Source organism: Spermophilus citellus (assembly GCF_964194105.1).
Source record: "Spermophilus citellus genome assembly, chromosome: 10".
In the NCBI taxonomy this organism is placed as follows: Eukaryota; Metazoa; Chordata; class Mammalia; order Rodentia; family Sciuridae; genus Spermophilus; species Spermophilus citellus.
The window spans coordinates 71,537,498-71,678,926 of record NC_138197.1 but is presented as its reverse complement, the minus strand read 5'-3'; the positions used below and the strand labels follow the sequence as shown (position 1 = coordinate 71,678,926).

Here is a 141,429-nt window from a genome sequence, read left to right as displayed (position 1 = left end):
TTTTAAAGACCACTATGATGCCAGTGTAAAACGGACAGGCCCAGAAGCACCAAAGGAAGGGTGGGGTCAGGTGAAAGGTGAGGCTGGGGGCCTGGAGATGGAGCAAAGCTTTCTCAAAGGTAGAATGGTCCATCTTTGGTGATGGACTGGCTATGGAGGGAGTGACGAGGGGAGAACCAAGGACAGTCACTAGAGAAGAAGTGGTGCCACTCACTAAGAGCAAGAACATGCAAGAGAGATGGTTCCAGAGGGAAGGATATGCACTTGGAACCAAAGCCATATGTCACCGTCACTGTGAGCCCTGCTCTGGCTGGCCTTCCTGCCCGCCACATCCCACACCCTCCTTCTACCTCTGCCTCCGTAAGCTGAGTCCCACTAGCCTCTGTTCTGTCCCCTGGTCCTACCATGGGCCTTTTCATGCACTGTCCCTCTGGCAGGAACACCATGCCCCAGCTCTTCCCTGACTACATTCTCCTCCTGGGTCAGGTCTTGACTCGAATGTCACCTCTCCAGAGAGGCTTTCTCTGACACCTTCACTAGTGGCCCCCTAGATTCAAAGCATAATCACCTGCAATGACTTCACAAGTCTTTGATAAACAAAGGGTCCTTGGGTCTGAGAGGTCCCTTCCTCAGGGCCATTCCTGACACCCCTTCAGGCTGGGATCCCCCAGGTACTCTAAGGGCAGGTCGTGGAATGCCCCCACACCTACACACAGGGTTTGTGGGACAGGGACCTCTGTTCAGTGACCAGACAGCAGCTGCCCAGAATCATTGCTCCATGGGGCTCTAGAGAATGGGTGTCCCCAGCTGGGCTTCTGACTAGGGAACTGTGGACACAGAGAGGGCCATTCTGTCACCTGGGAAGGGATGAGCTAGAAGGAGAACTGAGGAAATGGCAAGAAAGTGCTGGAAGGGAGAAGAGGCTTGCCCAGAAAGGGAAGCTAGGCAGAAGGCAAGCCAAGGCTCCTGGGGCGGGTGGAGAGAGCCTGGAACAGACCCAGGCAGACGGCCAAAGGTCAAGGGCCCAAGCCAAAAGAGTATCACCTCACCGCCTGTGTCTGAGTCCCTAACACCGCCATCCTGCCTTCCTGACGATGAGGAGAATTCAGGTTAGATGCTAAGGGGCAGAACTGGCATTGGGCCCCTGTGTTGTCCTGGAGCCCAGGGTCTCAGTCACTCTGGTTCACATTACCGGGGGAGGACATGAAGGGGCAGGAGTCAACGACAGCGGAAGTGGCCAGGAGAGGCTAAAATAGAACTTAAAATGGGATTTTGGAACGATGGCCCCTCAATTGGTGACTGGGAGAAGGGTGGAGGCTGGGCTAGGGAGGACTGAGGGACAAGTCAGAGGCCAGAAAATAGAGGTGACAAGCAGGGTGAAGCCACTGAGAAATTTGGTTATAGGAGAGTAACCGGAGGAGGTAGTGGAGGCAAAGAGGGCTATTTTAAGGCGGAAGAAATGCAATTGTGTCTGGAGGCGGGCGCCAGCGGAGGAGCTTTAGGAAGCAGGAGAAGCTGCCCTCCCCCTCTCTCCTGTGAGAATGGAAGGTTTGTGGAGAAAGGAGGCTCGGCTGAGAGACTATGGAAGGCAGTGTGCCAGGGTACTGTGAGGACCCAGGGAGCCTGGTGACCATTTGCAGTGCCATCCATCTGTCCAGGTGTGATGTTCTTCCAGGGACACCCAGCAATCGGGTGCAAGGTCAAAGAACAGAGTGTTGCAGTTATCCAGGACCAAGGTTTGACCCAAAAGGTTCTACACAGGGGTTAAAATTAGGACCTGGGCAAGAGAGTGACCATGGAATCTAAAGTAGAAGGAGCAGCAAGGATCTGGGGGACAGGGAAGAAGCAAATTCAAGGGACCTTAGTGAAAATGCCACATGCATAGACTGAGAGAACTATAGTGACCACAAGACACAGTGTCTGAAGTGGGCACTTTAGCCAGGTGCAGTGGCCCACACCTGTAATCCCAATGGCTCAGGAGGCTGAAGCAAGAATATCGCAGCTTGGCAAGATGCTATCTCAAAAACAAAAACAAAAAAATAAATGGCTGGGGCTGGAGATGTGGCTCAGTGGTTAAGCACCCCTGGGTTCAATCCCTGGTACAAAAAAAAAGTAAAGTAGGGACTTTAGAGGTGGAGGGGTCTCAGTGGGGACACAGCCATAGAGAGGAGCGGGGGCCTGGGGCCTGTGGCTGAGGCCTCAGCCATCCTGTAGGACTCATGAACGGCAGCTGCAAGGGGACCCCAGTCTGTAAAGGGGTTTGTTGTTGTAGTGGTTTTGTGGGCACAGGTGAGGGTGTGCACTGTAGAGCACTCACACAGTATTAAAAAAAATAAATCTACCTCTTCCCACAACCCACAACAGTGGGTTCCCTAGCCCAGGGGAGCCATGTTCCCACCTTCTTCTGTGTGGGGGCTCCTTTTGCCAAGGCTAAGGGGCAGTGGCTGGGCAGCCCTGGTGGGCTGGAGCCTTCCCCCCTGCCTTTCTCCAAGGTCCCCAGGTGTGGCCCCTTTCCAGCACTCCAGAACTGCTGGGAACACAAATGTTCCTAGCCACTGGCTCAGTTTCTGAAACCCTCTCTTCCCTGACTCCCGAGGGAACCCATCCCCAGCTTCCCCCAGCTGTCTGGCACTCCTCCTCCATCTCCCTGCCAGCTCCTCTCTGTCCTCCCTCTATTGAAGTGGCATCTACCAGGGCCACACCTCCAGGCTCCTGCCCTGTCTTCTCCAGCTGATCCAGCCCACAACTTTCATCCCCAGGAACACTATGGCCTAGAACTCTGCCTGCTGAGCCCCAGCCCTATACAAGCTCCCCTGGGATGTCCCTGACTGCTCAACCTCAACCCACCAGCCCTGCATAACCCTAGGCTGCCCTGCCTGGGGATTCACCTGCAGCAGCCAAGAGCTGGTGAGTTAGACAGCTTTTTCACTGCTCTGACTAAATGACCCAACCAGAACAACTTCAGAGGAGGAAGGTTTATTTGAGGGCTCATGGTTTCAGAGGTCTTAGTCCATAGAAGGCCAGCTCCATCCTGTGGGGCCCGAGGTGAAGCAGAACATCATGGTGGAAAAGTATGGCAGAGGGAAGCCGCTCACATTTTGATCAGAAAGCAGACAGACTCCACTCTCCAGATACAAAGTTTATACCCCATAGGCACACCCCAGTGAACCACTTCCTCCAGCCACACCTCACCTGCCTCCAGTTACCACTCAGTTAATCCCAACAGAGACTGATTCACTGATGGGGTCAAGACTCTCACAACCTAATCATTTCTCCCTTGAATCTTCTTGCATTGTCTCACACGTGAGCTTTTGGGGGACACCTCACATCCAAACCACAAAAGTTGGCTTATGGCCACCCAACATCTATTCACCCTGGAACTTCTCTCTCCTTCTCTCCTCTCCCTTTCTCTGAGATGGTCAGGTTCAGGGAAAACAATAACAATGTCACATGATAATTACAGTGCAGAAAGCCTCTTTCTGTAGATTACCTATTGGATCTTCACAGTGACACTGTAGCTTCCATTTCTTCATGGGAAAAAAGATTAGGGGTTAGGAAAGTTTACAATCTGGAACTCAGTGCATATGCTGCCAAATCCAGTCTCATCTCAGCACCAGGCTGAGGCTGGACTAGGCAAGACCTCAACAGTCACTACTGGTTGAACGAGGCGGTGCTCTTGCCCACATTGGCCACAGGGGGGCAGCCAAGTGCTAGCATCAGCGTCACTTTCAACCCCATCTCACATCCACCCTCAGGAGGGCTGGGATCTGAGGGTGGAAAGGGATCTGTCACCATTAGAAAAGACCAGGGAAGAGAGGCCACTATTTCAGTATCTGCTACAAACAAGTCAAAGGAGGGAAGCGCAGGAACAAACCACTAATTTCAAAACTCTGGAACTAAAAACAAACTGTATTGCTGAAATTTGCATGATCAGCATATTTAATAACAAGCCACATAAAGTGATGAGCATTGCTAGATTGCTGGGGTGCCTATGCCACTCAAAATGGGTAACAATGACCCCAAGAAGGGACAGATCTATCAGACCATGCTGTCCTGCACCAGGCAGGACAGGGGCTATGCTCATGCCAGCAGAGACCTGTGAGCAGAGGGCACAGCCACTGAGCAGAGAGCACAGCCACTGTCTCCTGCCCCGTGCTCCCAGGGTAGGTGGCCACTTCAGTGCCCAGAACGTGTAGCAGTCACCAAGCAGACTCATCAGTTCCTGATCGCTCAGACCTCCTGGTCCCACACCCAGCAGTACTTTAGGGTCCTGGATGGATCTCAGGATGAGGAATCCCCACAGTCCAGATGTCTCCCAGGCCATCATCTGCGGTGCAAATGGATTGAAGGAGGCAGGGGTTCCCTGGTGTAGCAGCTGGAAGGACAGTTCTCAGAGGCTCAGGAATCTGTAAGAGATGGCCACCCCCATCTTTGCTGGAGGGAAGCTGCATTGTGTGGAGGCTGAGGAGAGGGTCAGCCTGCTCCTGCTCAGGATGAACGCAGAGGCTGGAGGGAAGTTAAGGAAGATCTAAGCCCAGCTAGGCATGGAGGCCCACACCTGTAATCCCAGCAACTCGGGGGACTGAGGTTAGAAGATTGCCAGTTGAAGGCCAGCCTTGGCAACCTAGCAAGAACTTGTCTCAAATTTTTAAAAATAATTTTAAAAGGGCTGGGGGCATAGCTCAGAGATAGAGGACCCTGAGTTCAATCCCCACTATGGAGGAGTGGGAGGAGGTTCAACCCATCAGTCACCCTGTCCTTGTCCCATGGACAGAGCCCAGTCTCATGGAGCTAGCTGGGAGCTCAGACACAATGCTTCTCTCAGGGCCCTCAGACCTACAACCAACCCCCACCTTTCAGTCCCAGCTGGAGCCTGAGATGGGGTGACAATAGCACCCACTTCACCATTTTCCAAATTCTTTCCTCCCCACTCAGCCTGACCAGGGCCAGATTTCCACAGCAAACATCTCGATATCTTCCCCCAGGAACATTGAGGTCCCCAGCACACCCCCACGGGCTCCAGGCACCAACTCCAAACATTGAGTAGGGACGTCAAAGGCAGGAAGTTGGATGACCTACCCTTACCTACCCCCTCCACCTACCTCAGCCCTGTCCTGGGTGTGAGCAGACGTGATGATGCTAGGGTACAGCCCTTCCCTGGTGCCAAATCACTCTACACCCCTAACACCACATGGACTTGAACCCAAAGGCCAACCAGGAGGTCACCACCTTCAGCTCCCTCTGCTCTGATAGCCTGAATTTTTTTCCATCAATGTTTATTTCAGCTAACCCTCTGCACCTTCCCCATTCCTCAGATTCAGGCCAGGAAAGCTGAGTCCAACTGGCAGGGCAGCTGCTGCCTGGCATCTGGAAGGCTGTTGTAGCAGCAGAAGGATCTGATAAGGCCGCTGGGAGAGTAGGGACAGGAGAGGGCAGTGCCACAGAGGCCTAAGGTTCAAGCCCTTGACTCAAGCAATGCCAAAATGTGCATGTGTGAAGGTTCGTTCGTTCCTCTGGGGAGGGAGGCCATATTTGGCATCAGCCTCTCAAACAGCAATGGGAAAGCAGAGGCAAGGAATGCCTTAAGCCAGAGGGCCAGGAGAACCTGGATACAATAAAAAAAATTCTCCCCTCTCCCCCAGGATGGAGCAAAGTGAGGCAGGGAATGTCCCCTGGGCCCAGTCTACTGCTTTGGTACCAGGAGCCATCACACACACACTCCTGCTGCTCTGGGCAGCTCTCTGTCCACGGGGTGGGGGCAGGTCCCTGAGGTGAGAAGTCCGAAGCTCAGCAGGGCCAATGTGGCACAGCTGCCCAGGATTAGCGCCAAATCTTGGGCTGCTCAGCCAGGATGGCACGTCGTCATCAGCTTCACAGCCGCTTAGCCACACCTGCTACACCTACCATGACCCTCACCAGCCCTCCTCTTAGGCACCCAGTAGGGCTCCCTCCTCTAAGGGAAACTGGGACTCTGCCCCTGTCCTGGGAAAACTGGACAGGCTCTTGAGTGAGAGGGCCAAGGGAGATCAGAATCGCCCTGACCAACACTGCCACCACCACCCTCCCACCCCAGGAGCTCCTGATTACACAGTTGAGCAAAGGGGACAGATGGGAAGACTTTCCCCACCCAGCTCTGAGCTGGCCTTGGCCTCAAGTTACCTTGTCCTTGGGCCACCCAGGCCCTTCCTTCCAGATGGTTCCTGTCCTTGGAGAGACAGAGGCAAGAGACCCAGACAGCCCCCACAGCTGGGAGTCTTCAGCACCACTTCCTGGAGCGTGGTGCTCCTAAGGCCCCCCAGCTGCTGGGAACCTTGCCATCCACACACCCTTAACATACCACACAATGCTCTGTGCTCTGGGCTACATTTGTTCCCCAAAACTGAGTGAGGGATGGGGCCCCAGCACACTTCCCCACACCCCAGAGTCACCCAGACCACCCCCCTCCCAGGAGGTCTCAAGTAGGAAGCCACAGTGAGGAATCTTACTCAAACCCCCTTCCAGGAAAAAAGCTACCAAGAGAGGAAAGGCACACTGAAGCCCTAGGCTGGCCCATTTCCCCTGAGCCTCCTGTGCAAAGGCAGCAGGGGCCTGCTGACTGGGGCCTCAGTACCTGGGGGTTCTGGGGTGGTACAGAACATGGGGAGACCGTCTCAGGGCAGAAGGGCTCCAAAGCACACTGTGGGCCCTTCAGACTACCTCCTCTTAGGTCCACCTGCCTCCCTCTCCCACAATTACACAGTGGCCATCTGTTCCCAGAAGGGGAGGGGGACTTAGGGCACTCAGACAATCGGGAGGAGGCAGAGGCACACAGCTGGTAGACTAAGCTGGGAATCAGACTTCCTCAAGACCTGAGTCTCCAAAGATAGGTGCCTGGCTGCATCCACAGAGGCCTCCGGCAGTAAGGTTACCACAGTCCCCCTGACACCTGGCCCCCTCTTACTGCACCCAAGCCCTCTCACCTGTGCAGGCACAAGAGCGCTGGGGAAGGGCCCCCAGCCCAGCAGCAGCGGTGAGTATGCTCAGTGGCTGTGGAAGCGCAGAAGGGGCTGGGATCCCAGGGCACTGCCAGACACCTAGGAGTCATCATCACCTGTGCTGCCACCAGTCTCAGCCTCATGGGACCCTCGCCGCTCATGTGCCAGCAGCGCTGTCAGGCCCTGGGCTCGGAGCAGCAGGCCGCCACCCAGGAACAGGACCCCGCAAAACACAAGCAGCGACAGCACGCCCAGCACCACTGCCTGCACCACACGCGGCCCCTCAGAGGGCTCCAGCAGCAGCCCAGACTGGTTGCAGCAGCTCAGCCAGGCGGCCTGGGCCGCTGGACCTGCCTGGGAGCTGTTCATGCTCCAACACCAGCTGCCCAGATGTGCACAGGACAGCCAGATGTGCTGGAGCCTGGGCTGGTTGGCAGGCAGGCAGGCAGGCGGCTGCATGGGCGGGATGAGGGGCGGGTCCCAGAGGCCCCACGCCCCCCCCCCCCCCTTGCGCAGAGCACAGGGGCCTTTCCTAGAGATAAAGCTCTTCCAATAGTCTGTGGTCCCTTCTCAGACAGGGGGACTCCAACATATTTCTCCTTCTCAACAAGGCCCACAAACCCACCTGTGTGCATCCAACCAGTCAAGCCCAGGAGCCCTGTCCCCAAGGCTCTCCTCCCTTGGCAAAGGCCAAGAGACAGTATCTCCCTCAGAGGACTGAAAAAGTCCTGTCCCAAGTGCTGGTTGGGGTGCTGCCCAATCTGGGGAGGATACAGGACAAATAAAGGCTTTCTGTCCTTGGTCAAAGTTCAATACTGTTGAGTACTGTTGACCTGGGGGCTGCTGGGACTCCAGGCAAATGGGCATCCTTAAAGATTGGAGTTTCTCCCAGGGGCAGACCAAGGCCTTCTTCAAAGTCCAGGGCAAGGAAAAATGGAGGCCACAGAGGATACTAAGATTTCACGGCCTAGCCCTCATTTTCTTCTGCCCCACAGGCCACAGAGTGATGTATTTACCAATAGGAAAGTATAGATCTGGGCCATCAGGGCTCCAGTCTTATGTCTCCAAAGAATCATGATGCCAAAAGGGATGGGTATGTTACTGTCCACCAATAGCAGCACACTGCCAGCTGGGTGTCCCATAAAAGCCAGCCAGAGGGTGGGAGAAAGAGCAATCTGAATGCAGAAAAGTAGAAAGTGGCTGGGTGCAATGGCCCCTGCCTGTAAACCCAGCTGCTAAGGAGGCTGAGGCAACAGGATCACAAGTTCAGAGCCAGCCTCAGCAACTTACTGAGGCTCTAAGCAACTCAGTGAGACCCCTGTCTCTAAATAAAATATAAAAAGGGCTGGGGATGTGGCTCAGTAGTAAAGAATACCTGGGTTCAATCCCTGGTACCAAAAAAAAAAAAAAAAAGGAAAGCTGGATGGAAGCCAAACCCTCCTGCCTAGGTCTTCTGGAAGATTCTGTAGCAACTTTGAATCCTCTTTTTTAAAAATAAAGTCACCTAAAGAGACTTCAAACTTGGGGGCCCACAGCCTCAAGTGGCCTTTAACCCTGTGAGGAGGTAGGGGAGCCCTCTCCCAAACCATCCCCTCAGAGTAGTCAATATGTACAAGCCCAGGGACTCAGTCCATTGCTCTCCTTTTCTGGTCCAAGTCTTCCTAGGCCCTAGCTGACCCCTATTTCTAGGATTTGAGGTGGAAAGGGAGTCATTCTGTGTTCCCTGGTCTGCTTTGTACCCATCTCCCTGGCCCTAGGTCCAACTTGTGTGATTTTCTTTTCTTCTTCCTGCTCCTCTAAATACTCCTCCCAATAAAATTTGGTGTATATTAGCCTCTAAATAAATAAATAATACATAAATAAAAACAAAGTCACAAGACTGGCAGTGAGCATGTGCATAATATGGGCAAGGCCCTGGGTCCCATTCCTAGAACAGAAGAAAAGTAAAATAAACAATGTCACTGCTGCCAAACACTCTTATCAGTCAACACCTCAGAAGGAAAACAGGAAAGCGTCCCCACCCCTGCACTACAGGAGGCCAGGTGAAGGCCACAAACCATCAAGGATTTGCTGGGAAAAGTTTTCCCCATCTCCAAACCCTCTCCTCAGTCCTCCAACTTTGATGCCCAGAAATTGAGAGTAGGACATCATAAAACTCAGTCAAGAAAGAGCACACAGCCAAGGGTAGTGTGGCCTGGGAAAAACATGCAAACATTTCCTGATCCTCCTGGCTACTCAGCTTGCTCCAGAGCCATGAGCAAGACACCCCCACACACCCACAGCTTTCCTCCCTTAGCTCCTCCTACTCACACTTCACTTTGTAAGGTTAGAACTGCCCCAGATGTGGCCAAGCAGAATTGTAAAATACAGATTGAATCAAAAGCATGGTACACAATGGATATTTTGAATATGCTTGGGTAAAGATGAGTGTGAATTACCAAAGCAATGCTCTAACAATCTGAGGGTAGCCCAGCCTGGAAGTGGACCAATCTCTCCCCAGACATCCCCATATCAAGTGACCTTTCCAGCTTAGATGGAATCCTGTGTATACTCTACAAAGACAGTGAAGATATTCTTTGGGGCCACCATGAAGCAAGCCCAGACAACATAAAGCCTGAGGATGTCATAGTTTCCTTAGGAAGGGAAGAGAAGCTGGGAGTGGTGGTACATGCCTTTAATCCTGGTGACTTAGGAGACTGAGGCAGGAGGATCACAAGTTCGAAGTCAGCCTCAGTAACTATCTCAAAATAAAATAAAAAGGGCTGGGAATGTTGCTCAGTGGTTAAGCATGCCTGGGTTCAATCCCCAGTACCACCAAAAAAAAAAAAAAAAAAAGGAAAAAAAATAAGCTCAGTTCATCCAACAGTAAGAGACCCTCACCCCATGACCATCATTCATGGGACTAGTCATGGTCGGTCACTCATCTTGGTGTTTCCTTATTGAACAAAGAACAAAATCTGTTTCAATCTTCTTTAATCCAATCTACCAATTCTCCTCATCTTGGAGTAATGCCCACAACACACACTCGTGTCCTCAAAGGAAGGCCAAAAAGTGTTAATGCTTTGGAGCAAGACACAAACCAAGGGAGTGATGGCTGAACCTAAACTCACATCTCAATTTTATTCATCATCCTTATCAAGGTTCTTCTGTACAGTAGAGAAGAAAGGGGAACAAGGGTTGGAGACTGTAGGCAGGACCTGACCACCAGCAAAGGTCACAGGGATGACCAGAGGCTGGCAACCACAAAACAAGGGAGCCGGAGTCTGTCCCATCCAAGTCTCACCAGGACCCAGAGCAGGTTCCAGAGTCCAAAGACCTGACAGTATAATGCCCAGAAGCCAAGGTCTGGGAACCCTGAGGAAGCTCTCAAGGCTTCAGCGAAGTCTACAGGGCAAGGGTGTCTTTGATAAGCCTACGCATGGTGGTGGTGACTGAGGTGCCCAGGGCATCAGTGATCTGAAAGGAGATCTTGTAGAGGTAGGGCTGCACATCCCGCAAGCCTGTGTCAAACACGTTGTCCACTTCCGACTGGGTGGGCATCTTGGGCAGGTACTCATGCCGGTTCATCACCTCCACAATGTTGATGATCTTCTCACAGAGCTTCTCACCCACCTTCTCCCGGCAGATTTGTCGCTCCTGCTCTGTGGCCAGGGCTACCACGTGCACCTTCACAGTCCACACTTCCCAAGGAATGCACTCATCTGAGAAAGGCCAGCGAGACTTCTTCTTCTGATAGAACTCCAAGGACATCTGCCCCAGCCCATCACCACCTGAGTTTCTCAGTGCATCCTGGGAAAAAGGGAAGAGATGAGCAAGCCAAAGTCTCTGAGGAGTTCTTTCCCTGGAGGGACTTGCTCCTGAGTCCCAGGAATTACACAATCCTAGCTCTATTCATCCTTTAGAAATGACAGGGAGTGAGACCCAAATAATAAAGGATTCGCATGAGAGTAACACAACCAGCCTGCAAATAAGTGGTTCAAGCAAACTAATGCCTATCTCCTAACCCAACACCTCTGGCTTGGTTAACAATTCATGTTATGTCAGGCACAGTGACACATGCCTATAACCCCAGCCACTTGGGAGACAGAGGCAGGAGGATTCAAGGTCGAAGGCAACCTAAGCAGTTTAGCAAAGCCCCCAAGCATCTCAGCAACACCCTGTCTCAAAAAATTAAAAGGGCTGGGGATGTCACTCAGTGGTAAAGTGCCCCTGGGTTCAATCCTCAGCACCAAAAAAAGAATTGATGTTATAACCTGGTGTAGTGGTATATGAGAGGCTGAGGCAGAAAGATCACAAGTTTGAGGCCAGCCCAGGTAACTTAGTGAGACCCTGTCTGAAAATAAAAAATAAAAAGGGGTGGGGCTATAGCTCAATGAAAAGAGCATTCCTGGATTTAATTCCCAGTCATATGAAATAAAAGAAGAAAAAATAATTGAAATAAAAGAAGAAAAAATAATTGATGTTATAGAAAGCCAGCACAATAGCACACATCTATAATCCCAGCTATTTGGGAAATTGAGGCAGAAGGATCCAAATTAAAGTCAGCCTTGGCAACTTAGTCCCTGACTCAAAATGAAATATTTTAAAAAAGGGATGGTAGGGCTGGAGTTGTGGCTCAGAGGTACAGCACTCACCTAGCATGCATGAGGCACAGGGTTTGATCCTCAGCACCACATAAAAATAAAATAAAGGTACTGTGTTCCACCTACAACTAAAAAATAAATATTAAAAAAAAAAAAAGCATGATAGAGCACTCCTATCTTTAATCCCTAGTACAAGGCGGGGGCATGGAGAACTGATGTTGTAGAAATCACTCTGATCTGCAGGAAATTTAAATAAACAATTTAATGAATCTTTTCAACAACTCCATGAAGTAGGTACATTACCTTCATTTTACTGAAGCAAAACGAGGTTCAGAGGAGGAAAGTAATTTGCCAAAGTCACGTGCCTATAAATAGCTGCACCAGGGTATGAATCCAGACTATTCAACTGCAAAATCCTTTTTCCCCCCCCCTTTTCTCTTTTTCAGTGCTGGGGATTGAACCCAGGTTCTGTGCTGGCTAGATAAGTACTCTACCACCAAGTTACATCCTCAACCCCAAATCCCTCTTCCATCTTCATATTCAGGGCCTTCGCCTTCCACAACCCCCACCCCTTTGGTCCCTATCCTTCATATTATTCCCCACACAGGGTCCTTACATAGAAAGAAGGAAGCCAAGAAACAGAATGAAGAAGGGAAGCTGAAGGACAGGCCAAACCTGGCTAATTCTCTGAGAAACAAATGGAAAAACTAGTTCAATAATCTGCCTATCCCACCCCATGGGTGTGGGTAGCCCCAAATTCATCCCAGCTAGGACACTGAAGCACATTTCAACCTGAGTTAGTGACAATCCAGAGAATAAGAATGCCACAAATTCTGAACTACCTCTCAGGGAACAGTCTCTCCTTCATGGAAAAACCAAGGTCACATGACCTTGACTGATGGTAACAATGGCACAGAATTCTACAATGCACATTGTGTGCTGGGCTCTGTTCCAAACACTGGACACAGCTGACTCATTTAATCCTTGGAGTACATACACCCAATTTCACATACAGTGGAGTCACGTTCCCTAGGCTGGATTTGGGTGGTTAGTCTGGGTCCAGAATCCATGCTCTTACCCACCCTGCTCTGAGTGCCTCTCAGAGACATCTGGAGAACAGATAGATGAATAGGCTGCTACTCTTGAAAAAGGACTAGGAAACCTCATGAACTTGCCCTTTCTGGGCTTGCAGAGATGAGGGGAAGGGGCTTTTTGAATGCTATGGCCTGGGAGGGGCTCCATCAGACCCTAGGCAACCACTACACAGTGCATGGTCCTACAGTCCTCAAAAAAAGAAAAAGAAAAATTTCCTCTTGATATTTACAAGTTTGATATAGCCACTCACTGAAATAGGCAAATACCATGACTCTCAATGAAAAAGTTAAAAATCATCCTGCCATTCCCAACACTTGAGGTGACCAAGGGTAGCAGCCTGGTGTGTTCCTTCCACACAGGCACATAAAAGCCCATGCCACTCTGCCCAAAAGGATCACCCATCTTGGATGGCATCTGTGGAGCCAAGCTGTCTTCCCTCTGAGGAAGTCTCAAATGCAAAAGGCCCAGACTGGCAAAAAGAAAAGTGGACATAGAAACACAGCCCTGTTAAGAGACAACTATGGAGCCAGACAGAAGGTCAAGGCCTTAGGAGCATTGTCTTCCCACAGGGTCTGACTGCCAACACTGTAAGGGCTTCCTGCTCTCCCTTCTTCCCTGAGGATTTGTACCCGCACCCCACTCCCACTACATCCAGACTCAGAGAGGAGCTCTCAACACCCGTTCCTTAGAGCCTGGGAGTCCAATTCACACTCTCAGGAAGGAGAAGCTGATCCAACAGCACACCAGGGTGGACGAGCATTCCAGGCCCACCTGTCACAGACTGTGTCACACTCCTACCTTGAATTCCCCGACAACCTTGCGCAAGGCGCGGTCCAGCTCCTCAGAGGAGACTCGCACATAGGTGAAGTCGATGAAATCACAGTCCACATCCTGGGTGCCCACGGTGCCGATGGAGTAGGTGCCCTCCTTCTTGTAGTGGAACTTGCCTGTGCTGCGGTGCAGGAGCACCGTGTGCAGCACAGCCAGCATGGCCTCCTCCACCTGCCGCCCCTCCACCGACACCTCCAGCACCTCCGAACGACAGTTCATCCTGGAGCCACACCAGGGCAAATGACAAGGACCAAGACGGGGAGCTTCACTCTACTCAAGGACAACCCTGCAAGAAGAGCCCGGTCAGAATGCTGACACCTTCTAAACCATCCACATTGGCTTGGCTCAGCCCCTGCCTCTACTTTGGAAGCACCTACTACCAGAAATTCACAGGCCCTCGGGATCAGAAAGCTTCCAAGGTTACCTGTCCAAACACCCAGTTGAGGCTTGTTTTTCCTTTACAATATTTGGTGCAGCATGTAGTAAAGGCTCACCGTGCGACACCTGTCAGGCACTGACCACCCAAAGGCAAGCACAGCACTTCCATTAGGAGTTGAGAGCACACAAAAGAAAAAGAATGGTAAATATTCCCACTACCATGAGAGGATGAGATGGGAGTAAGAAAACTACAGAGTCTGACTTCCTGGGATCTTAAATGAACAGGTGAAGGTGCTTGGAGTATCCTGATGGCAGTAAAGAATCAACACATTCCTGTACTAAGATCAAATCTGTGCCTCAGAAAATTAAGCCTGGGCACAGTGGCCCATGCCTGTGATCCCAGTGGCTTGGGAAGCTGGGGCAGGAGGATCGGGAGTTCAAAGCCAGTCTCAGCAATTTAGCAAGGCCCTAAGTAACTTAGCAAGACCCTGCCTCTAAATAAAGTATAAAAAGGGCTGGGGATATGGCTCAGTGGTTATGTACCCCTGGGTTTAATCCCCAGGACCAAAATCTGGGCACAACGGCGCACAACTATAATCCCAGCTACTCAGGAGGTTAAGGCCAAGGATTCCAAGTTCAAAGCCAGCCCCAGCAACTTAGTAAGACTCTGTCTACAAAGGGCTGAAGATGTAGCTCAGAGATAAAGCATGAGCCTATTAGGTGTGAGGTCCTAGGTTCACTCTCTAGAAGCAAGAGAGACAGAGAGGGGTGGGGGCAGAGGAGGGAAGTTAACTCTAACAAAAGGGCAAAGAATGGTTCTTTTTTTTTTTTCCCCAGCTTTTCGGTGGACACATCTTTATTTTATTTTCATGTGGTGCTGAGGATCGAACCCAGGGCCCCGTGCATGCCAGGCGAGCGTGTTACCGCTTGAGCCACATCCCCAGCCCAAGAATGGTTCTTAACTATTTTGTGGTCACAGTCTGCTCTAAGAAGTCAAAATCTGAATAACATACTCATATATACACCAAATCTCACACATTTCCAGAGCCATCTAAACTCCAGAGTAAAGAGTGGATTTAAAGCATAAAGGTTAGGCGGGGAAACGATCTAAAGTCACTAAAGTCACTACAACAGTGGCCGTTACAGAGGCATCAGGTATGGGGCAGTGAAGAGCAGACTGTGGAGTTTTCATATCCAACAGTCCAGGGTTTGAATCCCAGTTCTCCCATACGGTTTTGTGCTTTTTGTTTTTTTAAAGAAACAGGGTCTTACTACGTTGCCCAGGTTGGCCCTGAACTCCTGATCCGAAGCAATCCTCCTGCCTCAGCCTCTCCAACATCTTGCTCTGTTCCATAGTAGGGATCTTAAATGTCCACCAAAGGCCATGTGTTGAAGGCTTTGTCGCCAACCTATGGCAGTAGTAAGCAGTGAAACTTTAAGAGTTAGAGCCTTGTGGACAGAAACTAATCAATGGAGGTGTGCCACTAAAGGGGACCTTGGGTCCCTTCTTTTTTTGCTTCCTGATCACCAATAAGGGGAACAGCTTTGCTCTGCCATGTCCTCCCTGCCAGCTTGTCCTGCAATACCACAGGACTTAGAGCAAGGAAAGGTTAAGGCAATACATGGACAACACATGTATGGACAACACATGTATTACTGGTTAAAAACAATGACTCAAGAGCCAGACAGCCTGGACTGGAACCCTAGTTCTGCCACCACTCCCTGAGTGATCCTGGGCAAGCTGTTTAACACCTATGTGCTTGCTTACCCATCTATAAAAAGGAGATTGTAGTAACAGCTACCTTTAAAGGACAGTCTCAAGAACTGAATGAGTTAGCCTGTGTAAACCACTTATGGCAGTACCTGGCAAGTAATAAACATTCACTAAGCATTAGCTGCTGTCATTCATTATTATATTGTTATTGACTAGAGATGATGCAAGGCTGTTACAGCACTGGCAGGGGGAGAGGAGGGAGAGAACAGACTTGAGAACCAGAACTTAGTAAGTAACCAAATATGAGCCCAGAAGGAGAGGGAACACTCAGTATCTTAGCTGTGTGTCCAACCTGCAAACCACCCAATACGGGATTCACTACCTCTCACTGTACCTCATTTCAACTTTAGACAGTGCAAGTCAGTTATTCCTGCCCCTGAAGGCATCTGTATCTTGTGCTTCAAACCACTAATTTTATTTATTTTTAGTACCGGGGGTTGAACCCAGGGGCACTTTACTATTAAGCTACATCCCCACCCCTTTTTATTTTTTATTTTGAGACAGGGTCTTGCTAAGTCACCCAGGCTGGCCTTGAGTTTATGATCCTCCAGTCTTAGCCTCCCAAGTGGCTGGGATTACAGCATAAAACCACCTGGTTTTAGCTTTTATATCTGAAGCCACAAGTACCTTTTCACAAGTAAGCTTACCTTTTTCACAAGTAAGCTTTTCAGAAATTTAGAGGCAGCTCTCTATCCAACCACCTCACCCCTTCTAACAAATTAAAGGTCCTTAGTCCCCATAAACATGCCTGCTCAATACATCTTTTCTTAACAGTGTAACTTTTTTAATTTATTTTTTTATTAGATGTTCATGGATCTTTATTTTATTCACTATTTGCATGCAGTGCAGAGAATTGAACCCAGTGCCTCACACATGCTAGGCAAGCACTCTATCACTGAGCCACAACCCCAGCCCCTCAACACCACATCTTAAAAGACTCCTTGGGGTCCTAGCAGCTCTCCACTGCATTTCCATTGTCTCTACCCCTCTTAAACAGTGGTGCTCAGTAGTGGATGCAAGGCAGCAATCTGGGTGGACTGCTCAGAGATCAGGCTGGCTCAGTCTCTCACTTCCAGAACCTACCTGTATTATCAGGTGCTATTTTCACTTCTCCCTCCAGACAGTTCCTGGAGGACAGAGACTATAAACTTTTCCACACAATAAACTTAGTTCCTGGTACCTAATACAAAATAACTGCTCAACACATCCTGACCCAGGAATTCCAGGTCCCTCCAAGGATAAGGGTTGCAGGATTTGTTTCTCTGAGATCCAGGATAAGATGGGTTATTTTGCCCATTTCTGTCCTCTAGTTTTAACTCCTTCCTGTAGTTTATCACCTCTAATCCAGCCCACTTTCTTTCACAACTTCCCCTTCTTGGGTCCCCCATAAACTTTCATACATGCCATACAACTCCATACTCTGGCCCCAAGCTCAGGCTCGTCCCTCAATCTCGGTGCTATCCTAAGACCCACTCTAAGCAAGTCGGTCCTGACCTACCCCAGCCTTCCTCCCACAGCAGCTGCATTGGGTTATCCATGCTCCCACCACCACCGCCGTGAAGAGTAGGCACGTTCCCCAGAGCAGGGCCTGGGAAATCTGGTCCCTCTGGTCGCCCCAAGGGACAAAGGCTGACGGATGCCTTCTCAAGTGACTACAGCCTAGAACACCACCTTCCCCACCTTATGCGTCAAAGCCTGAGCGCGGGTTACTGGGGTTCGGATCGCCCTTCCTCCTCCTCCTGCTCGGACATCACCTCCGCAGCGACGCTCTCCAACCTCCGCGAGGGCGCTGACCAGTGAGACAGACTAGAAGCAAAAAGAGAAGGTTGTTCGGCTCCGCAACTCGGGTGGGACGCAGGCAGGAAATCCGCCAGGGTCGCGTTCTCCAGCCGAAGTTGCCGGCGAACTTCCACAGTCGCGGGACCCAGGCAAGAGCTGACTCCTCGCACGTCTTTGGGGCGGCGCCCCTCGTACCCACCCCCGAGATTCGGGGCGCGCCCTCATGCCCGTCATCCCGGGGAGCACCCGCACTCGCACAGGACAGGTGACGGGTTGTTAGGACGGTCACCTACCTCCTTTAACTCGGATCCGACACCCGCAGAGCTCGCGACGTCACCCCCCAGCCGGCGCCAGACCACCTAGACAAGAACGGCGCCGGGACCGGAAGCCCTCGCCTCGCCCCGCCCCCGGAGGGTGTACTGGAGGGTGCCACCTGGGGCCGCCGGGGAGCGGCCCGGCTCAGCCTAGCCCCGATACCACTGTAGCTAGCTGCCCAGGGCATTTGGAAACTCACAGGATCTCACACACATATTCATGTGCTTCCCTGTAACTTGAATGCTTCCCTTCTTTTACTATTCCTTGGACCTTAAAATTTGATAGTAAGAAGATCCCCCCTCATTTGGACGAGTCCATTCACTCCACCAGCGAGAATGTTGTTTCTGTAGGAATAACCTATTTCCGCCATAGAGATGACAGGGAAGGAGGGCCTGATGGGCTCTGCGCTGCCTCTCTTGGCCGAGAGGAATCCATGGCGTTGAGCGGTCCCCTAGGACAGAAACCGATCCCAGATTTTGAACTCTGGGCTAAGAGCATTCATTCCCATAAAATCAGAGGCATACCGTCTAAATAAAGAGAGGTCCTAAAGATGAGCGCACGTCAGTGTGACGCATGACGCCAAGTTAATGGCAAAACTTGAGCTTGTCTGGCTTGCATAATAGGCAAGATCTCTCGTCCTCAGTCCGCACAAAGATGCTGGAGAAAGGATCTGAGGTTACTCTACAGCAGCACTACCTGGCGCTCTACCGTGAGCGATCTGGTGACAGTTCTTGTAAGGCTCGTAATTCTGCCGCTGCTTCTCTGTTATCACTCATTCTTTCTGATTCCCTCTATAAGCAGAGAACTGCCATGATGACCACAAGGGATAACTCATATGGAAGACTTTTGTGACCTATAAAGTGTTCTATGAACATGAGTGCATTTTTAGTGCTGTGTAACTGCCTGGGAACATGTTCCCTTCTGTGTGCAGATTATCAACTCAAATCGGAGTGTCAGCTGCTCGGTTAATACCAGGAGAATCTGTCAGGCCCTCACCTCCAACAGGGGGCACTCCTGAGTTTACTTGAGGATTAAGGTGCTCTTTTTCCTAACACATTTTATCACCTCAAACAGTTATAGATAACATTTATTGAGTGGCAAGAAAACGACATGATTCTAAGCCATGCACAGAGGCACACGCCTGTAATCTCAGCCACTTAGGAGAATGAGGAAGGAGGCCAGCCTGGGCAACCTCACAAGTCCCTATATAATTAAGAAAAAAAAAAAAAGTCATGATTTTTACCTGATACCTATCAATCTATGTGGATAAGGAATTAATTCTGGGAGTGGTTAAGCAACTTGACCAAGGTCACTCTGTAAGTGGCAGAGCAAGAAGTACAAATCCAGTGCTCTTTACCACCTCAGAGCTTTCTCCAGCAGGACCCTCTTGGTGCCCTACATTTCTCCAGTATACCCCACTACCACCACCAGTAGTGCGCTGGTAAATGTCTAACTTGACTCTCTGGTATGGAACTGCCTTGATTTGTAGCATTTTTTCCAGTTTCCTACCAAGACAACTTTAAGCTACAGGACATCACTGAATTCAGAGTCTGGAATGAATGGATAATTAGTTCTTGATAAGCAGGGATAGTATAGGCTCCTGAGAGCCAGTATCAGCTTCAACACACTACTGTCACCTACCCTACCCTTTGGGCTCCCCTTCCCACCTGTTCTTCCAAACCTAGATGCTCTACTCCTGCCTGTGTCTCTGACTCCCTCTCTTCCTCTCCTCTGTTCAATATTTCCTTTTCTTCTTCACCATGATTCTGCTTTTGTTCAGCCCTTGCCTACATCCCAGGTGTGGGTGACTCCCTGGGCAGTCTGGGAGTCTTCCTAGAACCTGGGGAAAGAAAAAGGTTGCCTGCCCTACAAGACCAACAACCTCTTCTAGAACCTGCACAAAACCACAGGTCATCAGTAGAGAATGTTGACAGGACAGAACACTTGAGAAAGGTGAAGGAGTGGGGGGACCCAGGAGGGTTGGAACCAGCCCTGATGTGGGGGTGGAACAAGGGCCTAACTTCCAGAGCCTGCCAGTGAATGAGGGGAGTGACTGACTGTCAGGAGCCGCTCTGGACATGAGCTATGTACATACCTTTAAGTTTGAGTAAAGGGGTGCTGAACAGTTATTGCACCCTGCAATACATTGGACTTTTACGCCTGCTCAGATAATGAGGTGTGGCTCCAGGCGTGGGCATCACCCCGTGGGGTTGAGTTACACTCACCTGCTCCTTTGTAATCCTACCGCTTTGTCTTTTTTGGGATAGAGTGTTCCATGGTACCTCCTCTTGCGTGTCCCCTATATAAGAATAAAGAATTCCTGTGGCTGTCTCTCTTTCCATGGACCCCTAAGGTCACAGAGCCATCCCCGGATTTCGAAAAGGTACTTCTGTGTGTTTGCATGCTTTCTTCACCATTTTCTTAAATCATTGGAATAATCAGATTTTGTGAACTCAGAGTAGGTCCCCAGCTCAAATAGAGATGGCGATAACTGACCTCCATCTACCCCCCGCACACACACCATCTCAAGGCCTTTACTACCAGTATACTGACGTCATCATCATCATCATCATCATGGAGCCCTATTAGGCATCACGACAGCATAACACAGGCACAACTGTGTGGATTTCTCCAAACCTTTCAAGACAGATAGTCAGGTGCAGTAGCACATGCCTGCAATCCTGGGGACTTGGGAGGCTGTGGCAGGAAGATCACAAGTTCAGTCTCAGCAAGTTAGCAAGACCCTAAGCAACTTAGTGAGACTCTGTCTCAAAATAAAAAATAAAAAGGGCTGGGGATGTATCTCAGCGTAAGCTCCCTGGGTTCAATCCCCGGTACCAAAAAAAAAAAAAAAAAAGCAATTCTACCCCCAATCCCCGTTTATAGATAATGAAACTGGAGCTCAGTGATATACAGTAGTTTGCTGCAAGGATTAATTTTTTTGTGTCAATGTGACTGCGACAGGAACACACAATTTGGTCACACATTATTCTGGGTGTTTCTTATGAGATAACATTTGAATTGGCAGACGGAGTAAAGCAAGTGGCCTCCACCTCATCCAATCAGACGAAGCCCAGATAGAACAAACCCTCCACTCTTCCCATGCATAAAGAAAACTCCTGCTTAACTGCTTTCGGGCTGGGACATCAGTCCTTTCTGGCTCTACCTGGGTCTCGAGACGGATGGCATTAAAACTGAAACTACCTCAGCTCTGCTGGCTCTCCAGTTGCTGACTTTAGATCTTGGAACTCATCAGCCTCCATAACAGCATGAACTAATTCCTTATAATAAATCCCTCTATCTCCCCACTCTGGTGTGTGTCTGTGGTGTGTCCAATTGGTTCTGTGTCTCTAAACCCTGACTAATACACTCACCAAGGCCACACAGCTGCTCTTTCCTCATTCCACCAGCCTTTACCACTCTTGTCCCTACACCAAAACTCATCCTCCCCATGAAGCCTTCTTTCCTGCCCTAGGGTGAGGCTAAGTCCCCTCACCTCTCTGATCTCCCAGTTAGCTTTGCCTCCTCTTACCACCCTGAATTCTTCCAGGGAAATTCTCAGTGCAACTCAGATCTACAGTCCCATAGTCATTTGAGTAATCCAGTAGGGAAGGGGTCTTAACCAAAAAAGTGGGATGGCATAGCATGAATTCTCCCTTCCTACACCTTTACCTGTAAGGATTGAGGTGTAATTGTTCATTCATTCATTCATGCCTCATGTATGTAACTGTCCACATGCCAAAGGGAACAAGTCACAATGTTTTTTTTTTTTTTCCTGTACCAGCAATCGAACCCAAGGGCGCTTAGCCACTGAGCCACATCCCCAGCCCTTTTTATTTAGAAACATGATCTTGCTAAGTTGTTTAGGGCCTCACTAAATTGCTAAAGCTGGCTTTGAACTCACAATCCTCTTGCCTCAGTCTCCCAAGCTGCTAGGATTACAGGTGTGCACCACTGTGCCGACTAACAAATCACAATTTTTGCCCTCTGAGAGCTCCTAGTCTTACAAAGAAGAGATGGAGCAGGAGGTACAACTGGGCAAGAAAAGCTAACAAGTAGGGAGAAAAATGGTAGGAGGTTCTATGGGGATGGCTAGTGTCATCCCAGAGGTACCAGTGACCTGAAAGAGAAAATGGTATAGTTGGAGTGAAGGAGTCCCAAGCCCTGCTCTCTGCAAGTTAGGAAGCAACCAGGCACCAAAAGAAAACCAGGACGACTGCAGAGAACACAGGATGGCAACCTGAGGAGATGGGCAGAGAAGGGGGGTTGGTGGTTCCAGGAAAAAGTGGAGCTGCAGGGGGTTAATCTGGGAAGTCCTTCTGGAGAAAGAGAAAGCCAGGCTGGAGGGGAGATCTTGCTGAGCGCTGAGGGAGACATGGGGTTCTGAGGCAGGAAAGGCAAGAAGAGAGGAAGCCAACTTCTCAGTCAGAGCCTGGGCCCCCGGCTGGCTAGACAGACAGGCCACTGAGCAGGGCTCTTAGCCATGCCTGCTGCAGAGGCCTGCGGAGGGACCTTGAAGGCCAACCCAAGACCTTGGGATAGGCAGCTGGCGTTGCCTGGTGAGTGCGGCCTCGGATGGCCCCACCTCATCCTGGGATGTGCCCAGAGGAGAGCTGAGGCCCGAAGCTGGCCCTGAAGGCCACCCCAGCCGCTCCAGAGCTGACCCCAGTGGCGTCATAGGGAGTGACTCAAGCCTCAGCAACAACAATGAGTGAGACTGACGTCAGGCGGGGGGCTCCTGACGGTGGCCAGCCTGCCTGGATAGCCGGCACCCGGCCTGCTGACCCTCCATCCAGGGCAGGCCGTGGGGGTGAGGAGGACCGGCTGTCTCCTTCTAACCTCGGCCCCCTGGGATCCTAGGCAAGGGCTTCTCTACCACCCACCCTTTCTGGGATGTCACTCCCAGCCCCCACTCTCCGTGGCAGAGGAAATGCCTGGGCAGATGGGAAAGTGGAGAAAGTGGCATAGAGTGTGAGAAAGAGGCCCCTCCCAGCCCCGACCTGCCAACCTCATCAGGCAGCCTCTGGTCCTGGACCAGCCAGGGTGTGTGTCTACTGTCTGTTCTGAGAGCTGGGGATCTGTCCTTCTGTGCTGGGAAGAGTTGCATTTCTTGTCCTCCTGGAAGGTCTATGTGTTTGTCTTGCCAAATTGGGGTGGGGGTTGGGCTTAATTTCTGTGTATCTGTCCCTGGAGGGGGCGGTGAGGGATCATCTCTTCTCCCTTCAAGGGCTGAGTATCTGTTCCTTTGGGAGGCATGTGTGTATCTCTCTTTCTTGGGGAAAGGGATTCTGTGTGACTATCCTTGCAAAAGGGAAGAGCTATTTATCCGCCCTGTTGGGAGCAGGTCTGAATTTATCCCCTGGGAGATTTTTTTCTGACTCTGATTTCATGCCATGCAGGGGGCATCTCTGTCTACCTGGGTCCCTGGGATGAGGGTTCAGTTTTTCTGCTTGGTCACCCCAAGGCTGGGCTCCCTGGTGGGGGCCCCAAGCTAGGAGGGCAACGCCAGTCAGCACCCTGCCTGTCTGGCCGGCCACTGGGCACTGCTCCCTGCTAACGCAGCATGTACCAGGACAGGCCCCCCCCCCCCCGGCTCCCCTCCCTGGCCCAGCTGCTACCCCCAGCCCCCACAGCCACACGGAGTCTGATTTATGGTCCTGAGTTGAGGCTGGGCAATGCCAGTGCCTGGGTCAGTCCTTGAAGAGACCTGAAGTGGCCCCCCAATCTGGCAGGATGAGGGCCCAGCAGGAGGTGAGAGGGTGGGGGGAGGAGGAACACAAAGGGCTAGAGGTGGCAGGTGGGAGGCCTGGGCCAGAGCCTCCAGGGCCCCACAGCTCTTAGGCCACTTCTGAGTCTAGCTGGGGACCCTGGAATGGGCCTTCTCCCCTCAGAGGGGGCAGCGAACACTGGGTAGTAAGGAGGGCTTTTACTTGGCCTGGCACTGACTCCTTCCTGTACCCACCACAGGGGCTGAAGTTTTCTAAATCCCACTAGCCAGCCTAGGCCTTCACCCAGCAGTCCCCTAGCCTGGGCCCAGGGAAGCACCTGGACAGAGTTTCACCTGAGAGTCTGAGAGTGGAGAAGGGCTGGAGGCAGAGCCCATAGCCTGAGTTTGAGCACTAGCTCAGAATAGCTGCTATTCGAGCTGTGGGGCTGCAAGGTTAGGTCCTGACAGGACTAGAAGCAGGATGGACAGAGGTTCACTCCTTCAGCCTCATATTCCAAGGAATCCAACGGTTCTGGGGTCTCTGCTGCAGTCAGGGGCTAGTGAGGGAGAGGAGGGGGCCCACCCAGATTTCTAAGCTCAAACTCCCTGGGAGGCCCAGGCCCAGCCTTCATACGTGTGCACCCAGCATTGCCCTCCACCAGGACAGAACTCTGACATCCTAACACAACTGCCTCATGGCCGTGAAGGCCTTCATTGATCACTGACCTGTTAACAGGTGGCAGCCTCCCACTTCTGACAGGTCTCTTGGGCTTACCTCTGCAGCTGTCCAACAGCTGAACATGCCTGGTACACAGTGGACCACGTGAACAGCACAGTTCGACTGTCGTGTGGTTGCTTATAGCCTTCAGAAGTTTCTTGCCTCCTGGAGGTGAACCTTTACCACTTCCCTCCATAACCAAGGCCTGTGGCTGAGCCAGGCATGAGGTTTTTTCTACCCTAGGCCTCAGGGAAGGGCCATGGGGCACAGCTCCTAAGGTGTAGAGCTCCCCTCAGAACCTAGACCTCAGACCATCCTTCCCAAGTCACAGTGGCACCTCAGGGCTGGGGAGGAGGTCAAGGCCTCTGGGCACTGGGCCCAGTATGGGTGGGTGGGGTGGGGGAAGACAGGGAGGCAGGCTTCCTGGGTCTCCATGTGAGGACAAACAGCAGGCTTTGAGGCCTTGGAAAATCCCGCCCGGGATTCCAGGCCCTGTCGCGTCACTGCCTTTTGACTATTGTCCCCATCGGAAACGGGTCCAGCCCCCGGCCAGCAGGGACAGAGCGGCCATTGTGAGGCCCCACCAGCCTCAATGCCCCCTTGTTCACCCTCCTCGCCCCTAGCAAGATGTGGAGGCCAGGTCTTGAAGTTGCTGAGAGAAAGAAAGGGCTGCCTCCAGGGTCCAGCCCTGGGCAGGGCAGGCGAGGCAGGGTGGGACTAGAGAATCAGCCAACCCACCCCACTCGCCCTACACCCCAAATGTCATAGTCCTAGAAAAGAATCATCATCACTAGGAGCTTCTTTTGTGGTAATGGGGACTCTACCACTGAGCTACACCCTTACTCTTATTTTACTTTTGAGACAAGGTCTTGCTAAACCTGCCTCATCCTCTCTAGTACCTGGGATTACAGGTGTGCACCAAAACACCCAGTTTAGAGGTTCTTTCCTTGGTGTGGCCCTGAACTAGAAGGCCAAGAGGTCATGTAGCTGGTATACCCAAGTTGCCTTGGGAAATTGGGAAAGTCATTTCATTTCTCAAAAGTAGATTACTCTTTTGGAAAAAAACAACAGCTAATATTTATTGGTGTTTATCATGTGCCAGGCACAATTTGAAACACTTTTTTTTTTTTTTGGTACTGAGGATTGAACCCAGGGGCACTTTACCACTGAGCTACATCCCAGCCTTTTTTATTTTTTATACTAAGATCTGGTCTCACCAAGTTGCTTAGGGCCTCACTAAATTGTTCAGGCTGGCTTTGAACTTGGGATCCTCCTGCCTCAGCTTTCCAAGCTGCTGGGATTATGGGTGTGCACCACCATCCCTGACTGGAAATACTTTAAAGTGTACTCACTTTATGGCAACTTTATGAAAGGGTTTTTTTTCCCCCCTGATTTATTGATAAAAATAACTGAGGCACAGAAAAGTTAAGTAACTTTAATTAACTTGCCTAATATTATAGCTTGTGAGAGCTGGAACCAGAATTGTTTTTGTTATTCTTTTTCATTTTTGTTTTTGCTGTGCTGGGGACTAACTCAAGGCCGAGTGCAGGTACCTGCTAAGCAAGTACTCTACCACTGAGCCACACACCCAGCCCCGGAGCCAAGATTTAAACCCTGGTGGTCTAACTCCAGAGTCTTTGCTTTTGACCACACTACTGTGTTCCCACCTGTGAGATGGGAACACATGCTTTTCTCACTAGGTGATCGTGAGGGCTAGAAATAACAAATATTCCACGAAAAGGACCCATCTGGTAGTGGATATTATACATGATAGCTATTATCACAATGGGGCTTAGAAAACTACAGGGACCAAGATTCTCCCTTGTCCCTCCCTCCCACCCACCCTCCCAGGCCATACCCTGTCCTCACACATGGAGAGAGACCTGAGTGAGAGGGACTCCGTCCTGCCACAGTTGTGGGAGGTTTTCCAGGAAACTCTGCTCCTAATCACAGCGCTGACGCCAGGCTCACCTCCCTACCAAACAGATGGGGAAACAGACCTTGGTTGAGGAAGGGGATTCTCTGACAGCAGTGAGGAGGTAGAGGCAGGCCAAGGGGCGCATTTCCTGATACCTCTTGGCAGGTGCTTGTTCTGCTGATAAAGCTCACTCGGGAGCCAGGGACACATGCTTGGAAGTTCACGTCTGGTGAGGGTCACAGCCACCCCCTCAGGGACTGGCTTCTCTACTCCAGCCACACATGGATGCTTCAAAAGGTCTGAGGTTAGACTGTGTTCCCAGAAGCCAAGGAGGCGTGTGGTTGGGGGGTCCTTGGATAGCTGAGGAAGGCCCTCACATCTCCCCTGCTCCAGAGTAATGCCCTATTTTGTCCAATTGCCACATAGTGGGAGCAGCCCCTCATCCAGTCAGTTCCCAGGGGCTGTGGAGGTGGAGACTCAGATCTTGGGACAAGGGTGGTGAAGAATGGAGTGAGAGCACTGCCTTCAGGGATCCTACCAGGTCCAAGAAGGAAATGATGATGCTTGATGAACACTGAGCTCAGAGAAGGGAGCTGGGTCCTGCCTGGGGACTAGCTACCTTGGGCCTTAGGTTGCTGTCAATGAGGTTCATGTTTCTCAAAAAGGTGACACCAACTACCTGTATCACAAGCACCTGGGTGATAGCTAAAAAGTAGATTCACAGGTCCTGCCCATCACCAAGCCTGAGTCTCCGAGGAAAGAGCCCAGGCATCTGCCATTTAAGCCAGCAGATAAAGCAACTGAGAGCTGAGCTGGGTTGGAGAACCTACATGGGGGCACTTGGGCCAAGAAGGCCAAGGCTACTGGCTGTGTGGATCCTGTTGCTGCAGTGGCAGGGAGTCAAGGGAAATGTAGAGAATGAGGATGAAACAAAGCTTAAATTCAGTAACTGCTATTACCATTTGGGGCTCACCTCTACCCAGCCCATGTAGACACTAAACAAACACTCCTCTAACCCTAAAACCTCTATGCATCTGGGTCTATTCTTTCTGTTTCACAGATGTAGAACAAGAATCAGAGAGGGTTAGGGGTGTCACTCAGTGGCACAGTACTTGCCTAACATGCAGGAGGACGTGGGTTCAAAACCCAGCCCTGTAAAACAAACAAACAAAACACAACACAACAACAACAACAACAACAAAAAACAGAATAATCTGCCCCAGGTCAGGAACTGTGGCAGTCCTGACACCAAAAGCCAGGTCAATTGCTAGAACTGCTGCTCTAATCCCTGGGTTAGGCAGCCTCCACTGCAGCCCATCAACCAGCCAGGTGAGATTAGTGGAGGCTCCCCTGTGCTAGAAACCAGTCCAAGTATTTTGTATAACCACCGAACAAAGCAGGTGTCAATACAATCTGCCTTTGAAAAACAAGTGAACTGAGGCCTCAGTTTATCTAGATTTATCCAGAGCCAACCCTATCTCTTAGGTACTTATGGGGGTGTACGTAGTGGATGTCAGAGACAGACCATCTCAATTTCAGCTACATGTCTATTTTTTATTCAATATATTAAATATATTAATCAGAAAAGTCACATACTATAAATCCAGGAAAAATACACAAATATAAATGTCAGAATCTGTCATTTGTCTTCTTCCTCAAGTGACAGTTTATGTACATGTGGAAGGAGGGTGGGAAGAGAGGGCAAGTCGAAGGAGGTTGGAAAGGCTTGCCCAGGCAGAGGGGGGCCCCATCCCTTCCCCCCAACCTCCATCTTAACCTCTTCCTTCCTGTATTTACAGCAGCATTCAGCTTATTTACAGCACAGAGGCATAAAAATGGTTTATCTTACAAAAAACATGAAGGCCAGGGTTGGGCTTGGGGAATAAGACAGTGGGGTCACCCCCATGAATGCATCCCCCTCCCACAGGGCTTGAGCTCTCTGCTGACCTCCTGGAGCAGGTGAGGAGGTGGTCAGTCTGCAGCTTCAGCCCAGGCTATGGAGGTGCTCAGGGGGTCCGTGGGCTAAAGGCACGTGGGGTGGCATAAGAGCACGCATGTGCACACGTGTTCAGGGTTGGAATCAGAAGGGCAGTGTGTCCATAAAAATCTTGTCAACAATGGGTGGAGGAGGCACCAAGTCCTCCAGCTTGAGGTAGAAGATGCGCTGTAGGCCCTGGGTGCACAGGGTTCGCAACTCGGGCAATTTGCCCAGCAGACGTGACAGGCAGCTGGCTGGCTGGGGCTCACCGGCTATGGCTGCCATGTGCTCTTTCAGGCAGCTGGCAATGCGGTTCTGCAGCTCCTCCACCCGCCGTGGCTCCTGTAGCCCATGCCGGTCTGCAAGGAAGGTACAGGATTAACCACCCAAGCTGAAGACAAAATACCCTGAAGACCCAGCCTCCCAGCCTCCTGCACAATTGTTCCTCTCAAAATCCTCTGGCACTTTGCAAAAGCATGTCCCCACAGGAGCTTATCTTTTTTCCTCCAGTAGTGGGGATTGAACTCAAGGGTGCATTACCACTTAGGTATACTCCCAGCCCTTTTTATCATTTATTTTTTGGCACTGGATATTGAACCCAGGGGCACTTAACCACTGAGCCACATCCTCAGCCCTTTTTATTTTGAGACAGGGTCTTGCTAAGTTGCTGAAGTTTGCTTTGAACTGAGATCCTCCTGCCTAAGCCTCTTAAGTCACAGGCATGTATCATCATGCCTGGTTTATTTTTTGAGGCAGGGTCTTGCTAATTTGCCCAGGCTGGCCCCAAACTTGTGATCCTAGAAGCCCAGAAGCCCGTCTTAAAGGCACATCAGAAGCCTCCAGCAAGGATGCTCCTTATCCTCCTATTCCAAGGAAGGAATCAAGGCCTAGGAACTAGAATAACTTGCCTTAGATCACAAAAAACGGATTAAAACCTTAACCCAGGTAGTCTGGTCATGATTTTTCTTCCCCAAGTGTTCTGGGGCCACTGCCAGGAAGAGCTGGCCTTAGACCTTGCCTCCCTCTTCAGCCTACAGTAACTCTGACCGTGTTCTATACAGTTAGGTCCCCTGTGAAATATAAGTGAAAAGAGGGCTGGAGGCAGATTCTGATGCTTTGTAAAATAAATAGATCTGAAAACCTCTCCCCTGAACACCTTGCCTAACTGCACGTACTGAAGTCCACAAGAAGCGCAGCCAATCTGTGCCACCGCATGTCAGAGCAGTGGCCACCTCCAATGGAATTAGTGATTGGAGAGGATACCAGAAGGGCTTCTGGGGTGCTAGCCATGTTCTGTCTCTTTGTTCAAGGTGCCGGTTATACAAGTGTGGTTTATGAAAATTTATCATGTGTACTTTTCTGTGTGCTATGTCACTGACAGGGAGACTTTTAAAACAAACCAAAACCCTAGGCCAAATACACAGCATCTGTGGCCTTATCTTGGGCCATCCGAGGTCATTCAAAGGCAGTCCTGGGCATTGGAGTCAGGTGCAGCCAAGCTTCTCTCCAGTTCCTGCAGTCCCCACTTTGCAGGTGGGTATGAGCACGCGACAACGTAGAAGCCCAAGAAGTGCTAGATGCCATCCTGCCCAATGTTGGGGCAGCGCCTCCTGAGGGCCACTCATTCCCTAATACCCACCCCCGTGGACCCAGCTTGGTTCTAGCCACTCACCAGTGATGAGGACAAGAGCAGAAAGGCAAGCAAAGGCAGGGACATCGACTACCAAGCTATGCAGGGACCGTGAGAACGCCAGGATACTGTCAATCCAGTCACCAAAGCCGCGGGCACACTGGAGTCGGTGCAGCACCAGGCCTGAGCAGAAGATGAGCTTCCCCTCACCTGGCTTAGACCTGGCGGAAGAGGTACCAACAGTCAGGTTTATGAACAGAAGTAGCTGAGAAGGTGCCAGGAGGAGGGTGGGCAGCTCACCGGTAGGCCAGGCGGAGGATGAAGAGCTCCAAGAAGGCTGACTCCAGCAGCAGGTCCTGGTCACCCGGAGACAGCTCAGTAAAGCCAGGGATCTTCTCGGCCCACTTGCGGATAACCTCCAGGGAACCCGACAGAAGATCGTAGAACTGCTGCACATCACCAGCATCTTCCTTCCCAAAGTGGGGCAGCACCAGCTCCTGGAACTGCAGGGTGATCTGGGGGATAAGTACTGCAGGCCAGGCCCATGCCAGCCACCACGGGCAGCCCTGTCAGCTGCTTGGATGCCAGACCTGAGAGTGAGAATGTGCCCCAGATTGGGCCCATGCACTCACTTGCTGCCCACTCTTACACTTCATTCCAGGGCTGGGGCTGCTTTTCTTTTTGGCACTTAGGGACCAAACTCAGGGGTTGCTTCACCACTGAGCTACACCCCCAAGTCCTTTTTAATCTATATGTCACTGAGTAGTTGAGGGTCTCACTAATTTGCTGACTGGCCTTGAACTTGCAATCCTCCTGCCTCAGCCACCTAAACCACTGGGATTATAGGCGTGTCCCACAGCATCTGGCAGGATCACGATTCAGAGTGGCTGTCCACCGGGGGTGCATTTCTCCATCTGGTCAGGTCAGGGGGTGCCTCTTTTTCCAATGTGTTGCCTGAGGGGGTGCCTTTCCTAGCATGCATTTGCAATGGTCTTCCCCAGAGCAGGAGCAGGGCGGAGTGTGTGGGGCTTCACCTTGGAGTAGTCCAGTTTCGCCATGCTGGGCCCCGAGTCCAGGTGTGCTCGGACAAGGGAGGTGAGGAGATTGGCAGGGGAGGCATCTGGAGGCTGCTTGGGTTTTGAAGGTAGCCGGCCCCGCCGCCCCTTCAGGCTGTCTGTTCGGACAACTGCAGAGAAATGGGGAGGGATGAGCAAAGAGGGAACCAGAGGAAGAACCCTTTGGCCCATGCCTCACACTCCAATGCCAAGAAGCACAGGACCCAGGAACCAGTTCTTAAGACCACGGCACCCTAAAAAGGCTCTCCCCTACCACCACAATCACGGTCCAGGCAGGTGGACGTCACCTTCCCTCTCAGGCCCATGGCCTAGAGGTGGGGTGAAAATCAGACCCAGAAATGCCCACCACTGTAGGCCTGGGGACCCTGCCTGCCCCACCCTATCAGGCCACCTCTGCCCTGCTGGGCCCCATTCTGCCACCCACCTTCCTTCACCATGCCCACAGCCAGGCACTTCTGGAAGCGGCAGAACTGGCAGCGGTTCCGCCGCCTCTTGTCCACAGGGCAGTCCTTGTTTGCCAGGCAGATGTACTTGGCGCTTTTCTGCACTGTGCGCTGGGGGGGGGGGGGGGCAACACGGAACAAGCTGTCAGAGTGTGGGGTGGGGAGGGGACCGTCCAGATCCTGCTGCCGACGCAGACAAAAGCACTCTCTGTTCGTAGCTATTTTTCTAACATTTGGGTGGCAAGGGAGGGAGAGATGGAGGGGCAGGGAGGGGAGAGAAGTCCTGGAGTCGCTGGGGGCAGTTTCTGCCTCAAGAGGAAGACCCTAGGGCCCAGCACTAGGAGCGAGGGGCTCCCAGCACTCCAGACACCTGTACTTTTTAACATGCCTGTGTCCATCTACCCATTCCATGGGGCAGACAGGAGAGGGCCAAGGAGTTGGGGGTGGGGACGGGAAGCTAAACAGGCACCCAGTTCTGGGACAAACATGCAGCCTGTTCCCAAGTGCAACCCCAGCCCTCAAGAACCCAACTCTCTGCCTAGATGCTTTCATCTCATGCCAGGAACACGAGTGCCCAAGGCTCCCCTTCCCAGCAGGACCTGGGTGGGGAAGCGGTGCAGGGAAGAACCAGAGGCTGGCCACTAGAACTTCCCCTCCCCGAACACTCTGTAGTCAGTGCCCTTTGCCCACCTCACACCTCTTGTTCTAGCTCTCTGCCATCCCATAGGTCCCTCTGTGGCCCTGGTGAATGAAAGATTCCAGCACCTGCATCTGTGGGTTCCCAGGAAAGTGGCCTATCTGGCAGGCTTGCCCCCTTTCAATGGGACAAGACTAGCTGGGAGGAGAAACCAAGGGAGCATACCACAGCCCCAGTGGGATGAGAGACAGGCCCTACTCACTCCCCACAGACGCCATGCCCAGAGTAGCATACCTTAAAGAAGCCCTTGCAGCCTTCGCAGGTGCGTACACCATAATGCTGACATGAAGCATTGTCCCCACACACAGCACAGCGGCCCTCATTTCCACCTGGAGCCCCGCTCCGGGCCTTGGCTGAGGTCACAGGCACATCCAGCATCCCTGGGCCGTCCAGGTGTGGAGAAGTGGGCGCCAGGCTTGGGAAAGTCACCGGCATGGAATAGCTCTCTCCCTCCCCCAGCTGGTGGGCAGCCTGTGAGGGGAGTAACTTCAGGGAGCTTTGGGCCAGACTGGGGCTAGGACCAGGGGGAGGACTGAAAGAGAAGAAGGTCGGTGGTTGCGGGGGCCCAGAAGCCTTGGGCAGCTGCTCTGTCCATGCCCGCAGGCCTTCGTAAGTCTGGCTGGGGGAGAAGTGGCCAAATGAGCCATCCCAGGGAGAGAGCTGGGGTGGTTGGAAGCTGGGTGTGGACGGCGATGGGGCAGAGCAGGGGCTGCCATAGTAGTCAGAGCCACTGGAGGATAAGGTCTCATCTAGTGGACCACTGAGGGTGCCAGGGTAGCAGCCGTACACCTGGAAGTCTTCAAATTTGAAGGAAGCAGAGGCAGGGGAGGTGGCCGAGGAGGAGGATGTGGAGGAGGCGGAGGAGGAAGCCGAGGAGCATGGCTGGGCTGTCCCGGGCAGCTGGTAGAGGAAGGTATCAAACTCTCCCGTGTAGCCATCCATGAAGGTGCTGAAGCTGGGCAGGGCAGTGGGGGCAGCAGGGGCCGCCTCAGGGCTGGCCAGGTCCATGGTGGGCTTGCTGAGTTCAGGGGTCAGGGCATCGCTTGCCAGGTGGTCACGGGGTCCTGGGCTTGGTGCTGGTGTCCCATATTGGGCTTGGATACAGGGCATTACTCTAGAGAGGGAGGAGACAGAAAGGAGGGGAGGGGAGGAGTCAGAGGAACGTGGAACCTGCTCTGAAAGAATAGGCCCAGGGCAGCCAGATGGTAAGCCTAGAGAGGGGAGAGGCACCAGGGCCACAGTGCACCAAGAACTCAGGAATCCTGACCCCTGACCAAAGCACTATCTCAATCCATGTGCCACAAAGCCACTGGGCAGTAGCCCAGCCTGAGTGGGCTCAGTCGGAAGGCCAGCCACACCCCAGTTGGCCTGGGAACCCTTGGGAAGGCATCCAGCCAGCACTTCTCTGCTGGAACAGGGGGAAGCTGTGTTCCTCCAGCCCCTGCCCCTCCCCTCCCAGGGAAGGCGTGGGTGGGAGAGGACGGGTGGGAGAGGCAACCTGCAGAGCCTCAGCCCAGCCCCCAGGAGCAGATTGACTTTTTTCTCCAACCAGGCACTTCCTGGGAATATTCCCAGGCACACCCCAGCCACTGGATACCCTTTCTCCCTTCTAGCAGAGTGCCTGGGGAGATGGACATCCTGGAAATGGAAGAGACGCTAAGACTGACAGCCCAGCTGTCTAAGGTGGTCTAAGTGGCAATACGGTCATCCAAGCCTGTCCCTCATCCCCACCTCCAACCGGCATATTGAGCAAAGGCAGCAAATCCAACACATATCCCAGATCTGCTATCTGAGGCTGGGCACCCACTCCAAACCTCCTAGATGCTTCCAGAAACAAATAAAAAGGGAGCCCAGGCCTCCTCACTATTTTCAGCTCCCCCAGGGTTCAGGTAACCAGGCTCCAGACCTTTAAAGGCCTATGCTAAAGGGAAGCTGAGGTGGGGCCAGAGAACGGCCCTCTAGATATCCAGGAGAATGGACAGTCCCTAAGAGGAATTTGTCTGCTACCCCCAGTTATTTGTACAAGAGAACTCTCAAAGTCCAGCAGAAGACTTAAGGTGGCTATAAAGAAAGGAGGGCTAGGGATATAGATCAGATAGTAGAGTGCTTGCCTTGCAAGCACAAGGACCTGGGTTCAATCCCCAGCACAAGGAAGGAAGGAAGGAAGGACGAACCCCTGGTGGGTGGATGGAAGGTGATCTTCCCCTGCCTGGGTCCTTCCACTAAAGCAGTGTCTGCCCTGAAGCATCCAGAGGCTCAGGCAAAGGGGATTATACAACCCCCTCCCCAATCCTGAGGCACAGATAAACACAGACAATGTCATTAAGGGGAGATCCTTAAGTTTGCCGACTGGTCCAAAATCATGCAGAGGAGGCTCCAGGACAGTCTCCAGTCTCCCTTCCCACTTTCATTTCTGGGATCACAATTCTGTCCTCCCCAGACAGGGAGGCAAGCTGAATAAGAAACCCAGCTGGAGCACAGAGTACCACGTTCAAGGGGTACACTGATGGGGCAAAGGTTATTACCACTTCCTGGAAAAGAGCCCAAAAAGTCCTCTGGTTCCAGCCCTTCTCCAATCCACAGGGCCCCGAAACAGGGCAGCTCCATCCCTGGCCAGACATTCATACAACCAACCCAGACAATAGAGGCCCTTGAAGCTCCAGCCCCATCTCATATACTACCTGGGGGGACATAAGGATGGCCGCGTCCGTCCACACTAGGATAGCCCAGGCAGGGATGGGTTGGGAGTGGAGGAAGAAAGGTAGCAGCCACGCAGGACTGGGCATTTGTTCCAGCCTCATTCAAATCCTGTTTCTCCACTTGGACAGCCCACATCCGGATCAACCCCCACAACAACCTAACCCCCCCACCAAGCAGGTACTGAACAACACAAGATATGAACCTACATCTAGGCTCATAGGAGGTAAAGGGGGGTGAGCAGTCCACAGGGAGAAGGAAGAGGCGGGGTTGGAGGAGGGAGTGGGAGAATCCGCTTCAGGCAGGTCCTGGCAACAATGTGGTTTGCACCTGTTATGCTGAACAAGCCTCAGGCTGCACCCTACCTACAAGATCCAACAGAGACCACTGCCGGAAGGGGCAGAGGTGACCAGCAAGTGGAGCCAGAATGGGGGAGGGTATCCTCTAGGTAATGCCACACTAAGACTTCAACATTAACAACTTAACTTACATGCAGATTCCCAAGGACAAGTGTTTCCACACACCCATCACCCCCCCCCCCCGCCATATACAAACACACACACACACAAACACACCATTCAAGGCACAGTTAAAACAATCTTCCCTGTGCTTCCATATACCCTGACCCAAAGAAAATTTATCCCAGCAACAGCAAGCACTCGTGCACAGTTCACCCACCAACCTAGCCATTTCCTTCAGTAATCCAGAGGTCTCCTGATATAATTCAGGCAGAAAGTTTGGGGTGACCAACCCCTGCAAACTAAGCTACAGATTCTGGAAGTGGTTGAAAAGACAAAAAAAGAAAAAAAAGAAAAAGAACAAAAACGGGGCACGAGAAGACTGAGGAGAAAACCCTTTGGGAAATCCAATTCCAGTTGGTGTCAGATGGGTCCCAGAAACACCGAAGCGCTACTGTGTATCTTCTCCCCGGCTTTAATAAGACCCCCATCAGCACCCGAATCCAGAACACCATGTGCCTCCTTGGGCAACCTGGGAGACTGAACTAAGGCCAGCTGCTTGCTGGACAAATCCCCACTCCCCGCGCCAGCGCCAACCCCAACCCCTGCGGCTTCCACCTTGCAGATACTTCACCCCGCCCCCACCCTCAACCCCACTCCAGTAGTAGATTCCACTCAAGTTTGGGTCTTTACCCCGCTCCAGCCACTACCCCTCAACACCAGAGCTGCACTACACATCCGCCCTCCTGCAAACCGACCCTACAACAACCTTTCTGCCCGCGTGTACACCCCCTCCTACAAACCGACCCTACAACAACCTTTCTGCCCGCGTGTACACCCATCGCCTTCATGCACCACCCCTAAAACCAGATGCATACTCCCCACCGGGGTACCTACCCGGACGGCTCCTGTTCCCCCTGCCCGGGACCAGCGCCCCAAGTCGCAGCCTGGTCCCGCGTGCGCTCCTCGGTAGGTCTCACGCACTCCCCCAACTTTCACAGCCTCCGACACTGGGGCTCCCCGAACGAGCCGGACCCTCCTCTTAAACGCTCCGTGACGCACGGGGAGGGGCGGGGGCGCCACTGACGCACGCGGCCCCGGCGAGCTTTGGCCATACAAGGGCGCGGGGGGCGGCGCGGTTCCGGCACTTGGCGGCCAGGGGGAGGCGCAGGGACGGGGAGCCCAAGGGGGCGGGGCGAGGAGGGGGGGCCTGGAATGTCTGCGCGCGTGACGCACGCGGGGTTCCATTGACGCAGGGAGCGCGGATTGTTTGATCTATAAATAGTCTCCCCAATCCGCTGCGCAGGTTAAAAATAGCAACTTCCAAACCCACCGGGCTCCCAGTCTCCAGACCTAGGACCCAGTCTCGGGGCCCCAGGTCCAAAATAACGAGCTGGGAGAGCCTGAGCCAGAGGAGAGGGCGCTCTAGAGACACGGCAGTAGGATTTCCCCGGACCAGGATCTCCTTCCTCACCCTCCCTGCGCTGGGTCCCTCCGGCTACTCCGGTCCCGCCCCGCCCTTGCACCCTCCCAACCCTTCCCACAGGACTGGGGTGTCGCCCTCTGCTGCTGCTGGGAGGCCAGGGCAGCCTCGGGACACCTACTGGGGAAACTAAGCCCCCATCTCAGCTCCAGGCATAGCGTCTTCCCCAGCAGTGTTCCAGGCTAAATTGTTGCCCCAGGGACTATAGTTAAGAGCCCTGCTAATTCTCTCCGGCAATCTCACCAGCAAAATCCCTTCCCTAGGGTAGGGGTTGGCCATGCCCAAGCTCTGCCAATGGGCTGTGCTCCACAGCTGAACTTGGTTTCTCACCAGTCCTCCCTTTACAGGGTGAATGCACCCAGGTTGGGAAATTACCGAATTTCAGAACCGGGTGGAGCCTGAGAAATCTTTCCAAACTTATGCCAATTCTTCCCCATTTTATAAATAAACAGACTCAGAGAAATAATGGCACTTGCTCAAGGTCACACAACAAGGTGGTGGCATACTGGGGTGGAACCCCAAGGCCAAGGTCTGAATCTCCAGGGTATCTTTTCACATCTCCCAATGCCAGCTCTCTCTGTGATCAGGAAGCACCTGTCCTCCCACCCCACCTCCAGCACTGGTGGAGAGAGCAGCTCTGACCAGTTACCACCTGCCCAGGGAGTAGAGTAGGGAAGGGCCTGTCAGAACTGTATCAGGGCCCAGGCCAGGCTGTGGCCATCTGGAGGCCTTCCCTAGTCCAGCTCTTACCCCTCCATCCCCTTCCTGCCCCAAGCTTAGGGCACCACCCCCATGTCAAGTTAAGAGGGGAAAGAAGGGCTGGGGTTGTGGCTCAGCAGTAGAGCTCATCTAGCACGTGTGGGGCCCTGAGTTCAATCCTCAGCACCACATAAAAATGAATAAATAAAGGCATGTGTCCAACTACAACTAAAAAATAATTTTAAAAAAAGAGGGGAAGGAAGATTCGTTAACACTGGCAAGAGGACTAGAGCCCCCACCCTCACTGGGACCCACACCCATTCCCCTTCTCTACTGTAAGTCCTCACCAGCAAGACCTCCTGCTTCCACTGAACACATCTTCATCTCCTCTGGTCACCCTATGACACCTCTTCTGCCCCTGAACACCCTGGACTACTCACTCCCATTCTCACCTCCCATCCCAAGTTTCCCACATCTGTCTCCAGTCCCCACTTCTGTCCACTCAAAATTCCAAAAGCACCTCAAACTTCCTCCATTCCAGACAGTTTATCATCTCAGCACCACCTGCTCACCACCCTGTTTCTGCTCCTGATGCCCCATGTACAATTTTTCTTTTTTCCCTTAAATTTTCTTTTGGAACATCCATGGAATCTCATTTCAGCTACAGCCCACAGCACCTCACTGGTGCAGCAGACCGACGGGGTGCACCCAATGACCTTCTGGCCCACATCCACTAAGAAAACCACTCTTGGGCTGGGAGGCTGAGACAGGAGGTTCAGGAGTTCAAAGCCAGCTTTGGCAATTTAGTAAGTAAGCAATAAGATTCAGTGAGACCCTATCACAAAAAAAAAAAAAAAAAATTTAAAAAGGTGAGGTAAAGTAGTAAGTACCCCTAGGTACCACAAAAAAATTAAAACTCCATAGCTGAGCACCTGCCTAGCATGAAAATCCCTAGCTCCATCCCTAGTACTAAAAAAAAAAAAAAAAAAAAAAAAAAAAAAAAAAAAGGAAGAAAAAGAAAACCACTCTTAAAGTGTTTTCTCTTTCTAAATTCTTACTGTCCACCACAGATGGAACAGACTTCATTTGATACTAATTTCATCCAGGGATCTGGCCAGAACCTGCCAGAACCTCCCCAAGTCAGTATACAATCTCAACTTGGAAGAAGCCACAGAGAACTCTGGGTTTTCCCAAACCATCTTCCAAAGACCTTCAAGACCACCAGTGTGAAGGTGAAATGTGGGTAGGATGGTGCCAAATGAAACCACCAGGGACCCTACCCCACCTCAGCCAAAGTTTTGTTTTTCTTTCTCTTGGTCTTTTTTTTTTTTTTTTTTTTTTTTTTGGCTGCGGGTGTGTTAAGGTATTGAACTCAGGGGCACTCGGTCACTAAACCACATCCCCAGCCCTATTTTGTATTTTATTTCTGAGTTGCTTAGTGCCTTGCTTTTGTTGAGGCTGGCTTTGAACTTGTGATCCTCCTGCCTCAGCCTCCTGAGCTGCTGGGATCACAGGCATGTGCCACCACCCCCAGCTTTTCTTGGGCTTTTGTACAAGATCTCATTTGGATTCTTGAGGAATCCTTTTGTGGAAAATAAAGGTAAATTTAAAAAATAATACAGTTTTTAAAAGGGTTGGAAACCACTACTATAATTCAAGCCCCCAGTTTACAGATTAGGTTCCAAAAGGGGAGGCATCTTTGCTCCAGAGCACACGGCAAGTCTGTGCTGGTGAAAACAGCCCCAGCTGTGCCACATCTGGCTTCACACCTGGCCTCCCACCCAGGTCAGGATGCCTCCCTCCATCCCAATAGTCTTCCTCAGAAAATAAAAACCAATTTTAATGTGTCAGCAAAATCAGCCAAGTCAACATTCTCCCCTCCATCCAGCAAAAATAGGTATATTATCAGCTCATTCTTAAGGGTTAAGCCCATCTTCAGCTCCAGCACACTCCTCCCTCCCCACCATTTTGCCTTTGTAGTAAGTGGCAGAGACCATTCTTTGGGGCAGGCCACACATAAGCCCCATAGAACACAAGTGTGGTAAGGAGTTCTTCAGGGACTAGTCTAACTCTGAGCATCTTCGCCTCTCATCTGCAGACCCGCGTTTGCAGCCCTGGTCCACCTCCCCAGGCTGCTGCAGGTTGTGGAGGTTGCAGTCTTGATACCCTGAAGGCAGAAGAGGGTGAGGAACTGCAGCTGCTACCTGGCCATGCTTTTGGAAGCAGGGGATGCTGACGAGGGGCTCCAAACATATCACACTCCTAAAATAAGTACTATAATGAGAAAAAAGTGGAGTCCATCTGTGAAAACAGGTCACCCATGGGTACCAGTGTGGAGCACCTAACCTAACAAGAGAGAAAGGTGAAAAGGGCTTGGAGTTCCCTAGCTTCATTTCTGCTGGTCAGAGGCCCTCAGGAGTTAGCTTGGGGCCCCAGATAATGTGGAATTCCAGGGAAAGACAAAGGATGCAAATTAGGAGACCTAGAGCAAAAGCTGACTCCAGACTGAACAGAAACCCTCAGCAATACCCAAGTTATCAGAATGACGGCTCACTGGGGTGGGGGTGGGGGGACAGGTAATGATGGGAAAGGTATCTAAAACTAGAGACTAGGAATGAAGGTAAGCCCAGACAATGTCACATAGGAAGGGCAGAGAGAGATATCCTATTGGAAACAAGAGCCAGCCCCACCCAGTCAGGCCATGGCCCAACCTACCAATCCGCCACACTACCTTGGCCCCACATAAGGTCCTCAAGCTAATCATTCTCACCCCTACTTCTGCATGTGCTCTTTCAGCCACAGGCCACACTGCTCCTCTTCTTCCCTCCACTTGAGTTCTGTTGATGCTCCTGCCACTCTCCTAGACCAGCCCATCCCTTAATAATAAACACTTTCTTACTGGGGTAACGAGAAGGTGGGCATCAAGAGGGGGTTACCACCAAGGGTCAGACCTTGGGCTAGGATGATTTGCATGGATTCTTCCACTGAACACTGTCCCCACCCCTTCCAGGTTTGTAATTACAGTCTGCATTTTATAAATAAGGAAACAGAAGCTCAGGGGCAGGTTCAAACTGAGGCCCTCTAACTCCGTTTTTTGCTGACCTATTGCCTTGACTCTGAACTCCAGAGGCTGTGGCTTCTGGCCCCATAGGCCTTGATTCTTGTAAGTACACTACAAAAACCAGGTGTACATACGTGGCCTATGAGAGGGACTTTGGTGGACCTGAAAGCACTCTAGTTCCTGATCTGGAGGATGATTATCTAATGGGTTCACTCTGGAAAGGTCACCAAATTATAACTCAAAATTTTACATTTATAACATGTACACTTTTCTGAATGTATAAAATATGCCCCCCACATGTAAAAAGCTTATTTAAAAAATAGCCACACTTGGGCTGGGGTTGTAGCTCAGTGGTAGAGCAATTGCCTCGCATATGTGAGGCACTGGGTCGATCCTCAGCACCACATAAATAAATAAAATAAAGGTATTGTGTCCACTTACAACTAAGAATATTTTTTTTTTAAAATAGCCACATCTAAATGGGAGAGACACATTTATTTAAATGGATGCAGATGCAGCTGGAATTTACTAAGCACAAATTCATTCAAGCGTGTGTTTCTGAAATGAGAGTGACTGGTTTCCCATTACACATTTGGTCTATCAACAGATACTTGGAGCACAACTAGGGTTAGGAGGTGCCACAATGTGTGGTATCAGAGAGGGGTCAGCATGTTTGGGGTCCAGAGACTTACGTGCTTAGACCCACCCTGCCCCCACCAGTGTGTGCACAACATGAGGACAGCACACCAACTCCCCACCTTGGCAGGAGGAGTGTGATGCACCCTCAGCAGTAAGCAGTCAGGGCAGGTCAGTGTCCACCACGGCTCCTCAGCCCAGAGGGTGGGCATGGCATTGAGTAAGCAGGGAATGGAGGAAGTAGAACTGTACAGCACTTTCCCACGCTGCCCCCACCCAAAATTAGCTGGGGCCCAGCCCTGCTGAGCAGGGGGCAGGAACTTGCCCCACTTTCACCAAGAACATCTCCACCCATGGGCCTCCACGCCCCTCCTGTGGGGTGGGCAGAGGGAGTGAGCTTTGCTTCCTCCCACCAAAGAAGTAGCCCCGGGAGCTTCCCCTCCTCAGCCCCAGGCCCATTGCCAGCCCCAGGCCCACTGACCTGGCCACTTCCTCTTCCTGTTCTGGCAGTGGGCAGGGAGATTTGTGCTGTGGGCAGGGAAGAGCTGAGAGCTATCTCAGGGGCTTCCCATGGGCAGCTGTGGGAACTGGAGGGTCAGGCCGAGACCTCTGGCTCTGATCTCCTGGCCCTCTCCCAAGCCCTGCCATGCCCACACATGTGGTCACCTCCCCACAAAACAGGCTCCCAAGGATGCTGGCAGGTTAGCCACTACTCCCTCCACACACAACGGCTCTTGTCAGGGGCAAAAGGTGAAAGAGCTATCAGAAGTATCTTATACCAGAGGCTGTTGTGTGACCTAAGGTCAATCTCTTGCCACCTCCAAGACTCTTTCCTCATCTGCCCAGTGCAGAAAACATGGTAAGTTATGGTGGCAGGAGAAGTGAATTCACTAATAATGCAAGGGAGATTCTCAACATTGAAATGGAGTGCTGTCAGGGTCCTGGACTCCAGGGACCTGCAGCAGAATCCCAGTACTGGCAGGGAAGGCAGGTGAGGACAGAACACACCAGGGACCTCAGCTAGACTGGGCAGTCAGCAGTTAGAGATAAACAGTAACCTCATCCCCACTTCTCTCCCTCACGGCTAAGTGACAGGAAATAAGAGTGTGCCCAGATGAGTTTCTACCCAGTACTGGGAAAATTCCAGGCTCTGTATGCAGCAAGTACTCAATTCATGCTCTGGTGAAAGCTGAAGTCAGGGTATGGCCACAGAGGCTATCTTCAGAGCAGTCATTTCTCTACCCCACCTCCTTAACATACAGCACATAGAAATAAGGTCAGACTTTAGGAAAAACAGCCATTCAGAGCTAGAAAGCATAGACAAGAGTTCCTCTGAGAAAGGTTGCCCCATGCCCCCTGATATTCCTCAGACTGGCAACCTTTTTATGCCTCAGTCTGTTCAGCTCCTGGCAGCTCACCCCTTGGAGGTCTCCCAGAACCCTGCAGACTATCAACACCCACCAAATTCCCTGCCCCAACCCAAGGTCTCCACCCAAGCCTCCATGGGCAAAACTTCAAATTCCAAAATAAAAACCCTCTGATAACAAGCTTCAACCGGAAAGACTGATGCACTTTCCTATTGTTAAAGTATTTTTAGTCACAGCCTCTGGATTCGTTTAGAGACTCACGTTCAGAAAGGGGAAAAAAATTTTTTTTGAGAACTGAGAGGGAGAACATGAGAGCCTCCCACGTAAGGAGCTGCTGCTGATTCGGTGCTGGGCCAAAGCCCCTGGCCCGGGGCCCAAGGAGCATGTCTGCAGCAGGCTGGTTCAGAGACTTGCCAGGCCTCGCTCTAGTCCTGCTTCTCAGGCACCAAGAGCAGCTAGGAAGAGGTATGGACAAGGAGGATGAGCCTGGTGAGGTTCAGCAGGGAGCACAGCCCCCACCCAGCCACCCAGTCCCAAGCAGGGGGCTCAGAGACCCTCCCTGAGGGACTCCGCTGGTCACCACACTCACTCCAGCCTCTCTCTCCTGCCTGAGCAGACTGGTGCCTCAACCAGGCCAGGTGGACTGAAGAAGACAGTTGAGTCCCTGGGGACAACCTCTGAAAAAGGAGAGAGCGCTGTCACCTGTTTCCACAACTCTTAGTTCCCAATCACAGAGTATACCCAAATCCAACTGCTACCACCCAACTGTGGCCAAGCTGCACTCTCACTCCTGGGGACGGTGGGCCACCCATGCCTCCTCCCCTTCTCCCTCTTCTCAAGGCCAAAGGGGTTGGCAAGACAGTGACAATGGAAAAAATCCAAACTGCCGAGCTACCATGCCTCAGTGTCCCCATTCCCAAGACTCACCCGTTTTTCTCTTCTGGATCTGCTTCGACCCTCAGAGATCCTAAACGACAGAGGAAGAATCCAGGGATGGTGGGGACTCTGCGGGCAGCCACAGGGAGGCCTGCGGGGAAAGCTGTGGTAGCCAGGGCAGCCTGTCCTCCCCCACTGAGGCTGTGCAATGGCTGAGCGGGCTCTGGATGTAGAACTGTCTCCAAGCCAGCGTGTCCTCCTCTGTTTATATAGCAGAAACCAGAGCCGGCCTCTGGGGATGAGGGGAGCCGCCTCAGGGCCCTCTTGGCTAGGGCTTGACTTTGGCCCAGGTCAGCAAGAGCCCAAAATAGTCAGCTGACGGGAGCCCCAGAGTGAGCGTGACCCTGGGCCTATGCCCAGGCCTGGCAGACAGGTGCCCACGTCACAAGACTAACAGCTCTAGCACTCATGGGGCCCTGGTTGGCAGCCCCTCGGGGTGGCCTTGGCAGCGTATTCAGCATGGGAATTCCACCCAATCACCACCATCACCCAGACAACAGGGTAAACACTAGACATTCTGCCCACCAGGGCTGCTACGTACCCAGAGGCAAGGTGGGCTGCTCAGGAAGCCAGGTCAGAGCTGGGGGTAGAAGTGGGAGCTGAGTGGAGGGAGGCAACTGGCCAGGGCTGTCATCCTGACTCACGTGCTTCCCAAGTCCAGATCTCTGGCTGACCAGGGACACCTGCTCCTTCCACTTACAGTAATTCCTCTCCGTGTTGTTCCCAGCCCAAGGTTGGTGGCACGGAGCCTGCTGCCAGCAGGAAGCCAGGTGCATACTCAGCCCAGCTCCCAGCACCAGAAGCCCTGCTTCCCAGGGTATCCCCTCCTTCCACCCAGACTCGCCCTGTCCTCTCATCACAGCCACTTGTCTGGGACTCTCTGCACCCTGAACACCAGCTTTGCACAAGGCAACGGTGCTATGGGTAGATGCCAGGGGGAGAGCTGAACCAGCTCCTGCTTCATCTGAGTTCGCCCAACACTGAGGAGGCTATTGCTCAGAGATGACCCTTTGCCCCATGGAAGGGGGGAGTCCAAAGACCTACATCCAACTCCCTCAGGAATAATAACCTGTTCTACAGTGCCCAGTGCCCCTGGAAATCCCATTCCCTCACCCACTATTATAGTTTGGATGTGAGATGTCCCCCAAAAGCTCATTGTGAGACAATGCAAGAAAGTTTAGAGGAGCAGCAATTGGTTATGAGAAGTTTAATCCAATCAGTGCATTAATCCCCTAGTGGGGATTAACTGAGTTCTAATTGAAGGTGGGCAGGGTGTGGCTGGAGGAGGCGGGTCATTGGGGGCATGACTTTGGGGTATATATTTGTATCTGGTGAGTGGAGTCTCTGTTTCCTGATGATCATGTGAGCCACTTTCCTCTGTCACACTCTCCTGCCATGATGTTCAGCCTTACCTTGAACCCCAAGAAATGGAGACTACTATCTATGGACAGAGACCTCTGAAACTAGGAGTGCTTAAATAAACTTCTTCCTGTACAATTGTTCTGGTCAGGTCTTTTACTCAAGCAGCAGAAAAGCTGACTAAAATACCCACAAACCAGCTTGGGCCTTCTCTGGAAGTACCCTCAGACAAGGAAGGTTGTCCTCCACCATCACAGATGGCCCTCTAGGCTTGGCTTTCCATATCCTCATCACAGAACCTTAGGAAGTTGTTTCTCCCCTGGGTAATAGAAGCAGGGGGTGAGTTAGATGGCCAAGAAACCCCTTGGCCATGGCCACAAGTCAGGATTTTCCTTCTCAATGATATTAGATGAACAGTGGAGGGTCTGTCCCTTCCTCCTCATTCATAGAGGCTACTTCTCCATATACAGACTCCACAGGACCTACAGGTCTGCCATGGTGACAAGGGGTGGTCACCTCCCTTTTGGGGAGGAAGAAGTGATCCAGGATTTCCTTTCAGGTACACTCCTGATACAGTCTTTAACCTGGATAAAGGTCAGCACCCACCACAATGTTTACATTCACCCCCAGACTCCCGTCCTGAGCTGCTGCCTCAGCTTCCTGGAACCAGGTTCATCCTGCCTCACCAGCCCATGTCACCTGGGCCCAGAGCCTCCAGCCCATCTGTTAAGAAAATAAGGCTTCCCCAACCCCACCCCCACATCACCCCCAACTCTGAGGAAATCAGATCTTCCCATGCTGAGCAGCGCCTTGCCTGTTACCTCTACAGGGCTTCCCCCTCCAGTCCCCAAACCACATCCGTTTTGGGGCAGCTCCACACCCACCTCTGCCCCCCAACCCCACCTGCTCTAGGTCTCAGGGGTGCACAAAGGACAACAACAGGCACTTACCATTCTGGATGGACAGGTAGCACTCACACTATCTCCTTGGCTGAAGGCAGAAGGAGCCAGGCTACCAGGGAGGGGCTGGGGCCAGCCTCTGTCCATGGTAGAGGCCTACAAAGGGAGAGTCAGTATGAGCAAAGACAAACCAGCCAGCAGAGACGTCCCATGGATCAACACAGTCAGGCAACACAGGAGGGGGAATGACCCAGCCCCAGGACCTCCCTAGGCAGGTAGCCTGACAGCCCACACCCAGGCAATTAACTCTAGGAGGGTGGTGTGGGGGTGGCCAAGAGCTACAGAAATTACTGAGGCATCTCAGAGCCAGAGATCCACAGGCCCACTGAGCCCCTCAGGCACTACCCCCCTCCTGGGGTGCAAAGAAGAGCACCTGGTAGGCAGAGAGAAAGGAGCTGTTTGTGAGGACAAAGCAGATGTCCCTCTTTCCTTAAGGGATTCTAGCCCAGCCCTGGAAGCCTCCCAAGGGCAAGGTCTTATGCCCCCATCTCAGGCAGCCCAGGTTTCCACATACTGTGGCACTCTCAGGAGATGGGACTCCAGCCCCCAAACAGGAAGGCCAACTTAGGGTAGAGTGGTTAAGAGTCCAGATGCTAGCTGGGCACAGTGGCATGCACCTATAATCCCAGCAGCTCAGGAGGCTGAAGCAGGAGGATCATTGCCAGCCTCAGCAATGGCAAGGCACTAAGCAACTCAGTGAGACCCTGTCTCTAAGTAAAATACAAAATAGAGCTGGGGATGTGGCTCAGTGGTCATGTATTCCTGAGTTCAACCCCCAGTACCAAAAAACAAATAAACAAAAAAACAAAAAAAAAAAAAAACAAACAAAGAATCCAGATGCTATATCCCAGACTGGGTTCAAATCTTGGCTCTCCACTTGCTGCCTGAGGAGAATTACATAATCTCTTGGGTTTAGTGGCAGAGCACTTCTGCATGGCATGCATGAGGCCCTGGGTTCCATCCCTAGCATTGCAAAAAAAAAAAAAAAAAAAAAAAAAATTTAAATAATAATAATAAAAAAACACTTTGCTACACATTTCCCACCAATAACAATGACAACCTGAAATTACCATCTCTAAAATTAACAATCAGGGTATCAGGCTTAAAATGAGTTAATATGTGTAAGGGACTTGGAAAGTTACAGATACACATGTGCTACGTATCATTATGAGGAGAAATTAAAAAGGATACACAAAAGCTAACCCCAACCCTGGTTCCTATTCCAAGCCACTTCTGGGCAGTTGGTCTCTCCTTCCACAAGCCAAATATGTATGCCACCCCCCAGCCTCCTGAGTTCTCCCCCTAACCCCACTGGTGCCAAAGACACCCTCAGCCAGGGCACCCTCACCCTGCACCTCCCCTTCTCTTCTCCCACCCTTGCTCAGCACTTTCTCTTCACCAGACACAGAGTCAGGGCAGGACCAGCCAAAGCACTGGCTGCTGAATTATGCTTTGAGTGGAAATGAGATCTGGGAAAAGAGAAGTCTATGTTTCCATAATGGGAGATGAAGGAGCAGGGAGGAAGAGGATCATGGGCTTCCTTGTGCTCATGACCTCTGCCCCAGGTTCACAGGGTAAGGGAAGCTCCTCCATCACATGGTACTCAGGCCCTCCCTTATAAAGCTACCAGCACCCCTCATGTGCCTGTGGGTGTAACAGCAGCAGGAAGTGAAGGGTACAGAGAGGAGGAGGGAAGGGAGGGCAGACTGGAGCAGCGAGAGCACTTCCCGCTCCACACAGAAAGCAAATGGGCTTCACATCTGCCCCAGCCTATGTGCTGCCTGCTTCCCAGGATGACAGGGTCAGGGCAGGACCAGCCAAGGCACTGGCTGCTGAATTATGCAGAAATAGGTCTGTAGGTTTCCCAACCTCCCGCAGCTGGGCAGGAAGAGTAGTAGTAGCCAAACATAAACTACTACCACCTGAAGGTCCTCCCCACCTCTAAGAACAGGGCCAGAGCCAGCACCTAGCCAGTGCCAGAAAGAGGGAGGAATCTCAACATCGCAGAACAGGTATCCGATCACATCTTCTGCCCCAGATCAAAATTCCATCTTTGACAGTCATACCTCTAGCAGTTACTGAGAACCTACTGTAAAGCAGGCAGTGTGCCATGAATCAAGAAGAAGCAAACTAAGATCCAGGGCCCTGGGAGTTCAAACTGAGGGAGTAAACCAAGGTCATTACAATCAGCCCCATGCAGAGGGGAAGCCCAGGCATGAGTGGGCTGGAAGGAGGAGAAAGTGTTCCATCCCCAAGGGAGTAGCACATCAGGCCAAACTTCAGTAGCCAGTTCCTGCTCCTCTTCCCCCAGAAAGTCACTGTCCCATGTCTGGCTACTTGGCACCAACCCATTAATCAGGTCTCCATTCCCATCTCACCTCCTCAAAAGAGTCTCATGCCCCACACTAACCTGTTTCACCCTCTCCATGGGACTAATGTTCATTTGCTCATGTTGTCTGTCTCAACACTGCAGCCTTCTGTCTCAATGATGCTCAGCACCAGCAGGTGCTCAGTGTTGGTGGAATGGGGGAAGGGTGGCCCACACAAGCCAGTATGAGAGCTGGGTTGGAAGACAGGTCAGCAAGGTGGGGAGACAGTGCCATCGAAGGATCTATTCCTTGCATTCTGGAGTAGACTCCACAGACTAATTCTTCCTCATTTTGAATGAAGAGCCTCCAGCCCTGGATTCCACTGGAAACATCCTTCTGGTTCTTTCTATCAAGTATTTTTTAGTTGTAGTTGAATACAATATCTTTATTTTATTTATCTATGCGGTGCTGAGGATCGAACCTAGGGCTCGCATGTGCGAGGTAAGTGCTCTACCCCAGCCCCTTGAGTCTTTTCTTAACCTAACTCCCCCCTTGCAACATGACACAGAGAACAAGACCTTTTGCAACTGGTGGCCTCATGGGCACCAGTTCTGTATTGTCCAATGCCCCCACCTGGAAATAAACATACTACTATTAAAAATTACAACAGCAGCTAATATTTGTTGGATAGCATGTGCTAGATACATTACTAAGCACTTTATGCATTTTCTCATTTCAGCTTTACAACGTCACGAGGAAGGGTTTATATTATTCTTTTTTTTAACCTTTATTTATTTACTTTTATGTGGTGCTGAGGATCGAACCCAGCACCTTGAACGTGCCAGGCGAGTGCTCTACCGCTGAGCCACAACCCCAACCCAGGTTTATATTATTCTACACATTTCATCTATGAGGTAACTAAGACCAGGAAATATTCAGAAATTTGCAGAAGGTGGCACTTCTAGAAAAGGCAAAGCGAGGGGGCCCTCCTACCCCTTCTTGGACCTGTACAGCAGAAAGGCCTCTGATGGCACAGAAAGTCTGACAGTCCCCACCCATGAGCAGGTGGGCAGCTGGGGCCTGAGTTGGTGGGCCTCACAGGGTTTGAACCCCTGAGCTGATTTTCTTACCTCCAGTACTGGCCTCAACAATTCTCATCAGTCACATTCATCTTGTTGGTCTTGGCCCATCCTTCTGCCCAGACATCATCGTCTAGAGTCTTGATTTTATCGAACAGTACAGTTGTCATTCCTCCCATCTCTGGGTCACTAGAGTCAGCTGGCTTCCTTTTTAAGTAGTATCCCAGTCACTGATCTACATGTTCACTTGGAGTAGATCTAGTATCAAGCCTTGGGGCCCCACAGAGCCTCAGTCCAGGCCCATCCACACCCTTTGGGTATACTTGTTTAGCATCTATCTACCATAGATAGCCTGGCCTGCGTTTGCCCAACATGCCCATAATACTAGCCCCAACTCAAATTCAAAATCACTCAAATCACCTCTGCAGCCTTCCTCCTCCGTCCACCTAGAAATCTATGAAAAACAGGCATAAAAACCGAACGTTCCCAAGTTAAGGAAGGAGTTGCACCCTGCCCTCAATAAGGACCATACTCTGGAAGTGCCGCTCTCCCCAGTAAAGCCACTGTCAGGAGACAATGGGTTGCGGCAGAATACATGCCTGGGGGACACGGAACGAGGCCAAACCCCAATGGCGCGCCTGAGTGCATGGGACCCTCCCCGGGTTCGGACGCTCCCCTCAGACCCCCGAAGGGGTTGCACTGCACACTGCCGGTCTGTCCCTCCGGGCTGGGTCTGCTGGCAGCGGGGATCCCGAGCTCCTGGAACCCGTTCCCCGCAGCCGGCGGGGAAATGGAAGGAATTTCTCTGGCCTGGCCACTTCCAGCGCCCCTCGCGGGCCAAACCCCACCCTTGGCGGGCTGCGGAGCGAAAGCGCTGGCCGTCGCGCTCGGGGCTGACTCGCAGCCAGCAGGTCCCGCTGGGAATCCAGCCCCGCTCCCTCGCTCCCCAGTTTCCAAGCAGGACTCCCAGCGTGGCTCCGAGCCCGCCCTGGGCACCCGCAAAGGCCGCCAGACCCCCGGCCTCTCCCCCGGGCCCTCACCTGGCCGGGCGGGCTCGGCTCGCCCGTCCACCCCCGCTATCCCGGGTCGTGCCCCGGCCGGCGGGGAGCTGCTCTGCCCGCGCGCCCATGGCGGGCCGGGGGTCGCGGGCGCCGCGCCGAGCCCCTCCAGTTCCGCCGCTGCCGGCGACCCGCGCTCCAGCCGCCGCGCCGCCCCGCGCCCCCGGCCCGGGAAGCCCCCCGCCCCGCAGTTCCGGCCGCGCCCCCCACCCCCGCGGCCCGCGGCCGCCCGCGCCGTCCCGGTCCCGGCGCGCCTCCCCCGGCAGGCGGGCGGGCGGGGACCGTGACGTGCGCCCATTGACGTCTCCGGAATCCCGCCGGCGGCGGCCGACGCAGCCTCATCAATGGGGCTAAAAATAGCGACGCCCGGAATAGCCGCAGGCGCCCCGCCCCGCGCCCCCCCCCCCAACATACACCCGCCGCACACCCTGTTACATAACCTGCCTCGCCGAGGCCGGGCTGGGGGAGCTGTTTCCAGGTGAGGGTTCTGAGGCCTTGCTAACGGAGCCCCAGGCAGCAGACTTACAAATAAACTTTACTCGGGGCTTCCCCTATGCGAGAGGTGGAAAAAAGTAATGCCCAGAGAGGCGCGGCGGCGACCCAAAGTCACACAGCAGTTAAGCTGCTTGAGAGGACTGGGCCCAGGCTCTGAGCCTGTGGATGCCCCAAGGTGGCAGGATCCTGTGGTTCTGCGTGCCGCCCCAAAGGGGCAAGAAACTCAGGTAACTGGGCACCAGGCTTCCACACTATGGACAGCTTACAGAGAAAGAGGACTTCCTGGGAGGGTAAGATTTCTTTTTCAGGAGAATATCTCCTTCCAGAAACAGGGGTTGCTGGTAGGAGCAATGCCCAGATGATGAATTCACTGATCTGGGTATGCGTCCATACTCTTGTGCGACACAGGACAAGTCATCTAACCTCTCTGAGCCTCAGCCTCTTCATCTGCAAAAAGGATAAAAATTGTATACACCTTTTGTGGTCATGGGAGGACTGAACAGCTTGGAGGTGGTTTGTACACAGTAGGCACTCCAATGGAGTTTTTCTTCCTCTCCCCTAGAAGCCTGGCTTCCCCAACCCACAGAGTGCTTTATGTTGGAAGAACTCAGGCCCACCACATGACCTGGAAAAGCCCACCTGCCTCTGACCACAGTCTCTATGCACAAGCATCCCAGTGAGAAGCTTCCTGGGGGGTGGGGAGTGCTTGCTTGAAAGGTCTCTCATCCAACTTACTGGAGTCCTCTTGGAAATGAGAGAACCATCCTGTTCTAAACAAATCTTTATCCCCCAGCAGTTGCCCACTCAGGCGCACTTAAAGCCCCTGGTCAGGAAGGCCTGGCCAAGGTTGGAGCCATGGGTGTAGGTGTGGGGGCGGGTTAGAAACTGCCACTCTGCACCCATCTTCCCAGAAAGCAAGGCTACTGGGGAGCACCCATTAGGGAAGATTCTGTACTGTGCCCTGCTGCACCAGCCCACCAGCCCCTACTTGTTTTTTGAAGCCACCTTAAATTATGAGCAAGCTATTCAATCACCAGTGCCAGGCCAGGCCCCACGCAGCCAAGAATCCCTTCTGAATTCAAAACTACCCAAAAGTGGCCCCACACCCCCACTCAAGCCCTCATTCCAGGGGCCACATTCCTCTCCCCACCCCCTGTCCACCCCCAGGGATTTCTGGACCTATCCTAATCTCCCAGTGCAATTCAGAGGCCTCTTTCCCTCACTCAGCCTTCATAATGATCCCAAGTGGTTTTGTCTCAAAATCACTTGACTCTGTATGTTTCTATCCCAGATCCAGGTATTAGGGATTTGCAGATAAAGGAAGTGAGGCTTTTAAAATGGCAAGATGTCAGAGGAACGAGGACAGGCTTCTCCTCACTCACCCCTCACCCCCCTCCTTCCCCAGCAGCTCCTTCCAAATGGATTTCCTAAAGAAGCAGCTGCCCCACCCCCTCTTTTTCTTTCTTTTTCCAGAAGTCTAAGTTTTGAAAATACATTTTAAAATATTTGCCTGTGTAGGAGAAATAGATTTATTTAGACAGGAAGGGGGGCGGGGAGGGTTCAGTTACCAGTTTTTCCATGAAGGCTTCCAGCCCACAGAGGTCTCTCCTTTCCATAAATACTCAATCCAACTTGCTTTGATTATATACTCTCCTACATATAATGAAATAGAACATATATTACTAAAATGTGTAATGCTAAAACACACACACACTCGTGTGGCTCATGGAGACAGGGTAAGAGGGTAGAAGGAGATAAGCCCCAGAGACCCTGGGTTGATACTGGTTATCAGGAGGACAGAACAGCTGTAGCACTCAGACTTATTTCTCTTTGCTCCTGCCTAGGAGACTAACTTCCTCAGTCCACGGGGTTCCAAATCTTTCCAGCTGTCAGACTTCAGAGAAGTTACTTGCCCTCTCTGGGCTTCAGTTTCCTCATCTGAGACACCAGAATGACATATCTATCTCACAACACTGTCATCATAAGTGAAAAGTGCATCTTTGATAACAGGCATAAAGCATGCAGTAAAAAGTCTCCAACATAGTGGCAGATCATTTCCATACAGAAGGATTTAGGGTAGAACCAGGGCTGAGGACCTTGTCTTGAAGCTGGATATGTAAAATGCTTACCCTAGCTTTGCTTAGTTGATTGTTTAACAGTTTGGGGGGCTGTACAGATGGGAACAATATCACTTCTAGGTGTCATTACAAATGTCCAGTAAATCTCAGCCCCAGTGTTGTTGCCTTCACTCAGGTCCCTTAGCTAGTCAGCAGCCAAGCCAGAACCACAGCCCTTCTTTTGACTCCCAGACCAGTGCTATTTCTACCTACCATTGTGCTCCTCCATTCCAAGCATCCTCTTTCAACACAAATTCCAGGAACCGCTTCACAGCTTCAGTTGCAGATAGGAAAGCTGAGGTGAGAGAAGATGAACTACTCACATGGCTGATGGGGGGTGTACAGGGGCAGGAACACCCTAGCCAATGCTGACCCATTCTGGGAAATTCCTGAGAACAGAACAAGTCCTGCAGCAGAAAATTTTCCCTAGTGTTATGGGGAAGCAAGACACAGAATAGATATGAGCCCAGTGAGGTGGTGTACACCATAATCCCACCCTCTCTTGTGGCTGAGGCAGGAAGATTGCAAGTAATTAAAAAAAAAAGGTTGGGATTGTAGATAAATGGCAGAGTGCCCCTGTAATCCCCAGTATAATAATGATTATTAAAATAATGATAAACATTTAAGAAGCAGACTCCAAGAGGTCTCAAGCTGGCACCCTGGTGGACACTTTATAAAGAGTTCATCTCAGAGGCCACCCTGTAGGAAGAGAATGTGGGATACAGTATGAAAGGAGACACAAGACTAGTGTGGATAGAGGAAAGCATCCCACAGAGGAGAGTCTGCCTGTAAAGCACATAGCTATGGGGTGGGGCAGAGCTGAGGTCCTGATGGTGGGAAAGTAGTAAGCCAAGATGAGCCACAGGACCCAGGACTCTTTGTGGCCTTCCACATATACCCCTCCAGGTCCTAGTCTTAGAAGGCTTCCATTCAGCTCCACCCAGCCAGGGAGACACCATTCCACTCCACCTCAACCCCAGCCCACGAAAGGGTGGGGCAGGGTGGATGTCAAGGGGGTTCCCTAGCCTGTTTGGGCCTGAAGGTGCTCCCCTGCTCAGGGCCTACCCAGAATAAGCAGAGAGGCTGTGGAGGGGATTCCCTTCATAGGTTCCTTCCTCATCTTGAGGATCAAGAACTACCTGACTGGGGTCCCCCCATCTCTCGGGTTTAAGAGTAATTCAAGGGCAAAAAAAAAAAAAAAAAAAAAGAAGGTGGGGCACAAAGACAGGGCTTTCCTGGGGCTGCCCCAGCGATGGGGGCGTTCAAGGGCACCACCCAATTGGGGTCACATGCTCAGATCTGCGTAAGGAAGAGGTGGCCCCACTCGGTGCTTTTCTTAGTGCCTCCACATTTGCTGTCCCTGATTGTCATGGCCGGCCATCTGGGCCAGCATGAGAAAGTGATCCAGGTCACCAGGCCGGAAACGGCATAACTGCTGGAATTAATGACATTTCTCTTAAATCCAAGCCAGGATTCTTTATTAAAAATAAATTAAAATCCTGTGTAACTTAATTACAAAATCAGACATGCTCATTGTAAACAAATGCAAATGTTACAAAACTGAATGACTGATTAAGTGCGAAGTCCGTAATCCCATTCCCAGAGGAGTAGGAATTGGGTCATTCTCTGGTGTCTGCTTCCAGATTTTTGTCAACGTCTGTGAGCATAGGATCTGGCCTGGGGACGCTCCCCTAGGGGCCAGCGACCGGAACGCTAGGCCGGAAGGAACAGGGCCGGGCCACTCCAATGCGGGAGGCCCCGGCTGGCCAAGCCCCACGCTGCGTTCTGGGGGCCGCAGTGCTGCCCTGAGCCAGTGCTGCCCCGCGCCAGTCCCTGCAGGGCCGGGTGCGGCCGGGGAAGCCACTACGTCACAAGGCGGTCTGGAGGGAGCCGGCTGGGACAGCCAGGATTCCATTACATCACTCGGGGCGAGGAGCCGGCGTTCTGTAAACGCCATGGCAAACCATTGGCTACCGTGCCGCCCAACCAACCAATAGCACCAGAGTATGCAAATCACTTGTTGAGCCAACGCTTCCTTGGGTCTGCTGTATGCAAATAGATGTCATCGCCCGGATGGAAGTTCCCAGAGGAGGGATGAGAGGCGTCCCGAACGAAGTTTGTAGGGAGCTGTTGTGGGGACTTGCTATCCCACAGCTCTTACATCCAATCCCAAGAGGACTGGAGTTTGATTGACGGTGAATTATGGGGTTGTCTGTCCAGTTAGACCCCGCTGCTTGGGAATTCAGTGAACATGAGCAATGATGCAAAAATTATTGTCAATTTGGAGAGTCAATTTGAATAAGTAAGAAAGCAGTACAGAAAGCTGGAACGTGCCTCGGAAAGCACCTCGGAAAACTCTCTCCAAAGGGACACAGCAGAGAAAAGAACAGACACAGTCCTTGTCTGATAGGTAGTTCCAGTCGGGTATGGTGGCTCAAAAGTTGAACAATCTTGATAATCAGTAATACCTGTTGTTATATGGGTCAGGGTTCTCCAGAGAAACAGAACCCAAAGCATATGCAGTCAGCTCTCCAGATCCTTGGTTCCGAGTCTGTAAATCCAACCACCCATGAATTCAACCAATCGTGGGCTGAAAATATTTGGGGGAAAAAAAAAGCATCTGTACTGAACACATACAGACCTTTCCCCACCATTATTTCCTCCTAAACAATACAGGGTAGCAACCAATTGCATAATTGTATTAGGTATTATAAGTAATCTAGAGATGATTTAAAGTATAGGGAAGGGTGTGGTAGGTAGGTCACACGCAAATATGACACCATTTTATATAAGGGATGTGAATATCCTAGGATTTTGATATCCTGGGGGAAGATAGACCTGGAACAAATCATCAGTATATATCAAGGAACTGCTGTGTATATATAGATATAGAAAGGACATTAACTATGAGGGATGGGCTCAGGAGATAATGCCAAGATGGCCCACAATCTGTTATCTGTGGGCTGGAGCCCCAGTTAATCCAGTTAATGCCATCTGAGTCTGAAGGCCTGAGAATCAGGAGCTCTAATGTTGAAGATGAATGTCCCAGCTCCAGAAGAGAATGAATTCACCTTTCCTGAGGGTTTTTGTTCTCTGCAGGCTGTTAATGGATTGGATGGGTCACATCCATAAGGCCATCTACTTGTACTCAGTCTATCATTCCATGCTAATCTTTTCCAACAAAACCCTCTCATACACCCCCCCCCCAAAAAAATGTTTTGCCAGCTATCTGAGTATCCTTTAGCCTGGTCAAGCTGACAGATAATTAAGCATCACAAACCATAGTGAAAGAGAATGAAATACAGGATGTCAATGAGCTATTTAACCAGTAAATAATGTAATTTTGAAGGTGGGATATTAGAGAATGACTCTGCTCTCCAAAGAAGTCTTTTTTAAACAGAGGGAGATTTGTCAGTCAGAGGGCAGAGGGAGAGTTCCAGGAAGAACAGGATGTGGGAAAGCCCAGAGGTAGGACAGAGCCTGCTTCCTTGGAGCAGCAGAATAAGGTGACTGAGTGGAGCCCGTGACTGAGGGAGAGAGTGTTGGGAGATGCCACCAGAGAGGAATGCTTGGTAGAGCAGTTAAGGGCCGTGTGCCACGCAAATGTTAACAACTTTCCTTGTCTCTTCTTTCTTCTTTAAATAGCCCTGTAAGGTGAGTGCTATTTTAGTTTGAGGAAACTGAGGCTCCAAGAGGTTGTCATATGCAAAAAGTAGCAGGCCAGTGTAGCTTTGAAAACTATCCATTGAACTGCTGTGCCATTGCCTCCCAGAGAGGAAACTGAGGTTCAGGGAGGTAAAATGATTTTTCCTGCCTTTCATGGTTTACCACAGAACTGGGACCCCCAGAGAGGTCTATGAATTTTTGCCTTGTGCTTGTCTCTCTGTGCTGTAAAGAGAGGATTAAAGAAAAGGGAAGTGGGATGAAGAATGGGGCTCAATGTAGAGCTTGTGCCTAGCATGTGTGAGGCCCTGGGTTCAATCCCCAGCACTCAGAAAGCAGGGGCGAGAGGGGCAAGGAAGGGGAGGGAAGAAAGGATCTTCCTTGCTCAGGCTAGAACTTAGGGTTCCCTGGTAGAAGGAGGTAGTTTTTAAACATCCTGGCTGAGGGTGTGATACTGGCCAGCAGGGGTCGCCCTGGAGGCTGTGGGGGCCCTGGCTTGCCTAGGCACCCAGATTAACTGGATCTTTGTGCTGTCCCGGTTGCCAAGAGATTCTGTTCCTCCTACTCTCACTTGCAGAGCCAGCTCTGGTTACCGGTGACAAGCCCTGGAGGAGAGTGCTGGAGAGACATGCAGGCAGGCACAAGGGTGCCAGAGGAGGACAACTCCTTCCCCATCCAGGTCAATAGCAGAGGGCTGGTACCCCTTAACCCTCTGGGTTAAGACTGTGATCTGGGGGCTGGGGTGTGGCTAAAGCGGTAGCGCGCCCGCCTGGCATGCGTGCGGCCCAGGTTCGATCCTCAGCACCACATACAAAGATGTTGTGTCCGCGGAAAAAAAATAAATAAATATTTAAAAATTAAAAAAAAAAAAAAGACTGTGATCTGTGTCCCCCATGCCTTGGCCCTATGCTCAGAACTCCAGGAGCCCAAGGCAAGGTCCACATGGAGGGTGTGGAGGCCTAGGCAGTAGCTGGGCACAGGGAGGACTGTAGGAATTTGGAGAGGAGTCCTTCCCCAACAGCTGAGCATCAAGCCGAGCAGTGGTGGGCATGCATCGCTGTCTGTGTGTCCATCTCATCGGTGGGCAGGGGAGCTGTAGCCAGAAAGATGGGGCCACCCGTTCACCTTCCATTTTGTTCTTTTTTTTTTTTTTTGTACTGGGGATTGAACCCAGGTGCTTTTTCAACATGGCTACATCCCCAGCTCTTTTTATTTTTTATTTTGAGACAGGGTCTGCTAAATTGCCCAGGCTAGCCTCGAACTTGCAATCCTCCTGCCTCAGGCTCCTGAATCACAGGGATTACAAGTGTGTACCACCACACCTGGCCTTCCATTGTTCTTTTAGAAAATGTCCCACACTTCTCCAACTGTGACCTTCCTGCTTGTCATAGGGTTCCCAAGGTCATGGCCTAACAGATCCCAGTTCCCTGTCAGTGTCACTCCACAGAAGGGATTTCTAGAGAATAATTAGGCAAGTTAACTCTTAGATTATTTAAAGCATTACTCTTCTTTTAAAAAAATATTTTTAGGGACTAGGGTTGTGGCTCAACAGTAGAGCACTCGCCTAGCACATGTGGGGAGCTGGGTTCAATCCTCAGCACCACATAAAAACATATAAATAGAATAAAGGGGGCTGGGGTTGTGGCTCAGTGATACAGTGCTAGCCTAGCACTTGTGAGTCCCTGGGTTCAATCCTCAGCACCACATAAAATAAAATAAAAAGATATTTTTTTAAAAAAGGTATTGTGTCCAACTATAACTAAGAAAAAAAATTTAAATTAATTTTAAAAAATAAAAAATATTTTTATTTATAGATGGACATAATACCTTTTTTAAGATGTATTTTTATATGCTGCTGGGAATCGAGCCCAGAGCCTCACATGTGCTAGTCAAGCGCCCTGCCACTGAGCTACAACCCCAGCCCTCTAAAGCATTAATATTCTTAAGGAGAGATTGTCTTTTGTTCATGTCTTGAGGAATAGATAGTTAAACTCATGAAATGGTTTGAACATTCATGCTAGGCAAACATTCTGCCACTGAACTACATCCCAACCTTTGTTTTAATTACTCAAACTTGTGATACTCCTGTTCAGCCTCTGAAAGTGCACAACTGACTTATAATCATCATTCTTTCTTTCTTTCTTTGTTTTGTACCAGGGATTGAACCCAGGGGTACTTAACCACTGATCCACATCCCCAGCCCTTTTTTGTTTTTTTAATTTTGAGACAGGGTCTCGCTAAGTTGTTTAGGGCCTCACTAAGTTGTTGAGGCTGGTCTTGAACTTGCCATCCTCCTCAGCCTCCGGAGCAACTGGGTTTACAGATCTGGAATAAACATCATCCGTAACACATGCTCTACATACTCTCCCAGACCCTCCAATGTCATAGGTAGTCTGTGAAAGATTGGCCAGGGGGCTCTCAGAAGTTGATGGGCGGTGGTCTTGTGCCTGGTTCCTGAAGAAGAGTCCTCTCTGGTGAGCATTAGAGTATGTGGGTGCCTCCTTCTGGTGCAGGGGCCATAGTGCAGTGGTCGGTTGGGCTGTGTCCTGTGAGGTAGGGGAGGGGCTAGAATGCAGTTCTAGAATAATGGCGCCTGCAGCCCTAGTTACTTCTGCACGTGCCTCGCCCCACCCCACCCCCAGTCTCTCAGTCTCTTTGTTTTTTGGGGACAGAGTCTCACTCAGGTGTGTAGACCAGTCTTGAATTTGCAATTCTCCTGCCTCGGCCCCCCAAGAGATTGGCATTACAAGTATGTCACAGTACCTGACTTCTTGAACTCCTCTTTCTCTTCCCTTGGAACCCCTTAGCAGAGAACCTGGAGGAGCAGAACTCCTAGTTCTCTTGGTGCTGGGTGCAGAGATCTCACAGCACCTGCTCTAGGCCAGGACCTGGCTGCCAGCCAGGGAGATGCCTGGTGGATGCTGGATCTGCCTTTGCTGTTATGCCTTGTGAGCAGGATAATCCCTCCGGCGCTCACACCATAAATGTCCAGACACACAGCCACTTTGGAACTATCTCCTGCAAGTCAGGCAGGGCCACCTCCCAGGGAGGGCTGGGTAACCTGAGCTACTGAGGGCCTTCAGGTCACTTCAGGAGCACTGGCGGTCAGCTGATACTCCTGGGGACCATTCATCATGCCCCCTAGCACAGCCCGGTTCAGCCATGGCTATTTCCAGTCTTGGGGAGGGAGAAGATTATGTAACAGGCTGGAAGCCAGGGGCTAGGGTGAGGGGCACTTGTGGCTACTCCCACCCCCTACTACTAAGCCAGACCCTCCAAGGTGCTGGGGGAGCCTGCAGCCCTGGACAGAATCACTGTGAACAGTTGAGCAGCCTGTCAGCACACTTTCCACTTCCTGGCCACCAAACAGCCCCTCCTTAACTTCCTCATGGGAGGTAGAGCTCAGTGGGGGGTGAAGCTGGGCTTAGAAACACTTCTTCACCACATGGTTCTAAACGAGCTTTCAAACTTTAATGCGCCTCAGTTTTTTGTCTGGGAAATGCATAATATCTCCGTTGTGATGTAGTTGTGCCCGTCAGGACCTAAAAGCACATTCCAGGGGTGGATCATTCCAGTTTAAGTCCCAGCCATGTGTATGTGGCCTTGGACTAGTTAGAGAGTCACCACCGGGTGTCTCAGTTTCCTCAGGTGTAGAAATGGGTCAGGGACACTGCCTGTCTTCCCGGGTTGTTGTTGGGATGGCGTGTGTTTGTATGCATAAAGCACTTAAAGAACTCCTGGCCCAAGGTCAGCACCCTGTAAGTGTTGGTTATAATTAGACAATGTTTGCAGATCACTTTCCTCAGCCTTGGCTCAAAATAAGTGTTTGGTGAAAGATACTTGTTATTTTTAACTTCCTTCTCTACCTTAATCTCCCCCATAAACCAGCTTTCATTTAGTCTTGCAAAGTTTCCTAATCTCTTCTCTTTTTTTTTTTTGTCAGTCCAGTAAAGAAGTGTATAAATGCTATTTGTCTGATATTTGCATTCATGAAACATTTCACATGCACTTCTGTCTGGACCTCACAGCCAGAAACCCGTGAGCAAGAAGCTCACTCCTGTCATTGCCCTCATTTTGCAGAGCCAAGGACAGGGTGTGATCTGTCTAGAAGCATCAGCTGCTAAGGGGTGTGTCCAAAGCCACTGAGCAGGATATTCTGATCTCGGGCACCAAAGCACACCAAAAGCATGCCAGCTCCAGGCTGCCAGGGAAGATTAGCACAGGGGGGCCTCTGTTTCCGGTCCCAGCCCTGGGAGCACCCACAGAGTGGGAGGAGAGAAGCCTGCAGACTTTATAAATATCTCACATCTTAATACCAGCCCCAGCAGCCTCCAAGTGCTGTGTGGTGGTTCCCTCTACTGGACATAAGTGGCACTGCTGGCTCTTACAAGGGAGAAAAGTGAATCTATTATTCACAGAAAACACTACCCAGGGCCTTCTATGTGCCGGGTACTCTTCTAGGAACCACAGAGGTCAATCAAAAATCTCAAAAAGGTCCCAGTCTTTCATGAAGATACAGTCTGGGAGAGGAATACAGATAAAAACGTATATAACAGAATGTCACATAATGAGAAATGCTACCAAGAAAAATAGAGCAAGTTGAGTGGCTAGAGACTGCCTGAGGCTAGAGACTACAATTTATCAGAGAAGGCTTCTAAGGAGGCAGCAATATAGCAAGGCCTGGGTGAAGTGAGGGAAAGAGCCCTCTATCTGTGCAAAGGCCTTGGAGACACAGGAAGAGTTGGAAGGTGCTAAGGTGGGAAATGTTGAACATACGGAAACATAATGAGGCCCAAGCGGTCAAGAGCAGTGCTGGGTGCCCTTCAACAAATGAATTGATAAAGAAATGTACACATACACAGTGGAATATTACTCAGTCATAAAGAAGAATGAAATTATGGCATTTGCTGATAAATGGATGGAACAAGAGACTATCATGCTAAGTGAAATAAGCCAATTCCCAAAAACCAATGGCTGAAGGTTCTCTCTGATATGCGGGTGCTAACACACAATAAGGGGCGGGGAATAGAAGTTCAATGGAGTAGACAAAGGGGAATGAAGGGAAGGGAGAGGAAATGGGAATAGGAAAGACAGTCGAATGACTCGGACATAACTTCCCTATGTTCATATATGAATACACGACCAGTGTAAATCCACATCATGTACAACCACAAAAATCAAAAGCTATACTCCATGTATGTGTAATATGTCAGAATACACTCTATTGTCATGTGTATCTAAAAAGAACAAGAAAGAAGGAAGAGCAATGCTGGAAAGGGAGGCAGGTTAAAGAAGCAGCTGCTTTCTATTATGACACGTGAGGAAGAACACCGTGCAGACTCCAAGGGTCCGGTGGCTGAAGAATAGTCCTGCTGGGAACAGTGACATCAGCAGGCACGCACTGTGCTGACATATGCAGGGCTCCTGTGAAGTGGGTATTTCTGGCATGGCCACCATGGTGCAGATGAGAAAACTGTGGCTGAGACAGGTAGAGATTATGCATTTGCTCAAAGATGGAAATATAAATTCACAGTGCAAGCACTTGAATCCCAGAGTGCCTGACTCTAGAATCAGGGCTTTTAACCTCAAGTTATGCACTTGGAGAGAAAAAGGCAGGACGCAAAACACCATTCAATACAAATGGCCATCATTGTATTCAAATATGAATATTTATATGCATAGAAAACAGATCAAGGCTATACATCATGTGATGACCTCCTGGGGTGAACTATGCCTCTCCTCCCACTGTGATCCAGGGGCAGAGAAAAAGCTCATCGCTCCACCCGGAGAAGGTAGAGAAGAACATTCTTAACATTTTTTTTAATTTTTTTTTTAGTATTTATTTTTTAGTTGTAGCTGAACACAATACCTTTATTTTATTTATTTATGTGGTGCTGAGGATCGAACCCAGGGCCTCACAGGTGCTAGGCAAGCGTTCTACCACTGAGCCACAACCCCAGCCCCATTCTTAACATTTATAACAAGTAGTTTCATATTTAGATGCTACTTTTTGGTTTATAAAGTTTTTCTTCTTTGTTTTGCATTTAGTCTTCATGCTACCATTTCACAGAGAAGAAAGCTGAGTCCCAGAGAGGCCGTGATTCTCCCTCAGGGAGCCTGTGACCTAACTGAGACAAGAAGCTACATCTACACATTCAGTCCTTGCAGCCTTGCAGCAGCAAGGCCGAGAGGTCAAGGAAGGGCTGGGACTAGGCAGCCATCCAAGGGCCGGGAGACCGGGGAGGCAGTGCCCAAGGCTGCCAATAGAGGGCGACGGCGTCCCACCGCTCGGCGAGCCGGCCCGAGCTACGCCCCCCGCGGGCCAGGGCCCTGGAGCTACAGGTGAACCCTGGAAGCCAGGAGCAGAGCCCAGGGGACTGGGGCTTTCGGGGAGAGGTGTTAGCGGGGCAGCAGGTGGGCTGGGACAGGGACCATGGGAGGAGCCTCTGGCGAGGTTGCCGCGGGGACCGCACTGGCTCCAGCGATGGGACCTGGCGCGCGCGGGGGTGCGGGGCGTGTGCTGCAGGAGGCCGAGGTGGGGGTGCGAGCGGAGCTGGTGGGCGTGCACGAGAAGGTCCCGGCGTGGGCGAGGGGAGGGGGTGCACCGTGTCTGTGGGACTTCCTGAGGCTGAGAGATTTGTTACTCCGGGGAGGCGGTTACTCACTCAGGCGCTGCCACCTGCTTCCCTCCCAGCTCCCAGAAAAACACAACTCAGAGTCCCCACGTCCACCCCCATCCAGCTCCTGGGGGCTGCGCCCCCAGAAAGCTGTCTCTGCAGTTCAGCCCCCAGCCTTTGAACCTAGAAGTAGAAGAGGGTAGGAGATGGTGGGGAGGGAAGTGTCCAGCCAACTCCACTGGAGTGGCATCTGAATCCAGCCCTTTAGCCTCCCACACGGCTCATGGACTCCAACCCCAAGCACCACCATGTTGGTCTAGACCTAAATCCTGAAGGGGCAGCCATGGCCAGCTGTGTGCTTTAGCACCTCCTCTCCCCTTGTCCCACCTCTGAGCACTCACTGCACCCAGCAGCCCGCAGATCCCCTGTCATAGATGTGTCCCCACCCTCCCAAAGCTCCCGGTCTAAGCCATTACCCATACAAAGCTGACATTGGGGAACAGAGAATGATTCCAGCCTGTCTACAAGTCCAGTACACCCTGGGAAGACCCGACCTCAGGGTGGCTGAGTTCTGTCAGTATTTGGAGTCACAAGTTTTTTCTGGGACCGTTCTTCTCTGAAGCATCCAGAGTAGTTGTGTTCTCTCTTTCTTCTTCTTTCTTCTTTTTGCAGTGCTGAGGATGGAAACTAGGGTCCCAAGCTCTTGGGCAGGAACCTCCTGCCCCAGCCTTCTGAGTAGCTGGATTATAGAGGAGCACCTGGCTTTGGAGTCTTTTCAGTTGTGTTACAGTCTACCACTGAGCTATATCCCAGCCTCCCTAGTAGCTGGGATTACAGGCATGTGCCATTGCACCTGGCTAGAAAGTAGGATTTGACCAAGTCTTTCAATCAAGAGCAAAATTTGGAGAGTTAGATGTGCTGTGACCTAAGAGGGGCTGTCACTCTGGGAAGCTGCTGACCAAACCAGCCATGAGGGAGCCCTATGTGACTGTGCTGGGGAGCAGTGGGGAAAGAGACCCAGGGGTATCATTTGCATAATTTTTGCTTTTATATAAATTTGCATGTTCTCTCCTAAAAGGCCAAAGCCCAGGAAGGGAAGATTCACTGAGGTTTAGGTCTCCTTACAGCAAAAATTCCAGTGTCTGGTAGTTTAGCAAGTGTGCTTCATCCTCCTCCCCACACCAGCCCACAAGCTTTCAGACCATGCAGTATTCTACCCAGAGAAATATGTTGGTTGAAATCATTTAAGTTCCATATTTTGTACATATTGTTCATTCATTCACTCAGACATGCCTGCCTTTAGTCAAAGCTGTTTGAATGCCTACTTGGTGCCAGGCCCTCATGCCAGCACATGTCATGGAGGTGAAGGGAGTAGGGTTTCCCCACCTTGGGAGCCCGCAATGGGAGGTGAGGAGAGACAGTGGGACCAGATCTGAGGGTAGGTGGGGGGAGTGTCAGACAAGGCTCAGTTCTGTAAAAATATGCAACAGGGCTGAGGAAGGGCTGAAGGGGCGGCTCTAAGGAGGGAGAGAGGATGTTGGAGCTCAAGCCTGTCTGCTTCTGTCCCCTCTCCATCCTGTGTGGTCAGGGCTCAGAGAGGTGCAGCATTCTGAGGTCACCACCAGGGGTCAGCACCCCCTGCTCTACTATTGAGTATATCATCTCTTCTGGTATTATACTCTGTTGAGGAGCCCTCCTTGGTCTCTCTGCTCTCTCCACAGCCCCATGGCCCTCTCTCTCATTTCCCTGAGTCCATCACTCTCTCCTTAAGGTCATTTTATCAACCCATCAATGCGGGACCAGGCAGCCTCCTGAGCAGACAGCTTGACGTCTCTCCTGACCTTGGGGAATCCCACAGCCTCCCTCACTTCCCCAGCTTCACGAGCAGCTGACTGGTGAGCAGAAAGTACCTCCTACTATCAGCCCTCTTCTCCTCCTGCTGCCATCCAGTTCAGGTTCTCTAGTTTGATCTCCAGGGAAAATACCTGTATTCATGGGGTCACTTCTAAATGTTTTTTTACATGTGCCTACAATGTGCTTTTTGAAGCCAAAATCATTTATGATCCCTCAGAACCAAGACCTAAGAGCCTTCCCTCTCCCCTCACGCTGATGGAAATGTTTTCATTCCTGGAAACTTGATCCTTCTAGACCCGATCTTCTCCCCTTTTGCAATCTGGCAGAGTCTGAGACTTGGCTCCTTCAGGTCCCATCTTTCACATGCCTCCTACACCCCCACTTCTCTTCTACAAGTCCTACCTCACAGGGTCAGCTCCTTCCCCACCATCTCTGTGACCCTGTCCTCACACCCCTTCCTTCAGGAAGCCTTCCTTCTTTCCATTCCGGGCTATTGAAGTAGACATGAGAGGATCCTTGCTCTGCCAGGTACCTGTTACCTTAACCTCTCTCATTCTGTATCTTCATCTGTAAAATGGGGGCAGTGATATACAGCTGTCAGATATACTGCGAAGTGAGAGGTACATGGAGGTGCTCTGGGAGTCAGCCCCCGATCCTTTCTCTCTGCAGCTGCCGGCCTGCTGTTGGGAAGCTGCCTTTGTCTCTCTGCCCTGGCTGATCTGCTTCCCCACTGCCCTTGACCCAAGCTGAGGGGCACAAAGCCACTCTGCTGGAGAGGTGGGGCAGATGCAGGGCTCCTCAGGGACCTCAGACATGGCCTCATCTACAGGGCCATGTCCTCCCCCCACACAAGACCTGGAGTGGAGTCCACTTTTCTCTCCTGGAATTTTTGGGGACCCTGTCTGGGATGGGGGAAGGGGTGCCCCAGAATCCTGAGGCTTGAGGGGAGCAGAAGGCTGGTGGGAGGGGAGAGAGGGAGGCAGGGCAGGGGGAATACCGGCCACACAATATTACGAGTCCCTGCTCCTTTCCTATCCACCCCCACCCCTCCACCAAACACGATCCCTGGGTTAATTTTTAGCATCACAGCTCGCACATTAGTCACTCCCTGTCATCCACCTACACGGCAGGAGGCTGCTGTTCGGGTGCCATCATGCCCTCCACAGAGAGGTGGGATCTGGCTCCACCCTAGACCACTTCCCCCTCCCCTAGGTGTGCTTAGGCAGCCAGGAACCCCCATCAGCCTGGGTCAGGGATCCCGACATCCCTCCCCAGGCCAGCTGCACAGCAGGGGTGGGGACAGGCTATGGGTGACAGGCTAGCAATTGCCTGGGAAGAAGGAAGCCAGGGAGGCCTCTGAGCCCCAACTCCAAGTAAGGTGCAAGGCTGTGCCAGGCAGCTGGTCTCCTGGCAGCCAGGGCCCTGGGAACAAAGGTGTGGGGCCCCTCCCCTGACCTGAGCCCAGAGCTGGTGTTTGTCCTCACTGCAGAGCAGCTGTGCAAACATGGAGCTTGGGGAAGCTCCATTTTCTTCACCAAATGTCTTGTCTTCTCAGGACAAGGGAGAATAGGGCAGACAGGTGCAGATGCCTGTCTGGAGCCACCACCCTGCCCCAGAGGGATTTCACAGGAGGGACCCACAGATGCCAGCTACAGATGGAGCACAGGGGGCCACCCCCTTGCAGGGCTGAGGTGGAGAGATGGTGGTTACACCTGAACAGGGTTGGCCTCAAGGCATCCACTCATTCAGTAGCATTTACTGAGCACCTGCTATAAGTAGACAAGCTCTGGGCTAGGCCCTGGGGGTGTGACTTTAAACAAACCTGGGAGTCCTGTCTCACCAGGCAAAAAACAGATAACAAAAGATGTGGTATAGTTACAAATTGAAAGAAAGTACTATAAAGAAAAAAGTAGGGTACAGGAGATCATGAATAATGGGGACAGGAATGACATCAGATCAAATCAGGGAAACCTCTCTGAAGAGGTAATGTTAAACTGAGACCTGATGATGAAGAATCATCTTGAAAAGAAGAGTGTTATGGCAGCCAGCACAGGCCTTTAGTCCCAGCAGCTCAGGAGGCTGAGGCAGGAGGATTATGATGAGTTCAAAGCCAGCCTCGGCAAAAGGAAGGCGCTAAGCAACTCAGTGAGACCCTGTCTCTAAATAAAATACAAAATAGGGCCAGGGATGTGGCTCAGTGCTAAGGCATCCCTGGGTTCAATCCCTGAAGCCCCATACATAAATAAATGATATGGAAAGAGAACGTATTTGAAATTGAGGAAGAGGCAGAGACCAGATCCTGGAGAGTCTCATCCCAATATAGTTGCAGAGTCTGGGTACTGCACAAAGGTTGCCATTTGCCAAATGGTTGGGTCTGTGTGGCTGTTGTTAGCCAAGAGAACAGGATGGCTTTTGTAATCTGCTCAGAGAGATGTGTTATGGATAGGCCATGATAAAATGTTTGATTATTCTTTTATTTCAGGGGAAGCCATAATGGATTTTAGGCAGAGGGTTGTGATTTTTTTTTTTTTTTAAACACTGCCCTGACTACTATATGGCGAAGGATGGAAGATAGAGGAAAGAGAAGCAGCAAGGAACCCATTCAGGAGGCCAGCACTATGGGGCAGGAGGGAGAGTGTGGGAAGGTGGCCTGGCCAGGGGAGGGTCCACTCAGACCTCTCTTGAAACCACAACTGTCTGCTGGTTACTGTCAGGGAGGAGCACTAGAGTCTTAAGCCCCAGGCCCAGTTTACTGCTAGTTTGCTGTGTGACCCTAGGACATCTCACTTGCCCTAGATTACCTCAAAGAAGGTGGTGATCACCTCTTGGGAGATGTTTTGGCACACTGTATTGAGGACCTACTGTGCTAGGATTGGGTAAGAATAAAGCAGTGGCTCAGACAGAAACAGTCCCTGGGCCCTGCTGTAAATGTGTGCAACCTATTAGGTGGGCAGGGCAGGCAAAAAGCAGAACCTGTCAGAACTCAGGCAGTTTGGACGGCAGTGCTTACTGTGATGGAAAGAAAAGAGGGCTGTGTCAGAGGAGGGCGACTGCATGTTTGCTGAGGTGGGAAGGCAGAGCCACGCAACTGGAGGAGTCAGCCTTGGGAAGAGCCGGTGGTGCAGAGGGAGGGGCCTGAAGCCAGGGACAGCCAGCATCCAGTCCCAAAGCAGGGAGCAAGGGTGGGGGGCACAAGATAAGGAGGCAGGCAGAGGTCGGACACTGCAGCACAGGAGTTAGAATCTCCTTTTTGAAGTATGGCTTCCCATTGAGGAGCTCTAGAAAAATGGGGTGACCAGTAATTGGGCCAGAGACAGGCTGTTGGGTGGATATGGCAAAGTGCCCTGCTGATTTGGCTTTTGTCCCTACAGGGAGACCTGAAGGGCTGGAAAAGAAAAAGGGAAGCAAGTATTCACATTGGGATTTAGGGATAGTGAAGGGTTTTAGACAAGGCTGTTGTGGGTACTCAGGGAAGGAGGCTTAAGATGCACTGTTCTGAAGAGGGTGTGGGGCCCCCATTCAGGCCCATACATGTAGGTTAAACCTCCCAGACTATTTCTCTGGCTTCAGGCTGCAAGAAAATGAGGTGTAAATATAGTGCGTGTGAGTGTATGTGTTTGGAGGGGGGTGCGCGATGAAGTCAGAGCTTGCTGAGCCCAGTCCTCCCCCTCAGGCAGTCACCACACTGACACAGATGCAAAAAAACAGTCAATTTTATACAGTTTGTGTTTCAGAAGCAACATAGGCGAAATGGTGGAGCAGTCTCAGCAGTCCCCATCCCACCCGAACATGCCCAATCCTGTTCCCCAAGGGGCACAGAACCCAGGACCCCCTCCTGGCAGGATCCAACTTAATTATAGGCCCTTGGGAGGAGCCAAGCCCTTAGGGGTCAAGCCAGAGGGAAGGGACCAGCACCTTGCCCCCTCAGGGCCCTCTGATCCACTGGAATAGCTTGTGTGTAGGGTAGAGGAATGACCCACCCAGGGCCACTTCTCCCCAAGGCTAAGGGGGCTGGGAGCAAGTAAAGCTGAGGAGAGGGCTTCGTGGGGCAGGGACCCCCTTCTAGGTGGAGGAGTTTTCCTGGACACCCCACAAGGCACTACTGACCCAGACTGGAGGATAACACATTCATCTTTGGTCCCCAAACCTCTCCCGCCCCTGAATGCTTGTTCTCCACCTGTCCTGACTCCCACTGTGGTTTATGGGAGAAGAGGCCTGGGCTCCCTTGCTTTGCCGAGGAAAGCAGAGAAACCATCAGGCTGGCCAGGGCTCCCAAGGACCCTCTCCCGCTGCTCTGGGCTCCTGGGGTCCTTTGGGCCCTGCGCTACCACCCCACTTTGAGCACTGGCCTTTACGAATAAATAAATAAATAGCTCCCCCACCCGCTCCCGCCCCTACAGCTGGCTCTCCTCCTCCTCCAGGGAGCGGTTGAGTCCGGGAATGAACTTGAGCAGTCGTCTGCGGAAACTGCGGTACTTGGTTTTGCGCAGGCCAGGGCCACACAGGGCCTGCTCCCGAGCCTCAGTCCAGAGCGCGCCCGGTGCGCCCCCGCCGCCACCCCCGCTGGGGCCCGCGCACCGAACGCTAGCGCTGCGGCTCAGCGTGGCCCGCGGCCCGAGGCAGGGCACCAAGGTTGGCGCCTCTGCAGGGCTCGGGCCGGGGCCACGCGTCGGGGGCGGCGGAGACGGCAGCGCCCGGGACTCCGTGCCGGTGCCCCCAAAGAAGCAGGTGTGGTAGACAGCGTCCTCAGCGTCGCCCCTGGCCTGACGGGTGCCCCCGCGGGGACCCCCGGGCGCCGCAAGCAGAGGCCCGAAGGGCAGGGAGCCGGGGAGCAGGCCTGCACCGTAGAGGCAGGAGCGCACGGACTCCAAAGTGTCATAGATGCTTGGGTCTTTGACCACCAGGCCTGCCAGGACAGAAGATATGAGGGAGGCCCCTAAGGCCTGGGGCCAAAGCATACTTTGCTGGGGATAGGGGCGGGGGGTGGGGAAGCAGGTAAGAGATCCAGTTCCTTCCTATTGACTATCTATGTGACTCTGGCAAGGCTCCACTGGGAATCCCAGCTTCCCATCTGTAAAACAGCAATTATAAATTCAAATCCTTATGACACCGGGGTCACAAACAAGATTTAAATAAGCTCTCTCTCTCTTTTTTTTTTTTTTTGTACCAAGGATTGAACCCAGGGGCACTCCACCCCTGAGCCGCATCCCCAGTCCTTTTTTATTTTTGAGACAGGTTCTCCCTAAATTGCTGAGACTGGCTTTGAACTCCCAATTCTCCTGCCTCCACCTCCCAAGCCACTGGGATTACAGGCGAGCACCACAATTCCCAATTAAATAAGCTCTTTGAGCCTGGGTGTTCTCATGTGGAATATGGAGATGATACCAACACAAGAGAGCTTATTTAAATCTTGTTTGTGACCCTGGTGTCATAAGGATTTGAAAATAACTAAAAAATATGTGTGCATCAGCCCAGGGCAGTGTGGTACTCAAAGTAGCCGCTAAACAAACCCTTCTTCACTTTGGAGGGGGCAGTAGCTCACTGGTTATGAGGGGGAAGCACAGACCTGGGTGTCTGAAAGGCAGTAAGTGGTCCTTCACATACTCAGTCTACTTACCATGCACCAGTCGCTGTTCCTGAACCATTAGGGACCTGTATTCTCCCCACTTCTCATACAGGGTTTGCTGCAAGACACACCAAGCCCCGCTGTCAGGAGCTAGCACTAAACCAGCAGGACGTGGGTGTAGACAGGGGTCAGGGAGTAGACTGAAGAAACCTTAAGGTTAAAGGAGGGTCAGCGGCTGAATGAACCAGTAAAATGGTGGGGCCTGAAGGGCAGGGGCTTGGGAAGTGGACAGTGGAGGTTGGTCGAACTCTGGGTTCCCCACCTTCAGGTACTGCAAACGAGCTTCCAGTTCTGCCTTCCGAATTGATGTCCCATACAGAGTTTCCAGTCTGAGGAGTTAGAGAACCAAAGTCTGAGTGAGCCCACAGGCTGAGGAAACATGAGAGGTTAAGCCCAGGCACCAGGCATCCCACCTGTGCATACCTGAGAATGTTGCCAGAAGCCTTGATGATGTCAACAATCTCCCGATGCCGGATGCCTTCCACATTCAGGCCATTGACACTGGCGATGGTGTCCCCTGCCAGGCAGAGAGGTGGTCAGCATCTGCTCCACAGGGCATGAGGGAAGAATTCTAGTCCTCTACCTTGGCCAGAAAGGAGAGGAGCGATACCCCTGAGGAATACTCCTGAACTTCTTCCCCCAAATCCTTCACTGTTTTGGGGAGACCTCTTGGGTGTCTTTTCTACCTTATCCAAAACACATAATCACAAAATCACAGCCATTCCTCCCTCCGCAGTGATCACAAGCTTATCCAGATCTAGCACCCCAGCTTAGATGCCTGCGACCTCAGAGGGACTAGACTCTCACATACCCAACACCCTTTGGAAACTCTGTGCCCAAAGGCTGAGCCCTTCCAGGGCCCTGGGCTGCCCCTTGAGCTGGTTATTTCTGTTTAGCCTGATGTGAGACTCAGTTAAGACAGGAAAGACTAAGTAGCATCCAGAATAAGTAGATAAAAATGAAGTAGAAATAAATAAATAAATAAAATAGATAAAAAGATAATAAAGGCAGGGGGATGAGATTGTGGCTTAGCGGTAGAGCACTTGCCTAGCAAGTGCGGGGCCCTGGGTTCGATCCTCAGCACCACATAAAAATAAACAAACAAAATAAAGGTATTTGTCCAACTTCTCTCCCCCCCCCCCACTGGAAACCAACACTGGACCCAAGGTGAGCGGTCTCCAGTGCCACTGCAGGGGTTCTGACCCCAGGCAGGGCAGGCCAGCATCTCTAAGCTCCTTTCCCATCTGTAAAAAAGGAGTATGGAACCCTGCTGGAACTGCCTCAGGGATGATTAGGAGGAAGAATGGGTGGGAAACTACTTTGCAAAGTTATCCAAGGATTGCTAGTAAGTACACAATGAGGTAAGGGACAAAAATTTTGACAGAATGGAGCAGGTGAAGTTAATTCATGCAGTCCCAGGCTGCCCCTTTCTGGGACTTGGGGATTCTGCCTGGATCTCAGGGGTCTTCTACCAGAGGCATCATTTTCTTGTTAGAGGACATGCTTAGGTGCCCCAGACTAGAGTCAGGTTGGGACAGGGTAGGCCCTGACCCCATGTCAGGCAGACTCAGTGGAATGCTGCCTCTCCCCAGCTCCTGCCCATGCTGGATTGCCAGGCTGCCAGCAGGAAGCAGCTGGTAGCCCTGCAGCAACAGCCGCCACTTACCAGGCCCTGGCTCTGTGCCCAGGGAATCCCTCACCACACTGTGATGGGTGGACGTGTTATTACCCCATTTTGCAGATGGGGCTGCACAAGATCACACAGTGAATGGTAAATTTTGCCTGGATCCTAAGCCTGGATTCTATTTTTGGTCTTTTCAAAATAGGAAGAGGCAGGAAGACTGATTTTAGGAGCGATTTCTCATCCCTCTCCTTGGGAGAAAGGTCATACCCACTCCCAGAGCCCAGTGTCCTGGGCTCAGGTCCCACCTGGTGTAAGTCCAGCCAGCTGGGCAGGGCTGGACTCATGAACTCGGCAGACAAAAGTCACCATCTCCACACGCTGCTCCTCTCGGTGGTGAAGGCCATAAGTCTGTAACAAACAAGGCCAGACAGATAGGTTCATGCATCCCTCAGACTGGCCTCCTGACTGTCAACCCTCTGTACACAGCTTTTCCCACCTGGATCTCAAAGCCGAAAGTCTGGTTATCCTCCTTCTCCAGAGTCAGAACTTTCCTGTGGGAGACATAGGAATCAAGACTGTTAAAATTTAAAGGATTGTGGCAGTCTTAGACCTCAGGTGTCCAAGGAGGCAGGAGTCTGGTCTAGAACATCTAGAAAAGACTCAACAGTCTCCAGTGACAGCTCACAGTCATCACAGATTTTTGGAATGTCCTTTCCAGACCTAAAGCAAATTGTGCCCATGGAGCGTGGGGGATGGAGGCACTGGCAATGGCTGGCCCCTGTGGGGCCAACTACACAAGAAGGCTCCAGTCTTCTAGTGAGCTCCAAGTATCACTCACTGACAAGCTGAGGCCCCAGATTCGGCCCCAGCCTGGAGCCTCCTCCAGCTCCACAGAGCTCAGGGGAAAGAACGGCCCCACCCCCAGAGGCCAGTCACGAGGCTCAGCACAGACCACAGCTGCTCCTCCCAGCTGCGGTGGGGCCAGCCCACCAGATGTGAGGGGCTGGGGGAGGGGAGCCTGAGGCCGCCCCTTCCCGCACTGAAGGCCTGCCCGCTGGACACAATGGTCTGGAGCCACTCCAGGTCCTGGCCTGCTGGGGGAGCCCAGAGTTTCCTCTGCCCATCCCCACCCCCTTCCTTCCCGCCAGCCAGAGGCAGAGTTAAAGCAGCCTCCTAAGGCCCCTTCAATTGAGTCTGAGGACCTCAGAAAGGACCTAGAGAGCAGGCCCCTCAACTTCTAGGCTGACCTAGATATTTCCCTCAAAACTGCACTGCCAGCTCCCATCTGAGCCCTCACCCTGAAGGGCAGGTCCCTTGTTATCCACCCCGGCCCCCAATGTGTGTACTGGGGCAGGCCCAGGGGGTCTGGAAGTTCTGTGTCAGGCTTTCTGAGTTTCTGGAAGGACTGGTGAACTTAACTGCAAAGGGCCAGATGTTAAATATTTTAGGTTTTCTTTGTGAGACCCATACTGCCTCTGTTATATATGGTTGTTTGGGACTGGGGATGTGGCTCAAGCGGTAGCTCGCTCGCCTGGCATGCATAAGGCCAGGGTTCAATCCTCAGCACCACATACAAACAAAGATGTTGTGTCCGCAGAGAACTAAAAAATAAATATTAAAAAATTCTCTCTCTCTCTCTCTCTTAATAAATAAATATATATATATATATATATATATATATATATATATATATATGGTTGTTTTTATTTTTACAACACCTTAAAAATATAAAAATGAGCTGGTTAGTGCATGTCTATAATCCCAGTGACTAAGGAGGATGACGCAGGAGGACCACAAGTTCAAGGCCAGCCTTGGGAACTTAGACCCTGTCTCAAAATAAAAAATTGAAAGGGCAGGGGGTATAGCTCAGTGGTAAAGCATCCCTGGATTTAATCTCCAGTATCCTAAAAAAAATTGATTAATTTTTGAAAAATGAGTTGGGCACATGCCTGTAATTCTAGCTACTTGGGAGGCTGAAGCTGAAGGATCTCAAGTTTGAGGCCAACATGGGCAACTTAGTGAGACCCTGACTCAAAATTAAAAGGGCTGGAGGGTATAGCACAGTGATAGAGTGCTTGCCTAGCATGCATGAAGCCCGGTTCAATTCCTAGTCCTGGAAAAAATGGTTTTTTGGTACCAGTGATTGAACCCAGGGGCAATATCCCTAGCCCTTTTATTTTTTGAGACAGAGTCTTGCTAAGTTGCTTGGAGCCTTGCTAAATTGCTGAAGTTGGCTTTGAACTTGCAGTCTTCCTGCCTCATCCTCCTAAATCCCTGGGATTATAGGCATGTACCACGGTGAGTGGCATGTTCTCTCTCTCTCTCTCTCTCCATATATATATATGTATATATATATATATAAAATATATATAGACAATTTTTATATTAGTCATGGGCCAAACAGGCCAATCTGACCAGCAGATCATAATTTGCTGGTCCATTTCAGAGAAATCAAGACTCAAATCAAGGATGGGTCATGGACAGAGAAGGGAAACTATGGGCTCCCAGGCCCTGTGGTGAGTACCACACCTTAGGTCTTTCCTAAAAGGGATGTCACAGGCTGGAACCCCACTGGACTTGCTGGACCAGGCAGCTTCACAGAAGTCCTGGAGTCATGGCTTAGAACATTACCCCTACTTCCCCCACCCATCATCCAGATCTCACCTTTCTCCAGGGAGGGGTAACTGGCAGGGACTGGGGGTGGGCTGAAGAGTACCTAATGATTCAAAAATCCATGCCTCCTTTCTCTGCCACCCCTTCAGCCAGCCCACACCCACACCTGCCCCTCACTCCCAGCGGGAGAGCCATGCTGAAGAGTAAGAGAATGACTCCCCCAGGCTGGGCTGAGATGCTGTATCTGCTTCCCCCTGCCTACCACCCCAGCACTTCATTCTTTTGGACCATAGCAAGGGCTGGTGAGGGTGACTCACCGCTGCTGTTCAGGACTCTGGCTGAGATTCTTCCAGCGGAATCCTGAGCCCTAGGTGGGAAGACAGTAAAGACAGGTGAGAGGGGGATTGCCCTTGGGCAGATGCTGAGAACCTCATTCTGGGATGTCCCTCTAGTTCTGGACACAGCAACCCGTTTCTCATTGTTTGTCTGTCTCTTCCCAAATCCACACCTGCTTTGTTCCTGGTATAATTATTTGCCACTACTGCAACTATTAATATCATTCCCAGGGTTTCCTTAACACCTGGGATTGCAGGGACACAACTGTCCTCCTTGGTTTCATATGCATAAACCCCTAGGTCTCCTGCTGGTTTCCAAGTTTGGGGCGGGGTCATGACTCTAGAAGGGTCTTCATCACTGGGGGGGTTCAGGTCTTTCAGACCACGAAAATTGAAGCCGGGGCTCTTCCTCAGTGGGATTCTAAGAAATACAGGGCTCCCCTATCAAAGTACTCCAGGGAACCCAAGGCCAGTCTGGTCTCTATCTAATTTTTCAGCCAGACAGTGAGTGGCTTAGGAGAGCTCATGTAAGAAACTCAGGCTTGAAGAGCTGGCAATTCTAACCTGAACATGGCTGAGTGGGGGACAAAAGTGCCAAGTCTCCTAGAATAAAGCCTGTTCCAGGGACCAGCTGTGGATCTCAGTTGCAGGTAGCCAGTGTGCCCAACTACACCTGGGTATCTTACTTTCTGGGACAAAAAACAAAACAAAACAAAAAAATTGAAGATGTCAAACTTGTCAGTAAGTCTCACTATACTTAAGGGGTTGTTCTGGGGTGAAGAGACGACAAAGTTGAAGATCCCTGCATCTTCAGAGTCCCTGATAAATTAAAGCAATCTCCCTCCCTAAAATTTTGGAATATGGAAGCCCCATCTGGTTCCAGCCCTTTCCTCACATGCCAAAACAGCCCAGGGCCTTCCGGGTCTGTGCTCTGGTTAACCCTGCCATCAAGCTGCCCCAAGACAAGGAAGAGAAGGGGGCTCTCTTTCTTCAGAACTAAAGATTAGCCTTATGGGTGGGGACAGTTCCCAAACGGGCCAACAAGGAAGAAGGACTGGGCAGCACAGAGAGACCCCTTTGTCTTTCATCCCGATTTTCATAAAATGCAAATTCTCAACAAGCTGTTCATTGTGTGGGGGGTGATGGGGGGTAGGAGAGGAGGAGGGGGACTGCATGGGGAAAGGCCACCAGTCCCTTCTCCTTAACCAGGGTCTTGGATCTCTGTTTCTGAGCGCTCAGGTTCCCTTGAGTCAGAGGAAGGGCCTCACGGAGGGGGAGACGCAGAGGGCGGGCGAGGCCCGCATCCTTCCTGCCCCACAGCGCCCCACGACCCCTCCCACCGCGTCCGGTCCGCCTTAAGTCCAGGGAGCGGTGCCCTGGCACCCCGCACATCAGACGCTTTAGCTCAGGAACCCGGGCACCCCCTCGGAAGGGTGTGCTCTCTGGGGTCCACGACGCCCTGAGCACTTGGGCAGCGTGTGAACTCAGGCGGCGCGGCCCCCTCCCCAGTCTCCTACTCCAGGGCTCTAGGACCCTCAACTTGTCTGGGGCGAGCAATGGGGCCCCATCCTCACCCCTCCGTCTGCAAGTAGAGAAGCCCGGACAAAGGGAGTCCTGGGGGCTCCGAGACACCTGGACACCAGGAGGCGGGACCCGGGGTGGAGGGGAGGCTGCAACCCCCGAAGGAGGTAGTCGGAAAAAGGGGATGCTTGGGAGGAATCAGGGCAGGAGAGAAGGAGGAGATGGGGCGGCGGCGCGTGGGGAGTGGAGTTGAGAGCCAGCGAGACTGGGGGCGGCACTGAGCCGGGGGCCACAGAGCAGCGGGGGCCGCTGGTGGGGGGGTTGCGCTTTCTGGAGAACGAGGGGAGTCGACCCAGGTCAGCGAGGTGGAAGGTGGAGGACTCAGTGGACTACTAGGAGAGAATGGTGTGGGGATCAGCTGAGCCCTGAGGAAGGTACACTGCTGGGTAACGAGGCTGGGGGCGCAGGGTTTGAGGGGGACGCACCTTTCGGCGGGGCAGTGTGCCCCCGGACACCGCCAGCGCGCGGTACAGCTCGGCAGGGTGATAGTCTTCCAGCGCCGTATACAGCTCGTCCCCGGTGGGTCCAGGGGTGGCGGCTGCAGCAGGGGGGGCCGAGGCCGGGGTCGGGGCCGGAGCGGCGGGAGCGACTTCCGAGTCCGGAGTCCCAGCGGCGGGGTCCGGGGCGGCCGCTGCCTCCTCTTTCTGCTGCAGCTTTCTGAGTCGGCGGAGGGTCATGGCTCCGGCGCTGGGCGCCCCTCGGAAGCGGCGGTCGCTCCACTCCGAGGCGCTGGCGGCGGCTGGGGGATGCCAGCCGAACCGGCCGCGTGTGGCCTGCCTTTATAGGCTCGGAGAGGTAGCGAGGCGTCCTTCAGAGGCCTCGCCCCCGGTGCGGTAGGCTCCTCCCCCGGCGGGGGCCGCTGCCCTGGAGCCCCGCCCACAGCATCCGACAGCTGGCGGTACTGGGGAAACTTGGAGACCAGAGCGCTGAACGCTGGGGGAAAACTAGCAGCCGCGGGGAGGCGGAGCTAGGGCATCCCCGGCGGGGCCCTTAGTACCTTGAGGGGGTTCTGTGAGGAGGTATTGCACGAGATTTGAAATTTGGGAATGGATGGCTTTAATGATTCATGGAGAGGTAGCACAGTAGGGGGTCTCTGTAAGAACTTTTTTGGGAAGATTTGGCGAAATCCAGGGTCTTCTAGGCCAGGGGAGAGAGGCGGTGAGGCTGTGCATGGGGAGTAACATGGTCCCCAGAGACGGAGGGAGTAGACATCCTTGTACCAACTGCGCAGAAGCCCTCAAGGAGTGAGAGGACCCAGAATTTCTCCTTTTCAAGTTATCTCAGAAGTGCTGAAAGAGGCTGTCTCCCATTCTCATGTTTAAGGCGAAAGGGAAAATATGGAAAACCTGAAAGCAGGAGACTTAATTATGAGGTCCCTCCTTGGTGGTCTCTGCTGGATAAACCTGTCCTCAGCTCGGGATGCTGGAGCCCAGGTGCCGCTTTCCCAGTAGACAGATCCTTACCGTAAGGTTGACTCATGGGGCTGGGAATGTGCCCAAGCAGAGTGGGGGCTCAGAGTTGGATGGAGCGGTGCTCCATCATTCTCGGACCCAGCCTTAGGGACCATCCCCCAGGCTGTTTGTTACCATGATTGCCAGGCCCTAGAAGAGCAGGGATGGCCCAGCTTAAGTCTCTGTCGTCAGTAGTGCCCAAATAAGAAGTGAGAGGAGGAAGTGGAAGGCCCTGATGTGGTGTCTATAGAGTGGCTAGCTACCACAGGGCGTCAGCACAAGCTGGAGACTCCATATCAGGACATTGGCCACTACACGCAGACCAGGGCTGCATATCCCTCTCAGTCCCCTCCTCCTCTTGTCGGAGCATTTACCATGTGCTCTGCCCACCATTTTGTGTGCTTTTGCATACTTGTATTAACACATTTGGTTCTCTTAACAACCCTAAGAAACAGGTACCATTATCATCCCTTACAGATGAGAGGACCGAGGCCCAGAGGTGTAAGTAACTAGGCCTAGCTTGCTCAGTGGCAGAGCTGATTCAAACCCAGGCAGCCTTGCCCCGTGCATGGGCACACACCTGTAATCCCAGCGACTAGGGAGGCTGAGGCAGGAGGATCAGAAGTTTAAGGTCAGCCTAGGAAAATTAGCAAGACTCTGTCTCAAAAAAAAAAAAAAAAAAAGGACTGGGGGATACAGCTCAGTGGTACAGCACCCCTGGTTCAACCCCTAGTACCACTAACCCAGGTAACCTGGTTCCAGAGCTGCAAGCTAGCCACCCTGTGGTGCTGCTGTCTTCCTCAGTTCCTGTGTTTAAGTCCTGCTCCATGCCAAGGACTGGTTCATGCTGTGGTTACAGAGGCTCTTGGTCTGGTAAGCAGTGGCATATTGTACAGGTGCCGTGTTAGACCCATGACCTGAAGGGTGAAAGGGATAGAGGGCCATGTTCACTTGGGGAGACCAGGAAAATCTTTCTGCCTCTGCCTGTCCCACTTCACTTAACTTGCTTCTTTACCTTTTCTCCTTAATTGTGCCCACCCCCATGCCCTGGACCCTTAGCCTCCCAGGAGGTGTGGTTGGGAGGGGGTTTTACTCCAGCCCTCAGTGATTGCACAAGTCTGGATGGCAGGATGCTTTTTGGGCAGGGGTGGCTTGGGGGCTGTGAATCAAGAACTAGCTCCCTTAGTGCTTTTCTTTCCCTCCTCCCCTCTCCCGCCTTGGACCACCAAGTGGCCATCAGCTGAGGGGCCGAGGGGGTGTCGGTGGGGAAACATGGGACTCTATTGTGAGCATTAGCACAGATGGACCCCTGGACCGTCTGTTGCCTGCTCCTGACAGACGGCATCTGTGGTGAGGAGGGAGGAGGTGTGAAGGCTGCAGGCTCGATGGTTTCCATTGTATTCATCTCAGTACTTATCCCTGAAGGGATCCTCAAAGGGGCTACTTGGGCAACCTCTTCTGTGAAGAAACTACTCCACCTATCCCAGCAGGTAACTGAACAGATGCCTCCCTGTCTCTACCTGGAGAAAGGGACATTGCAGGTGCCAAATAGCACCTGCTGCCTGGTCTCCATCCTCTTTGAGACTGATGTGGAGGCAGAGACTCCCCTCAATTTATGCAGGTCAGGCTGTCTCCCTGCTTACAAGTGAGAGAACACCATCAGAAAACTGAAGTTCACATCTTAATTTCTTCCTCCTGCCAGGCACAAAGAAAGCCCTAGAGAACCCCAGAGTAAGAGTGAACTCAGGAATTGCAATTTCTGGGTAGCTATTGCATGATTTCCTCAAATCCTTGAATTGCAGAGACAGAAAGGCCGTTATGGTCTGGAAGGGATCTGGTGTGGTCCAAGCCCTTATTTAACAGAGGCGGGGGTGGGGGGTGGGAAGAGACTGTAGCAAAACAGCCACTAGAACCCAGGACTCCTGACTCAGACTGCTCATTCAGCCACTGGAAGCTCTCCAAGAGCTCAGGGATCCGTGCCTGCCTCCTCTTCCCAGTCTCCCCCATTTCTCCAGGAAGAAGCCGGGACCCAGGGATGCCGTACTGTGGAGTGGTGATGCCCTCTGGTGGTCATGAGTTTTATGGTGGAAAAATCTTCAAACCAGACTCCACCTGGACTCCCAGCCATGTTTAAGGATCCCTTATGGCCCTTTACCTCCTAAGAGGATCTGTTCATAGCTGGTCACTGAGTACAGGAATCTCACACCTGTCACAGTGAGGAAATGTTTTTGTTATAAAAGCTATTGCTGCCAAAGCTGCAGGTGAAATTCACTGGGAAGGAAAAAAAATCACAGCATTACAAGGACAGTAATAGCCTTCGCTACAGTGTCTATGAGAGGCCTAAAGCTTTGCCTTCCCTAACTTTCCATAACTTCCTCCTAAGCCGGAACCTCTTGTCTAGCATCTGTTCTTCTCATCCTATCTGCAGCCCTTTCAAGTTTGGGGGTGGGAGAAGCATTCTGCACACTGCCTGAGACTTCATATACTAGGATGCCTCCCCCCCTTTTCCTCCTACGGGCAGCCTTCTTGCAAGTACCCCATCACTTCAGCTCCTCAGACATCTGTGCTCAAACTATATCTTATTCCAAAGCAAGTCTGTCTTTCATATTGAGTTCCCAGGTTTTTTGGACTCAGCTGGTTGTTAATCCATCAGCTTCTTGGGATGGGGCTTGATCTGGCAAAGGAGCTTAGACAACAGGGATGTGGCTAATGGACAAAGCCTAGATAACACCCCTTCTCTTCAGAACAAGCCCTTGCTCAGACACACCCACAAGTCACCTGCCCCCCCCCAAGGGTGAATAAAGACAGCTAGCTGACTTTGGCCCCTCCGACCTCCCTGAGCACTTGAGGCTAGAGCTGTGGAAGCTCAGACCCCTCTGGAGTCTGAGGTTCTAGCATAGTCATTTTAGGATCCAGAACTGGCAGAGATGAATAGTGGGCCAGAAGACACCTCTCTGGGTGCTGCTGCTGTTTCTGAGTTGGGAAGACAGGAGGGAGAAGTCCTGGGACTCAGCTGGCTGCTGGTCCATCAGGAATGAGGGGCTGGGCTCCCAATTGCATGGCATTGCCTCTTGCAGGCGGCATGGAACAGTTGGTGGGCAGCTGGCCAGGAAAGGAGTGGTTGTTTTTCTTAATGGCTCCTACTGGCCAACACTCTCCATGGGAAAATTTACTGTGTTGGTGCTGGAGGAATCCCCGCTAGGGAGAGAGTTCAGGAGCAGGAGTGACCTAGCCCAGTGACCCAATTCTAGGGGGGTTGGGAGCAGAGGCCAGTTGGATGAGGCAGTTCCTTTGTGTTGATATGGATAGCGTCTTGGTCCTGTCTCTCCCAGAAGCCAAGGACTATCTTGCCTCTTGGATGTTGGGGGCCAGGGTATCTCTGGCTTGAATAAGTTAGAGACAGAAGAAAGGGAGGCTAACCACAGCTTTCTTTACAGCACCACTCCTGAGTCATGGAGTATATATTATCTTACCTTCTTGCATAGGGACACCTAGTGAAGACAGAAAATGATAGCTCTTAGGGCCCCAGGTTCTTTCCTCTTGGCAAACACACCTGCTCAGTTGCTTAATTCCTACTTTCCTCTCCCAGGGGAAGAGCACAATGCAGGCCAACTTCCCCAACCCCCAAATTCACATGCAAGACTGCCAGGCCCAAACTCTCCCTGCTTTACTTCTGATCATGCCCAAACCTGGGTGTCCTCCCCACGCTGTCTCTCCCTGTCTCCCAGCTCTTCCTGCTCTACCAGCTGCCATGGCCTCTCAAAGTCAGTACTGTGATCTTCTCAAAAGACAAACACGACCATATTGTGTGTCCCCCTCTAACACCAAATTCATGTTGGAACCTAATATCTGATGATTGTGTCCCCCCAAAATTTATGGTGCCCCCCCACTCATATTGAAACCTAATACCCAAGGTGACAGTGTTAAGAGGTAGGGTCATTAGGAGGTGAGTGCTCTTATAAAAGAGGCTTTAGGGAGCCTCTCTGCTACCACATGGTAAGGCACCATCAGTGTGAACAGGCCCTCCTCACCGGATACCAAATCTGATTGCACCTTGATCTTGGCCTCTAGAACGGTAGGCAAACGGTATAAACTAGGTAAGTTTGTTTATAAATTATCTCATCTAAGGGTATTTTTCTTTTGTGGTATTGGGGATAGATCTCAGGCAAGCACTCTACCACTGAGCTACATACTCAGCCCTTTTTTATTTTTATTTTGAGACAGGGTCTTTCTCAATTGCCTAAGCTGGCCTTGGATTTATAATCCACCTGTCTCAGCCTCCCAAATTGCTGATATTATAGGTGTGTGTCAGTCACCACGCCCAGCTGATAGATTTTAACTTATGGGGCAATAATTATGCTAGCTGTTGAAAAAACTCAAGAGGAAAAATTGCTAATAGATTAGTACAGTCCGAGGTAACTGTCCAGGAGAAGTGATGGCATTGAGACCATATATTGCCATTTCTGGTCCTCACAATGAAGCCCTGACTTCTCAACATGTGAACACCTCCAAAAGACTCCCTCCCTGACCCTTGAGTTCTTTTCCATGGCCACCCCTAGCACCTGTGACTTTTGAATGGCAACACTCTTTTTAGTCCCTTCTTTTTTTCTCAGCCAGCAGGCCAGTGCCTATTCTAAAATACATGTCTCTTCTCTTGATTCCAACTTCCAGAGGCTCCTGTGTTCACCCAGTGTTCTGCCTTGTCCTTATCAGAGTGCTTATCTTCCTCCATTGTGGATATCCCTGCACTAGGAATGCAAGCCTGGAGGGCAGGGCCTTATCTCTTCCTTCCTGAGACCCCTCACCTGTGGTTCCATGACACCTGCCATGTTGTTTTATAATACAACTTGCCAAAATCTGCCTATATCTGATCTCTCTAGACTCCTTGAAGGGGGGCAGGGAACATAGATTGTGTTCTTTGTGTGCTGCCTACTGATTTATGCATTAATAGTGCTCAAAAAATAGTCTATCCAATTTTCCCTGAAATCTTCCCACACCATTAGCCCCCATCTTGAGTTTCCAACAAGCATTCTCAAAAGGGCATTGTGTGCTGTGGCACATGCCTGTAATCCCAGCAATTTGGAAGGTTGAGGTAGAAGGAATACAAGTTCGGGGCCAGTCTCAGCAACTTAGAGAGACCCTTCCTCAAAATAACAATAACAACAACAACAACAACAACAACAAAAAACCCAAAACCATAAAAAGGACTGGGGATGTAGCTTAGTGGTAAAGTGCCCCTGGTTTCAAGCCCCAGTACCAAAACAAAAACAAACAAAACCAAAAAAACAGAACGCAGGACTATCTATCTGGCTTATTCCTTAAAACCTCTCCGACCATGGGACACCCAACAATTTACAGACTATAGCTGTATAGTCAAATAGCAGCATGGGTATTACCAAGAAGGTATATTTTAGATGTGATTGACATTTCGATCAGTAGACTTAAAGAAGAATATCCTGTGTTAGTCAGTCTTCCATTACTACAACGAAAGCCTGAGATAATTATAAAGAGAAAAGTTTTGTTTTGATGTTCGGTTTTGGGGGTTTCAGTCCATGATCAATTGGTGCAATTGCTCCAGGCCTGTGGTGAGGCAGCACATCATGGTGGCAGAGCACAACAGAGCAAAAGCACTCATCTCACAGCCCGAAAGCAAAAGAGAGGAAGGGACCAAGCTTGGCAGTACACCCCGCGTTGACTTAAAGACCTCCCATTAGGCCCCTACCTCTTAAGAGATCCCCAGCAGTTCCATGTCTAGGGACCAAGTCTTTAACCCATGAGGCTTTGGGGGATATTTATTCAAACATAACCCCTCTATAATGTGGGTGGGTTCCATCCAATCAGTTGAAGGACTTGAAAGACTGAGGTGCCTTGAGGAAGGATTCTGCCTTCAGACAAGAATGCAACATTAATTCTTTATTATCTACCTATCTATCTATGTGTATCAATACACATCCTATTGGTTCTATTGCTCTGGAGAACCCTGATTAATAACACCATTTCTGGCCTGATCCAACAAGTTCTTCCTGTCCCCCCACCTTTATTATGCATCCCTTTCATGTTCCCTGGTCAATGGCTTGAACTCATTTTATTTTGGTTGTGTTTAACAAACACATTTGTGGGACTGTTAGGATCATAACACACATGGCTTGGGGGTCAGAGACTTAAAATGTGTGAAACAAAAACCAAATAAATTCAGATTTCCTATTACACACCTTACAAAGATGAGACAAAGTAACTTTCAAGGGCACAGGAAGAGATGCCAGAAAGGGTGTCATTCTGATTTTTGAAATGGTAAAGGTGAAGGTCTAACCCATCTCTATTGTGCTTCATGTCTATGTCTGGCAAGGTGACCAGTTATTCAAAGGATGGCCCATAAGGGGCCTTCATTTGAATTGGGTTGAGATTAACTACAAAGCACTTTGCCTTTCCTTTCAAAGAACAGGTAAATAGATCAAAGAGATGCAGCAGATACAATTATACCTCAGCAAGGGCCTTAGGCTTCTGCTGTTATCTTTGTCAAGAGAAGAATTATGGCCAGGACACAAGGACAATTTAATTAGTAACTGTCTGGGTTACTGGGATATGTGGCAAAATTGAAGCAAACTTACAGAGGTAAGTTACTTTTCTCCAATCTGACCGCTTGAGATGGAAGAACAATGGAAAAATCTGGGTAATAACCAGGATTTAAAATCAGTGACAGGCTGTAGCAATGGACAGGTTCAACCGTGAAATGAACTCAATTTGAGTTCAAAATACTGTCTGCATGCCAGATGGAGGGAGAAGGTGGCTGACTTTTACTCAGCCCAAGAGGTGGGACTCGGTCCTGGGATGACCTTCAGGTAGGTATCAAGCATCCTGTAGATTCTTGTTCTATCTGTGCTGTCAGTTAGGGCTATGCACCCTTCTTGGCCTGAGGCTTTAACCAGGTTCAGGAGAAAGCAACTGGCCTTGGTGAAGACCACAGAACCACAGAGCAGGATAGTGCATTGGCTTCTAAGGGGCTGCAGCTTGTGGATCCAAGGTCTTTTCCACCCCTAAACTTTGTAATCTTGGGCAATTTACTTGACTCCTTTAATCTCCCCATTCATTTCCTAATCCATAATGAGATTAATGCCAATCTCATTTGGGTGTTCTTTAGATTAACGCGGTTAAAATATATAAAGCAAATTTTGGCACATTGCTTAGCATACATTTTCAATAAGTATTTGCTAAAATTAACTGAATGACAGCTGCCTTCAAATTTTAAAGGACCTCACATAGAATAACTGCTTTGAGAAACGGTTCGATCCTCAGCACCACATACAAACAAAGATGTTGTGTCCGCCGAAAACTAAAAAATAAATATTAAAAAAAAAAGAGAAACCTGTAGAAGGCACGTGGAGGTTTCCCAGTCCTTTCTTACCGAGCAGCAGTCTGCAGATGGAAGTCTCGGCCCAAAGTGTTAAGAGTGAGGCGTGTCACCTGGCAGGATACTACATGGGAGTGGGTGAGATAACCTTAAGGGTACCATCTAAATTTGAAACTTTATGCTTCTAGCACTTGCTATTTTGGATCCTCTCAGCCTAGAGGTATAGGATTCACAATCTCCCAAACTCTTGAAAATACCAGCAGAACTATTGAAGATTCTCATATCAGTCACGCAATCACCGAAGACTTCACAATTTCAATTTAGGAGAAGGGAAGAAAAACTGGATGGCTCTAGGTTGCCTTTAAAACTTAGTGGTATGTGAAAACCAGGATTGAGACCCTCTTATAAAAAACAGAGAAAAATGCTAAAAGATAAAGTCAAATACAAAGCCTCCAACAAGGATGCCCAGTGTCTCCTGCTGCCTTATATGCCAGGCCCACCCTCTATGAAATAATGCAAGTTTCAGGAAGACCTAGTATGTCCAGATGTGCACTTCTTTTGAACATGATCTACTGCACATGGTGTGCACATCAGACCTGGACAGCAAGGATGGAAATAATTCAGAGTCCCAACTCCCTAGCAAACGCTGGGTGGTCATTCTCCATATGGAAGACACATGGCACCAGAAAAGCTCTGTGAATAAAACTTTTAATAATGTACAGCAGAAATTGGACAGGCTCATTCTTATATTAAAACAAAAGATTTCCTATATTACAATTTATTTACATTTGCATACTGAAGAGGTAAAGTGTCTAAGTGGCTATTTTACAGTCCTTTCTAATAAAATGTACAAAACAAACAGAAGTACCGAGAATGCCGTTCAGGAGCCTTGATGGCGACATAAGAACGGGCTTGGACTTGGTCTGTGAATCTAGAATCCAGAGGTGCAGGTAGCCCTATGGATCAGGGTTAGCCTCAGGGAGCCAAAAACCCAGCTTCAGTTTCTCCCCAACTTTCGCTTGGTGTTAGCAGTGGCAGGTGTGGGAATTTCCCAAAAAACTGCTGTCTTCCCCAGAGGTGGCGGAGCTCAACTGCATGGATGGTGAGGGCAGAAAGGCCCCCTGGGGAGTGGGCTAGTGGTTTGGGAGTCACTGGGTGGACATGTGTTGGCAGATCCCAGAGGCTAGTTGTGACTTGGGGCACAGGAGCCTAAGTTCCATCATCACCTGTAACCGCCACAGTTCTGCTGCAGGGCGGGTAAGTGGGAGGTCAGCAGGGGTGGGGAAATAAGGTCCCCTTAGTGACACAACTGGTATTTTAAGGGATATTAATTAGTGGCCAGTAAATTGGCCCAAGGGTTAGAGGAAGATCTCCTTTAATGCAAGGAAAGAAGCAATACATCAGGAAAATAAATAGAAAAAGCAGGAACATGGGGAGACCAAGGAGGCAGGGGGAGGGCTTTTCCTCCTCCCCAGGCTTTGGCAGGATTGCTGGGTTGGAGGCAGGCATGCTCACACCTGCATACATCATGTGCCTCCCTGGGGGCAGGAAGGGGGCTCAGAATGAATGCAGTGTTTTGGGGTCTCACCTGTGGTTCTAAACCCCAGGCCTCACTACCCACCAGTAGTCTCTTTGCAAGAAGGACATGTTGCGGGGGGGGGGGGTCCGGTCCTCTTTCCTCAGTGGTCTTATTTAAAAACAGTTAATTCCAGGCTCAAAAGGCTCTCAGAACCAATCATAAAAAGTCAAAGCAGGTGTGCAGGGGTCTCACAGCAGGCACCCACTTACTGGATTTAGTTCCTTCTCCAGTGCTCCAAGAGCAGCACCCAAGCCTGTCAAGTTCAAAGTGGTCTTCCTAGGCCGGGCTTGGCGCTGGGCACCCAGTGGGCACTCACACACATCTGCTGAGTAAACGCCTGGGGAAGGTGCAGCCAACCAGACAATGCACAAGGCTGGGGTGCTCACGGATGGGGGCAGAATGCCAGAAAGACCGAGCCCCAGGGTAGAGAGGAAGTATCACTGCTGAGTGGGAACAGGCTCAGGTACAAGGACAAACACTTCCAGTGTGATTGAGCTATGTGCGCTTGATTAGAGTTTTTTTTTTTTTTTAGGGATTTCTTTAAAAACAAATAGGTTGAGAGGTAATTATCACATAGAGATGGTTTTCCTTTTACAAAAACTTAATATTATTAAAAAAAGTTAAAATCCAGACCCTCCCAATAAAATAAAATAAAATAAAAATAAAAATCAAACCACTCCAGTTAAAAGTTATGGCTTCAAAGTTATTATAGACCTAAGATATGCTGACCAAATCACCACCCAAAACCGTGCTTCTAGACTTCATAAATACTATACTTAGGTTAAATAACATGTTCAGCTCAGGCTATTCCCTTTAGTAGGGCCCCTGAAGTGGATGCAAATCTCTCATCTTCCCTCCACTCTGATCAGATAATCCAGTAAAAGGCGGCCCATGCAGATGCCTCCCTCCCACCCAGACTCCCCCCCAAATCAGCCCCCCCTCTCCTTCCCCACCCCAAACCCACCACCACCAAAAATATACACTGCTGTTCGTAGAATCTGGGATGGGACAGACAGATGTGACATTCCAATTTGAATCCCAAGATCTAGCTTTGGATTCCTTGGCCCTTCCTTGATGCTGCTGAGGACGATGCGCTGGGCCAGCTCATTTCCCACGGTTGAGGCTGACCACAACACCTAAGACTTCCACCGAAATTCTTTCCCTGCCCTCCCTGGGTCCCCCATCCCCAGCATCACATTTTGACCCAAAACCCTCTCTTGCCATGGACAACTGGGCCAGCTTCGGTTCCTCAGCCTGAAATAGAAAACTGTGCTGACACAAAGCAGGCAGAGCAGCCAGCTGGGAAGAGAGTGCCACTGGGCAGGGTCTGGGGGAAGGGAAGGAGAGACCTTCAGGGAAGGGCACCAGGGAAACTAGATGCTGCTCACTATGAAGAGAGGCACCAGCACGCAGAGACAGCATGACACCACACCCCTGGCCTGCACATGCACAGAAAGCTCAAGCAAGTGCATACCTAAACACACACACATACACACATGTGTAAGGGTGTGGCACAGACCAGGCACAACAGGGGACGCACCTCAGCACATGCACACACGGCTGGACAGACAGGCAGCAGGTTCTGTCTCCACTGGCAGTCCTCAAGATGTCTGTGTAAGGAGGAGGGGAGCACGTGGCTCAGAGCCGCCTGGAGAGAGGCTACACTTCTGGACCACTTTGGTGTGCCACGGGCTGGTCCCTGGAGGGCAACAACTTGGCTCCTCCTAGCCCCTCCCCGGCCACCCTTTCACCATTCCTGGCTAAGTGCCAGATGCACCGGGTTTTGTGGACTTCCCACTGCAACCAGTTTGAGTTGTGGCATTGAGTTCTCCACACGATTTGCTCTCAGAGTCTCCATGCCATCAGGAGGTAAATATAAAAGGTGTCTGTCTCAAACCCAACATGGGAGTGAGCGTGTCTCCCGGGCTCTGTCCCTCTGGCGGGGCCAGGGCTCTGGCCACAGAGGGCTGGGCAGAAACGAGAGGTAGGCCTCCACTGTACGCTCAACACGGCAGCTGCGCATAGTTCTCGCTGCCCAGGGTTGTGTGCAGGGGAGAGAACAGGCTAGATCTTCACATCTTCCTGCACGCTGAGTTGTGATAGGGTCTTCTTTATGCGCAGCGCAGTCAGACGGGCTGCGCCGTTGGCGTACCAGCACTCCCGCATCATCTTCCCCATCACCCGTAATGCCTGCAGAGACAAAGGGCTGTCAACTTGACTGCAACCAGAGAAGTCTTTCTGGTCCTTAGTTAAGCACTGGCTAGTTTCCCTGCTGCTTTCCCCACAAGGCTGAGTCTGTTACAATCTGCCAGCCCCCAGCCCCTCCAGCAGGAAAATGATTCTCAAACTTCTCCTTCCTTGAGGGATAGGCTGTGTAGTGGAAGGGAAAAGCTCCAGCTAAGGCTGGCTCTTTTATTCTCAGCCTCACTCTCAAGTAAACCTAACCTGAGGCACTTGAAGAATATTTTGGAAAATGCTGTTCTATTGTGTAATGAGAAGGCATCCACTCAAATGTGAGCTGAGTAATTTGGTTCTTAAAGGCAGAAATGCCCTCTAGTGGTTACACTCATAAAAGGCTGCAATGACCTCTACTGTTCTACTGGAAGATTAGCACTTTGGGAGGAGCCCAGTGCACTGCACAGCAACCTGAGTTAACAATACTGATCTTAACTAAACTGACAGATGTTAACTAAACTGTGGTAATCCTTTCATAATATACACAGATTAAAATTAGCACATGTCAACTATTTCTCAAATAAAGTTGGAGAAATACATAAATAAGTAGAAAGAACAGCAGGGTTACAAAGTGAAAAGGCAGCCCATGTGCTTTCAGCTGGGCCAATCTTGCTCCCCTGAAGGCTCTAAGACCTCAGAACCCCATGCTAGTTAGAAAGAGATGTAACAGATTTGTCCCCATTTCAACTATTCCCACCAAATGTTGTCCCTCCCCATTTCATTACCATTGGTACCAAATTGTAATTCTCTTTCCTTACCCCAACTCCTTCACACTTGTTACTTTCTCTTCTGAGTTTTTAGAAAGACCACCTCCTCAGACATGGTCGTTCCCTTCTGCTACACTCTCCATCCTTCTCATATAGATGCCTCTCCCTAACTCTTTTCTATAGCTGGCCACGCCTGTGGTTCTACAGCTGTTTTTCTAGTACAACAGGTCTAACACCTCCCAAACACCCTCTGTTTCTGTCTCTTGTTGACCACTTACCTCCCTTATCTGTGATCAGAAGGAACCTTTTTCTTCTATACTAGGATGGTGCCTCTAAAGGGCACCCTACAGCTAACCAGAACAAATGACTACAGCCTCAGAGGGCTCAGTGAATAATACCATAGAAAAGTAAAGGTTGAGTATCCCTTATCTGAAATGCTTGGAACCAGAAGTGTTATGGATTTCGATTCTTTCAGATTTTGAAATATTTGCATATACATAATGAGGTATCTCGGGAATGGAACCCAAGTATGGACACAAAATTTATTTATGTTTTACATGTATCTTATTATACACAGAGCCTGAATATAATTTTATACAATATGTCTAGTGTACCTTGTGTGTATGTTGTTTTGTTTTTGTTTTTGGTACAGGGATTTTTTTTTTCTGTACCAGGCATTGAACTCAGGTGTGTTTAACCACAAGTCACATCCTCAGCCATTTTTGTTTTCTTTTTCTTTTTGGGGGGGGAGGGGAGGGTACCAGGGATTGAATTCAGGGGCACTCGACCACTATCCCCAGGTCTATTTTGTATTTTATTTAGAGACAGGGTCTCACTGAGTTGCTTAGCACGTTGATGTTGCTGAGGCTGGCTTTGAACTTGCAATCCTCCTGCCTCAGCCTCCTAAGCTACTGGAATTACAGGAGTGCGCCACTGCACCTAGCTCCAGCTGTTTTTTAATATTTTATTTAGAGACAGGGTCTCACTGACTTGTTAAGTGCCTTGCTGAGTTACTGATGCTGACTTTGACTCCTCCTGCTTTAGCCTCCCAAGCTGCTGGGACAACAGGTGAGCATGGCGGTACTGGGGACTTAACGGAGGGGGCACTTGACTACTGAGGCACATCCCCATCTTTTTTACTTTTTGAGACTGGGTCTCATTAAGTTACTTAAGTCCTAAGTTGCTGAGGCTGGCTTTGAACTTGTGGATCCTTCTGCCTCAGCCTCCCGAGTAGCTAGGATTACAGGCGTGCACCACCGCACCCAAAAGCACATGCATTTTGACTGCAACCTATCACATGAGATCAGGTTGACCTGTCAATGGAGATTAGGTGTGGAATTTTCATTTGTGGCATCATGATGGTGATCAACAAGTTTTATTTTAGATTTTATTTTAGACTCAAGGAGTACCTGGGAGTGGTATATTCTTATTTTATGTGCTGAAGATTGAACCCAGGGTCTTGCACATGCTAGAAAAGTGCTCTATCATGGAGCTCCAACCCGAGCCCTTTTTGAGACAGGATCCCATAAAGTTGCCGAAGCTGGCTTAGAACTTACTCCCCTGCTGCCACAGTCTCTCATCTCGGGTAACTGAGATAATAGGTGTCACCATGCTCAGCTTGAAAAACTCTTTTCTGAGGTATAGAAGTCAGGTAGATGGGAAAAATCACAGGAAGTAAGGAAGTTTCCTACCTCGTAACTCTGCCACCAGTTGGGGATATTGGGACGTAGCTTCTGGTCACAGACAACCTTTCGCATTTCCTCAATGGAAGGGTCGGAGGGCACTAAGTCGTAATATGGCAGCTGATATTCTTCATGGACTCCTGGGAGAAATGAAAATGTCTACCTGAGTTATCAACAGAAAGAAGGAGAGATTACTCCAAAACCAGTGACAATATTGTGATTTGTAAATGTCATCTCCCACTAAGATGAAGGAAGTCTCCTTGGAGGAGGTGGTGGATTACAAGCATGGGACAAGACATACACAAGAGTAGAGCTGGGTGCCATGGTACCGACCTGTAGTCCTAACACTTGAAGGCTAAGACAAGAGGATAGCTAGAGCCTAGGAGTTTGAGGCCAATTTAGGCAATGTCTCAAAAATAAACAACAAAAACAGAAAAACTCCAAAACCACCCCCCCCACAAACACATAAGAAACCTGCAACATTAAGCCACGAAGCACAGAAACTATCAAGAATAAAAAGATTAAAACTACTACCCTGTTGCCTCAGTCTCTCATCTCAGGTAACTGAGATTACATGCCACCATACTCAGCTTGAAAAACTCTTTTCTGAGGTGCAAAAGTCAGTAGCAGTTGCCTAGCACGTGAGAGGGACTGAGTTCGATCCTCAGCACCACATACAATAAACAAGCAAATAAATAAAGTTATTATTAAAAATTTGATGGAAATAAGTATTTTTAAGTCCTCTAGTTCATAACAATTCTGACAAAAGAAACCTCAGTCACCTTTGTAGGATGCTATTGTTTTGAAAAATGTAAATGAATGGAAAGAGTCAAGTATTTTTCCTGCTTTTTCTAATCTAAACTAACACATCTTGCAGGGTGCAGTGGTGCACACCTTTAATTCTAGCAACTTGGGAGGCTGAGGCAGGAGGATCAAAGTTCAAAACCAGCCTCAGCAACTTAGCAAGGGCCTAAGCAACTTAGCAAAACCCTGTCTCTAAATAAAAAAAATAAAAGGGGGCTGGGATTGTGGCTCAGCGGTAGAGCACTCACCTAGCACATGCGGGACCCCAGTTCGATTCTTAGCACCACATAAAATAAATAAATAAATAAAAGGGCTGGGGATGTGGCTCAGTAGTTAAGCACCCCTGGGATCAATCCCAGTACCAATAAAACAAAACAAAACAAACTATACATCTTGATAACCAAATAGATAACTGGGTAAATTTCACTTTCAAGAGCTGGGGACGTAGCTCACCAGTAGGACACTTGCCTAGCATGTTAAGGACCTGGGTCTGATGGCTACACAGCAAAAAAAAAAAAAAAAAAAAAAAAAAGGTAATTCACAGAATATTAATGAAATCAGAATGCAGACAACTTTTAAACCTTTAATGAATTTGGATCTGGACAACGATCATCCTTGGTTGCTAAATTCACAAAATGAGAAATAACTGCTATTATGTGCCTTGTAACAGAAGTTCAGAGTAACATCTATGAAGGATGTTAAAGAAAATGAAAACAAAACAAAAACCCAGGTACAATTCCAGCTGCTAGATTTAAACTACTAATTCATTGAAAACACAAGAAAGAATGTGTGAAATCCATGGGTGGCAATAGGCAAAATCTAAGCTGGGAAACTTCACTAGACAAATGATGTGGATTCTAAAATAAAATAAAGTGAAGAATAAAACAATTGGAGCTGGGAATTAGAGACTAGAATAGACTTAACAAATCCCTCAATGGACTGCAATGGTGGAATGTATTTGGATCCTGATCTGAACAAAGTATTTAAAAAGATTAGGAGATAAATAGGAAATCTCAACACTGACTAGATGATATTAAGAATTAATATTCACTTTTAAAAAATACTTTATTTTGTATAATGGTTTTGGGCTCATAGCAAAATTGAGCACAAAGTATACAGAGTTGCCATGCATCCCAACACATGCAGAGATTCCCCCACTACCAACATCTTGCATCCTGGGTTCAATCCCCAAAACCACACACACACACACACACACACACACACACACACCAAAAAAAAAAAAAAAAAAACAATGTAATTTTCTCATATCTTTTTCCAGAAAACAAAAACCCAAAAACCCTGCTGTTGTGAGCTAATAAAAAAGATTTTTAAACAAAGTTTGGCTTGGTAATTATCTGAGGGGTAGTTAAGAGCTTAAGTTTTGGCTTCAGCCTGCTGGTGCTTCAATTCTAGTTGTTATGTAACCTTGGATAATTTACCTAAACTCTCTCTGATTTATGTTCTTCATCTGTAAAATGATGGTAATAAATAATAACTATCTTCATAAGTATGTGGTAAAGATTAAATTGAGTTTATATACAGCAAATGGTGAATACATGTTAGTATTTTTACATACTAAGCCCCAATGTCTGGATGTCATGAGAAAGAAGAAATGAATTTATTCACATTTTAAGGCCCATGTATTCAGATTTTTCTTAATTTGTTTTATCTGTATATATACTAATCAAAATTTAATAATACCTGGGTACTTCCTCCATTATCTGAATCTTACCAAAAATATCATAGATGGAAAAGGGCAATAACAGACAAAAGGATTCTGTTGGAAGACTTACTAGTTCTTTTTAATTCAACCACTTCCACTGCCCTGGGATCTCTTTCATCAGAGATAAATAAGCTGACAATAAAGTGTTTTCTGCTAAATCTGATATTATCTATTCTGACATGAATAAGCCATTGCAAATGCCAAATATTTTTTAATCATGGGGAAAAATACTCATTTTGAGAAAATTCTATGTGTTCCTGCAAATTTCTACTATTTCAGCAGTCATGAACACCAAGGTTTCCCAAGAACATGGTTCACTTCCTGGGGCTCAGCCAGTGTGTCAGAACACATTGCCCCCGATTTAAGGAGATTCCTGCATTAAACCTGGGCTGTTCATGCCAAGGGCATTTCCCACCTCTAATAATAAAGGCAATACTTTAAAAAAAACAAAACAAAACAAAAAGAGGCCAAATGAGCCTCCAGAATGGTTAACACTATTCAACAAGCTGGTCTGAACTGTCAACACACCCTTACTACAACTGCTTCCAGGGTTCTGCACCCTTGATGAGTGTAACTTGGGATCTGGCACCAGGCACCCAACAGGCTGTCAAGAAGGGGGGGGGGCAGTAAAATATCACCACCCTTAGGTGAACCATTATGCTGGAACTTGAAGCAGGAGCAGAAGCAGGTAAAAGAGCAAAGTACCTCCAGAATTGCACCTTCGAGCAATCTCCCAATATACAAGCCCAAGGGCATAGATATCAGCACATTTAAAGGAGTCAAAGTGTTTCATATTAATAGTTTCATCAAGTACTTCAGGGGCCATGTATCTGCAACAGCAAAAGAAACACAGTTACGCACAGAACTTGAAGATTATGTACTTTATTATTATGATTTTTATGGTACCAGGGCTACATCCCCAGCTTCCTTTTTTTTTTGAGACAGGGTTTTGCTGAGTTTCCCAGGCTGCACTTAGAATCCTCTTGCCTCAGACTCAAATGTAGCTGGGATTACAGGTGTGTACCACCACACCTGGCTGTTTTCTTTAAATCGAAGTACTGATCGGGGACCCTTGGGGAGCCGAAGTAAGCACTTCTCTTCATTGCACACTCTCATGTTTTGGACTTGAAACTAAATACTTCAGCAATATCAGACCTGGGAATAGCAGGATACCAGTAAGTATGTATGTGTATATGTATGTATGTATGTGGTACTGGGGCCTCCTGCATTTTAGGAAAGTCCTTTACCACGGAACTACATCACCAGTCCTGTTTGTTTTTTTAACCATCAAGATTTGTTTGTTGAAGCCTGTTTTGATTTCCTGATAGAGTTACTAGCTCTGTGGGACACATGGCTGGAAAAGGACATAGTGGAGCCTTTCATTTTATTAAATGTAGCCACAGTGATGGGTTGAGCTTAAATTTCATTCTAAACTTCTCTTGTTATCTATCATACCTGACTGCAGGTAGGTGCAGATTAATTCTAGAGGTGATCAAAGTCACCCTTATTGACTGAGTGGTAATAGTGAGTAAGCGCTACAAATTGAGTCACCATTCCCCATAATAAATCAAGGCATCACCTCAGGACCCACATTATGGGGCTTGGGTAGCTGCAATCATTCAGGTCTAAAGGACAAAAAGCAGCAGCACAACTGAAGGAAATCCACTTAGGTTCAGCAGACTCCCTCTTCTATCTTGGTAAAAAGAGGGAGTTCCACTTCCTTCCAACTTGCAAGGTCAACCACATACATTCCTTATTACTTTATTTCTCAACAAAGTGGGAAGCAGGCCCACGATCCCTATGGGTATTTCAATCTCCACCCTAGATTACCTCTGCTCTAGTTTGGCAAACCTCTTCTCCAAACCCCAGACAAAACACATTCCCTGCTTCCTCCAGGGCCTCTGCACAAAACACCCCTTTGGACTGCAATGTTCCCCTCTTTCCCTAGCTCCTCTTCCAAATCCTGCTCCAGTTTCTCTTTCTCCACTGTCCCTCCACCCACAACAGCACCAGCACCTATACATATACGATTCTACAGAGCTGTACTTGTGGTGGTACTTGTATCTGTCTGATGCAATTGTGTTGCTTTCTAGTGTGGGACATGGATGTTCAACTGAACTTCTAGCTGCCTGAGAGCAAAGACCACACCTCCTTTTTCTACACCTCTTCCTGTGCATATGGAAAGGTTACATATGGGATGCGTAGTAAAAGCCGTTGAGCAGGGCTGAGGCCAGGGCCTTCCTACCGTTTGGTTCCCACCCTCTGATTTGGGGCAATGTCAATGGTGTCAGTGACTGCATCATGACGGACAGCCAGACCCAGGTCTGCGATAGCACTCATGCCATTTTTCTTCACCAGGATGTTCTTTGACTTTAAGTCTCGATGAGCAATTCCAGGCTTCCCTGGCAGAGAAAAAAAAACAGAGATCTTTAAAGAAAGATAGCATAAATGTTAAAAGCATAGAGTCAGCAGCCAGACTGTGTGGGTTTGAGTCCTGGCTTTGTCTCCTGCTAACCCAGTGATCCCATGTGTACCTCAGTCTTCTCATCCAGAAAATCAGAATGACAGTACTTACTTCACAGGAATGTTGTGAGGAAAATGCATTCATGAATGTAAGTGAAGACCTCAGAAGCACGTTGAGTATTAGGTAACATTACTAATAATACTATTACCACTCTTTTACCCTAAGCAGCTCAGGTATAGAGCTGCTGAGGAATTCAAAAGAGAAGCTCCTGTCTTGGCTGGTTCTCAAAACCACACAAGCCTGAGGATGGAAACTGCTGATACCAGTGCAGAAGCTAGGAACAGAATCCAACTGGTATAGCTGGTTTCCTACTGTGCTCATCAAGGACTACTGCCCTAGTCAACCAGGCACCAGGAATCCCACCTGCACCATGGCCTATCCAGAATATCCCTAGAAGCTGACAAACGATGAGCAGCAAAGCTTCAGGTTTTTTTCCTCCAGGAAAACCTTTCTAGATTAGTAGAGCCCAGGATCTAACTACCATGCAGTCTATAAGCCAGCTATTCCCAGCAACGAATGTGTGAAATTACTAAACTGATGCCTCTGTCACACTGGTTTATCTTTTAAGTTCCATTCTTTTACATGTGTCCTGTGGGCATCTGAGAGGATTACTCCTTAACAAATGACTATGTCACACCACTGTCAAATAGCTGAATGCTGATGTTACAAATTTCCCTAAGTATAGGGAGAATGCTTGTATGTCTTTGGTTTTATGCAAACAAAGCTCTAACCTCTGTCCTTCAGACTAAATTACAGTTCCTGAGGTCCAGCCTTGACTCTTTTGGTAAAAGGGAGTTCTAAGAACAAAATCAGTATGGACAGCTTTTAGTCTATCGAGCACCCCATTTCTCAGCTGGCTCCACTCACCTTGAGTGCCCACAATCTCCATATGTAGGTGTGCCAAGCCACTGGCAGCAGAGAGGGCCAACTTAATCATGCCCTCAATGGTTACTGTGTAGCGGTTAAGATAATCAAACAAGGAGCCATGTTCATGGTAGTCAGAGACGAGCCATAGCTGTGTCCAGGTGCCATTATCTGCAGAGAACAGAGATGATTTCCAGAAAAGGCATTACTAGCAGCAACACAGAAGAATGTATACAACCTGAGATCCAGTCACTGGCCTGAATTCACTTTTCTTGCCTCCACACCTCCTGATGCCCCCCTGGCCAGTCTCATCTACAGTAGCTCCAATGAGGCCAGAGGAACAGTACACCTCTCCTGGGCTGCTCTCTTATTTCTCTCAGGTGGGCTGTAGGATTCCGAACAGCACTCCACTTTTCTGCCAAATTAAAAATGTGAGGTATCAGGAGAGGAAACGCATATGCTTAAAGAAAGTAACAGGCTCCTTGATCCATTTTGAGTTAACTTTTGTGCATGGCGAGAGAAAGGGATTCAGTTTCATTTTGTTGCATATGGATTTCCAGTTTTCCCAACACCATTTGTTGAAGATGCTATCCTTCATCCATTGCATGCTTTTAGCCCCTTTATCAAATATAAGATAGTTGTAACTTTGTGGATTAGTCTCTGTGTCCTCTATTCTATACCATTGGTCCACCCGCCTGTTTTGGTACCAGTACCATGCTGTTTTTGTCACTACTGCTCTGTAATATAGTTTGAAATCTGGTATCGCTATACCGCCTGATTCACACTTCCTGCTTAGAATTGCTTTTGCTATTCTGGGTCTTTTATTTTTCCATATGAATTTCATGATTGCTTTATCTATTTCTACAAGAAATGCCGTTGAGATTTTGATTGGTATCGCATTAAACCTATAGAGAACTTTTGGTAATATCGCCATTTTGATAATGTTAGTTCTGCCTATCCATGAACAGGGTATATTTTTCCATCTTCTAAGATCTTCTTCTACTTCTTTCTTTAGGGTTCTGTAGTTTTCATTGTATAAATCTTTCACCTCTTTTGTTAGGTTGATTCCCAAGTATTTTATTTTTTTTGAGGATATTGTGAATGGAGTGTTTTTCCTCATTTCCGTTTCAGAAGTTTTGTCGCTGATATACAGAAATGCCTTTGATTTATGTGTGTTGATTTTATATCCTGCCACTTTGCTGAATTCACTTATTAGTTCTAGTAGTTTCTTTGTAGACCCTTTTGGGTCTTCTAGGTATAGAATCATGTCATCTGCAAATAGTGATAATTTAAGTTCTTCTTTTCCTATTTTTATGCCTTTAATTTCTTTCGTCTAATTGCTCTGGCCAGTGTTTCGAGAACTATATTCAGAGACTCTGCGTCTGATAGAAGAAAAAGTTGGCTCCGATCTACATATTGTGGGGTCGGGCTCCAAATTCCTTAATAGGACATCCATAGCACAAGAGTTAATAACAAGAATCAACAAATGGGACTTACTTAAACTAAAAAGTTTTTTCTCAGCAAGAGAAACAATAAGAGAGGTAAATAGGGAGCCTACATCCTGGGAACAAATTTTTACTCCTCACACTTCAGATAGAGCCCTAATATCCAGAGTATACAAAGAACTCAAAAAATTAGACAATAAGATAACAAATAACCCAATCAACAAATGGGCCAAGGACCTGAACAGACACTTCTCAGAGGAGGATATACAATCAATCAACAAGTACATGAAAAAATGCTCTCCATCTCTAGCAGTCAGAGAAATGCAAATCAAAACCACCCTAAGATACCATCTCACTCCAGTAAGATTGGAAGCCACTATGAAGTCAAACAACAACAACAAGTGCTGGCGAGGATGTGGAGAAAAGGGTACACTTGTACATTGCTGGTGGGACTGCAAATTGGTGCGGCCAATTTGGAAAGCAGTTTGGAGATTCCTGGGAAAGCTGGGAATGGAACCACCATTTGACCCTGCTATTGTCCTTCTCGGACTATTCCCTGAAGACCTTGAAAGAGCATGCTACAGGGATACTGCCACATCGATGTTCATAGCAGCACAATTCACAATAGCTAGACTGTGGAACCAACCCAGATGCCCTTCAATAGATGAATGCATAAAAAAAATGTGGCATCTATACACAATGGAGTACTATGCAGCAATAAAAAAATGACAAAATCATAGAATTTGCAGGGAAATGGATGGCACTAGAGCAGATTATGCTTAGTGAAGCTAGCCAATCCCTAAAAAATAAATACCAAATGTCTTCTTTGATATAATGAGAGCAACTATGAACAGAGCAGGGAGGAAGAGCAGGAAGAAAAGATTAACATTAAACAGAGACATGAGATGGGAGGGAAAGGGAGAGAAAAGGGAAATTGCATGGAAATGAAGGGAGACCCTCATTGCTATACAAAATTACATATAAGAGGTTGTGAGGGGAATGGGAAAATAAACAAGGAGAGAAATGAATTACAGTAGATGGGGTAGAGAGAGAAGATGGGAGGGGAGGGGAGGGGGGATAGTAGGGGATAGGAAAGGTAGCAGAATACAACAATTACTAATAGGGCATTATGTAAAATTGTGGATGTGTAACCGACGTGATTCTGCAATCTGCATTTGGGGTAAAATTGGGGGTTCATAACCCACTTCAATCTAATGTATGAAATATGATATGTCAAGAGCTTTGTAATGTTGTGAACAACCAATAAAAAAAAAGAAAAAGAGAAAAAAAAAAAAAAGAAAGTAACAGGCTTTGTCAGTTTTATCGAAACACTGCTCCTGACAAGACTCGCCCATCAACAATGAACAGCAGCGGCCTGCACTCACCTCCAACACAGAGGAAGGCCTTGCAAGTCCTCCTCTCTGCTCCAATGACCCTCTCAACATAGCCTGAGCACAGTACCTGCCTCACTGTAAAGTGTCTTTTTGGTTTGTTGCTCTCATCAGGCTAGGAGCTGTCTGTGAATACAGGAAAGATCTCCTTTTGCACTGTGGTATTTCAGGTCAAAAAATGTCTTTCAGTGCATGAATTATTCACTTCCCAGTATTCCCAGAAAGACCATCTTACCCTTTGTAAAATGTGTGGAGGTGGCTAGCATACACTTTATTTTCTCTTTTTTACATAGGGCTGTGGGATGGAGGAGGGCAGAGGAAGGAAGAAAGGAAAAAAGAAATACAAAAGCCAATAATCTAATTAAGCCATGCTGCTGTCACAAGGAAGACTGGAAATTGGATCAAGAGCTCCCAAATTCCAGGCTGGCACTGTTTTCACTATATTTCATACTAAATATGTCACATGGTAAAAAGGCAAGAATGAAGGAGACCAATTTTTCTCCTTCCCTGGCCCTAGCAGGGGCTTCGACAGCCAGATCCCTACTTACACAAGCTGCCAGAATCAATAAAGGGAGTGGATGCTGGAAATTACAAACCTTGGCTTCTTTTATCACACTCAAGGGCCCACCTAACACATGGCTTCCCACCCTCTACCAGTCACCTAGTCCTGAGGACCCTGCTGGTAAGTTAAGAAAAAGACATGTTTGGGTCCTGTCAAATGTATGGAAGAGGGGCTGGGGCTGGGGCTCAGTGGGAGAGTGCTTGCCTAGGATGTGTAAGGCACTGGGTTTGATTCTCAGCACCACATATAAACAAATAAATAAATAAAGGTCCATCAATAATAAAAAATATTTTTAAAAAAATGTATGTAAGATTTATATTTTGTCAAAAGGTGATGCTGTTTTAAAGAGGAGCAGCTTACTCAGAGGGAGTAAAACATTCTCCTTCCCTTTTTTCCCCTATATGCAATCCTAAGAATCCCTAACTTGGGGGTAGCTGAGGCTATCACCAACCTCCACAGCAATGTGAGGAATAAGCAGTCTGTTGTTGTCTTAGGAAGAAAAAACAAATATTTAGCATCTTCCCTGGGCTTTATAGACACTAACTTCTAAGTCACTATGCCAAGAATACAATTGCCAGAGACTCTTAAAATGTGAACCGAGTCCCCTCATGGCCCTCTCTGTGCTCTAGCTGCACGACTGCCAGGTGAATGCCCCTCTCCTTCTGTGAGCTCTGTGAGGGCAGAAACTGTCTTGTGTTTATTTTTTTTTTTTTATTTTTTTTTATTTTTTATTTACTTTTTCTTAGTTCTCGGCGGACACAACATCTTTGTTGGTATGTGGTGCTGAGGATCGAACCCGGGCCGCATGCACGCCAGGCGAGCGCGCTACCGCTTGAGCCACATCCCCAGCCCTTGTGTTTATATGTGATGATCTGAGCAGCTGGCAGAGGTCCTGGCCCACAGTGGTTAATAAATGCTACTGATTTTAATGAATAAGATTCCAGTTACTACACTTAACTTTCAATAAAACAGAATCTTCTCAAAAAGGCCCATTATAACCTAGCCTTTGCTTACTTCTCCACCAGTCTTTTGCAGCAACATAGCCATTCCAAGTTATGTGCAGCGTCCAACACACTTCATCTTTGCACATGTCTTCAGAGCCCTCCCCACTGGTATTTCTTCCTGGCCAATTCCTGCCACCTTTCACTCAATCAAGCTTAATTGTGACTCACCTCCAATGTGTGCTCACTAGCACAGCCTTGGGTTGCGTCCTATAATCAATTGTAAGTTTACTAGTCAGTGAGGTCCTCAAAAATAGGGATGTACCTGGGCACATGCATGAGACTCAAAACTAAAGCAAGAAAGGAGGAGAGGGGGAGAAAATAAAGGACCTCAGGTAAGGGTCAAGTCAAAAGCCAAAAAAGCTACTAGGTGACATTTTGGGTACAGGCAGATCTTTGTTCTTTAGTGGCTGCTCCACTACAAGTATATATAATGCTAGTATGTCACAGAACATGGACTTATTACTTTTCTATGGTTATCCTTTCCTAGCAGGGGTGAGACCACAATTCCTCATTCTAGCAATTTTCCAATAGACTTAGCGGGGCTGAAGTTGTAGCTCAATGGTAAAGCACTTGCTTGGCATGTGTGAGGCACCGGGTTCAATTCTCAGCATTACATAAAAATAAAGAAATAAAATAAAGGTATTGTGCCTATCTTGGTTAAATAAATAAATAAATAAATTTTTTTAACTCCAGATAAGTAAGTAAACACCATGCTTCATACACACACACATACACACACACACACACACACACACACACACACATAGTGGAGCTCCCACAGAGACTACACTAGAGGTGGGTTTTGGAGAATGTCAAGAAAAGAAACCAAACCAGGTGCAGTGGTGCATGCTTGTAATCCCAGTGGTTTGGGAGGCTGAAGAGGAGGATTAAAAGTTTAAAGCCAGCCTCAGCAACTTAGAGAGACCTGTCCTTGTCTCAAAATTAAAAGGACTGGGGATGTGTCTTAGTGGTTAAGCACTTCTGGGTTCAATCCCCAGTATCAAACAAACAATAAAAAGCAAAGAAGAGAAACCTAGCAGGTAAAGTGAGGGTGTGTATTTTGTTTATCTGCTCAATAACTTGGGTTTCTATGTAAGTTTTTCATGGAATAAAAGGCTCTACATCTTGAAGCGTTTGAAAACTATGACCTTATTCAGACTCTCTTTTATGGGCAGTAACTAAGAAGCAAAGAGCAATTCAATTTCTCCAGCCATCCCTTCATTGAAGAATCTTGTCGACTTTGGGATGCCCTACCTGTATCCCCAGCCCAGCCCTTTACCTTTATTGTCAGCAGCAATAAATCCAAGGATGTTTTCATGCCGCAACATGACTGTCTGGTATATCTCGGCTTCCCGGAACCAAGACCGTTCTTCACGAGAAGAGAAAATTTTTACAGCTACATCACCACCCCTCCAGCGGCCACGCCATACTTCCCCAAACCGGCCTTTGCCGATAATCTCCTGTAAAACAATGGTGCGGGCCACTGTGCGCTGGACAAAGAGAGGTAACCCTGTGAATCAAAGAACAGAAAGAAATCAGACATTACAAATTTGCTAAACTTTGGAATTTCCACACTCACTGCTATCCTGAAAAGGCCCTCCATTCTACCCCATCCTTTAACATGGAAAGCTCCATGTGCCCCTGCACCATGTCTAGTGACTCTACTGCCAGGCTGAGCCAGACAGAAATTGGAAGTGAGTGAACAAAAAGAGAAATGCCTATGATTAGCTATTCCTTAGTAAAGCAATTTCTTCTCTAGTTAGTCTGGATAATGGATTTGAATGTAAGTGTTTGACCAGATTTAACAACTCTGTATCCAGCCATCTGTGGGCCAACCTACCCACGGATCTGCTTTAATATGATGGAACCAGGAAAAGATGAAAGTCAGGACTTAAGGACCCAGAGCCGCTCTGCTCATCAGCCACTAGGGGGCAGTGCTGTGTGGCTAATGAAAGCCCAGGCAGTCTGAGATCAACGTTCTGCTCATAGGTAGAACTCCAGTCAGAGATGGAAGACTATCCATACTAATTTTAAGATTAATTTTACTGATTTTTTACTGCTTCATTTGATTCATTCACTATATATCTATCTATCCAATCACCATTCCCATCACAACTGACTCAAACTCTCACTCCTTCCCACACTCAATAATAACTGTTATTTATCCCCAGTTTGATACATGTGAACTACTGTTTGCTGTGCTTACTATGCATGAAGCTCTATGCTAAAGACCTACATAAATTGTCTCATTTCCTCACAACCACCTGTACAGTAAGTATTATTATTCCCATTTTGCAGATGAGAAAATGAAGAATAAGACTCAGAAAGGAACATTATGTAACTCATTCAAATTCATACAAGCAAAAGTGACAAAGCAGGGATTAAAATCCAGGACATAGTCCATGCTTTCAACTACAACAGTAAAGAACCACCAAAATGTTTCTCAAATTGGACCCTTCCTTCCTTTCCATCCCCTGTGCTACTCCAGCCATTCATTCATTTACTTATATACTGGGGATCAAACCCATGGACGCTTTACCACGGAGCCTCATCCCCAGCCCCTCTCTCCCTCCCTTTATTTATTTATTTTTGTTAATTTTGAGACAGGGTCTCACTAAGTGTCTGAGGCTGGCTTCAAACTTGCCATCCTCTTGCCTCAGCCTTCAGAATCACTGGAACTACAGGTGTGGAGCACCCTACCCAGTTGGCCCTTCTTTTAAAAGACTTCCAACTGGTCTTTCTGCCTTCTTCACACCCTGCTCTTGCCCTACACACCCACACACAGCCCTGCCTCACCCCACCCTTCCTCACAGGAGGTTGGTAAATGAACAAATTCATCCTCCACATCACTGTCAGAATTCCTTTCAAAGGAAAAAAATATGAACATTTTCCCAAGTGAAAACTTTCAGTAGATGCCTCTTATCTCTAAGATAAAATATGGCTCCTAAGATCCTTCACACCTGGGCTAGCCTGTCTTTCCTCAGCCACCTAGCAGGGACACACCATGCTGGCCTTCTTATCCTAAGTCCTTAAACATACATACTATAAACTTTCATGTCTTTTTGTCCTTTCATTCAAGGTGTTTTCCTTGGCCCAGAATATTCTCTCCCCTCTCTTAAAAATTCCAACTCCTTCAACTACATCTCCTCTTTAAGACTTTTACCCATAATTCCTGTCTCTTCTATCCAATCCTGGATCAGCCTTTTTTTTTTTTTTAAATCTTTGTTCCCAGAAGGTATTCAGCATACATTTGTTAAAATGAACTGCAAGTAACATAAGCAGCATGGACTTCAAAAACCACATCGGACTTCAAAAACCACATTATTAAAAAATCCAACAAGAGGCTGGGGCTGGGGCTCAGCCTAGCATGTATGAGGCACTGGGTTCAATCCTCAGCACCACATAAAAATAAAATAACAAAATAAAGATATTGTGCCCACCTATAACTAAAAAAATAAATATAAATAAAAAATCCAACACCTTGGAAGTTCTTCACCTTCTGTCCTGGGAAAGGACTAACCACCCAAAGAGAAACAGTCATTAACCATTTTACTCCAGATAAGTAAATAAACACCATGCCTCACTAGCCTCAGCTGGTCCTGGATCTGAAAAATCTGGAACACTCAAGCCACGGTCCTCCAAGAGCAAGTCAAGTCACAGAATCAACCAGGCAGGTCTAACCACTGCCCCACCTCTTTAAGCAAAGAACAGCTATGTATTTTCTCTGTTTCTAAAAATATGGAGCTTTTAAATATATCCATCATTTTGGTGCTCTCTACTGCCGAGCTTAATAAAAGCGAAACCACTGAAATTCAGGAGATGTCACAGCTCAAAGTATTCCTGTGTTCAAGAAGGAATGTCTGGCCATGATGGATGGCATAATTTCCCTACAGAACAATAGCATGTCCCATGGTAAGGAAACATAAAAACATTCTCACAAATATGATTCTGTGTGTTCTAACTAGAACAGCAACGCTGATCTCCAAGGCTGAGTTGTTGTTGTTGTTTTTTGGAAGAATGGAATATCATTATGACTAAAGTAACAGTTTATTTTCATTACCAAAAAAAAAAAAAAAAAAAAGTCTTTTGTAGTCATGTTCACATCTAATTGCTGAGCTATGCCCCAAGACCTGAATAACCTCAATTCCCTCCATCTAAAATTCTGGTCTCATGCCAAGGTCCAGCGTTGGGTTCATCGTCCCCATCTAAGAAAGACTTGGTAAACAACAGGCACTACAGGAAATGGAGCTGATGCTATGCTGGAAGCCCAAACTGCTTTTATGGTAACCCCCTCCAAAAAACCCTTGGGCAATGGTACAAGTCAATGATTCACCAAATCCCAGCTCTAGCTTTACTCAATGTCCTTAAACTCCCCTTGTGGTTGCTCAGAGATCAATGATTAGCTGTCACCACCTCACAGAAATCCAGCACACTCCTGTTTCTCAAAAGGGGCCCTTCAATTGAGCAGTCCACTGCTCAGGTGGAACCAGCTGAATTTTAATAGATGTATGGGTACAAGACTAGAAGAAGGGAGGCAGGGTTTCTCCAATGAGTTTTGCACTTAACCTTTGGAATCCCAGGGTATAAAAGATTTTCTCTGAACCCATTATCATATCTTATTACATGTCAGACTCCAAAAAAAGGGAAATTATGAAACCAAATGACTCAATGCTAGTAGAAACAAGCACAGGGCTCCGGCCTTCCTCACACACACTCTCCTGCTGGGAAACAGTCATGAGGGCCAATAGACACAGCGCCTACAGAACTCAGTACCTGAGCCAGACCCTGATGTGGAGAGATCGTAGACAAGATCCTGAAGCGTCTTGTCTTTGGAGAGACACATCTCACATGAGGGATCTTCCATGTCCAGTCTCTGGCGGTTGTGATAGACACGCTGATGATAGTTAATAACAAGGAAAACAATGATGATGATGAGAAACAGAAGGAAGACTGGGCCAGCAATAATGCCTACCAGCTCCACAGGGCCCCACACGGAAGGGTGCTCAGGCTCCTTGAGGTGACCTGGGTCAAACGAGAGAAGGAACACAGAGTAAAAACAAGGGAACGCTGTGGCCTTACTTATCTCCAACACTGCCTCCAAGTGAGAAAGGGCCCTTCCCCCTCAAGGTTTTAAGTTTTTAAAATTCCTTTGATCTCTCTCTGGTCTTACTGGGCTTGTCTATCTACTTAGATTCTCTCGATGCCAACTTCTTTGGTTGAATTGTCCCTTCTATGGTCAAACCAAACCCACTTTGGAACTTCACAGCATGTCAGGGTCCCACCTTAGCCTCCAAGATAAATGCCAGTTTCCACTCTCCTTTAGGCTCTGCTCCAACATCTCTCCTCCTTGGATCTGCCTGGTGATACCTTCTAAATGGCAGACTTTGTGATCACCACCCTTTCCTAATTCTAGCCCCTCTTCACATCTGCCCATCTCCCTTCCTAGAGCAGACCCCTTCACAAGGCTCTGGTGCCATTTCTTTCCAGATCAGTCCCACATCCTCTGTGGGGATTCCTGCCTGGCTCTGCTGCCCATGGCTGTTCAGCCACTACCCAAAATGCAGATCTCACTTCTGGGACTTATTTGAAAATTTGCCTCTCTCATTCTCAATCTATAAACCTAACTTGAGAGGAATGCCATCCCTTGTCACCTCAAGGAGCATTCAAAAGGCAAGGGAGGGGGTAAGAGCACAGAAAATGGAAGGAGGAGGTGCGCTACCTCCAAGATGAGCCAATAGTCTGACAAGGACATGCACTTACCACTGGGCACCCTCAAGTCGATCTTGTTGCAGAAGTCAGTATAGCAGCAGTGGGTGTTGCGCAGATCCTCTGAGCTCAGGCAGTAGAAGGGCTTCCCGGCAGGGACCAGCTCCACTTTGGGGATGCAGGTACGCACATGGTGCTCCATCCCATCCAGGTTGAAGATGGAAACCATGCAGGCCCCATCTGTTTCACACGTGTAGTTGGCCTGTAGGCAGCTGGTGCATGCACATAGCAGAGCTGCAGGGGATTTGGGAGTAGACATTGAAAGCAACAATGAGGTCTTTTCCAGGTCCTTTTCCAGACTTAGAATATAATCCCTTAGCATACTTCAAACCCCAAAACAGAAACTTTTATGGAGATGGGGCCAGAAAGATATCTTCAACTGGAGCACAACCCTTTTCAGCTCACAGATAAAGCTTGATAGGCCCCACCATTCCTCTCAATGATCTATTCCATGCCTGTGAGAGACAGAGGAACCACCTTCTCATTCAAACCAAGATGGCCTGCAGAGAGGATGGAATCTCTCCTACAGAAGATAGGAGGCACCCCCCTACACACACACACAGACACACTCACTCTCTCTCTCTCTCTCTTTCTCTCTCTCTCTCTCTTTTTCCATGTAAAACTACCTCAGGGTTCCTTGGAGCCAGAATCAAGCCATCTCCTCTCTCAGGCATGAGGCACGCCTACAGCTTCCTGAATGTAGTGCGCACACTCTCACACATTCTCCTGCAAAGCTTTTTTTTTCCTGCCCAGTTTTCGAAAAGCCTTCAAAATTCTGCTCAAACACCACTTCCTTTGAAAAGCTTCCCCTGACCATTCCATCATTGTTTCTTCCCTTTAGTCTATGTCAGGTGTCCATCTCATGAGGGCCAAAAAGAATGTCTTCCAAAGAGGAGAATTTTAGTGCCTACCTCATAAAGTTATTATGAGGACTAAATGAGATAATGCCTAAAAGGTGCTCAATAAATTTAACCCTTTCTGAAAGGCCCCTGGACAGCACTTACAGTTTTTTGTTGTTGTTTTCCCCCAAAGAGGCCGTGTACATGATCACCTCTGTGACTAATCAGTTTTGCTAGGTGTGTATCATGCTAAGTGTGTGCCACTGACAGGAAATTACTGTAAATGAATTTGGCGCCTCTGAAAGCCTGTTCTGCAGCCCTGGAATCTGCAATTCTTTATTTATCTGACTAACAAGAATAGCACAGACAGCAGCAGTTGGTTCTTCCAACACTGTCTCCCATGAGCCTAACCTAGCTCTGACCTCTTGGGATGGGCAGACATGTGGCTTTGGCCACTACAACACTAAGGCTGGGACGCGCAGTGCTGAGAAAGGTACTCATCCATCAGTGCTTGGAGGGGAGGCCCATCAAGTCCCAGGTGGCACATTCAATAAGCACTGTCTGGGTACCCAGGGGGAAGACTTGTACTCCAAGGTCTCTGGAGGAGAGACATTTGCAACCGGTCCCACAAAAAGCCACACTGGCCTAACTCTCCATTTAGGCTGTAAAGAATCTATCTTTGTGTCTTCCTCCAATACTCTAGAAGACATCTCTTGTCTTTTCAAATGCAAAGACAGATTCTAAATGTCTCAGTGTCTAACCCCTCCTGCAGCAGGCTTTCTATAAATGAGAGAATCCCTTGTTGTTCCCACTCGAGGAAACTGAGGAGAGGCAGCACCAGCAGGTACACAGACAGGGTTGACCTCACTGCCCAGTCTGTTGTATTTTTTTTTTACAACCTTTGATCAGATCCCTATCTTCTGGGAGAAATTCCAAAACATGTTGCTACCTGCTAAAGAGCGTAGGTAGTGTTGGTTCTTAAAGGCATGAAGTTTAAAGTAGGTATTTGTGAGAACAGGATCCAAATCATAAAAAGAATTTTAAAAGCAAATTTCTCCTAAATTGGGCTGGAGATGTGGCTCAAGCGGTAGCGCGCTCGCCTGGCATGCGTGCGGCCCGGGTTCGATCCTCAGCGCCACAGACAAATGAAGATGTTGTGTCCGCCGAGAACTAAAAAATAAATATTAAAAAAAAAATTCTCTCTCTCTCTCTCTCTCTCTCTCCCCCACTCTTTCTTTTAAAAAAAAATTTCTCCTAAATTTCAATTTAAACCCTGGTAGTCACAAAAAAGACTAAGGGCCTTCTCATTTCTTTCTCCCAAATGCCCTTATTTGTTCTTTTATTCTTTTGGTAACTTAAACTTTTACAACTCTCAGAATACTTGGTCCAACTCTCTTTTACCCCACTGGAATCCTGCTTCCAACAAAGTTCATCTCCCCCCGACACCCCTGTGTGCATTCAGGAGTGAGGGGTCCCTGTAAGGAGCATGCTTCTCAGTATATATGCTGTGATGTCCAGCAAAGAGAACAGCGTTGGAGCTATTTTGGGAGGCAAGAAAGGGAAAATTAACAACTTCAAGAGAGGACTATTCTGAGCAGGGTGAGACACACAAGGCCAAACCCACAGTAGCCTGTTTAAAAAGAGCTCACTTCAGAGTCCATCAATTAGTGTAGCAGAGCAGTCAGAAATCTCTCTGATTCCAGATATTTATTCTCCTTTTGTTGGTTCATGGCCTCTTTCACAGTGATTCATTCTGGAGAATGAACACACCCACACGTGGCTCATTATTTTTGGGAAGTACTTAAACAATCTTGGTGTAAGACAGGAAAGAGCAAAAGTGGTGAAATCTATGCTAACAGGGACTGAGAACGGAACTGGAGGCTGGGCCCCAGGGGCTGATGATAAGGGAACTGGGTGAGTCCCTAAGCCTATCTGGATCTCAACTGTCCAACCAGAACACATTTTTTTCTTACAGAGATGGTAGGGAGATTAGTCAAATTCTGCTAAGTGCTGTGGGTACCTTGAGAAATACTTGCTCTACACATGTCTATGTACATCTATGTACACTCTGAACAGATAAACTTTTATGATAACCATCACTATTGCCCACACCCAGGAAAAGGTCTGAATTTACATCACTAGGAGCCACAGTGGGTATCACAGCAGAACAGGTCATAAAGACCTAAAGCTCAAATGTCAGCACTTGTGTTAATCACATGACCTTGAGCAAGTTTACTGCACTAGTTTCTTTTGTGTTCAATCTGTAATAGTGGGACTATTAATAACTCTTCTCAGTACTGTGTAAGAATTACATGAAACAACATAAAAGCACTTAATAGTAGGTACTCAATAAATATGAATCCCTCTTCTGAATGTAAAACCTAAAAAATAAAAATAAACAACCATACAAAATAAAATGTTTCTCTTGAACCACTGATTAGGAAGTGGAAAGTTACAGCAAGGTCTCAGCAAGAAGCTATTCAAGTCTATGTGCTGTGGGTAACTAGTCGCGTGGCTTTGGGCAAGTCATTTAACCTCTCTGAACCTCATTTTCCTCATGATTAACCAGAAAGAAGGAACTGAACTAGATGACCTCCAAAATCCTTTCCAGCTCAATCTAGATTTAGTTTTGTTTTTTAATTCACACTGTTTGGATCATTGATCCAACACTGAACAATTCTGCTGTTTTATATACCTTTTTCTAAATGTCTTTAAGACAGACATTTTGGCCAGTCTTCTGTTAATATTATTCACTGAAACAAAATAAGTGATAATAAAATTATAAACATATCTGAACTTACTGTAAATTTAGTACACTAAATCACAAACCTAAATCCAATTCCCTTTGAAAAGTCAAGTGTGTACGAATGATAACAGACCCTTACAATGTTTCACAATGACTCATCAGGTTAAAAAGTCTGCATGTATATAATCAAGTGCATACCTAAAATTCTCCTTATTCCACAAAGTGTTACATGTGAGAAAACTAAATCACAGAAGTGTCACTAAATCACTCAAAATGTAAACAAAAAAGTGGTCAGAACAAGAGTCCAGGTAGGGTAGACTTCTGTTATTAGCAAGTTTATTAGTCAAACCTGAATTCAACACAAAACCACCTTGGCAGAATTTGAACATGGTTCCTAAGTATGATTAGAAGGTGGTTTGTGGTAGGATGTAAATGCAAATTTGATTCATGAAAGAGGCTGTGTTTTGAGAAGGCAGACAAGTCCCAACTTGGGCAAACTCCATCAAGCTGCGCACAGGCCTCCAAAGAGAGGAGGGCACTGGGCAGGTCTTTGGCCCAGCTGGGAACTCTCAGGATCCCCACATAGGCTTGAGTGATTCAGTATCTCTTCTGTGATTTAGTTTTCCAAACTGTCATTTCTCATACATAACACTTTGGTTGTGGAATAAGGAGAACTTTAGGTATGTATTTGCTTGTGTAGTCCTTTTAGTAGTCTTTTTAGTAGTCTCGTGTAGTCTTTTTAACCTGATGATTACTGCACTGGGCTTGTTTTTGTGGCGCCAGGGATGGTTCCCAGGGCTTCAGGCACTCACAAGTACTCTACCATTGACCTACAAATCCATCCCTGGCTTCTCTGGGAAAGAACAAAGACCACAAATTTGATTTCAGCCCCAGTAATACTAGTTTTATATTAGGGTGTGATGTTTTCAGTTTTGTTTCCCATAAGAACACACTGCATAGACTACATTACTTTTCAAGAGTTTTCACCTTCATTCTCTCATGTGATCCCCACAGGCGTTCACAAGAGCTGAGGTAGGGTAGCTGTCCCACTTTATGGGTAGTAAAGCCAAGAAGATAAGGAACTCACAAATGATAAACAAGTAAACGATGGAGCCACAACTCCAACTCAGGTCTCTAGGCCCCAAGTCCACACAGCATCCTACAACGTACCTTCTGGCAATGTCCAGCACCTCTAACTTTTCAGGGCCATCACTGTACTACAAACATCATCAGAAGTAGGACACATCATTCTGCAAATATTACTGACATCAACTAAAGGCATTCTAACCATCACTATGTCAAATCCACTCAGGGTTTTCTGACCAAAAAGCCTCACCAAGTCTTCCTGCAGTTTACCTCCAGGGATTTGGCATGTTACAGTCCAAGAAAGCAGAGGCATTTATTTCACCATGAATTCCTTAATGCACATTAATGACTAGAAGTGCCATTCTACACACACATACACCAGCCCCCCCCTTTTTTTTTTGATATAGAGTCTTGCTAAGTTGCCCATGCTGATCGCAAACTCCTAGACTCAAGAGATCCTCCGGCCTCAGATTCCCAAGTATATTGGACTAAGGTATGCACTACCACGCCTATCCATCCCTATCTTTAAAAGACAGTTTTTTATACAGAGTGAAGTTCCTTTGATCCCTTGGTGATTTCAAAATAACCACCTTGTACAGACCTTATTAAATTTTTCCCATTCAAATTAAGTCTCTTAATTTTGCTTTGTTCATATGTATACTTAGCTCCTTTTAAAAAGTCCCAAACTATGGGCCTTAGAAAACCACAATGCCACTTCCCCTCCAGTGGGTAATTTTTCTTGGGTTCAGTGCCCCTTCCCCTTTTTGCAGTGCTGGATATTGGGCTCACGCATGATAGGCAAGCATTCCACCACTAAGCTACATCCCCAGCCTATGGTCCTGACTTTTATTATGGAACCCACAAGTATAGCAACCAGGGCCTCCTTAGAAAACTCTTTACAGAGGAAAAACAGGTCACTCTAACAGTCTTCTGGCTGAGGTACCATTTAATGAAACAGACTGTTCCATTCGCCTTTGTGTCTACAAGGTTGAATTCAAGTAGGCACACACTAAATATTTGCTGAAAAAATAGCCATTCAGGGCTGGGCTGTGGATCAGTGGAAAAGCGCTTGCCTAGCATATGTGAGGCACTGGGTTTGATTCTCAGCACCACATACAAATAAAATAAAGGTCCAGCAACAACTAAAAAATATTTTTTTAAAAAAATGGCCATTCATCCATTAAGGTCTGAAAGAAGAAAGAATATTGTTCCAGCTACTATGGCCGTGTAACAAATTACCCACAAAATTTGTGACATAAAACACTATTTATTCTGAACATGGATTCTGAGGGCCAAAAATTTGGGCAGAACAAAGCAGGGACTGTTTGCCTCTACAAAGTCCTGGGGTTTCAGATAGAAAACTCCAAGGCTGGGGGCTGGGATCATCTGAAGGCTCACCCCCTCCCACATGTTAGTAGGTAGGTGATGCTGGTTGTTGGCTAGGGGTCTTGGCTCCTCTTTATGTGGCCCTCTCCAAGTAGCTTCTGTGCATAGGCTACCTTAGGCTTCTCACAGCATGATAGCCAGTTTTCACCAAGCAAGTGTCAAAAAGGAGTGAGCAAGGCAATAATTGTATCCTTTTAATGGCCCAGCCTTAGAAGTCACAGAGTACAGCTGGGGATCTAGCTCTGTGGTACAGCCCTTGCCTAGCACGACTGAGGTTCTGGTTTGATCCCCAGCACTGCAAAAGAGAAGTCAGAGAGCATAGTGTCCATCATGTACTTGAAGCTGAAGTAGTCATGCCTCCATCCAAATTCAAGGGGGCAGGGGTAGACCCATCTGTTGGTGGAGGGAATGTTAAAATCACATTGTAAGAACATGTGGAATAGAAGATATAGATGCAGTCATTTAGGAGACTGCCACAAAGACCTACTTCTTTAGGTCTAAAACATCCTGTCTGACTACTTAAATTCAGAACAAAGTAACATTTATCACAAACCAACAATGAACTTTATAAGATTGGATTTAATTTTTAAACTACTTCGAGGGGTATATAACTATACTTTTCCACTTTGAAAGAATTTGGGGATGCATATTTTCATAGAATGCATCTCAATAAAAAATGGGGAATATAATTCTTTTGTTTCCTCTGTGTCACTGATAGCACCTTCAGGGAGACATAATTGCATACCTATTAACAACTTGGGCCCTGAGGTCACAGAGTCTCAGTTTGAATCCTGACTTTATCGCTGTTACCCGAGCAATATGGGGCAAGTTTCTTAAGCTTGCTGGCTTTATCTATCCAATTATAAAATGGGGATAACAACAGAATCTATTTCATGGTGGGGGGTGCGGGGTGGGGGGCTCTGAGAATAAGATAATCATTAAACAAAGCTCTTAGCAAAGTGCCTATACAATTAAGTGTACATTAAATGCTAGATATACCCCAACTGTTCTTTAATTTTTTGTTATTGATGTTGGAATCCTCAGCAAATTATATTTTGAACTACTCAGTTTCCCACAGTATCATAAAATAATGACAACAACCTCAATATTATCAAATATCCAATCAAGGATATTTGTAAGAATGAAATTAGACCCTATCTCTCACCCTGCACAAAAATCAACTCAAAATGGATAAAAGACCTTGGAATTAGACCAGAAACTATGCTGAAAAGGTAAGCTCGAGACTCCAGCTTTTAGGCACAGGCAATGACTTTCTCAATGACTTTCCCCTAAAGCTCGGGAAATAATGCCAAGAGTTAATAAATGGGACAGCATCAAATTAAAAAGCTTCTGCACAGCAAAGGAAACAATTAGGAATGTGAAGAGAGAACCCACAGAATGGGAGAAAATCTTTGCTAGTTACTCTTCTGACAGAGGATTAATATCTAGAATACATAAAGAGCTCAAAAAACTTGACACCAAAAATCAAATAACCCAATTAATAAATGGACAAATGAATTAAAGACACTTTTCAAAAGAAGAAATACAAATGGCCAACAAATATATATGGAATAGAAGATATAGATGCACTAGGGGGCTGGGGTGTGGCTCAAGCGGTAGCGCGCTCGCCTGGCATGCGTGCGGCCCGGGTTCGATCCTCAGCACCACATACCAACAAAGATGTTGTGTCCGCCAAGAACTAAAAAATAAATATTAAAAATTCTCTCTCTCTCTCTCTCTCTCTCTCTCTCTCTCTCTCTCTCTCTCTCCTCTCTCACTCTCTCTTAAAAAAAAATAGATGCACTAGGCATGCAACCATTGTATTACCCAGCTATACCACTCTCAGTATTTACCCTGAAGAATTAAAGGCATCTTACAACAGTGATACCTGCATACCCATGTTTACAGCAGCACAATTCATAACAGTCAAACTATGGAACTAGCCTCGATGTCCATCGATGGATGAATGGATAAAGAAAACATGGCATGTATACACAAAGGAATTTTACATATCCATAAAGAAAAATGAAATTATGGCAGTTGCAAGAAATGGATGGAACTAGAGATCATCATGCTAAATGAAATAAGTCAAACTCGGTGGTCAAGGGTTCTATGTTTTCTCTCACATGTGGAAACTAGAGAGAGAAAAAAAAAAAGAAAACAAAGGTGGGGGTGGATCTCCTAAAAATCAAAGGGAGATCAGTAGAGGAAAGGGACAAAGGGTTGAAGAGAGGGAAGGGGGAATGCTGGGGAGAGATATGGCCAAATTATATTGTGCATATGTAACAACAAAGCCCATCAGTGCATACAACTATCATGCATCAACAAAATGAAAAAAAAAGTTAAAAAATCCAATCAATGTTCAAACATCCTCTATTGTCTCAAAAAAAAAAAAAGTTTTTTAACAGTTGGTTTGTTCAAATCTGGATCCAAATAGATCTTTTCACTGTCCTTGGCTGAAAAGTCTGTTAAACCTTTTTAAATCTATAGATGTTCCTGCTGTTGTTATTTTTCCTTAAAAACTGTTTGTTAAGAAACCAGACTATTTGTCTGCATTTCCCACATTCTGGATGTTGTTGATTGACTCCCTGTGATGCCATTTTACAAGTAGCTCTCTTCTCTGTATTTTCTATTTTTAAAACATTTATTTTTATTTGTTCTTTTTATTTACACATGACAGTAGAATCTATTTTGATATGTTGTTACAAATGTGTATTTTCTATAAGCTAAGAGCTAGATCTGGGTTTTGATTTGATTCAGGTTCAAATATTTAACTTGAACACCCATAAAGCAGAAAACTTACAGCTGTCTCCTTTTATAATGTAATATTAGTTCCCACCTTTTTTTTCTTTCTTTCTTTCTTTTTGGTGGTACTAGAAATTGAACGTAGCGGCATTCCATAACTCAGCTACATCTCCCAATCCTTTTTAAAAATTTCTTATTTTCAAACAGGGTCTAAGTTGCACACACAGGCCTCAAATTTAAAATCCTCCTGTCTCTCAAACCCATGTGTGCTCTCATGCCCATTTTTTTTTTCTTTTTTTTTTAAGTTTTTTTTCTTTATCTTTTCCAGGCCCTGGATAAGTATTCTGTTGCCTCAACACTCTCCCCCTCCAATTCCAACAGGCAATCTTTGACATATATTCATTCTTTTCTAGGAAAGACTAAGCTAAGCACTCCCTCTACTAGACTACGTGCAATTACTTCTGTACTAAATTTCATTCAACAGGGCTGGGGATGTGGCTCAAGCGGTAGCGCGCTCGCCTGGCATGCGTGCAGCCCGGGTTCGATCCTCAGCACCACATACAAACAAAGATGTTGTGTCCGCCGAGAACTAAAAAATAAATATTAAAAATTCTCTCTCTCTCTCTCTCTCTCTCACTCTCTCTTTAAAAAAAAAAAATTTCATTCAACACTCAAGATCAAGATCAGCTTCAGTGTATTTTCTTGGTAATTCTAAGACTGCCTATCCTAAAGATGGATTCTTTTTTTTTTTTTTTAAAGAAAGGACAGTGTGAAGGAAAGTCAGTCTTTTTTTTTTTTTTTTTAAGGGGGGGGGAGGGAGAGAGAGAATTTTAATATTTATTTTTTAGTTTTCGGCGGACACAACATCTTTGTATGTGGTGCTGAGGATCGAACCCGGGCCGCACGCATGCCAGGCCAGCGCGCTACCGCTTGAGCCACATCCCCAGCCCAAGATGGGTTCTTAAGATGGCTATGTTCCTCTCTTGTTCTGTCTGGATAATTAAAGTCTGCAATCATTTTTGTCTGACCTAATTCTGTGCCTTCTCCAATTTCATTATCCTGGTCAAGTGGTCTGCAACATATCCCTCCTAGACCAACTATAACACATAAGGGAAAGAGCTCACTGAGAGATCTCAGGCCATACTGTCTGTATCTAGTCAAGCTGCTGGACTTTTATGCAGGCCCATTCTCCCCACAAATCTGCTATCTTAATCTCTCCAACTATGGGGTGTCCTCCTACCTGGTCTCTGACTAAGCCTATCTAACACTGTACATCAAAGCCCCTTGCTTAATACTAAGCTTTCTGATTCTAATATTTCATTTATTTGGTAAGGAAGTAAATGAATTCTACTTAGTAGGAAAGTCCAGTCACCATAAACATTACTAATGCTATTATGAATACTGAATACTAGATTTTGATTCTTTAAAAAAATATATATATATTTAGTTGTAGTTGGATAATACCTTTATTTTATTTATTTATTTGTATGTGGTGCTGAGGATTGAACCCAGTGCCTCACACGTGCTAGGTGAGCACTCCACTGCTGAGCCATAATCCTAGCCCCTAGATTTTGATTATTTTATACACTTTCACTTTACTAGGTTGTTCTCTTGTTTTTACTTTTTGGCTTATAAATTCCCTTTGTTAAAAAAAGAAAAAAAAAAGTTCAAGGTGTGGTATAAACAGTAGTGGTAACAGGCTGCAGCTCCTGGAAGAATAGCCTATCAGGAGCAGGAGTGGCAACAGCAAAAGGAAAAAAAAAATCAAAAAAGGCATGGTGGCATGTGTAATCCCAGCAGCTCAGTAGGCTGAGGCAGGAGGATCTCAAGTTGAAAGTCAGCCTCATTAACTTAGTGAGGCCTTAAGTAACTCAGTGAGACTCTGTTTCTAATTAAAATATAAAAAAGGGCTGAGGATATAGCTTAGTGGTTGGGTGCCCCTGTGTTCAATACCTGGTACAAAAAAAAAAAAAAAAAATCAAACACCACAGAATATACAATATAGAGGTTGAATACTCCCTTTATTCCTGCCCCGGAGATATTTACTATCAGGTTTGATGTATATTCTTCCAGGATTTCCAGTTTTTTAGGTATACTAATGTATTTTTAAGAATTTTCCCCCAAAATTGAGAGATGCTGGAAAATTAAAAACTCAACTTGTCTACCAGCAAATTAAATTATACATAATATATTAAATATAATTGTATATATGAGACTCACTCTCTCCATATTAAAATCTCAATGGTCATTTTTGCAGAAATGAAAATGCTGATCCTAAAATTCATATGGAATTGCAAGTGATCCTAAATAGTCAAAACAATCTTAGGGCAGGGCAATAAAGTTGGAGACTCATACTTCTCAATTTTAAACTACAAAACTACAGTTATAAACCACTATTGTACTGGCTTAAGTACAGACATATTGATCAATGGAAGAAAATTGAGAGTCCAAAACTAAAGCCATACACCTATAATCAATTGATTTTCATCACAAGTGCCTAGAACATTCTAAGGGAACAACTGGATAGCCACTTGCAAAAAGAAGTCAAACCCTTACCTTACATACCTTACTTAACTCAAAACAGATCAAAGACATAAATATATGACCTAAATATATGACTTATAGTGCAAAACGTCTAAAACTCTTAGAAGAAAACAGGGGTAAATCTTCATGACCTTGGATTTGGCAATGTTCTCTCAGATATGGCACTTAAAGCGCAAGCAACAATAGGTAAATTGAACTTCATCAAAATTAAAAACTTTTGTGCATCAATGGACAATATCAAGAGAGTAAAAAGACAACAAATGGGAGAAAGTATTTCCAAATTATATATCTGATAATGCTCTAGTAATCAGAATAAAGGACTCTTACAACTCAACACCAAAACAACCCAATTAAATCAAATGTGGTGGCATACACCTGTAACTCCAGCAACTCGGGAGGCTGAGGCAAAAGTATCACAAATTTGACACTATTCTCAGCAACTAACAAGGACTTAAGCAAGATAATAAATAAAAAGGACTGGCAATATAGTTTGGGAGTAAAGTGCCCCTGGGTTCTGTCTCCTGTATGCCACCAACAAATTTAAAAACTGGGCAAAGGACTTGAACTGACAGTTTTCCAAAGATGATAGACAAATGGCCAACAAGCATATGAAAAAAAATGTTCAATGTCAGCTCAAATGCATTTCAAATTTAAATGCCAAATCAAAATCACAAACTATTACCTCACATCTATAAGGAAGGCCATAAGAAAATGAAAACTGGTGAGAGATGGAGATACTGGATATCTTTTATATATTGCCAGTAGAGACTTAAAAAAAAAAAAAAGCAACATGACAGGATGTGGCTCAGTGTTAGAGTACTTGCCTGGCATGCGTGAGGCTTTGGGTTCAATCTCTAGCACCACACACATACACATACATACATACACACACACACACATACACACACACACACACAACATACATTGTAAAAAAAATGTTTGTGACTCCTTGATAAGTTAAACATAGAACTGCCACATAACTCAGCAATTCTACTCCTATGTATATATCCAAAAGAACTGAAAACAAGTGTTCAAACAAAAATTTGTTCATGAATATTCTAACAGCACTATTCACAAAAACCTAAAAGTAGAAAACAGGGGCTTGGGTTGTGGCTCAGTGGTAGAGCGCTTGCCTAGCATGCCAGAGGAACTGGGTTCGATCCCCAGAACCACATAAACAAATGAACAAAATAAAGGTATTGTGTCCATCTACAACTTAAGAAATAAAATTTTAAAAAAACCCCAAATGTCTATCAAATAATGAATGGATGAACAATATGTGGTATATTCACAAAATGGAATATATTTAGCCACAAAAAGAAATAAGCTACTGATACACACTACAATATAGATGAACCTTGAAAACATTATGTTAAGTGAAAGAAGCCACATATCATGATTTCACTTATACAAAATATCCAAAAATCAGATTTATGGTTATTAGGAGTGAGGGAGAGGGGACAGTGACTACTTAATGGGTATAGGGTTCTCTTTCAGAGTAATGAAAAATGCTGACAGTTTGCATATTATGAAGGTATTTGATGCCACTGAATTGAACTTTAAAATTATTAAAATGGTAAATTATGTTATATGTAGTTTATCACAATTAAAAACTACCATAAATCCACACTTGCAAAACCACATATGTATAATATAATCTCAATTACAAAAACAAAAAAATCCATAACACATGCATGAGCAAGAAACAAGAAAGAAAGGTGGGTTTTTTTTGTTTATTTAGTTGTTGACGGACCATTATGTTTTATTTATTTCTATGTGGTGCAGAGAATTGAACCCAATGCCTCACACATTCTAGGTCAGAGCCACAACCCCAGCCGGGTACAGTGTTTTTTTAAAACATGTTCCTCCTAAATCTCTAGGCTCTCCATGACATCTCAGGAATCTCAACTCCGCAAGGAGGAAACCAGTGTTCTTTTCACTCTTTTCTGAACTGGTCCATAGCACAGTGCCTGGTAAATAGCACTGTGCTTAATAAATCTCCACCTGATAACTTAAAAGATGAAGAGGGCTCTGCAATATAGAACACTGCAGAGGATACCTTAATTTTTAAGTGCTTCACTTGCGACTGGTGTGGTGGCACACACCTGTAATCCCAGCTACTCTAGAGGCTGAGGCAGGAGGATAGCAAGTATGAGGCCAGTCTGAGCAACTTACTGTCTCAAAATAAAAAATAAAAAGTCCTGTGGATTTAGCTCATTGGTAGAGCACTCCTAGCTTCAATCCCTAATACGGGACAGGGGGAGGGGGGCAGCAGGAAGAAGAGGGCTCCACTATTTTAAGAAGAAAAAAATAAGTGTTTAATAGCTGCTGATCTAGACAACTGCCAAAATGTTTAATGAAAATCCTGAATTGGGTTAAAAAATAGAGGTGTCTGGCACTAAACTGACCCAAAATTGAGGTAGTTTGGTTCTCTTGGGGGGGGAAAGTATGAGAAGGCGGTATCTGAGAACTAAAGTTCTAACTAGTCTAAGGAGAAAAATCTTGCAGCAGTAACACAATCACATGCTATTGGTTAAAAACAAATAAAAAGCCAAAGTTATTTATTTTTCACAATCATCAAAATTAGATTTAAAAAAATACATTAAAACAAAACAAAGGCTCTCAAACACCCAAGAGCTATAATAAAGTCAAATTTTACACGTGTACTTGGTGGTATCCTGAAGAAGAAAAAATGTACTGGCTTTTAAAAAAGCACTTATGAAAAGAATGTACTGACTTAATAAAGGAAGTTATTTGTATGGGGGGGCAAAACTCACAGATTTAACAAAAGACACTTCATAAGTTTGGTATTTAATTCCAATCTGGGAAAAGATCCTGAAATGGGAGTTTGCAAAAGAGAAAAGTGTTTGCAAAGTCAGCTCCACAGTATACCCATTCTACAAACTGCCTTTCTGACATTCTACTTGGAGACAAACCCAACCCTAGAGAGCTGTTTAAACAAGTTCAACCCTAAGCCTCAGGTCTAGAGAATGAAAGCTTTGTTCTCACTCAAAAGAGACGTTTGATGTTTATGCTATGGAGACCTGTCATTGCAATTTAATTTATGACTAACTATAAATACCTGAACATAGGAGCAAAGGCCCACCTGCTGTTCAGAATGTCAAGGTAAAATTGGAGTGGCATCATTATGAGAAAGTGTGGCCAATGTTCCTGTGACCTAAGTGTCCAGAATTTGTTGTTGAATTTAGACTGTCTCCCAGTAACTTGGTTTTTGTCCTTTACTTACAGTTTATAATATACATGTAAAATTACTGTTGTCTTTCTTTGCTGCATTCAAGTAGATATACTTCTGTCTTATTAGGGAAGGGGAGAATATTTATCACTGGTATTTTCTTCCTGACCTATTTACAATCATATGAATGAGAAGAGAGAAAAGAGAAAAGTGTATGTCACAGTTTTGAGTCAGAAAAGGGATAGGAATGACTGTTTTGGCAACTGGGACAACGAAGGAGGAAAAAAAATTAGCCAAGACTGAGAAAGTAATGAGGCTGAGATCAAGTTCATTTGGCTGAAATAAAATGGGTAGGTGGTAGATTAACAGGAAAGAAGGAGGGGAGACAGGAAGATAGTTATGATCCAAGTAATTCACAAATGGGATAAAAACTACATATATATGTGTGTGTGTGTGTGTACACACACACACATAGTTTTTATCCCATATATATATATATATATATATATATATATATATATATATATATAAATTATATATGTATGTATAAATACACACACACATATAAAATAAATAAATTACCACAAGATGGGTTTGGAACTCTTTACCTACAATTTTACTAAGAGGATGGAAAAGAAAGGAATGAATTTAACTAAACAAATGTATTAACTGCTTAAAATATGCAAGGCTCTGTGATAGGCCAAAGTCATATAAAGAATAAAATGGTTCCTACTATCAACTTTTTGTGGGTAGAGGTAAGGAAAACAGAACTATAAACCACATGACCTTCCACTACCAATATGGATGGGGCACTGGAATCATTGACTGGGCAACACAAGAGGACAAGGGTTCCATACTGGAGGATGTTGGATTTAACTAGGAAAAGAAGGGGAGAGAAAGCACTCCAGAGAGAAGAAACAGAAAAGATAAGGGGACTTGAAAAATACAGGGTGTGTTGGTTCCACAGTAAACTGACAGATACAACAACAATGCCAAGGTTCCTGCCAGAGACAAGGACTAACTAGGGCCAGATCAGATTGTGATGCCAAGCAAAGGCATCTGGAGTTGATCCTAGAAGCCACATAAAAACAGTGGAACCATCAGACATTGTGAGTTTTCCCAAGTTAAATACAGCAGTAAGTGTTAAAACAAATGGAAGACTGAAGGACTACTTGGTTATAAAACTATTTTCATAGTAACCATAGTCTACAGTGGAGCACAGAATTTAGAGTGCATGCTTTGGAATTGGACCAACTTTGAGCCCACTGCTTAATCTCTGTGTGCTCCAACTGCCTTATCTGTAAAATAGAGAGAAGGGTGCCTCAAAGAATAGCTGCATAAAACCAGAGTGGTGGTACATTCTTATAATCCCAGAGGCAAAGGAGGCTGAGGCAGGAGGATCACAAGTTCAAAGCCAGCCTCAGCAATTTAGCAAGAACCTATCTCAAAATTTAAAAATAAAAACAAAACATGGGCTGGAGATGTGGGTCAGTGATTGAGTGCTCCTGGTTTCAATTCCTGGTACAAAAAGAAAAAAGAAAAGAATAGCTGCATAGGATAAATGAAACAATACAAGTACTTAGCACAATGCTTAAGCACAGTAAACATTCAGCAAATTAGATGTTTTTACTACTACTTTCAGTGAATGAGAAGGGTCTGAACTCTTCATAGTTTATAGTCACTCTAACAAGCAGAAGTAGTCAATTTGTGTGTAAATCACAGAAGGGCAAGAACACACTCTTTCCTCAGAATTCCTCTCCACGTTCAGCATAGGGCTATCTATGTATGTCTTAGACATCAGAAATGAACACAGACTAAGCTGGATGTAGTGGCACATGCCTGTAATCCAGCAACTCAGGAGGCTTGAGGAAGGAGAATCAAAAGTTCAATGTCAGCCTCACAACTTAAGAAGACCCTTTTTCAAAATTAAAAATACATTAAAAAGGCTTAGGGATGTAACTCAGAGGTAGTGTATCCCGGGTTAAATCCCCAGTACCACCCCCTCAACCCCCTCACACACAAAAAAGAAAAAAAAAGGGGGCTAGGATTGTAGCTCATTGGTAGAGCGCTTGTCCAGCATGCATGAGGCACTGGCTTCGATTCTCAGCACCACATATAAATTAATAAATAAAAAATAAAGCTCCATCAACAACTAAAAAAATATTTAAAAAAAAGAACACTGACTGGATCTGATTCAATCTTGTAAATTGTAACAGACATATACCAAGACAAAGAGTGAGAATTTGGAGAAAAGGGGTTCTCCTAATTTAAATATCCACTTAAAAAATAAAACTCAACTCAAACATTCCAAGAACCTATAAACTGATCTCTGAAGCACGTACAATCTCCTCTCCCTCCAAACACACAATTTTCTAGAAAAAGGTTATAGGCAGATGAAAGTCACATATAATCAAAGAACTTCTTTTCATCTGTGAAGTCCAGCAAAAGGGTACCAGATCTCAGGTGTCCTGAGATTTGGGACATTTCTCATTAGTCCCCTCTCCTGTTTTACTTATCACCATCACAACCCCCCCGCCCCCCCCCCAGCAAACACATATTTTTTTTTAAAAGAACATCTCTTCACTAATTCAGTTTCTATAGGTCAGAAGTCCAGGTGCAGCATGAATAATGTCACCTAGGGCTGCTTTCTTATCTAGGATTAGTCTTCTTCCAAGATTACTGGTTGCTGGAAAAATCAACAGCCTTGCAAAACAAGAACTGAGGTCTCTATTTTCTTCAGGGACCACTTAGCTCCTAGAATCTGCCCATGATTTTCTGCCACGTGCCTATTGGGAAGGGCAGTTCATAACATGGATGTTTGCTAATTTCCAAGCCAGCTGGAGCATCTCTGACTTCCTCTTCTGCAATAAGCTAAGAAATTTGTTTTTAAAGAGCTAGTTCAAGGAGAGAGAGAGAGAGAGAGAGAGAGAGAGAGAGAGAGAGAGAGAGAGAGAGCGCGCGCGCGCGCAAGCTAGTTCAAGGAGGTCAGGCCCATCATAATAGAGTCCCTACCTGAAAGTCAAATAATTGGGACCCTAATTACATCTGTAAAACACCTATGCAGTAATACCTAACCTAGTGTTGGACTGAATAATTGGGAACAGGTATGTGTACACAAAATCCCAGAAATCTTGCAGGAGCAAGGAACAGAAGGTGAACTGTGATAGGTACAAATCAATCTTATATTTGTTTATTGTTTATATCATCTTGCATATGGTAAGCCTCATGAGGGAAGGCAGCTGTCTCTTTTGGCTTACTGCTATGTATCCCTAGCACCTACAATGGAGCCTGACAAATGGCAGGTGCTCAATAAATATGTTAAAGGAATCTTTAGGTCACCATATTAGATGCTCACTATGCATGTCTATCTATTTAGTTTATTTACAGTCTGGAAATGGGACTTCTAACTCTATGTATTAAAATTCTGGTTCAGTGAAACCATTTAGGAGTTCTGGGAATTCTGTGAGATACAATTTTACCTGTACCACATTTGCATGTATAGCTCTAACAAAATATTATTCAGACTCCATATACGTGAATTTGCCTACTTGCTAAAATGTATCTGTAACCCCAAAAATCAATGCTTGTGGTACTTTCCTGGTCATTCAAGGACATGTACAGAGCCGCCCAACACACATGTTTCCAGCTGAGGTCAAACAAGGCAACACTCTGCCTTCTTGTTTCAGCTCTCATACTGTAAACACATGTCCTTTTGGCAGTATGTTTAGTACCATACTTTTTGTTGATGATTTTGCTATTTAAAATAGTTCCCAAGTATAGTGCTGAAATGTCTAGTATTCCTAAGCACAAGAAGATAGTGATGTGCCTTAAGGAGAAAGTATATGTATTAAGTGAGTTTGGTTCAGGCATGAGTTACAGTACTGTTTTTTAATTCAATGTTAATGAATCAACTGTATATTAAATAGGGTGTCTATATAGAAACACATAAAAACAGGTTATATATTGATTGTTTGATGAAAATGTTGTGACCACAGGCTTGTGGGAACCTACCCCTGTATTACCTTTAAGAGCAATGTGTACAGTATTCTCTAATTCAGTGTTACTAGCCACTTTATAGAACATAACTATCAAAATTAATAAAATTTGATGGTATGAACCCTATCCTACAGATGAAACAATGAAACTGAGAGATATGGAATGGAAGCTCCAGAAATACTCTAGCATATCATCCTGTTTGATTTTTGTTTAAATACTCATGACTGATAATAGTGTTTGCTTTTTATTTTCAGTCTAAGCCACTGCAATTTTATTTATTTTATTTTATTTATTTATTTATTGCCATTGCAATTTTAAGTTCCACAAGAGTAGAGATTTAGGGACTCTTGTTCATCTTCTCTATTATTTCCTCATGCCAAAAACCATTCCTGACACATGACCAATCAAATATAAAAAACAAATGTCCTATATGTAAGCTAGTAAATATTAGAGGTGATATGATATTTAAAGTTATTTTCATAATTTTAAATTAAAAATATTTAGCAAAACAAGGTTTAAGATTAGGTGGAAAGAAAGAAAACAGAAAAGACAAGCAGCACTGCCTGAAGTGACACTGTCTCTGAAATCTACAGTAGATAAGATCACCTGGGATGGAAAATTCACAGCTAGACCAAACTTTGGCAACTCTAGAACAAGAAAAGGAGAGATACTCTGAAACAGTATTTTTGCTTGGTGTCCCATTTATCCACGATCCATGGAGAATGCCAGTAGGCAGACAGAACAGGCAAGAGCAGAAATGATGCCTATGAAGTCCCAGCTGATGCAGCCAGACATGAGACAGATAATCTGAGAAGTCCAAAAACAGACAGCAGGTACTCAAACCTGGAAATGAGGCAAAGTGAGAGAAATCCAAGTTTGACTGCCTGAAACCACAGGGTCTAAGAGCTGATTACTTAAAAGGTTCTAGCCTTAAGTCCAGGCTATGGATGCCTGCAGCACAGACAGCACCAGAGGGCTGATGAGAAAGAGAACTCTCAATTTTCTTTTTGTAAATAGAGAGGAAAATGAGATAAGATCCTCTTACATCAACTCCTACTATAACAGATTAATAACCAAAGTACTCAACACAAAGAGGCGGGATTCAGAATTAATACTGCTGCTCTGAGCAAAAATCAAGCAGTAAACAATAAAGATTTCAAAATTAAAACAAAAAAGCTGATATTCTAATTTAACCTTCAAAAATAAAGATGATCTAAAGTGCGTGAACCAAGAATTCCATTCCACCTCAACACCCTGTACCTCTGAGTTATTATTATGAGAACAGACTGCAATGCAATTCAACTCATGTTCCAAAATGCAACAAGCAGCTTCAACAGGACATGCTGAAAGAAGCAGCATGTCCCCTCCTCTCCAGGTTTACTGATTCATATTTTGGTAGCAAGGTTACAATTAGCTCACCGGTGAAGAATAAACCTATTTATAACACAGCAGTCCCCCTGAAAGATACAATCATCTAAAAAGGTTTTTAGAGGAAAATAAAGTGCAGTTTCTTCCTGTACTGACTGCAGATTCCCAAGGTCCTTTCAGATGAAGTCCTCAGTCTAACCTTCCTGTGTTCACAGTCACCATTCTGGCCACCTCTCAGCCTCCATGTTCTTATGTAACATTTACATAGTGCCATAAACATATCCAGAATTGCATAACATTGCCAAACCAATAAAGCCTAAAGCAGGTCACTCTCTCCAGACTGTCTTTGATTAGCACAGGTATGCTGCCTGGTTTATGAAGTAAATGCCTACCAAAACCAGAAATTAACTTGAGGAAATCTGAAAGGAGCCTACAAAAAAAGCACAATTAAGAAGAAATTAACAGTGTAACATGTGGTGCACCTATCAATCACAGAGTATGTATTCTGCCCCATAGAATAAAAAGTAACCCAACATTGCTTATTCACTGAAGTCAGAAACTGTGTCTAAAAATACCTCCCTGCCAACTGGCTATCAGTAAGTCAGTCTCACGAATGTCCCAATAAGAGCAACACAGAATATTTTTCTGACTTTTCAGAGGAAAATTGAGGCAGTAACAGAAAGGTTAAGTTACTTGTTCAAGAAGAAACCTGTAAGGAAGCAAAGTTCTGGGGCAGAAAACCAGCCTCCTCCCTGCATCTGGTTCTAACCTTTAACCAGGAGTAGCCATTTTAATTGCTTTATTACATCTGTTCCAGGAGCTGTTTCAACAAAACTTATCAGAGATTCTCTTTTCCTCTACAGGAGTTCACTTCCACAGAACCTCACATCCATATCCATTCAACAAAATTACAAGACTTGGCTTGAAAGAAAAATTATTTTAGTCTGGTCACAGAAACTCAAAAATATTCCTATCATAACCTCAAAATGCCTCTTTTGTTGCTTTTATCCTAAGAAATGATTGTCATGTTCTTCTGCTACAACTCAACTTTACATTTTTAAATACCAATGTGAACATTGCTAAGCTAGGTCTTAAAACACAGTATACCTATCAAATGGCTACTGTTTCTAGCCTTAAACTCATTCTCCTTATCACTGGTCTTTTACTACTCCCAGTAAAAGACTAATAGAAATTAACTAATTAATTCATTAACTAATAGAAACACCTATCCCTTACTGTCCTCACATCATGTTCGAGTACCAGGCATTAGAGCTGCTGGGCTCTTATCACTTCTCTAGCCAATGTAGGGGAGCACTATATAGGAAATCAGGGAAGGGGGAAAAAAAACATCAACTTCTTGTTATCCCATAGCTTCTATTTTCCCAGAACTGACGTTTTACTTTAAGCCTTTTGCAACAGTGGTCTCTCTAGCATGCACTATTGGCAACTAGATGTGTCCCGGAAAAAACTGTAGTGTCTGGCCAAGAAGTTTAAAGGCCTTTGAGAATGTTTGTTGGACACACAACTTAATTTCCCATATACCAAAAAAAGAAACCGATTCCCTATTATGACCACCCACCCTCACCCCAACAAACATCCTTTTATAGGAAGGTTACAAAAAAATGAACTCTGCACCATTCAAAACCAGTTGGATTATCAATTAAACATTCTTAACTTAGCTCACAAGACAAACCCCACAAACACCACACCAAATGGGCAGAGAAATGACTGTTTAAAATCTTGGCTACATTAAGGGCAGAATAAAAATTCCTATTTGAAGGACTTAAAGATTTATTCACATACACATAAGAAACCTGAAGGGTGAACCTTATTTTTACAACCCTACTAGAGAAATAAAATTGTATTACACATTCCAAAAACATGGCCCATAATAAGACCCCATGAACATCCTTATTTGTGAAAATCATTATCTCACCACAAATGTCAGGCTCTGTTCCTACATCTTCAGCATGTTTATCAGACCTCACAGAGCAGTTACCTTCGCCACAGCGCAGCAATACCGAGGAAGACACACACAAGGTACCTAACAGAAGCATTAACCAGTGAACAAAGACCTCACTGCGTAGGCTACACCACTGGGAACAAATATCAAAGCCGAAGATAATAAATTTGTTTTTGAGACTCCAAAGTGGCATACTGTCTTTCTTCATGTTCTGCTTTATCAAGGAAGCCTGGATCCACCTGAGAATTGTTTTTAGTTGCCAGAAGAGCCCAAGAACACACACTTGATCTCCCATTGCTGGAAGGTTAGGGGCTTCTAAGTCAAAGCAGCAGGCTTTGTACATGGGAGCAAATACAATCCTGATAGTCTCTCCCAGATCCATCTGTGGGTCAATAATCACTTCAATATAACTGCCAAATATAACCTTCATCTGCAGACCCAATGCCAAAACACATTTGAGAGGACTCTCGCAAATGAAATATTTTAGGGTTTCATCAGCTCTTTTCAGTCCCCAAAGCCTCATAAACAACACATCCAGTGGAATGTCCCACAGAAAGGTCCCCACCTCTGTATGGTAAGGGTGGCGGGGAAGATCAGGCGGGCAGAAGGCTGTGGGGGTTGGAAGGTAAGGAGTGTGTGAGGGTGGGGGAGGGCCGGGAAGAGGGTTTGTGAGCGAAGGTAAATAAGTACTGACCAAGGGCCAGGGAGACGGTCCAGTGGTGGGATCTTTAAATAATCTTGGGGGTTGGACGCAGGTTCTAGGATATCACCTGAAAGGCATCCACAAAGTGATTAACTAAATGGGCCCCCTGGGGTGGGGTGGGGTGGGATGGGGGAGATGGGAGGAAAGCAAATACACCTAGATTCAGATTAACCGCCCGGGAACTAGTTTTCATAGGGTTAGAGAGATTCCAAAGCCAAGCTCCAAAAAGGTTGCGGGGCCTGCTCGTCCCATTTCCTGAGGCATGTGCATCGGAGGTGGGGGGTTTGCCCCGCAGAACGCAGGGGAGCTGAGCGAAAGGGAAATGTGACTCCCGTTCCCAGAACATCAGGGAGGCAAGGGAGGAAAGGTAGAGACACGCCAAGTGCAGAAGCTGAAGGGAAGGTTAGAGACCCCCCTTCCCCTATAGCCTGGAGTGCGCGAGAGCTCTCATCAGGATACCTAAGAGAAGCAAGACCCCATTACCGAACCCCACAATCTTGGCGGGAGAAAAGGCGCCCCCAGGAGCATCTGGTGGGTAGGAATAAAGCCCCCCGTTTCTGGACGTGCTTAAGGGCAAAAACCAGAGACCTCTCCCAATCTTAAGGAAGCCGGGACTCCCCTCTATGGAACACGGGGGTGCGGGGAGCGCAAGCCCCTGGAGCTCCCCGAATTCAGTTCCGCCTGGAAGAGGGCTTGGGTCCCCAGGGGCCCGGCGTGAGCTCGGGTGGCCTCTGGGCGGCCGCGCCTCGGAGGTCGGGCAAGCTGACTGAGGGTCACCCCGACTCCTCCGCGCCCCCCGCCCGGCCATATTGTGCGTGTGGGGAGGGGGCGCGTTGTAGCTCAGGGGCCGCGGCTCGAGGCCTCGCCCTCGCCCGGCCCTCTCCATCCCGGCCTCCGCCCCCCGCCCCGGGACTCACCCTGGATCCCCCGGGGCCCACACCCGCCGTTGCCGGCGAGCAGAAGGACAACAAGGGGAAAGAAGGAGGAGGCTCCGGTCGACTCCGCCATAGTAACCACCGCCGCCGCCGCCGCCGCCGCCGCCGCCGCCGCCGCAGCCCAGCAGCGCCCAGCGCGCGCGCGCCCCCGGCGCCTCCCCTCCTCCCGCGGCCCCGCTCCCGCCTCCCTCTCCTCCGCCCCGCGCCGGCACGTGCGCTCCCGGCGGAGCCGGCGCCGCGGCCGCCGCGCGCGCCCCCGAAGGGCGGGGCCGGGTGCGCGCGGGCGCCCGCCTTAAAGGGGAGTGTCCTTGTTAAAGGGGTGGGAGGGGTTCGCGCCTCCGCCAACCTCGCAGTTCGGTGCGGAGGAGGCTGGAGCGGACGCACCGCCCCCTCCTTCTCCCGTTCCCGGCGCCGGGCATAATTACCTTATCAGCTCCGGTGCCCCGCCCCCATCCGAGCAGCACGAATCCAGTGCGTGTTCCGGTTCCTCCATCCCTGCTGCCTAGCCTCAAGCCTCGTCAGGTCCCCCTGGGATCAACGCAACGGTCTCCTGACTAGTTTCCCTCTGGGTCTTCTCCCGCAATCTGGGCACAGCAACCTGTGTGATCCGATCACGGCATGCTTCTTTACAAAATATAGCGAAGCCTGTTAATGCTGACAGTCTTAGTGAGGGTGCTGCCCCAGGCATGCTCATTCTGCTGGCAGGTAAAACCCTCATAAACAATATGACATTATGTATCAAATACCTTAAAACATTCATCCCATTTATCCGGTATTGTTCCCGTCTTTAGGAAATAATGAGGATACAAATTTACGCAAAATGTTAACATATTTACTTATCGTTGTAAATAGCTGGAAACTAGGAAGGCACTAATAGAATAGAAGACTTAAATAATGACCCACCCATATGATGGAACAATATTTTGTAATTAAAAATCATGTTTACGAAAACAATTATTGACATGAGAAAATGTTCATGAGGTAATGCTAGGTGAAAAAGCAAAACAAAACTATTTGTGGTGTTAAAATTTTGTTGATAATTCATATTTGCATAGAAAAAAGACTAGAAGGGTATTACGTGATATTATCAGTAGTTATCGTCATAAATAATTGTTTTTACTTTTTCTTTAAACATTTCAGTAATTTCTAAATGTTTTCCAAATGAACATTACTTTGAGATTGGGGGGGGGGAGTTTATAAAAAGCAAAGCAAATCACCCCATATCATTTTGAAGAATTCACTTTCTTTAACTTGAGGTGGTTAAAAGGGCAGGGTTTTTGGAGCCAGAGGGTTCTGGATCTGAATTCTGTTTCTCTTACTAATTGTCTGTGAATCCGGCAAGAGTTTAACTTCTCTAGGGCATAGTTTCATCATGTAAGATCTAGGGGTAGAGCCAATGGCTAAGGGGTGAGAGAAAAAGTTTCTTAAATGGAATCCTCACCTTACAAGTTGTTACCAACCCAAAGAATTCCCATCCTCATACACAGAACAAGATTGCAGACCAGGGCTGGAAATGTAACAGTGATAGAGCGCTCACCTAGCATGCCAAAGCTCAGTCTATGAGTGGGTCAGTATAGCTGCATGAGTAAACACCTTATTCTTATTTTGCTTTCCCTCATCCCTCCAAGAGGTAGCCCCAGAAGGCTATCTAACTGGTTTCCCAAACTATGCTGTAGTCTCATAGTTTCCCAAACTATGCTCTTAGATCTCTCAGCAGTGGTGGACACAGCAGCAACACAGTACTGTATTAGTCTCCTAGGGCTGCCAAATCAAAGTACCAATAATAACTGGTCAGTTTTAAATAACAGAATTTTTTTTCCCTTTCAACCTTCTGACAGCTGGAAATAAGAAACATGGTGTTGGCAAGACATGCTCTCTCTGAGGTCTCTAGGGAAGAATGCTTCCTTGCCTCTTGTAGCTTCTGGTGGTTCCCAGAATCCCTGGTGTTCTTCTGCTAGTGGAAGCATCACTCCAGTCCTACCTCCATCTTACAAGGCTGGCTTTCCTCTGACTGTCTCTGCATTCACATTTCTCTCTTCTTATAAAGACATCAGTTATTGGATTAGAGCCCAATTTGGAGTAGAGAGGATGGTCAAGGAGTGGAAATCCACAGACTACAGGTGGACATGAATGGGGGCGGGCATATTCAACCCAGTACTGTCACCAGTCCCTGCAGTTGGGAAGGGGAAGCTGACCACTCAGGAGCATATTTCTGAGGCTAAGTGGGAAAGAGCTGTCCTTCCTTCACCTTGCTAATTCACACCTGTGCTCTTTGCTCCCTCCCACAGCCTGGCCCAAGGATGCCTCCCAGATCTTTTCATATCCCTGAAGGCCACATAATAAAATGCACATATTTATGGGATGCCATGTAATGTTTCCATACATGTATACATTGTATAATACTCAAATCAGGGGTGGCATGTCTATCTTCTCAAACATTTATCATTTCTTGGTAGTGAAAACACTCCAAGTTCTTTTCTCTAGCTTTTTTGAAATATGTAGTACATTATCATTATCTATAGTTATCCTTCTGTGCAATGGAACAAAAAAACTATTTTGGGGTGGGGGTGGGGATTTAACCCAGAGGCACTTTACCAATGAGCTACATCCTAGCCCTCCTCCTCCTCCTCCTCCTCCTCCTCTTCCTCCTCCTCTTCCTCCTCCTCCTTCTTCTTTCTTTTTTTTTTTTTTTAACTTTGAGACAAGTTCTCACTAAGCTGCTTAGGGTCTTGCTAAATTGCTGAGGTTGGCCTTGAACTTGCAATCTTCCAGTCTCAGTCTCCGGAGCCTCTAGGATTATGGGCATGAACCACCACTCCCAGCCAAAACTTACTTCTCTTATGTAACTATGACTTTGTACCTGCTGATCAGCCTTTCCCCATCTTCCCCCAACTCTCTCCAGCCTCTAGTAACCATTTTTCACTTAAGTGTCCATTAATCTTATGGATGGACCCATATCACTATCTATGAACTTTTCATCTCCTCTCTTTGTTCCTTTGTCCTGAGATTCCTTAGAGCTATCAGGAGTTACTTTCTAAGGAAAAAGTCTACCTTCCCCAAACCTCCAATGACTAGACCACCCAGTGTCACAGCTGCCATCTTGGTTACAGGACACACCACTTAGGGGATTTCATGGGGTTTACCTTGGTGAGCACCAGGGCCATTAATCCCAGAAGGCAGTAGCTCATCATCATTAATCCATTCTACAAGCACTTACTGAGTACCGACAGTGTACCAGGCACAACATATACACATGAGTAAGTCTTGGCCCTTGCCCTCATGGAACTTGCAACCTAATAGAGAAAAGCATGAAAGGGTAAAAACCCAGATTATAGATGCTGTGGAAAAAAAAAAAAACACTAAAACTCAGTGGGGAAATACAGAGGGCATGGATGATTCAACTCTGCAGGGAAAAGGCTTGGAAAATCAAAGAGTGCTCTTCAGATAGACATGCCTGTTTGGGGCAAGGCAGGGGATGTTAGAAAACTGTTTTGCCTGGTATTTAGGGAAATAGTGAGCAGCATGCATTATACCCAGAGGGTTCATGCTGAAGAGGCTGGTGATAGAGCCAAAAGGTAACGTTGGAGAGATAGGTAGACAGAGAAGTATACTTGGAAGAGATCTAACCAGTGGGGTAAAGTGATGATATTTGTGTTTGCTGAACCAAGTGAACTTGAACTTTGTGCAGAGGATGGTTGGAGGAAGGTAAGACTGGTGATAAGGAAACCAAAGAGTTGGCAATTCTAGTAGCCCAGACAAGATCGGAGGAGGACCTGACCCCAGGCAGCCATTGTGGAGATGGAAAAGCCACCACCATCTTTTTTTTTTTTTAAGGCAGGTTCTCACTAAGTTGTAAAGTCTGGCCTCAAACTTAGGATTCTCCCAAGTCCCTGGCATTGCAGGCCTGTGCCACCCACCTGAGGAAATTTAAAGTGGTAGAAACAAGAAGACTGACTGGATGTGGGAGTTGAGGAAAGGGAATGGTCCCATGTAATTCCAAGACAATTTGATTTGGGTGACTGGCTGCTTGAGAATTCCGTTCAGCAGAATAGGAAAGGCAGGTTTGGGGAAAGAAAATTAGTTTCTTGTTGGACACACTGAGTTTGAAAAGTATCTTGTGCCTGGAGTCATGAAAATGTGGCTTTGGAAGCCAGCAGCATATCATAGATGCTCAAATAGCTCAAGAAAGCACAAGAATTCTGCAATAGCCACAGGAAAGAAGAGACAGAGAAGTTATAGAAGTAGAAAGAGAATCTAGAGATGACAGAATCATGGAACCAAGGCAGGAGAGGCTTTGAAGAGGTCCCTAGTGTCTAATGTCAAAAAGAGGTCAAGTAAGACAAGGAACAAGAGTCTCTGAGGATTTGAGAATTTAACCCCCATTGGCGATGCTTACCTGGGCAGGTTCAGAGGAGAATGGAATGGAGGCATAACTTGAGGGACTGTATATAAATGGAAGTAGACTTAGGAAGACTGAGTGTCATCTATTCTTTAAAAAAGCTTGAAAGTGATGAAAAGGTGAAATTTGGATTTCTTTAAGAATAGTAGAACAGGTGCTTTGAGCAAACTTCCTGCTTATGACTTCAAGTACTCAATAAACTAGCAAGACAATGAAGAATGCTCAACCCAAAGATGAAGAACAGTCCAGTGCTGTGGCACACATCCATAATCCCAGTGATTCAGGAGGCTGAGGCAGGACAAATGCAAGTTCAAAGCCAGCCTCAGCAACTTAACAAGGCCCTAAGCAACTTAGTGCCACCCTGTCTCAAAATTAAATATAAAAAGGGCTGGGGATGTGGCTCAGTGGTTAAGTGCCCCTTGGTTCAATCTCTGGTACCCTACCACCACCACAAAAAAAAAAAAATGAAAAAGAAAAGAAAGAAAACAAAACTGGTTGGCCATAGTAGTAGAGTACTTTCCTGTGTGAGGCCCTAGGTTCAATCTCCAGTACCTCAAAAAACAAATAAAATTAAACTAAGAATCAAGAGAGGAAAGCAGATCACCAAAGCTTGAAAGTATTTACATACCAGGTAAACTTGAACTTTGGTTTTTGAAGGCAAACAGGACACAGGAGACAAAGCCCAGACCCATCCCAAGTGGGGAATCAAGTAAGAGACCTTTTGCACAAAGCTGTGACCCACAATAGGTCACATTTAGTTTAAGGATCATCTAGAAATAACTCACACCTCTAAGAGACTACAAGGAGAGCTGCCTGTCTTGAACTTTGGCACTGAGTGAGAATGGGGAAAAAATCTTCCCTGAGAATTCATAACTGCAAGCTAGCCTCTGATTTGTTTTCATTCCAAACTCACTCTACTTGGATGATTCAAAAAACTACTCACTATTTAGATTCAAGTTGTCCTAGGCCAAAAAACTTTCTGGTAGTGCCTAGAAGAAAAAAAAGCAAATCACCTCTAGAAGAACCCACCTTCAACCCAAGTTACAAGGAATTTTCATAGACAATATTTCAAGAAATACAATCTACATAGTAAAAAATTCAAAAACACCTAACCAGAGAGAAAAAATGAAAAGCAGTCAACTTATATAGTCATAGAAAATGTCTTTTGAAAATAAGGTTAACTAAAAAATGTATAAGTTATTCACAAGTTCAAGCATACTTTACTAATTGTTAGGTATTCACTAATAGAAGAGAAAACGTATACAAATTCTAGGTTAAGAGATTAAGGAAATAGAATAAGAAAATAGTCCAAGGAAGAGAGAAAAAAATAGGGCAATTTGAAATAACAAAATAATATTGATGAAAATAAATTCAATTATATGCATGATTGCAATAAATGTAAATGGACTAAATAATCCAATTTAAAAATAAAGATTTCCAAATTGAACAAGAGAAAGAATGAAAAGAGTATTGCAGAAGGGTACACAAGGTCAAGGGAGTGACACTACTTTATTTTCTTGCTTAAATAAAAAGAGACTACAACTTAGACTGTATAAAGAAACCAAGAGGAGTCCAAAGATACAGGAAGAATAAAGAGTAAATGATAGAGCCAAAACCCAGAGTAGATGGTGAACACAGGATCAAGATCTAGAGGTACAGGGGCAAGCCTTGGCCTGGTGGAGATTACTACCTTCTCAGAGACTGGAGGAAGGCAGTACATAAAGAGAAAGCTCACAGGCACAAGAGGGTCATCCTGATGTTCTGGTAAAGGTAAAGTCATGGCCTCTGTTTTGGTACAATGTACTCTTGTGGAAAAGTGGTATATGATAGTAGATGTGCTTGAGGAGAGGGGTAAGAGTTTGTAAAAGCCATTGTGGAGGATGAGAGGCATATACAGGGACATAGAAAGCAGAGAGAGATTGTCAGAGTGACACTGGGACACAGCCAGGATTGCAGTTCATAAAGTTGAGGTCACAGCAAGCCCCTTTATGGGGCTTTTTTTCTCTGGAAATGCTCAGCAGCTTTGGGTGGAAGCAGAAGATAAAGTGAAAGGGGTGGAGGTGAGGGTGTGAGGGCCTAGGGGCTGGTGGAGGGACAGTTAGGCTAGAGTGTTGAGGGAAGCAGAAGGAGAGCAAATTAGACAATGGAAAAAAATCAAGACTGGGTACAGTGGCATTTACTGTCTCAGCTATTTGGGAAGCTGAGGTAGGAGTGATAGCTTAAGCCTAGGAGTTCAAGGACATCCTGGGCAACACGATGAGACCCATACCTCAAGATAAAAAATGGGGGACTTAAAAGTGTGATGTGCCTCATAGCTGAGGATGGGGCACTGGCTAGAGCAACTGCTATGGTCTGAGAAGCTCAAAGCTTCAGTCAGTTGTCAGGGACCTAATGCAATCAGCAGCATGCAGTTCATCTGCAGTGGTCCCATGGGATGATGCCAAGTTGGGGTGTTACTGAAGAAAATTCTGCTATGCTCTCCTTCTCTCTTTCTGCCGCAGAGGCTATTAAATGACTTTTGAGGAAAGCCTTCTTTCTTTCCTCTAACCTGAACATTGACCTTGTTCCACCTCACTGCCTCCTTGGTAAATAGGCCCTGTGCCCTCAGCCTTGATGATTCATATTTTAGTTTCTATCTGGGCATGCCCAGTGGCCAGACAGGATTGTTCTCCTAGTCATCCTCCTGTTGTTATAGATCTCAAAGCTTTCACCTTCTTACTGGTGCCCCTCTCCTTTAGGCTGTTGGTGATGTTCCAGGCCAGAAGCTCACAGCACACATCTCTGGCACCTCCCTACCTTCTGGCCACCCTCCCTGCAGTCCCCTAGATACACCACAGCATACCCATGTTCCAAAAGCTTCCTGCATTTGTCAGCTGCCTTCTCCAGGACATACAAGCTGTCTATTGCTTATAGTCATGACACTCTAAACCTTGAGAGGATTTTCAAAATTATTTAGTCTGATCCTGTTGTTTTATAGATGGAGAAACTGAGACCCGGAGAAGAAATATGTGCTGTCCGGGACAGAGCCCAAACTGGCAGTCAAGATCTCTGCACAGTGAGAGCTTACTATTCATCCATATGAGTTCTCCTATGCATAAAAATAGTGTTCAGACACTGACCACAGACTCCTAAGAAATTTAGCCTGGTTATTTATCTACCTTCACAGTAGCCCCATGAGAGACATAATATTATCTATCCCATTGCAGATATGAGGAACTGAAGCATAGCTCAAGGTCATGAAGCAAATCTCCAACCCAACTGACACATCAAGCCCCTCAAAATTTTCCTCCTACTTGGATCCCAGGAGTCTATTGCTCTCACTGGCTACTCCTGCCTCTTCTAGGGGAGTTTTTATGGTCTGCCTTCTGGCCACAGCTGTTGCACCAGGGCTGGACATCTGAACCAAGGGAAAGCAAGAAACAGATTGACTGAGCCACTTAAGTCCTCTCTTGGGAGTATTTGAACTAAGAAAATGCAGAAACTGAGTTATTTAGATGGTGGTGGGAACAGGAGACCAATACCTGGAAGCCACCATGAGCTAGGGTGAGCCAGGAGAAAAGAGTGGATCAAAGGCATGAGGGAAACAGAGAGAAAGAAACTGGGCTTACCCCCGCTGTGCTTGTGGGTGTGTCTGTGGACACACACCCTCCACCTTCACTAAACAGTCAAATAGTACCCAACACCCAGCCCAGTGTCTTCTCAGATCCCATGAGATCTGACTGTATTTTCCACTACTGGGTTCTCTGAAATTCCCATCTGTCTTCTCAGGAAATCCTCTTTTCACTTCCACCGTTCGAGCATGTTGGTCCTTGCAGCCTATGAGCAGGCCTAAAACACCAGCTCGTGCAATCTACCGGCTCAGGGTCTGCTTCCTTCAGGAAGCCTCCCCCGCTCTGCGTTCTCATCTTCCCCAGGCAGATCATAAACCAACCATGGCAGCCGTAACTTCCATTTCCCTCCCACCATTTCACTCCTCCTTGATTGATTGACTCTTCTAACTTTTGGGTACCCATATTTAATTTTAACACTTGAAGCTGGACTATCCTTATTGCTGTCAGCTTATATTCTAATAAATCCATGTGTTTATCCCTCATTTATTTATCCTCAGAGCCTGTATCAGATGTCTATGTGCCAGGCACTGGGCTAGGCCCTGGGAATGAGTATATGAAAGCTCTTAGTCCTTGCCCTCCAGGAGTTCACAGCCCAGGAGGGAAATCCGGATCCCCCTTGCCAAACTGGTCACACAACACAGACGCTGGTTTTATGATCCCAGCTACCTACACACACTCACACACGTACTCCAGACATGACGATGAGTCCTATCACCTTGTCACACACACTCCGACACAGGCTCTATCTTGTCGTCTCCGCTCCATTCCTCCACCCCCTTCCTCACACCTACTGCTACCTGTTTCCTGCCTGGCCTCTGACTACTCTCTGCTCAGGAAGATGCCCTACAGTCCTCCCTTTACTTCTCTCTCTCTTTCTTTTGGTCCTTATTCTGTGGTACAGGAGTGTGTGTGTGTGTGTGTGTGTGTGTGTGTGTGTGTGTTTATGCTATTTTAAGACCCCAGCACTTTGCAAAAACCTGGTGGAGAATCCTGCCAAAGCCCCAGGGTGGGGGAGGGGAGGCTGGGCAATCTGAGCCCTGGGCAGACTGGGTGTCTGGGGAGCCAGGTTAGCAGCCGCCAGCTGCAGAGCCTGGGCTCAAACCACCGCCGCCCTTGACTGCTGCTTTCCTGGCTGCCCGGTCCCAGCCTGACCCAGTCCAGTCCATCCACCCCCACTTTGCCATGCCCAGCCCTCCTTCCTCTCCACTAGTTGCTTAGGAGTTTGCATACTAGGCATCATGTAAAATTGTTATGTTTCTGGAAACACACACACACGCCGAGAAGCCTTGAAATTCTTCTTGGAACAGGTCCAGGGATTTATTTATGAAATTCCCAGGGGGTGGGAGAGACAGAAGTCTGGACTTTGCAGACTGAGTGCTGAGCCGTCATCTCATCAACATAACCACGGCTCTAGTGTGCACTTACTACATGCCCCCTGCGGGCCTGTGCCAGGTGGAGGGCTGGGGCACGCCCTTGGGCTCAGGACTCAGGATGGCAGGGATGCCCTCTCCTCCCTGCCTCCTCAAGAAGAAAAAACAGGCATGGTGTTACCTTATTTTGGCCACGGTCCCCAGCTCTGATCTCCCTGCTCCCTGTCCTGCTAGCCCCTCTCCTTGCTTTCTTTCTTACTGAGTATGCAGCCTCTCCCGGCTGCCCCCTCCACCTTAAAGTCCATGCTGCCTTGTGGATGGATGTGCAGGGCCTCCAAAGAAAGCCTTCATGGCTAGTTTCTACCCAAGTGAGAATTCGGGGAGCTGTAGTGTGCTCCATGTACTATTCCAATGTTGGCAGTTTGACGTAGAACACAGTGAGGTTATGCCTTGGCGGCATGGCAGGGTCTGCTAGCGGCTGGAGGAAGCTTGATGTCCAAACCTCTTATGATGATTTCCAGTCCTCCCCTAGGACCTTAGGTGGTCAGTGATGAAGCCAGGGAAAGGGATCAAAGGACTGTTTCCAGAAATCAAATATGCAGAAGCTGTCTGCTGCCTTCAGGCCACTGGCTCGCTCTAACCCACAATTTGAGAGGTAACCTGGCAGGACTTGGGCTTCTGAGGCCTCACTTAACACTGCAGAGGTGGAAAGGGGTGAGTCCAAATGTGTCTTTAGCTCTGCCTTTGAGGATGAAGCCATAGGATCAACCAATTCCCATAGAATGACTTTTTGTTTGTTTCTTTTTTTTTTTTTTTTTTTTTTTTGGTGCTGGGGATGGAACACACTAAGCTACATCCCCATCTAAATAGCCATCTGATGCAAATGTCAAGATTTTACTCCAGAATTTTAAGGGTAAGATCTCAGTTGAAAATATAGA

The 141,429-nt window shown here is 47.8% G+C and overlaps 5 protein-coding genes and 1 long non-coding RNA gene across 10 annotated transcripts; all 6 read right to left on the bottom strand.

Moving 5' to 3' along the window:
- Positions 1 to 3,286: 3,286 nt before the first annotated feature.
- SMIM41 (small integral membrane protein 41) lies at positions 3,287 to 7,452 on the bottom strand. Its single transcript, XM_081309140.1, has 2 exons — positions 6,960 to 7,452; positions 3,287 to 4,406 (listed from the first exon to the last, which is right to left on the bottom strand). Exon 1 carries the CDS (start codon positions 7,431 to 7,433, stop codon positions 7,074 to 7,076), a length of 360 nt encoding a protein of 119 aa, XP_081165266.1. The 5' UTR covers positions 7,434 to 7,452; the 3' UTR covers positions 3,287 to 4,406; positions 6,960 to 7,073.
- A 2,478-nt stretch (positions 7,453 to 9,930) lies between these two features.
- On the bottom strand, positions 9,931 to 18,026 carry ATG101 (autophagy related 101). Of its 2 annotated transcripts, none has more exons than XM_081309139.1 (4): positions 17,708 to 18,026; positions 17,316 to 17,441; positions 13,451 to 13,703; positions 9,931 to 10,763 (listed from the first exon to the last, which is right to left on the bottom strand). In XM_081309139.1, the coding sequence occupies exons 3-4, from the start codon at positions 13,700 to 13,702 to the stop codon at positions 10,359 to 10,361; spliced, it is 657 nt and encodes a 218-aa protein (XP_081165265.1). In that variant the 5' UTR covers position 13,703; positions 17,316 to 17,441; positions 17,708 to 18,026; the 3' UTR covers positions 9,931 to 10,358. The 2 variants fall into 2 exon arrangements, with proteins under 2 accessions (XP_081165265.1, XP_081165264.1); XM_081309138.1 differs by having other exon boundaries at positions 13,451 to 13,769; positions 17,708 to 18,010.
- A 9,579-nt stretch (positions 18,027 to 27,605) lies between these two features.
- On the bottom strand, positions 27,606 to 48,118 carry NR4A1 (nuclear receptor subfamily 4 group A member 1). Of its 4 annotated transcripts, XM_081309104.1 has the most exons (9): positions 47,962 to 48,118; positions 45,543 to 45,647; positions 43,225 to 43,324; positions 32,131 to 33,010; positions 31,181 to 31,310; positions 30,715 to 30,866; positions 29,981 to 30,183; positions 29,723 to 29,901; positions 27,606 to 28,409 (listed from the first exon to the last, which is right to left on the bottom strand). In XM_081309104.1, the coding sequence occupies exons 4-9, from the start codon at positions 33,004 to 33,006 to the stop codon at positions 28,153 to 28,155; spliced, it is 1,797 nt and encodes a 598-aa protein (XP_081165230.1). In that variant the 5' UTR covers positions 33,007 to 33,010; positions 43,225 to 43,324; positions 45,543 to 45,647; positions 47,962 to 48,118; the 3' UTR covers positions 27,606 to 28,152. The 4 variants fall into 4 exon arrangements, with proteins under 4 accessions (XP_081165230.1, XP_081165231.1, XP_081165229.1 ...); XM_081309105.1 differs by lacking the exons at positions 45,543 to 45,647; positions 47,962 to 48,118 and adding an exon at positions 42,887 to 42,974 and having other exon boundaries at positions 43,225 to 43,427; XM_081309103.1 differs by lacking the exons at positions 45,543 to 45,647; positions 47,962 to 48,118 and having other exon boundaries at positions 43,225 to 43,426.
- A 5,986-nt stretch (positions 48,119 to 54,104) lies between these two features.
- On the bottom strand, positions 54,105 to 59,251 carry LOC308657446. The gene is made up of 3 exons (XR_014023926.1): positions 59,036 to 59,251; positions 58,636 to 58,818; positions 54,105 to 55,199 (listed from the first exon to the last, which is right to left on the bottom strand). It is a non-coding gene; the product is annotated as an uncharacterized lncRNA (long non-coding RNA).
- A 9,196-nt stretch (positions 59,252 to 68,447) lies between these two features.
- On the bottom strand, positions 68,448 to 77,382 carry TAMALIN (trafficking regulator and scaffold protein tamalin). Its single transcript, XM_081309136.1, has 8 exons — positions 76,948 to 77,382; positions 74,924 to 74,973; positions 72,490 to 72,544; positions 72,299 to 72,401; positions 70,793 to 70,886; positions 70,632 to 70,698; positions 70,361 to 70,427; positions 68,448 to 69,649 (listed from the first exon to the last, which is right to left on the bottom strand). Exons 1-8 carry the CDS (start codon positions 77,197 to 77,199, stop codon positions 69,138 to 69,140), a joined length of 1,200 nt encoding a protein of 399 aa, XP_081165262.1. The 5' UTR covers positions 77,200 to 77,382; the 3' UTR covers positions 68,448 to 69,137.
- Positions 77,383 to 86,013: 8,631 nt separating this feature from the next.
- On the bottom strand, positions 86,014 to 131,303 carry ACVR1B (activin A receptor type 1B). The gene is made up of 9 exons (XM_081309112.1): positions 131,094 to 131,303; positions 107,602 to 107,841; positions 106,615 to 106,863; positions 103,121 to 103,351; positions 97,443 to 97,610; positions 96,297 to 96,453; positions 94,757 to 94,881; positions 91,534 to 91,664; positions 86,014 to 89,090 (listed from the first exon to the last, which is right to left on the bottom strand). Exons 1-9 carry the CDS (start codon positions 131,182 to 131,184, stop codon positions 88,965 to 88,967), a joined length of 1,518 nt encoding a protein of 505 aa, XP_081165238.1. The 5' UTR covers positions 131,185 to 131,303; the 3' UTR covers positions 86,014 to 88,964.
- Positions 131,304 to 141,429: the final 10,126 nt, after the last annotated feature.

What these genes read in the sequence shown, in the direction of transcription:
- ATG101 (XM_081309139.1), bottom strand. Translation starts at nt 13,702, where the DNA reads ATGAACTGTCGTTCGGAGGTGCTGGAGGTGTCGGTGGAGGGGCGGCAG. An exon ending in AGGTTGTCGGGGAATTCAAG is followed by an intron (nt 10,764 to 13,450) that starts GTAGGAGTGTGA and finishes CCTTTTTCCCAG; the next exon opens with GATGCACTGAGAAACTCAGG.
- NR4A1 (XM_081309104.1), bottom strand. Translation starts at nt 33,006, where the DNA reads ATGCCCTGTATCCAAGCCCAATATGGGACACCAGCACCAAGCCCAGGA. An exon ending in GCTGCAAGGGCTTCTTTAAG is followed by an intron (nt 31,311 to 32,130) that starts GTATGCTACTCT and finishes CCCCCCCCCCAG; the next exon opens with CGCACAGTGCAGAAAAGCGC. An exon ending in TGCTCTTGTCCTCATCACTG is followed by an intron (nt 28,410 to 29,722) that starts GTGAGTGGCTAG and finishes CCTTCCTTGCAG; the next exon opens with ACCGGCATGGGCTACAGGAG.
- ACVR1B (XM_081309112.1), bottom strand. Translation starts at nt 131,184, where the DNA reads ATGGCGGAGTCGACCGGAGCCTCCTCCTTCTTTCCCCTTGTTGTCCTT. An exon ending in TGGGCCCCGGGGGATCCAGG is followed by an intron (nt 107,842 to 131,093) that starts GTGAGTCCCGGG and finishes AATCCCCTGCAG; the next exon opens with CTCTGCTATGTGCATGCACC. An exon ending in TCGAAGGTGCAATTCTGGAG is followed by an intron (nt 91,665 to 94,756) that starts GTACTTTGCTCT and finishes CATTTCTCCCAG; the next exon opens with GAGTCCATGAAGAATATCAG.
- SMIM41 (XM_081309140.1), bottom strand. Translation starts at nt 7,433, where the DNA reads ATGCAGCCGCCTGCCTGCCTGCCTGCCAACCAGCCCAGGCTCCAGCAC.
- TAMALIN (XM_081309136.1), bottom strand. Translation starts at nt 77,199, where the DNA reads ATGACCCTCCGCCGACTCAGAAAGCTGCAGCAGAAAGAGGAGGCAGCG. An exon ending in CAGAGTCCTGAACAGCAGCG is followed by an intron (nt 72,545 to 74,923) that starts GTGAGTCACCCT and finishes TGTCTCCCACAG; the next exon opens with GAAAGTTCTGACTCTGGAGA. An exon ending in CTTTCGGCTTTGAGATCCAG is followed by an intron (nt 72,402 to 72,489) that starts GTGGGAAAAGCT and finishes TGTTTGTTACAG; the next exon opens with ACTTATGGCCTTCACCACCG.